Source organism: Anoplophora glabripennis, unplaced genomic scaffold, assembly GCF_000390285.2.
Source record: "Anoplophora glabripennis isolate ALB-LARVAE unplaced genomic scaffold, Agla_2.0 scaffold938, whole genome shotgun sequence".
Lineage (NCBI taxonomy): Eukaryota > Metazoa > Arthropoda > Insecta > Coleoptera > Cerambycidae > Anoplophora > Anoplophora glabripennis.
In genome coordinates, this window is record NW_019417018.1 from 1 (window position 1) to 142410 (window position 142410).

The window sequence follows — 142410 nt, forward strand, 5'->3', positions numbered from 1 at the left end:
CCGTCGATTTTAATCCTTCTTTTTTGGCTCGGATAGATTCCAAAAGGCTCATATCGGGCTCGGTTAAGGAAGTGTATCGGCCAAAGTGCAGATGCAATTCAAGTGCTGCATTCTCTAAACGTAATTTAATTTACTAGAATAATTTACAAACGTACTGTGAAATAAGTGGAAATATTCAAATTGTCTGTTAGAAAATAAACGTTTCCTTTACGTAGTACCGACAATACTAAGTTTATATATAAATGAAACCAAAATTTCTCTAGTTTATATATGAAATATTTAATAACATACAGTTTGTTTAAATATTAAAACATCGTAATGGTATTTATGTTACAGACCAACTACTAATTCCTTAAAATTATACACACTAGAACTGTTCTCCTGGTTTTGCGATAAGTTTTAATTTAGTTTGCTGATCCTGACCGACTCCTGGACTTGCTCCGGCCCTTGCTGGCAGAACGTGATCTAGACCTGGACCTCTCCTTGGACGCCTCGCGAGACTTTGATCGTTTATCCGGGGTGCGAGAGCGCGACCTCGAGCGAGAGCGTTCGGTCGACTTCTTTCTAGAGTTTGACCTTGAACGATCCACAGACTTCTTGCGAGAATTAGACCTTGATCGGGACCTAGACTTAGATTTGCTGGCGCGGTCTCGGTCGGCCTTGGCGCTGCCCGAGCGAGATCTCGACCTGGACTTGCTCTTTGAGTGGGAGCTTCGCCTGGAGCGGCTGCGAGACCTAGAACGTCTGGCAGAACGGCTGCGTGACCTGCTGCGGCTGCTGTAGGACCCGGAACGTCTGCGTTTAGTGTTTTTGTCCTCGACTAGGCGTATGCGTCTGCCGTTCAACTCGGTGTCGTCGAGTTTCTCGATGGCATTTTTCATGTCAGAGTAAGACGCGAATTCGACGACCCCCTCATTGCGATGCTGCTTATGTGCGTCCGCGTAAGTGACTTCGCCGGCCTGGCGCATGTAATCTTTCAAATCCTGCCAACTGATACGGGAGGATAGGTTCTCGACGATCAACCGGTAGTTGGTCCGGGTTGGTGGTCCATAGCGTTCGTGGGAGCGGTGGTCATTGCGGCTGGATGACCACTGGTCACGACCCCTGGGCGTCCCTCGGGCTCTTTCCACAGTCACACGCTCCCCTAAAAGTTTTTTACCGTTTAATTCATACACAGCATCATCAGCATCTCTATAATCGTCAAACTCAACAAACCCGTATCCGTTTTTAATGAGAACGTCCCTCATCCGGCCGTACCCTCTGAAAAAGCGCTCCAGGTCCCGCTCTGTGGTCCCATAAGGCAGCCCACCTACATATACTCTAGACCCTACCATTGTAAACAATTAGGCCCTCGGAAAACTCGTAAAAGTGTCCCAGTCCTCTTTCGCGTACTCTACTTCGCAAAGATAGAGTCCGTGCGCCGGCAGTGTTTTTATCTGGGGGCACCACGATCGATGGGAAGGAATTTCCAGCATAAATTTAATATCTCTAATAGTGACTTTACCTTGTGCTACTGCTACCAGCGACGCCACCGTCCTTCGGACCTGTATACAAAAAAATTGCTTTACTCTAAATACCTTTTCAACGGCTTTACTTGGAAGCCATTTTGCAATGTTTCCCTCCAAGTCCACCGGCCGCTTCTAGGTTAAGAAACGTGTCTATTAAATAAACATCCAGAGATACAATAAAGACCACTCACCCACAAATATCTATAATAAAATTTATTTACTTGCGTTTGAAGGATCTGACGAACTGGCACAAGGAAGCTTTTACTAGTCTATAAACAAAAACTCACGTCGAAAATGGACTTCACGACGCCTATAAAGCTCAAAGTCGAAAGAACTTTCTAGTGAAATTCCACCGCGTGCTGCCAACTTTATCAATCTAATTTTATTAGAGCGTCATCGTTGTTGCCGGTTGTATTTGTTTTAAGCAAATTAAAGGAAAGTCATAACTGCCAATGTGCCATTCAATAATAATATTACGAATGAATTGTAAATATTATTGAATGACGTATTTTTCCATATATTCATAATTTTTAAGATGAATGTAATTATATGCTCAAGGCATTTAATACGATTTCCCTAACTGTAATATAGTGATTTTGTGCTTTAATCAACCTTATTAATTAAGTACTTTTTGTATTTCTATGAGAAATGTTTAGATCTGTAAGTTGAAAGTTAGGTAGAAGGGTTAACGTAAGTTTGCAGTCGCAAAATTCGTTACTATTTTTTAGCGAATTCCTCCTTTTCGTTCATTTTTACCACTTACACGCATTTATTTTCAATTATTAGTTTTTTTTTATTTTAAGTTCGCACAAAATCACCTCAAACACATTTTATATTTAAAAAAAGTCATGAAAATTACATTAGCTGATTACGTGAAAATCAACATTGAATTTGAAACCGATTTTTAATTTTGTCAAATTTATTTGATCTGTGGTAGGTATCGGTATCGTACACTCTTCATTTAGCTCAATCTGGCGACGCCGCTTGAGCTTGAATCAGATATCTAATCTTTAATGAATGGTAAAAAAAATCTTTACAATAATAAAATGGCAAAATATTATGTAAATACGGATTTATTTATTTTTCAAATATTTTATTTAATATTCTTTTCGTAATTATACATACGTTTAATCCATATTTAATTAATAACTGCTGTTTGAAACCGAGATGCCTAAGCAATCTTGAAATGAAATTAAGGAAATGAAATAGACAAAGGCAGGCACACGATACGATACGATAAAACGTGGCTAAAACATCGACGTCAATGTCACTGTCGATATTTTTATTTACAATTTCCGATTAAGCAACTAATCAAAACCAAGACCTATTATAAACAATATTGAACCAAAACTACGAGCGTTTTGGGTTTATTTATAAAAACAAAACCATCTTATGCAATTTTATATAAAAGATTATTGTCATTATTAACCATTGCTTTTAATTTGTGCATAGTTACCAGTTGATATTTATTGTTCACTATCATTTGTTTAGCTTCATCATTATTTTAGTCATTCTGGTAATTCATTCATAATAACAACAAAGATTACATTTATCAAGTTTTAATTAGATAAGGTAGTCAATGGCACACATTTTGGAGTTCACTCAAATTTGAAGGGTTAAATGGTGAGGTCCAACGAATTCTACAATTCGTTGGTGAGGTCAGTAAATAAATAAATAATGTATCCTTAACCGTCAGAATTTCATCACAATGTTTTAGATTACCTTCTCATCAAATTAACTTCTTACCTGTCTGTACAGAAAACTCTTCGATTTCAAGTAAACATCTACAAACAAATAATCGTCCACGTCATTGTGAATGAAAGAAGGCCAACTGTACACATTGCTGTAACCGGTTTTATCTACAGTCTTAACTTTGATGTAATCCATGACTTTTCTCGTACACTTTTCATCACTTCCAGAATTTTTGCCCATAAAAGTTCTAAAATCGTGGTAGCCTTCTAATAGCTTTGCGGCTTCCTTCATACGGTCAAGATCAAATGTATTTGTACTAAATAAATTTCATGAGAAATTAAACGAACCCTTGACTCTTAACTTACCAGAAAAATAAACATCGGTCCCACTCTTCTATAGGAATATAGTGAAGATTGGGAGCTACGTTCATACTATCAGCTTTAGCTATAACCATCCTGTACAAGTACGTTCTAGATATAGCGTTATGTCTGCTATGGAAAGTTTGGGGTACAATATGAGTTTTTATTATTCTGATAGGCACCTCTTGTTTCTTAAAGTATCTGTTTAAACAAAGTGTTATGGATCGAGGCTCATATACCGTTTCATTTTTTCTAAGCAAGTCTACATGGCATGTCCCGTTAATAGCGTGTACTCCCGAATCTGTCCTAAAATTTTGGAGAACTACAAATAATTAATTTTGTTTATTAATTGTAAAGCTAATTTTACAAAAAAATATTTCACCATGGAGAACAAATAACAAAACGTTTAGCTTTATTAAATACTTTTCATTTTCTCCAGCTTATTTTATTTAACTGTTCTTTTGTTACAGATACAATTCGTATTTCAAAAAGAGAAGCATATTGGTAATTATCTAACGCTTTTAAAAGTTTTGATGTATAGTTTTTGCCGAAGCAGTAATATTTTCAAATATTCAGTATCTTATTCAATTACTTGTAAATGTGGATTCACAATTGTAGAAAACAAAATAGTTTTAAAGCTAGTGTAGCTTATAAAACCAATGGCATTTAGCAGTCTTAATTTTTTTCCTAAGAAATTCGATATACCTGCTCGACATATTTACAATTGGTTCGTTTGATGGCTTTAATCGCTTCAAAGCCATTTCTAATCTTCCTTGAACAGTCAGTGGGTCATCTGCCCTTGGAAAAGTACCTTTAACCTGCCTCTGTGCGCCTCTAAAAAGATTTGATATTTTCAATTTTTAAACACCCAACTGATTCAGCGTGTAGGAAATACTACCTAAATGGTTTTCCTATATAAGCAATATGTAATAAATATCTGTAAATCGACATAATTGTACACAATATTAGAGACTATTGTACTCGACAGTGACACCAGTAAATGTGGTTGGTATTGAATTCCTAACTCCAGCTCCTATGGCTTGTATAACCAAAGTAGTTCGCTAACACAAATAATCCAGGTGTAGTAAGAAGAAAATATATGCTACATTTTTAATAAAATTTGTATAAAAACATTCTTCTAATCATAGACATAACCATCATGACCTTCCTCTCCTCTATATGTCAAATGTCAATTTAATATCCGCTCCGCTCCTGCGCTCCACGCTCCACAAGTCCACAACAGAAAACAGAACATATGTTTTGTGAACAGAACTAAAGTTACATATCATCATCGTCTCATAGACCACAGAATATTAAAAAAATAATAAACAACGATAATCGTGTTTTATGTACCTGTATTTCTCAGTTGATCGCACTTAATTGACCAATTCAGAATTCATTAGATTTAAACTTAAGTAAATAAGCCACAGTTAAAAAGTTAATATGATTTGAATCACAGAACTACACGCTAGATCTATAGCCGTGAGGTTTGTTCGTTGTATTTCTAGGTTGTATTATCGCTATGAAATATCGTAGCATAAAGAGCATTCGAAGTATTTTCTGTTGCAATAATCAGTTGTTTGTTTTGCGACGAATATAATACTGATAACAGGATTATATCTTATTAATACTACTGGATATTAAGGAAAAAGTACAATCAGTTCCGGACTTGAGTGTGATGTGTGTAGTCTAGTAAGATCCTTTTAAGAAGTATTATATTTTTAGTGTGAGTTGTGCCTTATACAGCTGCTGCAATATTTCTAATAATTGAACGGGCATTTTTAGAGTAGTGTATATTCAGAGTAATATGTGTAATACACTAAATTGGTATGTGAACTAAACTTTATGCAGGAAAATGGAACAAACCTCACAGAATAGGTACATTCTGTGGTAAGGATTCAGTCAAATATTTTTTAAACAGTAATGTACGTCACAGATGTGACGTCAATTGTAAGCGCTTTATTCAATTTTCTCAAAATGGAATTAAATAAATAGAATGAATCAGCACCGATCAGTATCTATAAAAACCAAGTTTTATAAAAAACTGAATTATTTCGGTTCTCATTTTTCGTTCGTCAAATCTATCAATAAATTGAATAATCAGTTTTAACACAATTAACCGCCCTTATAAATTTTATTTTGAACACCTATGGATTTAATTTCCCTGCTTTTTATACTCACAGTTTATGAAACCGAAAAGAAAAATTTAAAAACATTTTTTTGCTTGTTTTACGATACGGTTATATTTGTATAAATAATTTATAAACCAAAATACATTTTCTAAGAAAATTTAACATTCAATCAATTTCCAATGTCGTGTCGTAAACTATTTTTAAACAAGAAGAAACATGGCGGCTAGTAGACATTTCTGTCGCTTTAAAATGTTAATAAAAATCTCTCACCAGTGATAATGATAATTTGAAGGTGAAGCATAAGTTAATAGCAAGTGTTTCTTACAATAAAAGTGTTTCTGTAGTTTTAATGTTTATAATAATAGTGTAGTGATCATCAGCCGACTTTTATTTTTGGGTGGATATTAAATTAATTAAGAACGGGTAAGTGGATATAATTGAGATACTTGTTTATGTCGGATTTGACAGATTCTTATCAATTATCTTTTCATATCTTTACGGCGAATGGATGCCATGAAATGTCAAAATCACATATTTTCGAGAGGGTTATAATTAGGTTAGATTAGAAGACATTTTGGCTCTTATTGAACCCAGAGTACCTAATTAATTTTAGGAGTTCGAATTGAATGACCCGAAATAATTAATCGACGCAAAAACTTTCAGAATTGTTGAAAAATTCAATCAACGCTTTTGCAATTGAAATTGCACGTCGGTTTTGCTACTTTCCTACTGATAATGTTGGGAGTTGGAATCGCCCACACATATTCGACACCACAAGAGAAAATACGATCGTTGGTTGCGACTCTGGATTATTATTCATCCGTTCTGTTCTAAGAGTACTTAGTAAAGTTTGCCTTTTATAGTAACAAGTATTTGTTAAAATTCAATGCTGAAACTGAAAGTAGTTATCAACCTAAATGGACGTCCTCAATTCATTCTTGACTATTTTCTCAAACTTACACCACTACTTACTTCCTAACAACATAACACAAAATTAAAATTGCTTTATAATGGTCTTTGTATTTTCAAGTACATCAAAAACGTAAATGAATGATGAATGTGATAATTTAGAAACAAGTTTTATTTTGCTAAGCTCTTAAAATCCACATTCCAAGAAAATGATTCAAGGCAAATGAAAAACATTTATAAATAAAGGTAACATATTTAAAAATTAAATAGTAACATTGTTAAAAAAAATATGAATTTAATTTTGATACATGAAGTGGATTATCCCTCAGGTCATTTAATAGTGAATAATTTTGTTAAAGATTAAAGATAAACAAGGATGGGCTAACTTTGTTGTATAAAAATAACCAAAGTATTCAAACCTACCAAGTTCTTAAAATAGATCTAATGTCGCTGCCTTTAATTTATATGTGTACTCACATCTTTATCTCCTATCACATTTTAATAATTTTGATTTTATAGCCTGTACTCCTACATTTCATTGCAAATATTACCCAGTAAACACGTATTAATTAAAATAATTTTATCAACACAATTCAGCTAGATATCATCAGGCTATAACGATTTAGAATTGGAGTAGGTACACATTTTATATTGTATTTGTGAAATGTAAGCGAATTTTAAATTTTCTTTGAGATTTTGATGATATTTTATAATTCTTTGCTGTCTAATTCTAGTACTTTTCGAATGTGTGTGAGGATAAAAATTTTGTAGATATGAAATCGTTGTATGAAATTAATTTGAACTTGTAGGCACTTGAGCATCTCTAAGGAATAGAAAATTGATTGATGTTAAGCTCATATACGTTAGTTTTTTCATATTAATATTTTAATAGCCAAATAAATAAATAAACTTTAAAATAGTTTCTTTACCCTGACGCTCTATTTAATCATTTATAAATAGATGTGGGTAAATATAAAAACTGTCTATTTGAATAATTTTTACTAGAATTTATTAGAATTAAATATTCATTATTTATTTTTACCTTAATCATTTACCGGTATACAACAAGCGAATAAAATAACTTTATATTTTATGAAGTGTCTTTATTGTTTTGATAATTTGGTATAATTTACTTCACTTGTATGTATTTGTCGAGATATTTGTATAATGTCTAGTTAGTTGTCTGTCGAGGTATGTAATTCACAATAATTACCAATTTATTTATGTTAAAAACAATCTTTAGGTTTACCGAAAATTACATCAATAAAAATTACAACATTTGTTAGATTTAAAATAATTGTACAAATATTTAATTTAAATCTATTAAGAAATATTTCTTTAAATCAATTCTCTTGTATCACAAAATAATAAAATAACGGTAGTGTAAGCTTTAAATACTTGTAGGTGTAATTGCTGTTTGAAAAATACTCTCACAACGGAATTATGTCTGAGAGAAGTAATAGTTACGATAAGTAACAATTGTAAAACTTATTAATGTTTCTTTTGTACCATGTTTGGTTACATGCACCGTTTGTGAGCTGCCTTAGAAAAACAGATACATAAAAGATTTACTCGCTCAAGTTCGCATAAACAAGTCAATTTGCATACATTGTATGAACCTGAAAACCTATTTTTATATTAAGTAAATAATTAGGAATTCTACAAGAACACTGCAAGTGTGTTATAGAATCGAGACTATCTGAAACATTCTAAAGGTGAAATATGTTTAAACCAAATTTGTTCACAATACTTTATTGATTTGACTTACAGATTTAGTTAAATATTTATGATGGGTATCAAGTGAAGCAAAGTAAATATATAGGGTGTTTCACTTAAATTATCTACCATTAGTATTGTTGTCTCGGTATACTTCTTTTAAACCCTAAAACAAGGGTCGGCAAGTAATTTTAGGTGGGGTCCGGATACTTTTGAAAATTTTTAACGAGGTCAAAAAAAAAAATTCATATCTTTTTACATATTTTAATTTGGACTCAAAAATCTGCTTACTAACCATTAAGAACTCACACACTCACACAATTGTAAAATACTAGAAAAAATGATAAGATTGGCACTTAAACGTAAAAAAACATTTTTTAAATAATTTATTTGAGTAATTTATACTTTCAAAAAATTTTTGGCGGTCCAGTATTTTACCTTCCGCGGTCCGGATCTGGACCGCGGTCCGCCAGTTGCCGACCCTTGCCCTAGAAAATATCTGGAGTATACATATACTTCAAACAATTTAAAAAAATGTTTTTCTAGAAGCTTGAATATAGCTTTATACGTAGATATATAGTTTTGTTCTATTAATATTTATTTCCATACATAGGCTACTTGATGAAACAGTCTTTCGTAAGTAAAATGATCCTTCATAAATTATTACAAGCCATGTGACCGCCGAACATAGGCAACCAACATTTCATGGCTGATACTATCAAATAAAAATTGCCTAAATCTTAACTTCACCGACATTAATGGTTCGTTTACAATGAACAATGACAAACTGTTACTCTTACGCTCGAGATAATGCTCAAAAATAGAGCATTATGAAGTGCCTAACTTATAAAATAACGTTTTGGTTAATTGCAGATTCAAAATGGTGGTCGGAGAGGCAATAAACAATATCATGGGCGGTATAGAAAATACTGGCAGCGTGAAACAACATAATCATAAAAAGAAATTAAGACAAAGGTAGGGTGACAAAAATGTACTTTAAAGTAAAACTTGGCAGGTATTTGAGTTGATAAATATTTTTCGTCAAATAATTTGTATGAAGTTGGAGAATTTCTTTACAGGTTTGATATTATAAAGAAACTGGGACAGGGTACATTCGGCAAAGTACAATTAGGAATAAACAAAGAGACTGGTCAAGAAGTAGCAATAAAAACAATAAAAAAATCAAAAATAGAGTCTGATGCAGATTTAATCAGAATTCGTAGAGAGATTCAAATTATGTCTTCTGTACAACATCCAAATATCATTCATATTTATGAAGGTAATTCACTGATTTGAATTTAAGTAAAACCAGCTAAAATTTCATATTTCAGTGTTTGAAAATAGAGAAAAAATGGTACTAGTTATGGAATACGCCGCAGGCGGGGAATTATACGATTATTTATCGGAGAGGAAAGTACTGGACGAAGAGGAAGCAAGACGCATATTTCGACAGATCGCTACGGCATGTTATTACTGCCACAAACACAAAATATGTCACCGTGATTTAAAGTTAGAGAACATATTACTAGATGAGAATAATAATGCAAAGGTAACATATTTCTTTTAATCTTCAATCTCGAGCGTAATGCATTTTTGTTCGTTTTCAGATAGCGGATTTTGGTCTTTCCAACGTTTTCGATGACCAACGATTATTAAACACGTTTTGTGGATCCCCATTGTACGCCTCCCCAGAAATAGTCAAGGGAACCCCCTACCACGGACCGGAGGTAGATTGTTGGTCCTTGGGCGTCCTTCTTTACACGCTCGTTTACGGTGCTATGCCTTTCGACGGAAGCAACTTCAAAAGGCTGGTCAAGCAGATATCCCAGGGAGATTATTTCGAACCCACCAAACCCAGCCGTAAGTTTAATCTGTCATTTATACGCTTCAAGTTTAAATTGTTTAATTTCAGCCGCTTCTCCTTTAATAAGGGAGATGTTAACGGTAAATCCTAAGAACCGCGCTGGTATAGAAAAGATTTGCACCCACTGGTGGGTCAACGAGGGATACAACGACAGCTGTTTGGATATATCGGAAGAGCTAGCCAATCAGACACCGGTGAGGTTAGACGTGTTGCTGTCTTTGGCGCCTCCAGCTCCACAGCTGGAAAGCGATAAACTCATGGTAACGGGAGATGAAGACGCTAAGATCGAGCCGATGGCGCCGGCGAGATCCCAATCCGTTGGTAGTTTGATGGAGTTGGGTCATCCGGCCGAAAGGAGAATTATAGACTTGATCAACGAAGATAAAGTAACTCCTAAGAGAAAACTGGAAACGACAGTGAGCACCGACAGAGCGAACCTCGACAAAAGAAAAGAAAAGATAGTGAAGGAGACCACGGTCGCAGATATAACGGTACATGGTGCGGTGAAAGACGTATCGACGGAGGATGCCAGTATGAGCGAAGCGGTACCCTTGAACAAAAGTTTAACCCAGACGTTGTCGAGGGAAATGGATGTCGAACAGACGGAAGTGACCGTCGATCCGTCGCTACAAGGCGCTGCATGTTCGGAGATCATAGAAGAGTCCGAGAAAAAGAAACAATCCAAACTTAAGAAAACTCTGTCGACCAGCGTTAGTAATAAAATTTTGGAAGGTATTAGCGAGATACCGAGCCAAGAGAATGTCGCTTCGAACGTCGATAAAGAGAACATAGGAAAAACCGCCAAAGAAGTTCAAAAACCTTTGGAAAAGGAAGAAAAAGCCGAAGCCAAGCCAGTCAAAAAGAAGGTCGTCAAGAAAAAAGTCTTGGCAGATAAAAATGAAAACGTCAAGTCGGAAACACCGGCGCCTCAACCCGAAGAAAAACCTAAAGAAAAGGAACCTGACAAGAAGGAAGAGGAAGCTGAAACTCCAACTAAGCCCATAGAGAGAAGGAAATCAAGGATATTCGAGGCGGCGGAGAAATTCCAGAACATGATGGCCCCGCCGGAAAGCAAACCGATGCTTATCGAGAAGCCAAAGAAAGTGATAATCCCCGGCGTGAGCGTGGACGGTTACAAGAAGGAGTTCGAACGAAAGGCCAGCTTGACCTCCACTTCACCGCCACGATTAAAGGGCGCCTTGTCCAAAAAGAACTCGCTCGATAAGAAAGCCGAAGAGGAAGCCGTCGTGAAAGACCGAACCGACAAGGACACCAAACCCGAAACTAAAAAGACTGACGAGGGCGAAATGAAAGAACGCGTCAAAAACGCCGTAAGTATTATCTCAAGTGCCTTAGAGAAAGAGGGAACGAGGAAGTCGAAATCCAGACCTTGCGTGAGGAAGCCTCCCGTACCGTTCGGGACGAGCGGTCGTTCGGCTTCCGGCAATATCCCTATGATATCGTCGCCCTCCGGGGGACAGAAACCGTTCGTGAAGCCCGTGTTCGACAAACCGGAGGTCAAACAGGTCTTGGATCAGCCGGAGCCGCCTGTCGAGGAGAGTAAGACCTCCTCGGCGGAGATCACCTTCAAATCCGCCACTCTGCCGAGGAAGAAGACTAAAGCTGAAATACAACTGAATTTCCCTATGCCTAAACCCACGACGATGGGATTTAAGACTGAAATGGCTCATAACGTTCAGGCGGGTCCTACGCAAAGGAGCGAGGTCATAGTTCCCGTAGCCGCAGCTGCGAGGTAAGTTAGAATTTTCACCTGTAAAACGTGTACTCGTTTTAATTTCCTTGACGTAGATTTCCACCGAAATTGAGGGATCTTTGTAATATTTAGAGTTTGGGCTTGACTTGTAACAGAACTAGGCTATTATCAACTTTTAAATTATCAAATTGTTTATGATATAACCTTCAGAATCAATAAAAACACACATACTACATAGGCCAAGTAAATAAAATTTTTACTCGAAAAAATTCCTATCCGCGAGATTATTGTAAAATTGTCTAAAAGAACATAATACAAGACATCTCTCATCTCCCGAGTCAAAAAATTTTATTAGCTAACTTTTCTATTTAAACGAATGAGTGAGGAAAACAGTTTTTTCACTTTGCAGGGAAAACCATCAATTTTAGCGAAAAGTGACTCACAGACAGACTGTAGGGAGTAAAATTATCTTCAAAATTTGTTTATAACTATCGCATTTGTTGTTAAAATTTTATAAAACCTATGACAAGTTGAGGGTTTTGTCATACTTCAAAAGTGTGCCAAAAGTAGGCGCTGTAGGTGCAATAGTTTTCGCACAATTCTATTTGTTTATAGGGGAGGTTCCAAAAGGTATTAACTTTAAGCCTCTGTACAGGCGTAAATTTTCAACCAAACATGATTCTGAAAGCGTCATTGTAATCTTAAAGACGTAATTAAGCGACCTATCAAAAATATCACCGTTTTTTTGACATTGACATTCTCAAATTGTGCATTAAAAACCCGTGCGTTTTTCGCTTATAAACAATTTGAATAACATTGTTGCTATTTATGCTATCTCACCGAAAATAGATGCAATTGGTAGCTGGCAAAAAAATACAGTGTTAAAATTAAAAAAGTACCCTCAACGACCAATAGGAGCCAAGATAAGAATTTTTTTTTTAAATCGTAACGCAATTGTTTATAAATATTAAGACTTGAATTTTTTGCGAAATACAGTTTATGACGTAAACTACGATTTCCCGTGAATTGCATTGAAAAATGTGGAAAATTAATGACTCACGAGCCCTTGAAAGAGAAGGTACTCGCTAAGTAAACTGTCCGGCGGCCGGCAGCGTGGTGGTGGGGGAAGCTCGTCCAAGAGGTCGCGCACGCGAGAGAAGTTAATTCCAAAGTTCAAATTGATGCGCGCTGTAAATTTTGCAATATCTCTACTTCTATTCATCGTAGAAACTTATTTTTTTTAAAACTGGGGTAGCTCGACAAAAAAATAACAATGGGGCATATTTACGAATTCGTAGAATAGGCCTGAACCCCAGAAAAAATGCATCTTTTCTACTTAAATTTTTTTTAATTTACAAAAATGTTACAAAAATGATTGTTAAACGAAAATTTCAATTTCGGATTTTTTTTTATTAGTATTAAATAAATAAATGATCGTATCGTTCATTTAAAAATTATTGTTTTCATTCATTTATTTAATAATAGTAAAAAAAATTCCGAAATTGAAATTTTAATTAATATTTCGTTTAACAATAACTTTTGTGACATTTTTGCAAATTAAAAAAAATTCAGTATAAAAGATGCATTTTTTCTGGGGTTCAGGGCTATTCTACGAATTCGTAAATATGCCCATTGTTATTTCTTCTTCGAGCTACCCCAGTTTAAAAAAAAAAAGAAGTTTCTATGATGAATAGAAGCCGAGATATTGCAAAATTTTACAGCGCGCATCAATTTGAACTTTGGATTTCACTTTTCTGGCGCGCGACTCGCTTGAACGAGCTTCCCCCACCACCACGCCGGACATTTTACTTAGCAAATACCTTCTCTTTAAAGGACTCGTGAGTCGTTAATTTTCCACATTTTTCAATGCAATCTACGGGAAATTGTAGTTTACGTCATAAACTTTATTTTGCGAAAAATTCAAGTCTTAATGTTTATAAACAATTGTGCTACGATTTAAAAAAAAAATCTTATCTTGGCTCCTGTTGGTCGTAGAGGGTGATTTTTTTTTTAAATTTGATTTTTTTTGCCAGCTGTATCTATTTTCGGTGAGGTAGCATAAATAGCAACAATTTTATTCAAATTGTTTATAAGCGAAAAACGCACGGTTTTTTAATGCACAATTTGAGAATGTCAATGTCAAAAAAATGGTGATATATTTGGTAGGTCGCTTAATTACGTCTTTAAGATTACAATGACGCTTTCAGAATCATGTTTGGTTGAAAATTAACGCCTGTACAGAGGCTTAAAGTTAATAACTTTTGGAGCCTCCGTTATAAACAAATTGAATTGTGCGAAAACTATTGCACCTACAGCGCCCACTTTTGGCACACTTTTAAAGTATGACAAAACCCTCAACTTGTCATAGGTTTTATAAAATTTTAACAATAAATGCGATAGTTATAAACAAATTAAAAAATGGGCACTTTTCTTGTTTTTTTGCAATAACTTTTTTGTTTATTAACCGATTTTAATTTAACAAGTCAGATAATTTTATTCCCTACAAGCTGTCTGCGAGTCACTTTTCGCTAAAATTGATAGTTTCCCTGAAAAGTGAAAAAACTGTTTTCCTCACTTATTTGTTTAAATAGAAAAAATTTAGCTATTAAAATTTTTTGACTCACGACATGAGAGATGTCTTGTATTATGTTCCTTTAGACGATTTTACAATAATATCGCGGATAGGACTTTTTTCAAGTTTCTCTTTATTTTTTGCTAATTTTCCTGGTCTAACAAGCCACATGTCTCAAAGTCTGTTATAACTCCCCTGATATATTATTTAATTTCTGCACAGATCAAGTGCCACAGAAGCCGACAAACTACAAAAACGTTCTTCCAAGGAACGAATGATACCAATAGCTTTCGAAGAGGGTAACCGCGAAGAAGTTCAGTCGCCTCCCACAAAACCGCCGACACCGAAAGCTTTTCAAACTCAGATATCGAACAGCTCACAAAGGTAACTCGAGGTGGCCTCTCGAAAGCCGTTATATAAACTCTGTGTCTCTTTAGAAACAGCCTGTCGAGGCAGTCTACCCAAGAATCTGACAGCGAAACCGCCGGTTCCACCGGCGAGCCTATAAAGAAGTCACCCCGTGAATATATAATACCCATCGCGGTGGAAGGAGGAGGCTACGTGACGCCGAGGGCTGGCAGTTTGGAACCCAGCGATACCGCCAGTACTACTAGTACCATGACGAATAGGAGTAAGTCGAGGTTCGGAAGAAATAGGAAAATGGGGTGAGTCCAAATTCGGAATTACCTCTAATTCAGATTTTTTGCATCCTAAATAACCAATTTCATTCATCATCATCATCGAATTTATAAACTTGTGAATATTTTTAAGTAATCGAATAAACAAACGAAAAAGTTTTCGTTTACTTTCAGTTCCCTCTTCAGCGACAGAGATTCAGAGGACGAATCGTCCCCGTTCTCTACCCTACACCGTCACGGCTCCATAGGCAAGGACAGCGACAACGAAGATTCTAAGAGCGCTTTCCACATGCATCGACTTAGGTACGTATCGCCCCCGGATTAATTTCCTACACGAAAGCTAACGTTGGAATTAAACAGGAGTACCCGTCCCAAGAGGAGTACCCTGGAGCACAATGATTCCGTGAGTTCGGGCGAGGAGGACGACGATGAAGGCTTTGAGTTATTAACTGCGGAAAACTTGTTCTCTACGCTTTTATCGAGGGTGAGTTCGTTCTAACACGGAAAGGGGAGATTTTTCACGGGTGGAGTTTCAGGTGCGGGATCTCACGCAGAGGCTGAACGTCGACGATGGAGTAAGACCTGGGTTTCCTAGCAGTCGTCTACTAAGCCATTTCGACACCGGAACAAATTTCTGGAACAGGATGGAGCATCCTTTGACAAGGTAACAACTTGAACGTTTCATATATTCGATTTGTCGCAATCGTTCTGTGATGAAAATGAATAAAACACAAATTTTATTATTTTTGCCAAGAACTCGACACGGTATAGATCAAGGGTCGGCAACTGGCGGACCGCGGTCCAGATCCGGACCGCGGAAGGTAAAATACTGGACCGCCAAAAATTTTTTGAAAGTATAAATTACTCAAATAAATTATTTAAAAAATGTTTTTTACGTTTAAGTGCCAATCTTATTATTTTTTCTAGTATTTTACAATTGTGTGAGTGTGTGAGTTCTTAATGGTTAGTAAGCAGATTAAATTTGAGTCCAAATTAAAATAAAAAAAATAATATGAATTTTTTTTTGGACCTCGTTAAAAATTTTCAAAAGTATCCAGACCCCACCCAAAATTACTTGCCGACCCCTGGTATAGATAATAATGTATAATTGTCTACTTTTTTCCAAGCACTCAGTGCATAATAACGTATAGAAGAGAAATAAAAAAAATTATGTAAGTTCAGTGTTGGGTAGTAAATAGTAGAGTAGTTCAGTAGCGACGAACCGCCGAATAGATAACGCACAATAATCACATGCAAGACTGGGGAAAATGGAGATATACATTAAATTTTGTGACTAGCACAGAGAATATTAAAGGATTATCAAGTAAACTACTGTCACTTTACATATTCCGATGAAGTAAACAAAGATCAAAATACATGTAACACTGCACAATTATTGGTCAAAACGGATCGAACAGTAAACCCATCAAAGAATGACCGTTGATAAGTACAGAATCAGACATTATATTGTATGATTTTCATTTTATACGTGTCATTTATTATTTAACCTTGTTGCAATTTGTTTCTTTTTTATTTGAAATATTAATTATTTCCACGTTCGTAAATTCATCCTTTTCTTCTTTGATGTGGTTGTTTGCAGTTGTTTACTTCGTTGGAATCGAATGATAAAGCGACCATAGTACAGACAACTTTTTTTTGTAATCTGTCATACAAGTCGAAATTTGATAAAGGATTCTTAATTATTTACTTCGTTGCCGCGACAAATATGTAATATGGCGACTTCGTTGTTACCTTAAAGCATATACTCCTGGAGGCAGCATCGCAGTGGCCGCGAGTGTAGCGGAGGTTATAGAGAGGGAGAGAGGGGTATAGAAGAGTATTTGTTATCTCTCTCTAGCAGCATGCGATGGGCTGCCGTCATCTCCCCCTGTCAACGACAGAAGCAGCTGTTCACTGCAGAACCAATCGCATGCTGCTAGAGAGATATAGCATATACCCTCCTATACCTCTCTCTCTCTACAACCTCCGCTACCCTCTCGGACTCTGGGACGCTGCCTAGTATATGCTCTAAGATTGTTATTATCTGAATACACAAATGTCATGTTAAATGTCAATAACTGACATTTGATTTGGACATTGCAACTGTTTAAGAATATATTAATTTCAATAGTACTTATCTAATTTAATTTACAAAAAATATATGTATTTTGTTACTTCAAGTTTAATACTATACCTAATCCACCAATGTTTCATATACCATCAGATCTTTTAGAAAATTGTACTCTAACTCTGTTTTTTTTTACCTTCACAGCGGAAAACAAAGCACTAATTGTTTTAAAATACATTAATTTGTAAATTTGAAAACAAATTGTAAACATATTGACAGATATTTGACGTTTGTCAGCTTTTAAGAAATGTCATTCAATTGGCATCTGTCAAAAGTTAGTGTGCTGCCATTGGTGGAAAACCACTGAAACGTGGAACATGGTAGAAATAGCACTGATGTTACGATATAGCAAACATTAAACGCATTAGTACTACACGGTAGTTGTAGTTTAGTTATTTAGTTACACTCACCGATCGGAAACACAACAAATTCGGATTGCAGCATTTTTTAATTTTCAGGCATTCGTCCCTAGGCAGAATGCTCAGCCGCGACAGGCCCGTCATCACGAACAGCTCTACAGGCAGCAGCTTCGGCGTGCCTTGGAGGAGGAGCGTGAGTCGAGACTTGGCGTCGGACATCGACAGCGTCTTTAAGAATACAAATTCCAGCGGACAGCGCCCGACGGGAGGTAATTGCCACATTTCATATCCCTTTTTCTAGTAGTTTTGTGTTGTGGTACAGATTTTTTTTTTTTGTCTAAAACGTCTGTATTTACTATGTCTCTAGTATATTGTGTCGTAGTTCTATGTTATTTTTTTGCTCGTTGTAGAACTTAGGAAATTTTTTCTATACCACTTTTTTGAAACCCATTTTTTCCCCCCTTTGAGGTTTTTGTATTTTGGAATTTTACATTTTTAAGACAGTAATGTTAAGATGGTAAATGCTCACCGTACAAGAAGGCTGCCGTAATTTTCTTATAGCTATGATTTGTTTTTTCAAAGCACCCTTTCTATTACTATTTTTTTTGTTTTCAACTTATACCGTCACGATTAGAGTTTGACAGTCGAAATTATTCACGATCGACCACACACGTTCGAATACTACACACAGAGAACATAATATTTACGACAGACGAAAAATACCCAGTACAGCAGCTGTAAGAATTGATTTCCTCTATGCATTTGACTTATACGTAACTATATTGATAAAATCATTTTACAAGGTTCATCAAAGTGTGAATCAAGAAAACATTTAATAAATTTATGAATTTGATAAGCATAGTTCGGGTTACAAGACAGGTCTCTTTAGATGTAGCGTCCTGTATGCATGTCTAAAGTATATGAATATTAACATACTGAATTCAAATTCTAATCGTGATAATATTTAATACAGAAAGTAGAAATTTTTACTCGGTTGCCTTAACCTTAACTTTTTAGCCGGCGTTAAAGGATATAATAACAGTTTCTTAAAAATCATCCCGGAACGCCTTGTTGTACGGTAGTTGTTAATTATTAAAATAAATATCAGCATATTTTGATGTATTTCTAAAGCATTGTCAGTTTATAATTTCGTCAATGAAATAACAGATTAACTTACTAAACAGACATAACTTACTAACCATATTAAATAATTATCTTTTAAATGACCGTGAAGGGTTATTTCCGGACGACCGTCCAATTTTCTAAAAATCTCAGTTTTCACATTTTCCGAAAAGATTGAGTTATTGATGAATTTTTGTTGTTCTCGTATAAGAGGTTAAAAACTATCAAAACGTGTTTTATATTTATAGACAAAATTACTATAACCTTATGTATGTTACACTTACCAACTTACATAATTTTTTTTTTCGTGAATCAAACTTATGCATTAAAATGGTTTTTTATTAGAACTGTTTATCACAAGAGTTGGAAATATACAGGGTGATTCACAACTTATCCAAAAAAATTTGGGAATAGATGCGGCATGAGAAATGAAGTCAATATCGTAAAAAAAATTTTTGTAAAATCCTTATCGTTTCCGAGAAAAAAATTATTGAAGTTGTAGTACATTCAACTATTACATAGTTGGACAACTGTAGTTGCTAGCATCATTTGCAATACTCGTGGAGAGCTATGTGGCCTCAGCGACTCCGAATACTGAAATCCGATTTGACAATCGTCGTTGCGATAGTGTTTACAATAGTTTTCTAGTAGTTAGTGTCAAAAATGGTTTGCATGTATAGCAACTCGGAGTTGATGGATATCGTTTTAATTTATGGTGAAGCATTTGTGTTATGGTGAAGCAAGACCACATTTCTGTTAGTTCGTAGAAACTGAGTAAGATGGATCCAAATGTGTTTACACGTCGGTGGATAAAATTTTTAACAGTTGTTGTAACATCGGGTATGTCAAATTATTTTGTTATTTAAAAACACAAATTAATTTCATTAATTAATAATTAGTAATAACAATTATGTAAAAGCAGTTGAATTTGCTGATATAAAATAGGTGCTATAAAATTCTATTTATTTCTTTTCTTGCGAAATTCTTTCAAGTTTTGTCCGTTTTTATCACACTTTGCTTCCATGCCGGTCACATTGTACAAGGTCAGGTTTTACAGTGGACCAGTTTCAGTGTCGTGTAGAAGTGTATTTTAAAATCATTTTCGAACTGCCCTTTTTGATTTTTTCTTTACAAAATTGTATTTGTAAGAGTCCCCTGTCCATCCAACATTTTTTTTTTTGGATAAGTTCTGAATCACCCTGTATATTTTGTTAATTAATGGTAAATATTGATCGAAAAGGGTCGTATATACATACGATCATGCATATTTGGTAAATTACATATTTTAAAATAGTACTACAGCGCTACATTTTTTTGCAAAATTAGCAAAAATAAACCATTTGAGACTGAGAATTTAGGAAATATTAATTCGTAATAAAAAACTGTTTTACTGTATCAATTTCAATAAATGTTATACTTTTCATGTATACGTTTTGACTCTTAAATTTAAATTATTTGGAAAAATACAAAACAAATATTTTTTTTTCAACGGAATCCCTGAACTATTTTTTATGTATTAGTATTTGTATGTGTATGTGTTGCCTTGCCTCCTCAATATATTCTCTTATTTAAATTTGCTCGAAAAAGTATCAGCCGAGGCTTCTCTTATGCTTAAAACAGTTCTAAAGCTCACCACCTATACTATACGTTTCGAATTGACGCAAAACTGCCCTGGTCGTATAATAATAAGCGGTGCGACTTATAAACACGATTATTTCAGCAATTTCTAAACATCGTTATGGCTTAGAATATAATTTTCTGTTGATAAATAAGAAGTTTTGTATTTAAGTTTCCCAAAATCGCCAATTCTTTTCGAAATGCTGACGTCGTCTGTTACAAATGTGTTCCGCTTCCTTCAAATTGTTTGCTCGGCTTTGCTTTTCTGATAGTTTCATATATTTTTCATGAGTTTCATATATTTTTTTAATAAAGCTATTATTTATTTATGTACAAATATTTTAGTTCCCATAATAATAACCAACATATTATGTTACATTTTTTCGATAACTCAACAACCGATTGGTGTTTGTTTATCCAAAATCGCACTCGTTAAAATTTCAAGTAATTCCAAGCGTTCGTTTTAGAGAAATTAATTTCCAACCGTCGTTATATCGAAAATAAAGTCAATATTGGGTACATTTTTTTACCTCCAATAACTCCTGGATGAAAAGTTGTATTTTCTTAAGAAAAGAGACAATTTCAAACAGTTGATATGACAAAGACGGTTTAATTAGAGTTTTTCGTTCTTTCTCTACCACAGCATCAAAAAAAAATTGAGCTTGGCCGTGTGCCAGACCAATATATTCCACAGTGTATTGGCCTGCTGTATCCGAGTCCAATATCAGAACCCTAACCCTAATGTCAGGAAACTCATCTTGAAAGCGGTTTTTGAGATTTATAACTGACTTGAGTAGGCAGTGATTGAAAAAACATTTGAATTCATGATCTTGTTGCACCATAACCCTATAACCCCATAGCTTCAAAATCTCATAACCCTCAATCCTCATAACCCTATAACTTGGGGTGTGCGAGGCTGTAAAACTACAAAACCGGGAACTGAGTATGTAGTCATGTTGTAACACTTTAATATCTTAACTATAGGGTCATGGGGTTAGGGTTATTGGGTTATGGTGCAACGAGATCATGAATTCAAATGTTTTTTCAATCACTGACTCCTCGCAAACCACTTTTTAGAGCAATTTCTTGATCCTAGGGTCAAAAGGGAACTAATCCGGGAATCATCTATGACTCAACCCACACCCCAGTCCACTTTTCTTTTTTTGTGGCATAGTGTAACTGTTCGAAGGGCCCATACATTTCAAACGTATAGTAGGTGGACCGCGAAAATCAGCACCGCTTTTGTGTTTAACGACTGGTTATAGATAACATGAACAATGTGTTGTAAATAATTTAATAATAATCTCGGTGACTAATAGTTGGCTGATTCTATATTTACTAGAAGGAAAATGAGAACTAAACGAAAATGATTTTCGATGTTATAAAACCGTCCGAGCTTTTCGGCATTTTTCAGTGACATGTTTTTTAATTATTTAGGACCGATTGGGAGTCAAAGGGCATTTCGGTATTTTGTTTTAGACAGGGACTTTTAAGCAGGAGCGATAATTCGCAGTGTGCCCACCACAAGTATGTACCGAATGAGATGTTTTTGTTTCTAATTCCCTGAGCGTACCGCCTTTGATAAAAGTCTGTGTTACTTGTACAAAAGATTACTAATTTTGTCGTTTAAATCTACCCAGAACACATAAAATACCTTTAAATTTGGAAAGTGCGATTGCCGAAAGTGGTAATTTTATGCACGGTCTGTAAAACCCACATAAGACAATTTATTGAGGAGCGCTGATAGATCGGCTATATATAAATTTTTCTAAAATATAAGGAATGTAACATATTTAAGGTTACCAAAGACAATTTTCAGTTCAAATTATGGGATCGTAAGCTACTAGATAATATATACAGGGTGTACCTGAAATACTTGGCTATGTAGTTGACTTATTATTCGATAAGATCTACAAATTAATAAAAAAAGTTACTATAAATATGTGTCCAGAAACGTTTCGTTTTCGACATATAGTTCAAAATATTGAACCTTTTTTGAACAACGGCATTGTAAATTACAAATTTCTTTACACCAAAAAGTTATTTAAGTTTCAAACTAAGTCCATTTCATAGAAAATCTGTGTTAAAATGGGGGAAAGTCTGTTATTTCTGCATTAATTCATATTTAGATAAACTGTGTAATAAAATCTATAAAAATGTATTGCCGGTTGCCTATTTGCTATGGACACTCTTAACAAATCATGTATTTGCTTTAATTTTTTTTCTCGTTATTAAAAATTAATTTGAAAATGAAGCGCTACTAGATACATATTTGGTAGAACTATTTTCTTTAATCGGTACCAAGCACCTTAGTTACACCCTGTTTGCAACAAATCGCTTGAGTCTACTTCTTTCGAATTATTATTTACTGGTCTGGTAACTTAATGAGCTCATTGGAGAATTATAGAGAACTGAGTTCCAAGACTAGATTTTCAAAAAAATCTTGGAAAATGAGCGTCGTAGCTAAGATAATACAGAGAAAATACATCAGGATATGCGGAATATGGGCATCTTTGAGCATGGCCGTGACGGTGTTGTGTGGTTGCAGCGCGAGTGCGTGTTACGGTGCATGTGCCCTGCGGACGAGCCACACAGAAGGATACCCACTAACTGCCTGCTGGCTACCTGCTACGACACAGACTCGGTAGGCTGCATGCACAACTAATTCATCCCACATTTCATTCTACCAATTGACCAATTGCTGCACTCTAGCTTAATTGTAGAAAGATTCTATTCGGATGTCGATACAAAGAAATGAGACGTTTGATCGCTCGATGATCGGAGTGACGTCTGAAAAAATTATCTGAAATACGAATATATTCGCCTACCCTTTGGTCTTGCGAATATACTCTCATATGTAAAATATTTTTAAAAATAATCACTATCGAAATTATTTATCGAGTTTGGTGGTGCATACTAATTATGCAATTGGTCATTTGTTAACATTTCTCATCATTAGAATTTGTTATATTTATCGATCTTACAACGAATGATCTTAGAACCCTTTTAAGAAATTCTTTAAACGAAATCATTTACAATTAGTTTGTCGTTAAGGTGGATCATTTGTTTGGAAGGTCAAAATGTAGTTCTTAGTTATTTTTATTTTATATTGATGTAATTGTTGCATCAGCCATTTATTTTAGTATTTTTATTACTTTATCGTATATCTTTTTTCTCAAATTTATGTAAAAAATTAATGATTTCTTATACAGGCGATAGTTCATTTTTGAGATAAGGGTGATAAAGTATCATTATATTTTTAGATCATTAAAGTTTTACAGAAAAATGTGATCGTGATTTAAAGATGTCGTTCTCGTAAACGAGCGATTTTCTATAAAGAAAGTTTTTAAACAATTTATAGCTGACCTATTTAGGGCTTTGTGAATAAGGATAACTTTATTTTTGACACATGACTATATTCAAAGCTAACGGAGAATGTCAAACAAAAAAATAAGCTGACCGATATTATTGTAATTCTATTTTTTTATCTACGAAACGCCTGACACTTTTTGATTGCGATTATCTTCATTTTAGGTTTTAAACATGACAAATTAATTGTAGAAGTTCGATTTTTTGCTTTTTGTGTCACAGAAACGCTAACCATGAGATACAAAAAAATTCACGAGATCAAAACGTTACAGAATCGAACATAGAAGTAATCATTTCTCAAAAGAAGAAAAATTTTTTGTGCGGCTAGAGAGACTGATTTCTAAAAATTTGTTACTTCAATTAGTACATTTCGTCAGACTCCAAAATACTGTTCAACATAACAGATTTGTATGGATTATATTTAAAAAACAAGTAAAACAGATAAGGATGACAAAAAAGAGAATTTTCGTCACCTTACATCTCGAAAATGTTTGCGTATCTGTGTATTTCAACTTTTTTATATTATTGTCACTGCCTGAAAATCTCGGGTCCCTGTATATCCTGATTTTATTATTATCGTACTTTTGTTGTTGTTTTGTTTATTGTCCTTGAACTTTTGTTAAATTTATTTTTATAACGTAACCAATATATATATATAGAATTTCAATGTGGTTAATGCAACAATCAATTTGTGTGGTTTAATGTAACACATCATCCCGATTTCTTCATTTATTCCTATCATTTTCTTTGTGTGGGCACTAATTCAACTTTTAGACAAATATGGACTGCAGGCAAATATGAAAAATATACCATTTCCTATTCTACTCGTTTATAAAGCAAATTGCCTGATATTTTACAAAAAAAGGAACATAGAAAATGAAATTTATTATAGCTACGATTAATGATCTTTAAATCGATCGCGCCCTATAATAAATTAATGAAATATTTAAAGGTGGGGGGTCCTAATCCGAAAAAGTATTTACTAATTTATTTAAACAGTAATATGTTGTGAAATTTCGAAAATTGGAAACTGTAAGACTGAAATATTATATCGTAATTGTGATAATTCAAAACTAAATTCAAGCGAGAAAAGTGAAAGAGATCTCTAGCTCTCCCTTAAGTATGCCGCTGATTTAGTAATAAAAAATTGTATTGAAAATTTATTTATGTATAAATAACAAAAATGTTATCGGCAAATCATTTAACGTAACAGAAAGTTGTACTTATGGTGCATTCCAAGAAAAAAACAAAAAGTTTCTTACTCTTATACTATTCCCCATTCTCAGTCACTTGATCTAATCCGAGTCCTTTCGCATGAGCAGTGCATTCTCGTTTTTATTTATTTTTTTTTTAATTTCTACTAATTTTTGTCGTTTTGTGTTTTTCTTTCAAGCTGCAGCAGATGTTTTGTGCCAAAAATTCACTAACATGTTAAGGTAGGTCCGACACATATTTTTTTGCAAGTTTGTTAAAGCATGTAATCATTCTTTTGCCCTAAAAACTTGGAAGAAATTAAAAGTATATTTGCGATTAAATATTTGACCACGTCGATTTAATTGCTTCTAAGTTTTCCGTTAAATAGATAGGCTAACGACTCACAGGAGAATATTCTTTCAGATGATGTGTCAGAAAAGGAAAACCTTAATTTAGCAGACCTCGATTTAAAAAAATTGAAACTCTCCGACGAAGACGCCTTGGCTTTGTCATACTTAACACCAGGCTTATCGAGGAGAATTCAAAAACAGTTGCTTTCACAGTTAGCCCCGTCTGAAGTAAGGAAATTACAGAGAACGTTATCGTCTCGCACCTCCGATGAGTCAGTGAAACCATCAAAGTCTATAAAATCTTTAGAGAGAATGTCGTCGACCCTACCGAGACGTCTGTCTCTCGAAACTAACCGTAATTCTATTAGCAGAGACGACAGTGCAAAGAAGAACGAATTAAATCGATCAAAAGAATCAAATATAAAATCCCCAAAGTCCTTTTTGCCAATTAAAAACAGTCGAGAGGAGTATACGCCTTCTTACGAATTTAACATAAGATCATCGAGCATTGGTTCTGAACCTAGAGGCGATAATAAATTCGCTTTTCGCAGACCTAAAATAACGAAATCGCTGTCAGTAAGGGAGCCCAAGGGGTACATCCCCAAATGTGACATACAAAGCCCCGAATCTAGTTTATCGGAAAGCCTGTCATCTTCATACCGAAACGCGGCGGATAGCATCGACAGTAGTTCAAAAGGTCTCTCGGACTCGTCGGTTTCACGACCCTATTCGAAATATTCCTCAGACTCTTCTTACAGCAGATATTCACCGAACAAATCTTATGATTCTACACCGTCTTTCATACCAAGTTCGACAGACACTAATAAGACTGATATAAAAAGACCGTCCAGTACCACTCGGAGGGTGTCTCGATTTTTAAGGCCGGACTTTTTCGAAGCCCCCAAAGAAGAAAATGTCTACTTAAAAGAGAAAAAAGAAAGAGAAATGGAGACGCAGAAGGTGCTCAAGGAGATTAGAGATAAAAGAAAAGGTAGACTAAACCTCCGCCGGGAAAGATCGGCTTCGAGGGAACAACAACCGTTAACCGATCAAATTAAGGACGAGTCCGTGAAAGAAACCGAGAATTTGCTCAGCAACATTTCCAACAGTATTAAAAATTTAGAGGACAACGTTAAAAATATCCACGATTACGTAAATGTCTCGGTACCCCAAAATTCGAACACGAAAATTAAAGAACCCGCCCCGAAAAGTGCACAGAATAACGATTACGTTAATACGGCGAAAGTTTTGCATGATTACGTAAATGTGAAAGCTGCTGCTGAAAATACGACTCCTACATTGAAGAAGGAAAAGGTTTCACGAATCGCGCGACCTAAAAGCTACCCTTCGGATAATGTAGGCAAAGAAAAGTCTGATCTTATACAGAAAGAGAAACCGCAAGAGTCCCCAGAGAAAGAATCGAAAATAACTAAGTTACGCAAAGGCTTCAATCGACACTCGAAAGAGAAAACAAAGGAAGATAAAAACTTAACAAACAAGAATATTAATGAAGAGGATAAGGGACATAAGAATAAGTTGTTGCAATCCATTGAAAAGAAGTTGGAGAAGTTCCGTTCTACGAATAACGCAACTAACAAGAATCCTGAGGAAATTAAAGCCCTTCAAGAAAAAAAATCGTCTGTAGAAAGTGCGATAAAGCGGTTACGTGAACAAAGTCTGCCGAGAAACCTAGAACCCTGCACAGAATCCGGTCTGATAAAGAGAGCTGTGTCCGTCGAAGACATATCATCCGGTTCGAAACCATTGCAGGCGTCTAGAAAATCTGTCACAAAAATTCTGGGGTTGTTTAAGAAATACGAGGAGCAAGACAACAAACAAAAAGAGAAGGTCTTGAAGAAGAGCAAGAATAAAGAAAACGGGAAGAACAAGAGTAACGAAAAAGAAGGTGATAAAACTAACGAGACTGTGATTTTAAATAACGACGATGTTAAGAAAGTCAATTCTAAAGAAACGAATTCAAGTGCTAAAATCGAAGCTCCGCAAACCGACTCGGAAAAGGAGCGGCCTCGTTCTTTACTCCTCGACAAAGTGAAGCATTTCCAAAATGTATACAATGGTGCTAAAAGTGATACTGTTTTAAACAATGAAAAAGATAAAGAGTCAAAAGTTAAATCAAAACTACCCGTAAACTCCTTTAGACGTAGCTTAAATCTAGATAACTTACCCGAACCCCCGAAGTTCTCCAAAAATTCCAGCAAGGGCAACGTGTCCGATAACAATCCTGAACAACGACCCGACAGGAAGAGCCTTAAATTAGACTTCTCCGAAATCCCCTGCAATACCAAACCCTTGGTAGTAATAGACACCGTAGATACAGAAAACAAAGCGGAGAACCGGAATTCCCTCACCACCGACGAAAGTTCGACGATGTTATCGCCCGGCGAGGATTATTTGAGTTGCGACTCGTGGTCGGTGTGTTCGGATTTCCACCACACGAACGACTTAACTTCGCCTGTATCTCCCAACGGTCATGTTTATTCGGGTGACGAAAATGAATCCGTTATCGACAGAATCCGTAGGAAAAGTTTCTACACGAGATTCAACGAGAAAAAGAGGCCAAGGAGACCCAGCGCTACCCACAACTACAAAGATCTCGATTTAAGCTATAGGTCGCCGACGGATTACTGCTCATTAGATCGTAGAACGTACGATTACAGATCTCCGCGTAGATCAAGCTACACGTCTTCTATACCGGAACCCGCCGGTAAGGATTACAAATACAGCAGGAGCTCGTCGCTGTTGAACGATTACGTTAACGTGCCTAATCGTTATCAGACTTACAGTTCGAAAATTGGTAGGCCTGCGTCTTGTATTTATTCTGATTCTGAAGATAACACTTTGGATGACTTGCTCTCAACTGCTAAATCTAGAAAGTAAGTATTTCTTTGTGTGTGCTAAATGGAGTTTGTAATTCTTAAAAAAAATCCAGTTATAGTAGGAATATACACGTAATGAAAAAGGATAAATTTTGGTGTACTTTAAAATTTTTCAGTAATGTATTGTTTTTATATGAACCACAAAATTTCATACAAACTCTCTTTTCCTGATTACGCTAAAATATTTTTTCGAAAACTGTCATCAAAAGTCAACGTTTTCATTAAATTTTCAGTTGACAAAGTGAGTCTTCTTATACTTTTTTTTTAGTAGCTTATCTCTTCTCAAATCTCCACGAACGCCAATTATTAAAATGATCTGAAAAGTTAAATCAATTGATTTATATTAATTTAAATTACCTTTTCTTGCAGAAATCTATTATCAGGTACTTCTTGTAAAAATCTCTCAATTTCCTCTTTCGTTTCGCACGGTATCCAACTGATTTGCTTTTCAAGTATGGTATTAGTTTTGGAAATTTTCTGGTATTTACATTTTTTTGACATTCAGTGTACTTTTTAACATGGAATATACTGACTATAATGTCAAAGGTTTAATTTTATTAATTTTGTTTGAAATTTGCCAGTTATACCGGTTCGGACACTGGACATTTGAATTTTTTTCGAACTGCACCACCCTTTGAATTCATTGTAGGCAATCTCGTACTGTCTTGACGATTTTTTGGGGATTAATTGTGAAACAGTTTGTGCCGCTTCCAATGGTAAATGAGCATTTAGCTACAATGAATTCAAAGGATGGTGTAGTTCGAAAAAAATTCAAATGTCCTCAACTAAAGGAAATAGTGGTACGCAAAAAGCACTCGGACACGGCCTAATTCCAGATACCAGTTGAATTGCTTAGAAATTCGTGTTATCCGCTGTGCCGTTGTCACATTGCTCGATATGAATTTTATTGAATTTTAAATTTACTACAACGCTAATTATTTTTTAGAATTAAGCATAAAGAAGTTAAAAAAATTTTAAACATTGTATTTTATGGTATTCTATGCACGCAGTTATATCAATATTCCTTAATTAATCGAACTTTTGTACATCAAGTTGGATATTTTGATAATTTTTTTCTCGGAAATGGTTGAGTTTAGGACCTATGTCATATAAGGTTTTTTTGTATATTTTAATGTATTATATCATCTGTTAAAATTAAGGCAGTCAAATTTTTAACACCCTGTATAATTCTGACACTTCTTTTTCAAACGACTAATTTTTATTATTTATTAGGTTGGTATCGTTACGATAGTCACCGAGCCTAAACTGTCTTGATTTATACACAATTCAAACGATTTCAAATATAAATTAAATTGTTATTGTCTTATTTTATTGCAGTTTTCGAAAAAAAATTGTTTGCATCTCAAACGTGAAAGCTTTTGCATTCTCGAATGGATATTTTTCCATTCTTGAACGCAAAACTACCATTTTCTGTTCTAGATACAAAAATAACTACTCGCGTTTATTGTAACAGTACTAGGTTTAACCCTATTTGATATTTAATAAGTACAAATGTCAAAATTGTAGAATGTAACTAAAATTAATACTACTAAATATTAAAAATCACTAAAAGTTACTAAAATCAACAAATAAATTAACCAGTTACATTTCTCCAATTGCAAAAATATTTTCCCATGATTTTTTTTAACATGCCTAACCTTATTTAAATTTTTAATAAGCACAAATGTCAAAATTGTAGAATATATGTATCTAAAATTAGTACTATTAAATATTAAAAATCACTAAAAGTTACTAAAATCAGTTAATAAATTACAGCCAGTTATTATTTCTATTTGCAATATTTTCACATTTGTTGCATCATGTACAAATCTTAACCTTATTTAAATGTTTAATAAAAACAAATGCGGAAATTGTAATATGTAACTAAAATTGGTACTATGAAATATTAAAAGTCACTAAAAGTTACCAAAATTGGCCCAAAAATTAGAGTCAGTTATAATGTCTCTAATTTATCTGTTAATTTATTGAAACTGACATATCTATAGGATCAATAATTGGCGTATATAAATCAGACGTAAGAAACAAGTACCAAATTATAATAAATATTTACAAGACTGTAAAAATACATAGTTATCGATTTAATATTTTTTAGATACAGTCCTCACGTTCAAACATCCAGATTAGGTAGAACATCTGTCTCACCTGTTAATGAATATTACCTTGATCGGCCTTCATCTTCCATTGCATCTCCTACCAGTTCAGAACCAATATAATTTCAGACGTTAAGTTTTAAGTGTACTCTCATGACATTACGATATTGTTTCGACTTTTGACTTTTATATTTTTATTATTATTATTAAACTAAAGGGACGAGCAAAGTTAAAGGGTATTGTGCTCAATTTGCAAACTATATGTACAAGACAATTATAATACAAGTGTATACAAAAGGAAACTACAAAAAGGGCAAATGAATTTATTTCAAAAGAACTAGATCGGTTTGCAGGCTGCCAAGCAATTGTTTATGATTCATTGATTTCGGGGCTGGTTGCTACGTCGGTTTAGGTTTCTTGACATTTCGCTTGACATATCGCTGTGTTATCGATATGTCTGTCGGAACTTCAAGAAGTATAAACGATGGTGTGGGAACCGGCACGGGAATTGTTTAATAGCCGAAAAACTAGACGTCATATCAAGTTATTATTAAATCGTATTGTCTGTTTAATTGAGGTTTATTCATATAAATAGCTTTTTAAAGAGAACTTTAGTTATTTTTCTCATAATTATAACCCTATAAATAATCATTTGGTAACAGAAGTAATGAGTATTTTTCGTTTCTATTATCTAAAAGTTAAATTAAAAATTGTATACTTTATTTCCTTAATACTCATTTTCAATTATCTAATGATTCGACTATAGAAGTAATGTAGATGACATGTATTTATTTATATGTAAATGTTGTTTGCTTTTTTTTAATTTATTTTATCCATTTCAGTTTTTTTTCTAGAGTTTAGTATTTATTTTAAAATCATATTTAACTATTTATTTTAAATTAATGTTTTATTAATTGGATTGAAGTACTTTCTTTTAAATTTCAAAATACATTTAGGGTTACGCTACTAAAAAGTAGAAATTGTTGAAGTTTAAATAATTTTAATAACAATGTTGCAATGGTTCTTTTTATTCTTATTATTACTTACTATTAAGTCGACACTTTTTTCAATTGTTAAGTCAGAATTTCACAATTTAGATTGAATTTCGTGTGAATTGTTAGAGTTGTACGTTGACTTTTGTGATTTTATAAAAAAGATAATAAACATACTAAATATATATGTATCGAATTATCTTTCATACCTAAACACGATTAATAATTTGTGACGTAGAATCTGCCTTTAGACGTTCGGATAAGTTACACCCTTTATAAAAGAAATTTGAAGATTTGCAAGACAAAAAAAAACAACAAAATTAGGTGCCGTAAGTATCATTAATCGGGAAAAAGGTGCATTTCACATGCAATTTCTTATGATTTAATAAAATTAGTGTCAAACTTGACGAAAGCGATGGGTAAGTATTGAAGTTATTGATTTATTTTCATTATATTTAGGATGTCCCACATCGCTTAAATGAAACTACTTGCAAACTTTACAAGATAAAAAAAAGTGTCTTATGAATTTGGATCGGAAGACATTTCAACTTGTAATTCCTGAAACTGATTATTACAATATTTATAGAACGCTTAAAAATAAGTCAAAATGGAGTAAAAGTAAAATTTTGCCTAATTTTTCTTGATACGACATTTTTTCACTTATTTAAGGCCAAAACTTGAAAGAAAACTTTACTTTACACAAAAATCATCTGGTTCTTTTATGAATTATTTTATATTCTGGTTTAAATAAACCAAAAAATCTGACGTTAAGAAAGATGGAGCAAAATTTTATCCGGGCCCAGTTTTGCCCGCCACTGACTAATTCTAGTTTATAATAGTTATAATTTTTTGCTACAATGGATAAAAAGTACCCATGTTTTTCTTTAGGTATTTTAAATACAGACCAAAAACTTTTTTAAGAAATTTAACTTGGACACCCTGTATCTAAAAACTAAACACTTCTCAACCCATAACTATTACAATTTAACCAAAAATTCCACATATTTTCAAAATATATTTCTTCAATGATTAAAATAATGACATTTTCTAAATTACATTTTTTTTAATCAAATGAACATACATATTTCTCATTTAGAGAAAACCAAGATGCAAACTTTGTGGCGGCCACCGTATAATTTTCGAGATAATCATAATTCATTAATTATTAAGTGACAGATACAGACGAACAGTTTGAAAAATGGTGGTGATTGAAACACAGAATATAGAACTTATGCTTTATGCCTTAAATACCAAAATAAGAAGAATTTAAGATAGTATCTGTTAAATTTTTATATTCAATTAAATCCAAATAAATCAAAAAGTAGTTGGAATAGACATTCATCTTGACAGTTTTTTTTTTAATTATAAGGAAACATTTTAAATCTGACCTTTATATATCAAGATCACCACCTTCATCCGAATTAAAAACTATTCAACAATATTTCAGTATGTCGGAAATAATAGCCCTGAACAAACAGGCATTATTCACAAGTTCTGAGAAAATAAAAAAACAGCCATTCATAAAACTAGTGGGGTTGTTTGTCAGTACCAGGCACCACCAGGCATACACACCTTGACATAAATTCTTCACCGTGACCTCTTATTGATTAAAAACAATGGAGGAAAACACTTGAACATTCCCAATAGCAAAGATGGGTGCCATCAGCTGCAAACCTTGCAAGAGAAAGAAGAAGACTTTTCAAGGTGGCTCCATACTAGACAGAGTTATCAGTCAAGCCTCCAATCAAGACCAGTGCTTGTTGTATAAATTAGCTAATTACAAAAAAGGTAAGTCCAGGATTTCCTGGATTGTTTAAGACTTTAAGATACAAAATAAAAGTTCGTCGCTGAGGGTCATTTTTACGTTGTCTACGAGTTACGATTTGCTTTAGGTGGTGAACTGATCGATGCCTATAGCGCAGGGGGCCAAATAGAAGTGGAGAAACTAATCCGGGAACAATTCGGCCAGCTGATGTACCAAGACGGAAAAGGCCAGATCATAAATCGTTCCGAATACTTGCGTTGGAAGTTCAGAGACCACGAACAGGTGACTTTACCCATCGAGGCCTCTTTAAGCCGATACGATCCGCTGGGAAAGTGGGTGGATCACGAGGCGTGCTGGCAAATGCAGTACCGGGGTTCGCTGGGCGAAACTCTGTTGCACGTTTTGATCATATGCGATACGAAAATTCACACGAGGTTGGCTAGAACGCTTATTAAGTGTTTCCCGAAGCTTGCCTTAGATGTAGTCGAAGGAGAGGAATACTTAGGTACAGTTATTTTTGAGAAATCTGGTTAGACCTTGCATAACCTTGTTATTTTCTAGGAGCCGGCGCATTGCATCTAGCGATAGCTTATAATAACAACGAGTTAGTTCAAGATTTGGTTGAGGCGGGGGCAAACGTAAATCAAAGAGCTATCGGTGAGATTATTTTACTTTTGGCGTGTACAAAATAACTTTGTTATAACATTTTTTTAGGTAGTTTTTTTATTCCGAGAGACCAACAACGTCCCAAGCCCGCTAGACACACCGATTACGAGGGTCTAGCGTATTTAGGGGAATACCCCCTGGCTTGGGCGGCGTGTTGTGCCAACGAGAGTGTATATAACTTGTTACTCGACAGTGGTGCTCATCCCGACTACCAAGATAACTTCGGAAATATGATTCTACACATGGTCGTCGTCTGTGATAAATTGGTAAAAAAAAAAACAGTATTGGTATCTGTCAAAATATATTCATAATCGCTAATAGTGTTGTTTATGTGTCAGTTAAACAACCGTCAAACTTAGGAATGAAAATCCTAGATGGCGACTCACGTAAAATCCTTGTCGCCCTTATTCATACCCCACATAAGGATGATAGAGATCTTATGGCAGGGTCACCGTCTATATTTTGATTCCTGAATTTGACTGACTTTCTAACTATGTGACACATAACACGGCTAATATTTATTTTTAGGATATGTTTGGATATGCGTTGAGGCATCCAAAATTACCCGCTAGTAACGGAATAGTGAACAAAGCTGGGTTAACACCTTTAACTTTGGCATGCAAACTCGGTAAGTAAACTTTTGACAATGCCGTACGATAGTAAATTATACGTATTTCGTTGTAGGACGTGCGGAAGTATTTAGAGAAATGTTAGAACTATCTGCAAAAGAATTTTGGAGATACAGTAATATAACTTGTTCGGCGTATACTTTGAATGCTTTGGATACGTTATTACCCGACGGGAGTACAAGTAAACTTTGCATGTTTTCTGAAAATTATTTTAATAATTAAGTAAATTTTTTTAGATTGGAATTCTGCCTTATTCATTATCTTAAACGGAACAAAGGAAGAACACTTGGACATGTTAGATGGTGGAATTATTCAAAAGTTATTAGAAGAAAAGTGGAAAACCTTTGCAAGGGTATAATATACGAATATCACCGATTAAAATAAGCGTCTAATCTATGCAATTTCAGAATCAATTTTTAAAACGACTCCTTATACTGGTAGTTCATTTGATTTTTATGTCGTTGGCTGTATATTTGAGGCCAGACGATCCAGACGAACCTTTGTTACTACTGACCGAAGACCCCACAGTAATAGCAAGGTAACGTCATTCAAAGAAGTCTTTTCCTTACTATGATTATAACGATTATAAATATATAATTTTTTAGATATTGCTGCGAAGTAGGCACGATACTTGGGGTGTTAAGTTACGTAATATTCCAGCAAGGCGACGAAATAAGGAACCAAGGTCTGTGGACATTTCTAAAGCAACAGGTGAGTCAGCCTAGACTCATTTCACGTTGTTAATTGTCAGTGTTGCAAGAAGCAACTACTCCGAGGTCTAATGCCCCTACCGACATTGAATTATACTCGCGACACCTAGCGCAACAGCTAGGGTCGTTCGTCAGTTTAACCCACCAGGCATATAGTTGCATATAGCCCCCTGAGTAGTTGTTTCTCGCAACACTGACAATTAAAACCTTGTCTTCGCCCTCTGTGGGTGGCAGTCGTGCAACAAGTACCTGCAATATAGTAGGTTGCTTTCTACTGTAGCCATTTGAATGGCACAGTTGGTAGTCAGCACGACAGATGGAGCCATTTGCGCTTCCACGTACAATCATTTCACGTTGTTTTATGATTATAAATAATATGTAACATTACTACTTTCAGTCGAATTCTCCCCCGAAAACTATTTTCCTCATATCGAACTTGTTGATACTAGCATGTATACCATGTCGTTTGTCTGGCGATAGAAAAACGGAAGAAGCTATACTGCTATTCGCCGTTCCGGGATCGTGGTTCTTGTTGATGTTCTTTGCGGGGTAAACGGGCTTATACATATTCTCCTTTACAATCTCATACATATTTATTTACAGGGCTGTGCGCCTTACTGGACCATTCGTCACGATGATCTACAGTATGATAACTGGAGACATGTTAACTTTTGGCATCATTTACACTATAGTCCTGTTCGGTTTTTCACAGTCGTTTTTCTTCCTGTATAAGGGTTTCCCGGGAGTGAATTCGACCCTCTATCACAGTTACCCTTCGACTTGGATGGCACTTTTTCAAATCACTTTAGGGAATTATGACGTAAGTATTACTGAAGCTTTATATAGTAGTACCATGTGAATGAGATAACCTACAAAGTATATGTCATATCCTAAAACATTACTTTGTACCTACTGGTGTAGATTTCTCTGTGAAATATAACCTATAAAACAAATGTCATTGCTACTCGATGTCTACTGGCTACAGTAGCTACAAAGCATTACTTTGTACCTACTGGATTAGGTCACTGAGGGAGATATAACCTATAAAGTATATATCGTATGTTAAATGCCTACTTATGAAAACCATTACTTTGTACCTACTGACGTAGGTTCCTCTGTGAAATATAACCTATAAAGTTTATGTCAAATAATAAACATCATTGCTACTTAATGCCTACTGACACAAAGCATTACTTTGTACCTACTGGCGTAGGTCGCTCTGTGAGATGTAACCTATAAAAGTATATGTCAAATACCTACTCTAGATACTGTGAAAGTATGACAATGAACTTTTTTTCAAGATTGCATATTTGCTTTCCACGATATCGTTAGTTAAAATAGTGAGTGGTACCTTCTCCTTTTCTTAATAGGGTATTTATTTGATTATTATCTAAAAATGTTTCTTCTAGTATCAAGAATTAGGATCTACAGCTTACCCCGGCGTAGCAAAGAGCGTTTTTGGGCTTTTCATGGTATTCGTCCCGATTTTACTTTTAAACATGTTGATCGCCATGATGGGTAACACTTACGCTCACGTTATCGAACAAAGTGAAAAAGAATGGATGAAGCAGGTACGTAATAAATAAATTTCGCTAAAAACCGCCTTTTTCAACCTGCTTTATTAGTGGGCCAAGATCGTAATAACTCTGGAAAGAGCCATCCCACAATCCGACGCACATCACTACCTACAAGAATACAGTATATCGTTGGGGCCAAGTGAGGATCCTAGCGCGGAACAACGCGGCGTTATGATAATAAAGTCGAAGAATAAGACCAGAGCCAAGCAGAGAAAGGGAGCCGTAGCTAACTGGAAAGTAAGTAGGTTTTTGAGAAAAGGAATATTTGATCAAGGAATACTTTCAGAGGGTCGGAAAAGTTACCATAAACGCTTTAAAGAAGAAAGGATTGACGGGTGAAGAAATGCGTTGCTTGATGTGGGGCAGAGAGTCCATCAACACTCCAAATAAAGTTAAAAAGTAAATATCATTTCCACTAATATGACCTATAAATTATATGCAATTGCTACTGGATGCCTACTGGTAGAACGACCTACTAATAGTAGGTCACTCTTGCAGTAGGTACAAAAGTACAAAGCAAGTAGGCATCGAGCAGCTATGATGTTTAAGATATGACATGCTTTATAGGTTATATCTCACTCATACTCAAAACATATCACCTAAAACGATACAGTAACGGTTTTGTTATATTTCAGGCCTGTAACGGATCCACAAGCTCTGAATATAACTGAAGGGTTTGGAGGCGCTCTAACGACAGCTTTAGATGTGATGGGTTTAAATCTACCTAACAACATAACACCTGTGGAGAACAACGTTGCTAGTCAAAAACAGGTATTAAGTAATAATTAATATACAAATATACTAAAGTACAAGGCAATACATTTTTTTTAGCAAATTCAAGACAGCGTTATTATGAATAACCAAAAGAATATTGCTCTAACTGAGCAGTGTAAAAATATTGTAACGGATAATGGCGGTAAGCACCTTTATTTATTATATTTTTTTTAGTTTTCCCTACTTTAAAGTTTCTTTCAGTTTTCTTCAATTTTGTCAACAAACAAAATTTTGACAGCAAAACGAAATTGAAAATACTTTCTTATTTAATTCGTAAATATTGATTAACCCAAAAAATGACTTCCGTTTGCAGGCTCAGGCATGTTTGGAGCTATTACACAGCTCACAGATTCTCAAGCCTTCATACCGACACAAACGGGGGCCAAACCGCAAGCCGTAACTCAAATACCCCAATTAACCGTTCAAAAACTTTGTCCCCCATCTAATAAATTTGCGCCTAGCATTGTGAAGGTAGAAGATCCTCTTAGGGAGCTAGTTCTTTGTTCGAGCGATAAAGACGCCGATCCCGAAAAATTAAAATTTTTGGCTTTGTCGGCGGCTAATCTAGTGAAGGCAGAAGATAACGCCGTGACCTTCAGTCAGGCCCCGAAAAGCGTAAAAAGTCTGGCTGGAATTTTTACTGGTACCGAAACGTTCGTAAAGAAAATGGAGGAAAACCTGAAGAAAAAGTATTCCGCTTTAGAGCCTAGTGATAGCGAGTGGTTCGGAGGTAAAATCACCTAAATTTATTTATTATTAACACAAACTTTTAAAATATATTTTAATAATATTACATTGAATATAAACGATGATTATTTCGATTTGAACATGTTTCAGAGGGTCCTTTATTGGGGAAAATATCGAGAATAAGAAGAGCAAAATCGGCACGATTACGCAATACTTCGGCCAAATCCAAATTATCCGATAAAAGAAAGTTAGTTAGAGAATCCGATTCAAGTTCGACGGATACAGCACGTATCGAGGAACGGGCAAAAATTGGCACAGATTTAGGTGTCTTTAACCCAAGAATAACCGCGACTGTGAAAAAGGAAGAAACTGTGCCGACGACACCCGTCAATGTACACGTTTCTATGGAAGAGGAGCAATTGTAAGTAAATATACAAAGTTTTCAACAAAAAACAAAATAAAAACATATAATTTATTCCGTTTTTCTTCATGTGTAATTGACGCCTAATGATCCAGTAACATAACCCCATCTGTTGGTGTCAGTATGAACAAATTCAATTGCTTCTGTTGTTTTTATTGTTTTCCAATCCGTGCTCCTTTGCAAGTTATCGATGCGAGGCAATTGGATTCTTAGATTACTTTTTGGTAGGCACTTTGGACAGTTACTGTAGCTTTAAAATCTGTTTTCCCAGTTTCATTTAATGCAGTCTACGTTTTTATGAGTGTTTTTTTAATTTTTCGGTGTTTACTTTCTATGTTAAACCAATAATAATAATTTTAGGCCTATCTTTAAAATATTTTTTAAATGCGAGGACTTAGGGTCTACTCTGCGAGACTTTTGTCTTTACTTAGGGGTATCCTGTTTCAAAATTTTATCTCCGATATTACAGATCTGTGACGCTTTCTCAAACACTCAAAGTCCAGGGATCTGGAAGTGGGGTGGAGCCGCAGTCTGGAAACGTGAAAGAAAAGCGGAAGATGAGGTCAAAAACCGCTAAAACGAACAGGTAAGTGTTTACACAGCAGTCGTCGTTTATGATAAGGTTTCGTTTAATGCTGATGCTTATACGTAACCGAGGATGTAAACTAAAGGTTTAATTTCTGAAATATCGAAGAATTTTTTGAAATTTACTCCTACAATACGCGATTTGCTCGTATTTCAACATTTTTTAGGGTTGCGCCGAAAATAGAAGAAAGGCCCTGTAAATCGGCTAACGACAAGGAGGAATCCGAGGGTTCGGAATCGCCAGATCCCTTGGAACCTTGGAGTATGAGAAGCATAGCGAATATGAATAAAATATTGGCTTGGGAAAACGACCAAGACAGTTTGTGAAATATAGACGTACAGCAAATAAATATTTTTCATTACTTGTATGTACATATAAATATTTTAAAATGACAATCTCGTAATAAAGAATTATTTCAATTATATCCATTCCTTGTTCAATCACATAAATTTTATTTTGATTATTCAGAAATTTGCAGGGATCGTAATTTTAGATATTCGGAGATAATTAGTTAGAATAAAAAAGGAGGGTGAAGGGAATTAAAGAATGTACTGTTAAAAACATAAAATATAAGAAAAATAAAATAGAATTAATAATAATGAAAGTGCCCCGATTCAGAATTAGCTACAATCTACAACTAACATTAGGACGTTTGAACTACTCCACCAGATTTTTATTGTCCTGTGAAATATAAATTTTTTTGATTACCTATTCAGAAATTTGCAGGGATCGCAATTTTAGATATTCGAAGATAATTAATTAAAATAAAAAAAGAGGGCGAAGGGAATTAAAGAATGTACTGTTAAAAACATAAAATATGTTTGCATAGAATTAATAATAATGAAAGTGACCTGATTCAGAATTAGCTACAATCTACAACTAACATTAGGACGTTTGAACTACTCCACCAGATTTTTAATGTTTTAATTTCTGTGAAATATAAATTTTTTTTGATTACCTATTCATAAATTTGCAGGGGTCGCAATTTTAGATTAATTAATTAAAATAAAATGGGAGGGCAAAATGAATTAAAGAATGTACATAAAATATAAGAAAAATAAAACGGAATTAATAATAATGAAAGTGCTCCGTTTCAGAAGTAGCTACAATCTACAACTAACATTAGGACGTTTGAACTACTCCACCAGATTTTTAATGTCCTGTGAAATATAATTTTTTTTTGATTACCTATTCAGAAAATAATAAAATGACAATCTCGTAGTAAAGAATTATTTCAATTATATCCATTATTCAGAAATTTGCAGGGATCGCAATTTTAGTTATTCAAAGATAATTAATTAGAATAAAAAAGGAGGGCAAAAGGAATTAAAGAATGTACTGTTAAAAACATAAAATATATTATCATAGAATTAATCAAATTAAACAAATTGTTAACATATAAAATTAATAATCTCAAAATTTCAGTCTACTTCTCGGTATTTTCTTTGCCAGTCTTCTTTAATTGAGGAAACTGAAAAAGCAACCATTTTAGCCGGTATACTCTACAGGGTGTTTGAAATTTCAGGGGAAAAACTTTTTCTCCTGCATTTAGTGCCTTAATTAGGGTAGCGGGTAAATAACGGACAACAGGTAAAGAGTAAATAACAGGTATCGGGTACTTAAACTTATGACCTGGATACCAAATGGTACTCGTCGGTATCCCAATGACTAAAAAAAGAGATTATCAACATCGCAGTAATCGTCCACGAAAAAATTAACTTGAATTTGGTCCCCACTTACAAAGTGTACATATTATTAAAAAAAAAAATTATGAAAGAATAACTTTTGGTCAAAAAATACTGAAGATTTTTACGAAACGTGCAGCATAGTGAACATTTTATGAAAAAAATAATGTCCAAACGATGATCTATGTTTTTAATCAAATCTACTTACTTGTGGAATGACTCTGCCCGATCCCTTGTTTTCCGACAAAATATAATTTTCATTCAAAGCTTCTTCTTTCTTTAAACAGAAGTAGGGCGACTGCAGCATATTCTGCCTGATCTTCGCAAGAGACGACATAAGTCCCGATGTATTTCCAATGGAATTTCTCCTAGTAATGTTGCCTTCGTTACTTTGCCCAGCCCGACTTAGCGAATTTCTCCTTTCGCACGATCCCGTCTTAGCTTTTTCTTGAGGAGATGCCGAAGCCATACGTTTTCTTTGTCGAGGGCTATAAAAACGCATAAGCCACTCTTTTTGACAAAACGGATTAAAACATGGTAAAACGTTGATTATACGAATATAGATTAACCAAAGCGTTAATTACAATTCATATTTTGCATGAAAATCGTATGACTATAATGTTCACCTTTTACTGGCGACATAGAGCTAAATTTTGCAAAAAAAATTTCTTAAAGATGTATGTAGGGGTGTGACAAATTCTATGGGATTTCGAGGCAAGTTTTCCTTGAAATGACTCGATAAAATATTGCTCTATCTTTCTTTATATTAGATTGTTGTTTATTTGTTTTTCTAGACTAAATAGCTGACAAATTTTAAATCATTTGTACTCGGTCTTAGAAAATGTGTCTTTTGCGTAAAAAATACGAATTTTTCCAACTTTTGATCTTAAATAAGTATAGAAATGACACACCGAGAAAAACGGGGCAAAATTTTGTATAGACTACCCATTTTGACTCATAACGGTTAAAAAGTGAAATAGTTTTCTAGATTGGTACCCTGTATTCGGAGATAACCCAAAATTTCATCAGATTTGGTGCACCCTGTACATCATTTATTAAAAGTACTACTAGAATCAATTCATTCTATTTGCAAACACCCGCCGAGAAGCTGGAGATTTGTGTGGGGAAGGGGCGGCATATTATCTGACGGGCCGCAGTAGTTCGAATAACCAACGTTTTACTGTAACAACACTTAAAATACCTTGGGATAGTTTTTGACGAGGACTCTGTAGCTGTCGAGTTCTCTTTTTGCTTGTCGGGAGTTACTTTTTTACTTGCGTTAAATTTCAAATCCTAAAAAAACAAATTTTCTGTTTTTCATCAAAATTTTACAAGTCCAAAATTTAAGGTAATCTAAAAATCGATACCGACAAAGGCTTTTCAAGTCTGGCGATTTTTCAATAATTGGATCATTTTTCAATTCGTGAAAGGGATGTAAAAAATGAAACGAATTATTGAGTTCCTCATTATCTTTAATAAAATGTAAATTTTAAAAAAATATAAAGTAGAAAAATATATTAGTAGCAGCCCCGATTATCACAATTAATACTTAAAATAAATTAATAATAAAATTAATTTTGTGTCATTGCGCTCAAAAGAATCCTAATTGGCAACGTTTTCCTTGCCGGGTTTTTTATGTTTAGATATCTGCAAAAGGTAAAAACATCGTGTTAACATTTACAGTTGCAATTATGGAATTACTTAATTAATAATTTTATATTTATTAATTGCATTTGTAATGTGGAAACAGGAAGATCGTTCTATAGCAGCTAATTTTACGCATCGGTCTTTGCCACGGGCAATATTAGAACAACAAAAACAAGATAAATTTTTTTTTATAATTAGCAGTTTCTGGTAGGTTGGATAAGATTTTTTTGAAAAACTTTTTGAATTTGTTTGAATTAACTTTGCAATAGAGTAATATTCATTTAACATTTAAAAAATTTTTCTAGACAGTTCTGGACCTAAAACTTGAAAAAATTAAAAATGTCGCTTCGAAATTGATGAAAACATAAAAAAAATGTTAGAAATAGCGGAAATAGGAAAAACATCAAAAACACAAAAAAATATTACGTGTCTCAATTTTTACTTACCAAGTTGCTCGACCTAGCCACCGGCAAATGTTTATTTTCCGCTAGTTTTCCCCTATATTCGGGCACAACCTTACTTCCGACTCCAAAATTTTGCTTCTGCTGCTGATAAGGCACGCCGAGACTCTGCCTCACCCTAGTCACCGAAGACATAACACCGCTTTCCGTTTCAGCCGAATTTCTTCTTTGCAACGTTGGCGCAGGTTTCTTAAAGTCGCTCACGGAATTCCTTCTTAGTATAGGACCCGTGCTCGTCACGGACGGTCTGGGTAGACTAGCCGCGGTGTAGGCTCTAGCTCGAGCGAAGCTGTTGCTGAAATTGTAAAAAAAGTTTATCGCAGGAATTGTTTCTGTTGTACTTTTTGCTCCCGCATTACTTTGACGTGTCAATTTAACTCTTTTTTGTATTCAATACACTGTCTTGTTACTATTTTTACCTTGCGTCTGGTTTTTTTGCCGCTGACAAGGGAATTCTGTTATTTTTGGAATCCTTTAAAGAAGAACGGGTCTCTTTAATGGTAGGGGTTGACGCAGCCATGGGCTTCAATTTCGGCTCCTGTAAATAGATAAAACAGGTACTCTGGAGGCATCGGAACTATTAAAAAAAATTATGATCTAAAAACTCAAATAGGACTGGAATACCTTTTTATTCTAACATTTTCTTTACTTGTATTATGTTTTACATATAATTTTAATTTTTACGTGTTGTTGGCCTTTATCAAGGGTGATTTTAGAGCAACAACTATAAGAATTCTTTAAATTCAATCGATATTCTGCAAAATGCAAATCATATCACTTCTATTATAAGGTGTTACATTTAATTGACACATGAAGAAAAATTAAGAAAAGACACGTCTTTGCAGTAGCCTTAACTGAACAGAAACAGCTCTATCTCTTGGTTGCTTTTCGCAAAAAAAATTAAGTGCCCCGATTCAGAATTAGTTACAATCTGCAACTAACATTAAGACGTTTGAACTACTCCACCAGATTTTTAATGTCCTGTGAAATATAAATTTTTTTTTATTACCTATTCAGAAATTTGCAGGAATCGCAATTTTAGATATTCCAATTAATTAAAATAAAAAAGGAGGGCAAGAGGAATTAAAGAATGTACTGTTAAAAACATAAAATATAAGAAAAATAAAATAGAATTAATAATAATGAAAGTGCCCCGATTCAGAATTAGCTAAAATCTGCAACCAACATTAGGACGTTTGAACTACTCCACCAGATTTTTCATGTCCTGTGAAATATAAATTGTTTTTGATTACCTATTCAGAAATTTGTAGGGATCGCAATTTTAGATATTTGGAGATAATTAGAATGAAAAAAGGACGAAGGGATTTAAAGAATGTATTGTTAAAAACATAAAATATGTTTTCATAGAATTAGTAATAATGAAAGTGCCCCGATTCAGAATTAGCTAAAATATTCAACCAACATTAGGACGTTTGAACTACTCCACCAGATTTTTCATGTCCTGTGAAATATATTTTTTTTTATTACCTATTCAGAAATTTGTAGGGATCGCAATTTTAGATATTCGGAGATAATTAGTTAGAATAAAAAAAGGAGGACGAAAGGAATAAAAGAATGTACTGTTAAAAACATAAGAAAAATAAAATGGAATTAATAATAAGGAAAGTGCCCCGATTCAGAATTAACTACAATCTGCAACATTAGGACGTTTGAACTACTCCACCAGATTTTTATGTCCTGTTAAAATTTTTTATATTAATGGCCGGACATTGTTAATTTTTTCCAAAAGCTAATCAATGAATATTAATTTAAATAAACGATATCTTAACCCGTGTTTGTAATCTTTTCCTATTCCAACTTACATTTATGGGTGTACTGGTCCTCTTTGATTGCATAGACGATATTAACAGTTCGCTTTTCTCTGGGGTACCCGTCGAGTTATCTGAAACAAATTTATCACATTCAATTCAAAAACTCTTCCAGATAGTGAAATATTCCACTTACTTTTCTTTTTCATGTCCCCGACGGGAATTACGGCTTTCATCGGCCCCTTTTTCATACTAGAACCGTAGTGTTTCTGCTTGAATTTATCGGACGTTTGAAGCTTAACGTTACTGGTATTTTTACTGTCATTACTAGCGACCGACGAATTCGATGTTTTATTCTTATTCATGTCTAAGCTCGACGTAGATGCATTCTTCTTTTCGGTCTGAGATGCAAGTTTAATATTCGGAGTCGACGAACACGATTGCGACAGTCGTTTTCCTACGAGACTCTCGATCCGCTTCGATTTTAAGGACAAATCCAACGGGTCGCCTCTGGTAGAATTTACTTTAGAGCTTAGATCGTCGGTGCTTTTAATTCGTAAATCTAAGACTTCGAAGAACTCGTGATTTTCTTTGTTCGGGGAATCAGAGTGTTCGTTTATAGACGAATTACCCGAATCATCATGATCATTCCTCAGGCCGGGTTTACCCTCACCCAGCAGATTCGCCAGACTGTTCAACAAATTTTTGCCCTCAGACTTCTGTTTATCGCTACGGTTGGTGCTGTTTAACAACTCTGACAGATTCTCTAGGATCTGTTTCGAATCTTTTTTATTCATTGAAACCTTCCTCGGTTCGTGATGGATATCCGATATATTGTGCACTAGTTCGCTCGTCTGAGAGGGCTCGCTTTGATTCGCCTTCGCTCCACATTCGTTGGAAGAATTGCTGTCAGTCTTCGATATTCTGAACTTCATGTCAAGGATGTTAGATGTAGGGAGCATTTTATCGACAGTTTTAAATACGGTTTCAGTATCAGATTTCGTGTGTTCATTACTTTTATTGTCGTTGTAGCTGAGATCGTTGGGCCAATCCGGTTGGGGCGTACTGTCCAAAACACCCACTTCCCCAACGGATGCTGAAAGAAGAACGTGGATTGAATTTTTTCGTTGGTTCATACATTTCCTAGCTCGTTATTTATTGTAAATTCTTTTTTTACTAATAATAATTGAATCGAGTTATAGATTTTTTAGACTTACATTCGTTTAAAATGGACCCATCTGCAATTTTTTCTGCAAGAATATGGCCTTCGATAAATACTGAATCGTGCTAGAAAAATAAGGAATATTAAACTATACTCCGAGAATTTCTTATGGAAGTTTCAGTTTTCGGCATATACAGGGTTAGGTTAAAATATTTGATTCGAAAATAAAAACAAAAAAATTGGAAAAATTGAGAAAAAAATGCAAAATAAATTTGTAAATTCACTAAAAAGAAAAGATCTTCAAATTCCATGACTGATGTCTGAATTTAAATTTTAAAAAAATTCAAAATATTTTTTTGCCATAATAGTTCTTAATAATTTGTCCAGGAAGCAACCATTACAGTGCGGCCCATTCATTACAAAACACCCTGTATATAAAGGTAGCTTAAAACAGTTAAAAAAAAACTTACAAACTCGGAGCTAATATCGGCCTCCTTGAAGTCTATGGCTCGATGAAAACTCCTTTCCAAACTTCTGAAACAGGAAGTCCTATCTGCACTCCAGAATCTCCTCTCAGACGCATCTCCATATTCCCTCCTGTGATATAGAGGAGAAAGTTGCCCCTGGAAACTCTCGGGCACTGATTGAATCTTCGATCGTAGACCTAGCTCGCCTGGGCTAAATATCTTGCCTTTGTTCAAAGGCGAGTGAATGGAAGACAACCCGGAACTATTAGAGTATGTTAAATTCATCGTATCTTTAAAATTTCTCAAGGAGGACACGGAATATATCCTCGAAGGGCCCTCTAAACTGAGGCTATTAAAAGAAGGATTCACAGACGATGAACAAGATAAAGCCGAGGATTTTCTGGAACATGGTTCCAAAAACGCCGTGTCCAAGACATTGGACGACTCTCCAATACTTTCCTCTATAGTTGAAAGTATAATATCTGGGATTCTTTTCTCTTCGTCTCCAAACTTGACGTCCGGCGACTTCACATATAATATCCCTAATGACTCTCTACCGCTGTCTAAGGATTCTCTGCCCAAATCTTTTAAATTCATAATACCCAGACTTTCCCTTCTAAAACTGAGTGATTCTCTAAACTGTACTATACCTAACGATTCACGGTCTGTCTCTAAAGTATTTATATTCATAAAACCCAAAGAATCTCTTCCAAAATCTGGAGGTAAAATGCCCATCGATTCTCTACCGAAATCACTTGCGTTTAAATCACAAAATGACAGTGATTTCCTACCATCATTTAAAAAGTTTTCAGAGAGTCCAATAGAAGATCTTCGATTTACTTGTTCGCTCATGGAAACTGCATCTATGGTTTTTCTCCACAAATCATCAAATGGGTTGTTACCAGGTGAGAAAGGGGTAATAGGTGACAACTTGGAATTTGGATTTTTTAAAGTCAGCGAACTTTTTGTGTCCATATTTCTATGAGATATTAAAAATGTTAAAATAATTTGGTTTAAAGTAATGTAAATATATAAAGTAAAAAATGTAATGAATAGTGTGAAACAAGAAAAAATAATTTTAAAGAAATCCTGTTTTGATCTGCAAATTTACTATCAACTATGAAGAATGCAATATTTTTTATATACGAAAAAAACTACAAACTTACTTTTTATGATGATTCAAACTCGACACAATTTATAACTTTCAAGCTCTCGCTTTTACTGAGGGAAATTTACTAAACTTTAATAATACTGTAAAAACAAAAAAACATTTTAATACTTATTTCAACACAAATCACTTTCACAACTCAACTATTGCAATGGCGTTTAAAATTTCAGACGTTTTGTTTCTCTTCGATTTAAATGTCCAAAATGAAATTCTCATTATCGGCCGATATCTCAGTTAGAGTGCGTTCGAAAAGACACGGCTGCAGTGTAAATACACCAAAAGTTGTCACAGTAGGTTTAATTTTCTATGCAATATGGTAAGTATAGATAGTGGAAGTTCAGGATTATATGGGTGAAAAACGTTTTGTAAATATTTTTTATTCTACACCATCCTTGCGTACCTGCTTGAGTACTTGATATATTTTATATCAAAGTCAATAAGGAAGTTATTTATGAGCAGGACCTTTAAGTAAGACCTATGTTTTCACCTGACACTAACCTACACTATTATGTGTTTTGTGAACCTACCTACTTTTATTTGTTCTGCGATTTGGCGATGATACCAATGTTGCAATCTTAGCTTTTTTTCTCTAGAACTAGGTATATAAATGTAAGTTTTGTCAGTAAATAATATTTATTAAACCTAATTTTTGTTTGATAGAACTTTGCAGGTTTTATAGTAACTAAGATTGTTTATTTTTATAGTCAAGGGAATCTGAAACTCGGATTAACCGATCTAAGGTCTTTTCGTTTACCTCCATTGGTCCTCAAATTGGAACTTTTATGTATTTATGACATGGCAACAGTGGATGGTGATATCATTTGCCGTTTCTTTGCAGGTCAAACATTTTTTCTCATTTTTTTATTCTGTGAAGTAAATATATTAATCGCGCAATTTGAGAGTAACATTGTAATTATAACAAGAAAATTTATTCTTAGACATGTCAAAAATATTTAAAAAAAGTCCGGATAAACACTGTAAGGTTAGTATTAACTGATAACTTGTTTGTGTTACATATGTATGTGTTATTTCGAGATTACTGTTGAACAATTTTTATTTATTTGTTTCAGGCTATCGGAAATCATAAAACTTATTTATCAAGAATTACTAAGACCCTGTATTATGGAAAATTACCAAGAACAGAAACACTGAGTTTACCAGTAACAGGTGGGTAGCAGTAAAAGATCAAAAACAAGCGTTAAGAGGTCGAGTACCTCTTAAGACTTGATAGATAAATTTTGTGATAAAATTCATACAGATCAGAATTGAAAATAACTTTTGTATTTTAGAATTGGCCGCTGAATTATTTTCTGAAGTGCAGAGAGGCAAATCATTGGAAAGGTTGCATTATAATGAGGCTGCTGAAATATCTAGAAACGCTTGCATTTCACCGTGTTCGTTGGTTTTGGCGATGCTTTATTTGGAAAGATTAAAGAAATGCAATCCTGAATATTTGGATAAAACTGCTCCATCTGATTTATTCCTAGTATCTCTTGTAAGTAAATACAAATCAATTTATTTTTTGTGAGGAATTAAAGATAATCATTGAGTATTATATTGGATGTAGTAGATTCAGATAACATTTGAAGGTCACATTCCGTAAACCGCAATCGTTTCCTGTATTTTTCTTTCAGATGGTTTCATGTAAATTTCTATTCGACGATGGAGAATCCGACGAAGTTTTTGTTGATGAGTGGGCAGCATCCGGGGGCATTTCTGTGAGGGAATTGGTTCATCTAGAAAAGGATTTCTTGAAAGCAATAGTGAGTCAGAAAAAATTAGGCAAATTCCGGTTTAGTTACAAAAAAATATTGATAAACGAGTTATAATATATTTTCAGGACTGGGAAATTTACGTAAGCGAACTAAGTTTCTGGAAAAAGCTCAACGAGATGGAAACCACGCTGGCGGCAAGGCAGGGGGCTTTAAGGGGTTATTTTACTTACACGGAACTACAGAATTTGGCCGGTATCGTCGAAATACATAACCTGATTCACTGCCTTGTGGCTGTGTCGATTATTCTGGCCGCCGCTTATACCGCTGGGTTCTTGACTCTGGTAAGTTCTGTGTTTCTCGTCAGCCATGTACCGGGAACGAGCTTGTACCTCAAAAAAAGCGACAATCAAGCCGGTTACCCGCCGCCGCCAATCACCGAGATCGAATTAATGGAAGAACCTGATTTCAAGACTGAAACTAGACCGAAATGCGGGAGGAACATGGATATTGTTAACGTCCTTAAAACTAGCATATTACTCGCTTCGATCAAGTCTCCCGATCGGACCAACACGACGGATGTTACTTTGAGGACAGATGACGATAACGCTCAGTATATTTCCTGGGATTATTGGAATATACCCGTTATGGAATGGTTGGCGGAGTCTTCTCGGTTCGTGTCGAGCTTTACCATCGAAATACCTTTTAAATATTACACGTATTTTTTGGAGACCTCCGCGTTGAGTTCAAAGGGTGTCGAACTGGAAGAATCGATAAGTAAGGCGACGAAGACCAGAATCCAGGACCAGATGGAATCGTCGTGGCACGAGGAGTGGACGGACACATTCAGATACGGTCTATTCTTCGGGAGAATGTATCCGTGTCACCTGCACAGCATCAAGTCTTGAATTAGGTAAAACGTACTTTGTCTAAACGTATTTAAGAATTTTGTTTTTTTCGATCCTGTATTTGTGCTCTTATTTTGGAAATAAAGAAAGCCAAATTCGCCTATTCTGTGGTAAATTTTCTGTTTAATACATTTTACATTAATTTACACCAATGCCAAAAAAATTTTAATTAAAAAATTGCAATTCCATACACATTATTTCTAATTCCACACTGATAAATCGTAATTCTGACTAAAATAATATAAAATTTGATAATTAAATCGTTTCACCTCTGTTTTTCTAAATATTTTCAAACCTGATTATTATGTGTGTATTGTCCAGTTATTTTCTACCTTATCTGTTTTTTTTTTCTTAAAATCCGATGGAGTAGTTCAAATGTACATGGTAGTCCTGTATCCGATAGTTCATATGAACATGGTAGGCTTGTATCTGATAATTAAAGGATGCAATAATTTTTCCACCTTTCAATTTTTATTATTCTTAAAACCCCAGTAGGTAGTCCCATGTCCGGTAATAAATAGGGTGACCTTTTACAACATTTTAGCTACAAGATTTATGAAAAGTATCACATCTGGGCAAATTTATTGACTACTATACTAATAAATTGTGATTCTTACTAAAATAATCCACAATTTGATTTAGGTAGATTTCATCGTTTGACAGATTTTTTAAAATATATTCAAACCAAATTATCATCAATTTGTATTGTAGTCATTTACCTACCTTACAGCTTTCATTTTTGCAATTTTTGTAAATGGATGTATTTTCTTAGAATTCCACGAAGTAGTTCAAATGTACGCGGTAGTTCCGTGTTTGATAATAGAGGTTTGATATTTTACATCATTTTAAGGGAAAAAGTTGTTCTCTTATTTTGGAAATAGCAAAATTATCCTATTCTGTGGTAAATTTACTGTTTAATACATTTTATATTAATTTTTAACTAAAAAAATTGCAAATGTTCTATACACATGCTTGTTCCTAATTTCCATACTGATAAATCATAATTCTGGCTAAAATAATATAAAATTTGATATTTGAGTAATAATTATATCGTTTCAACTTAATTTTTTCTAAATATGTTCAAACCTGATTATTACGTGTTTGTGTTGTCGTCATTTTCTACCTTTCACCTTTGTTTTTTTCTTAAAATACTATGGAGTAGTTCAAATGTACACGGTAGTCCTGTATTCGACAGTTCAAATGAACTTGGTAGTGTTATATCCGATAATTAAAGGAGGGAATCATTTTTTCACCTTTCAGCTTCATTTTTACGATTCTTGTAGATAAGCTTGTTTCCTTAAAACCCCAGTAAGTAGTTCAAACGTACAAGGTAGTCCTGTGTCCGATAATGAATAAGGTGACTTTTTATATCCTTTTAGGGACAAAATTAAAAAATATATATCACATCACAATTTATCGAAAAGTGTTGCTAATAAACTCTTACTAAAGTAATCCACAATTTGATTTGATTTTAGTAGTAATAATTATATTGTTTTATCATTTGATAGTTTTTCTACATATATTGAAGCCTGATTATCATCAGTTTGTATTGTAGTCATTTATCCACTTTTGAGTCTGATTTTTGAGATTTTATAAATGGGTGTATTTCCTTAGAATTCCACGAAGTAGTTCAAATGTACATGGTAGTTCTATGTCTTATAATAGAGGTGTTGATTCTTAATTGTAATATGTGCCTTAACATAATTTTAAGGGATCCCATACAAAGGCTTAAAGTTTTTAAAATAAACATGAGAAAAAATATTTCAATTTCAACTCAAAAACAAGTTCTTACCTTTTCAGCCTAATTTAAATAGTACAATAAATTGAAAACAGGTCCAGATTAAAAAAAAATTAAGAACATTTAGTGATGAAAGGGAGCTTTCTTCGAGATACAATTTGGAACCAAACGGACTTATCAAAATTTTAAAACACTTAGTGGCACGAAAGTTTGCGGTTTTTAATTACGGTATGTCGTAATATTTCCGCCATTTGTCAAAATAATCATTTTTTTTTCAAATATGTGTGTATATTCTTGAAATCTTTTATGTCTCGTATCTCAAAAATTAGCAGTCTTTGTTCACAGGAACTTTTTTCCTTAAAATAATCTAAAAAATGCCCTCTTTTTTTGTCATTAGAAAGTACACAAAAATCACCCTGTATATAAGGTTCCTCCACTTAATAAAAAGACAAGTAAATTTATTAATGGCACTATATTAATACTGACAACTATACAAATTATCTACACTATATACAAATGTAAAAAAAATCCCTATATGTACAAATTAAAAGGAATACAACATACCCAAAAAGTAAATTATGTAGTGATTTCAAGAGAAGCTACCATAAATTAGAAGCAAGCAAACAGAGAGAGTATTTCCTTTTCCTGTGTAGTACGGAAAATATCACAATCCTGCCACCAAATAAAAAAAAAATTATTGAAAGCCATGCAAAATATATATAAAAGTTGGTTTACAGTGGAATTTTGTCTCTCAAATAGGCTAAGATGGAGTCGGTCCCTTGTTCCAAAATAGCATATCTCGGTTGTCTAAAAGGGTTCCCTTTTAGCTCCAGACTTCTGAAATATTTGAAATCGTACACGTCAATAGAAAATTACAAGATTTGTACAACAGAACGTGCCGTTCCCAAAAGTATAAAGTGAAAAATTAAAAAATATTAAGCTCTTAGATAAAGGATTCCTATAAATTTTTTGAACTGATTTTGTGTAATTGGAGAAGCGCTGTGTTATTTTACAAAATGTGAGAAAAAAAACGAAACTTCCATGATGAGTGACTGCTCAGAGGAACAATTATTGCACCTGAAATAAAAAGTAAAATTATCGTCTGTCTACCTTAACTGAGTCATATTCCCGAGCTCTGGCGGCACGTGGTGAATGTTATTGTTACACAGATTTAAACTGGCGAGCCTTTTCAACTTTTTTAAACCTTCTACATTTATTTCCTCGATGCCATTGTCATTCAGTAACAAAATTTCCAACCCGACCATGCCGTATACGCAGTCTGGTACGTTCGTTAACCTGCAATTAAACAACTGCAATTTCTAAAATCAACGACTATTATTAAAATTACTTATTGTTGCAAAGTATCAGTTCTCTCAACGATACCATGTCCACGAAACTCGACGGTAGAGTCGAGAGTAAATTTTTACTAAAATCGCAAAATTTCAGCTTCTTACAGTCCTTGACAAAGTCGGGAAGTTCCTTCAGCTGGTTGACGGATAAATTTAATTCCGTTAAATAACCCGCAACTAGAACTAGCCTGCAAAGAAATTAAATGGATAATAATGTTATTAAAGAGTCGAATTACTGACCCCTCAGGCACTTTGGTAAATTTATTTTTACACAGATCTACGATAGTTACTTTCGCCTCTTTGGCTTCCTCGAAGCACGAGTCGGGCACATCCGATAAATTCTTCAAAGCTAAATTTAAGATATTTCCGTTCCTCATCGAATACCTACAAATATACGTTTCCAAACACATCGGTATTACTTAATTTTTTCTTGTTACCTGTCTGGGAAAACGTTGTCGCCCGGCGTACTCACAAGATTTTTCCCGCAAATACCCTGCATCTCTTCGTCGCTTATTTTTTCTCTCAGGTGCCTCAAAATCCTGTTAGTCCCCGTATGTATGATATCCGGACGGATCTGCTTCAACTTATTACCTTCTATTTTCAACGATTGTAAGTGCGGCATCAAGCCAATAGTATTCGGTAACCTAATGGTGGTAACGAAGCGTATAATTTCAATTTGATACCCCTTAATAATTAATTACTCACTCTGATATGTCGTTATTAGTTAAATCCAGCTTCGTAAGATGTGCTAGATTTGTTATCTCGTTCGGAACGAGCTCTATCTGGTTGTCTCGCAGTTCCAAGACTTTTAAATGTACCAAGTTTTCACAAAACTCTATAGGGATATCCTTAAAAATGTACGAGAAGTTTTGAAAAAAGAAAACAGTAAATTCAAGAACTGATCGAACTAGCATTCGCAAAATCTCCCCTGTACCAAATTTAAATATAATTCATTGTATTTTGCAAAAGTCAAGACCAAATTATTATGTTTAAAGTAAAATTTTAAGCATTTTCGAAACTGTTCGAAAAAAAACATTTTACCTTTATAAAATTGTTTCCAAAATAGACTTCTTCGACCTGCCCACAACCTAGAAACTCTGGAATTTCTTCAATATCATTGTGTTGTGCATAAAGCAATTGTAATTTCCGTAATTCGCCCATATCGGGTAAATGTTTAATGCTATTATGGCTGATGTCCAATTTTAATAAATCTAAAATTCATACACATTTATTTACACTTTGAACAGCCAGAAAGTAATTGTTAATCGTACTTCTCAAATTTACAATATCTGGCGGTACGTCCGTAAGTTTGTTGTTTGCTACATTTAAGTCAATGAGTCGTACCAGGAATCCAATACCAGAAGGTAACTTTGGTATCGCGTTGTTCGATATATCCTGGAATAGAAAATTTCCTAAACGGGCTTTAACATGCAACTTTAATAAAACCAATTTTACCAGTTATTCCTTACACTGATACAATTACAATAATTAAGTAATCAATATTCACAAAAAAATTATCTACATGCCATTATTTAGCCGCTAACTACTTTCACTTATAATAAAAGGGTTACTTTACCAGTTTTTCCAGCATTACCAAATCCGCAATGTCTTTTGAGACATTGTCTAAACAGTTATCACTTATGGAAAGATTTTTAAGTTCTGTTAATTTGTAAAATTCTTTCGGTAAGTTGTTAATTTTGTTATGATTAATAGAAAGTTTTGTTAATTTCGTTAGATTACCCAGTTCTGGAGGTAAGGTGGTTAAATTATTATCTTGCAACTACAAATAAATTAATTTCATGAGTATTTAAATAAAAATACCTATTATTTTATATTTTAGACTGTTTCAAACATCTCTTAGCCACTACAGACTGTCGATAGAAAAAAATAATACAACACCTTCAGCAGAAACAGTTTAAAATAGTCACTGTCTATAAAATATTTGAGGAAATATTCTTACATTTAAAACGGTTAAATCTTGGAACATGCTAATCTTTTCAGGAATATTTGTTAGAACGTTTGAGCTTAGATCTAAATTTGTTAATGGTTTCATATTCCACCACACTTCCTCATCATCTTTAGATGCCCGATTAAAATCTACATTTACAGCAATGCCATCGGTTAGTTCGTACATGGTAAAAATTCCTTCTGGGACTACAATTACATAAATGTTAATATTCAGTGGGAAAGTCAATTAACTTACCTGAAGATAAATGACGACCAAATAAATTAAGCTGTCCCGTTTTTCTTACATTTTTTATAACGTCTTTTGTAATAAATTTCTCATCTTCAGCCTTTGTCTGTAGGTGAAAAACAGGATTGATATATTTCCTTCTAGATTTAACTTTAGCCTGCTTCTCCATTGTGAAAATCAGGCATTAAAAAGTAAAAGGTAATATTTGTCCAAAATACGATATTAAGGACATGTATAAGGTTAATTATATTTATTACGTTACGTATTAACGTATAACGTATTATTTAATTTGTGATGATTATAGATTGTATGTATTACGGTTATTATGAATTATGATTACTACATAGTCCATAGTCAAACATAAATGCCCTTGAAAATTCTCACTAGTTTGAATTTAAAAAATTAAGTAGCATGAAAATTGAGAACGCAAAATTTCTTAATATTAACTTCTCTGGGGTAATTGCTTAATGTAAAAAGAAATCGATCTTATCTTAGCAACCACAAAACATAACAGGTTTCGAACCATACATTTTACTGCTTATAAAGAATTAAAACCGAAATATCATATAAACTATCACATAAATCCTAACAGTACATATTCCTGTCTAAAAAAATATGTTTAAATTTAGATTTTTAGATTTATAGTTATTAGTTACCTGGATCATGGATATCAAAATTATTTAAGAAATAGCAGAATTTGATATTATGGAATTTCTTACAACAGTTAGGTATTTTGTCCTTTCGGTATAAAAACAAAAAGATGCTGCGTAATAAATTGGTATAAATTTATTATTTTTTGACAATTGACTTGACAAATTAGCTTATATAGGTTAGGAATTAAGTATTGTTTTTGTTATGTTTCAAATTTTCCATTAAAATTTAGTATATTAGCGAAACAAAATATTCAGAAAGTTTATGCAATAATTTTATTAAGCGATGAATAATAGCTACAAATAAACATTTTTTAGAAAGTGTGTAATTTTCATGCGAAATTTGTTTATTGTTTCTCAATGGAAAATGCAAATTACATGTCACAAGCAAATGCGTCATTGTACAATAATAGAATCTCAAGTACATATTCAGGATAGTTTTAATAAATCGAGTGTTTTCATGTAATTTAGGTGAAAAAAAAAAAAAAACATATACAAGTATGTTTTGATGGGGAGAACTTTTTAAATAGGTCATAGATCTTCATGGAAGAGTCGTCAAGTACAAAGGTGTAATATGATTAAAATTGTGTCTTTGTTGTTAATATTCCATGAAGATTATTTCTACAGTTGAATAAAACTAGTTTAAATTAGATATGGATGAATCTGGTGGAGAAAGTAGTGATTTGGACCCTCGGATACAAATTGAGCTGGAAAAATTAAATACAACTACCGATGAAATAAACAAACTGGAAATTGATTATGACGTAAGTTTAATTATTTGATAGTTAAACAGTATGTGTATGTAAATAATTGTAGGAAGCTAACACTACATTTCGTATGCTTCTAAATGAATCTACGAGAAGACTAAAATTGCTCTCAAAAAAATTAGGCAGCTGCATCGAAAAAGCAAGACCCTATTACGAATTGTTAGAGGAAGCTAAAAAGGCGCAGCAGGAATGTCAGGAGGCAGCTGCCTTGTACAAAAAGGCACATGGTAAGATATAATGCACTTTGGATTATCTTACATGTCATAGTTATTCTGTACTGTGCAGGTATACATGCGGCGGCTAAAGAAACAGTTGCTTTAGCGGAACAACGTTTTTTAACACATCAGCATGAGTGGCAGTTTGATAACGCCTGGCAAGAAATGCTTAATCATGCAACAATGAAGGTAAATGAACCTGAAATGTAAATTACTATCTTAATATTTGACCTTTAGATTTCACTGAATTAACTCGGCTGTTTGTTTTTTGCTTGCTTAGTGGCTTGTCATATCTCATCAGATGGATTAATAAGTTTATTTTAACTATGTCAGAGGTCATTGCCACAGATTCACAAACTAAACACAGTGCTTTAAAAAAGTAGTAACAAATATATTTTATTAAAAACTGTAATTATTTTAGGAAATATTTCAAATATATTAGATTAGTAAGCATTTTTGTGCGATTTTTAAGACTTGTAAACCGTTTCAGGTAATGGAAGCAGAAAATCAAAAAGCCGATAGCGAACGGGAACACCAAAAGCGGGCAAAGGTCTTTAAAGAATTAGACGAGAAACTTAAACACCATGAGGAAAAGCTGCAGAAGTTTATAACCAAATCCAGACCGTACTTTGAGGAAAAAACCGTCTGCCAGGACCAATTAAATACTCAAAAAAGTCGGATAGAGTCCATCAAAAAAGATATTAACAGGGCAAAGAGTTTCTACGCCCAAACCTTAAAGAACCTGGAACAAATATCGAACGAGATCCACATGAAAAGGCAGGGCCACAAGTGCGAGAACGACTTGTTAAACCGACCCAGAGAGCCGGGTGTTGGGGCCGAGCTCAACTTAACTTTTGAAGAGTTGTCCGCGAACGCTCTATCGAACCGTTACGCCTCCCTTCCCGAGATCAACGTGGAATTAGAGAAATTTAACGATTACAGTATGAATTCGGTTAGCGCTTCTACAAGCGGCGCCGTCAGCGAGAAAGACGAACATGAACAATTAGACGAGGAGCTGCAAGACTCTGAAGAAAACGCAGCTTCGAGCACAAGGCCCGTCGAGGGGAAAAGGTGAAGACGTGTTCGTTTCGGAATTCTATTTGGGTGAATTGACTCAGTAATTCGGTGTTTGAGGGAGCTGAAGAAGTGGTAGCTAGTAGCGAGTTTGTATTTTTTTCGGGGAATAACTGGCTGTATGAGATGTGAATCATATTTGTAGTATTTAATAAGCAAGAATGAACAAATACATTTAGATTACGTGGGAACTAGGGACTTCGATTGGAATAGAATCGAGTAAATTCTATAGTTATGATAGGCCTAACTCGCCTAACTTTGTTATCGACAATATATCAACTAAAAATCATTCAGTCACGTATGCACTTATACGCAGGACGTCCGTTAAGTATTTGCAAATCTCAAAAGCGTTTGGAGGTCAAAATAACACTGGGACTTTCTATAATTTTTTTTCCTGTTTCTCCGAAGGGACATGTCGCAGTCCAAAGGGCAGCCCAGTAATTTAGTTTCGAATTCTAATAAACCACCATATAAAATAAAACAATATATAAAAAGTAAAATATTGTTTTTAGATACAATATGTTTTCTGTAAATTTATTATTATTATTATGTCGATAAACAGTTTCCGAGGCAAATCGGTTTGTAAAAATGAAAAAATGGGATGGGAATGGAAGAATGAGTTCATCTTGGTAATTTTTGCGTCCTAAGGAATGTGATATCCAAATTAATTTTCTCAGTTTCACACATTTTCTTGCAACATACGAGAATTCTAATTTTTCTCAACAAGTTTCATTAAAACAGTTTTTCAATATCTCTTCCCGTTCAAAAAATATAAAATGGTATGCAGTAGAGAAAAACACTGGTTTGATCAAGTCTGTTACTGATTTTATCGCATTGCCACTGAAAACAATATATTTTCAATACATACTTCTACATAAAAATATTGTTTTTTAATAAAATTATTTATTGGTACCATTGTGAAAAATTATTTCTCTAAAAAATGCGAAAAAAAATTTATAACAAATTAATAATTAATTATTGCAAAATGGACTGTGCAGTTGTTATTATTTTCATGTGCATGTGATAAAACGTTAAAATTGGTCCACAATTACCGGAGATATCGCAAAATTTTCTGGCAGTTAAGATTTGGTCTCGGAACGTTTCTGTCTTATTTCCCTCACTACGTTCAAGGTGTAAATGTATTCGAGCACGTTTTTTAAAAGGTTAAAAATTACTATAAAATGCATTTTTTTCGATATCTTTAACCGTTATATGAAGTTTAAGGGTTGATTGATTTATTCCCGAAATTTCAAGTCTTGATGTTTATAAATAAACAAGTTATGAAATTAAAAAAAAAAAAACGCTATCTCGGCTAAAAATGGTTCTAGAACAATTTTTTTTTAAATTAGTGAAAAATTATGAGGATTACGAATATGACAGAGGCTCTAAAAAATATTCATTTTTCGCAAAGTTATTAACGAAAAACCTTATAAACAAATTACACTATTTATTTTGTTTATACACCGTTTTGAGAAGGTTAGCCTATGAAATTACAATTTCCAATTGCATATCTTGAAAATATAAGTCGAGACGAAACAAATGAGCCCTCATAAGGCCCTTTACTATAACGCTAACAAACGCTTTGTTGAACTTGAAAATTTTGAAAATTTCTAATAAACAAATGCAAAAACTCGTAAACAAATAAATATTTTTTTTCCAAATTCTCAGGGTTTCTTAAGTGTAACAAAATACAACTTTTACTGCAGTTTATAGACGATTTATGCTCTTTTCTTCTATTTATAGCAAATTCAAATTTTGCTGTTTTTTTCCAATTATTTAAACAAATTGTTAATGGATTTTAATTTAGCAGGTCTCAAATTAAGCCTTTTTTGAAAACCTATATGTATAAAAAAACCTATAAATATAAAAGCAAAAACTCCCGTTGGAGAGCGCTTTTTAATACAGCTAAAAAACTCAATTTTTGGTAGTTTTTACTTTATAATCATTGTTTAAACAATGATTTTGTTGTTTTAAACCAATACTTTTTGAGAAATATTATTTATTTCTGCCTAAACTAACGATTAAACCAAGTTTCAATCTGAAACGAATTTTTGTACAAAATTTTTTTCATTTACTGGGCTAAAAGTTTTCTGAGAGTTTTCGGACACTTAAATTATGTTCTCTAGTCGCAATAACATCAGATTATCTTGAAGAAATGAACGTTTCTTTTTCCGAAATCCACATCAATACTATAAAAGGCGAATACAAACTAAGGCGACATAAAATGATATGTACAGAGAAAAACACTGGTTCGATCAAGTCTGATACTGAATCAACCAGCCTAGCCAAAAAAAAAAATATACAATAAATATATACATTAGTTACAACACAAAACAAAACCGAAAGCAAGCAAAGAAAGAAATGAAGTACGCTAACCAAAAAAAAAAAAATTAAATCTAGAATAAATAAACAAACGATATCTATGGCAGCGACCTGCACCCAACAAAGAAAAAATGAAAACAAAATAAAAGGCCTTTAATCCAAAAAACGAACAAAAATCCAAAAATGGTAAAAAACCGGTTATAGTTCAATGTTATTCTCAGCAAAAGTTCACAATCGTGCATGTAGCTCATTTGGGACACTTGCTAAATACATGCTAAACAAGGTGTCACTGGATATAAACCGCAATTTGCCGAAATACGCCAATTTACAATCCTCGGTTATTCAGGTGTTAGTTCAAAACGCGTGTGACATGGGCAAATAATTTGTAAAAAATTAAACTTTGTACTAATTTTACTATTGTTTCAAAAACTGATTTATCTCGAAAACTATTAATATTATCAAAATAAATGAGTTATGGGCACTACGTCAAAATATTACCAAATTATACAAGGTGTTTTAAAAGTTAGAACCCAAAACGAAATTCTAGGTTGCATTTGGATCACGATATCTCCCTAAGAAAGAACGTTATTAAATTGTAGGAAGTCAAAATGTTACTACGATCTCCCCTATATGCTCTCGAGAAGTTAGTAGACTCTTACAGGATACCCTGTATTTAACATTTAAGAATCGTAAGGTGCACCAGAAATATCACTTCAACGATGTCATTCAGCACCATTTTCTTTTAGAAACCATTGAAATGAATGTGGCGAACTACCTGTATATTTTGCACGTGATCTTCTGTTGCATCTATATGTTTTTCAGTAACAAAAATGTATATACCTTATAGATAAAATTTTTGAACTAACATTTATAGTATGTATATGTGTCGTTAAATGTTTTCTTTGTATTTTTTCACGGGCGTGTAGGTAGGAGGTTGACTTCTGTGAGTAGTTTGAACAAACTTGACTATTGCTAAAGTTATTTTTAATTTTATTGTAAAGTATGTCACGATTTACAAGTGTACGGGTCGTTAACATTGTAAAAAAAAATGCACACAAATTTTTCGATATTGCCAAAATAGGCTAAAATATTTGACCTTCGTTTGTTTTTTGCTTTCCTTCTTAATGGTCTGTACACCTATAAATCGGAAGCGGCAGCGAAAAAAATGTAGGTACACCCAAATAATTTTGAGAGGCAGCAAATTTAACCAGAAAAAATACATTTATAGTGCAAAAGGGTTGCTAATTTATCAGAATAAATCCTGTGATAAATAATTTTCGGTATTTGCCTTTTATTGCACGGAAAATATATACAAATCGTGATTTAGAAATTAGATTTGTGACTGTTACTTTCAGTCATCTGTAAGAAAAATGGCTTTTATATCGAACGCACTCTGTACAATATTTTTATTCTGAATGTTTTGCAACTTTTTTATCAGACATTTATTTATATTCAGTATTAAAGCTTACACAACAAATATCAATGTAGCAGTACCCAAAAAATAAATTAAAAAAATTGTGAAGGCAGCATTTTTTAGTGGTAATTTATTAGGCATTGTAAAAATTCGTATTGCTCTGTTGGATTGTTCAGCTGGTAACTAACACAAATGTGTTGCTAATTTTACGAAAACTACTTTGTTATTACGTACGAGGGGCGTTCGAATTTAAATCATAATTATTAATAATAGACATTTTTCTAATGGCGTGGCTCACGTTTTCTTTCATAAGAAATGAAACGAGTTGTTCTATATTCGATGTCGCGGATCTTCTAAACTGTTTGGATCATTCGTCTTCAGAACCACCGGAAATATACGCTTTAGAACTTAGCGCTCATCGGTATGCACTTTGATATATTTCATCCATCCTATCAGATGGTGCATAAAATTTCAGTATTTAATTTTTTAGCTTACAATTCAAGTTATAATTTAAATTTGAACGCTTTTCACGTTATGCTTTTATCTTTGTGATGCACAGTACAAGGTAGGCTATTTTCATTAGTTATATATTTTAACTAACACAATTTTTCTGGAATTATTCATGGATTGCTTTTGAATTTGAAACCGAAACCCACATTCAATTCATGTGGAAAAGTAGGGTAGGTGTGAAATTACACATCCTGCGATTATTATTTCATGTAAAAGTGTTTGTATTTTGATGTTTAGAATTCATATAGAGATTATAACTACTGTTAATAATGGAGTAATGTTTAAATCAGTGATATCCGAGCACCCTGATATGTTTCATGGTGAATTTTGTACCAATAAGTTTGTGATGCTGGCGAGACTATGTGAAGTCGTACAATGTAGTTAATGGTTAATGCTATGCAAAATTTCAACTTGCAAAGCAGCGATTATTATTTGTTTCTTTTCATTTTGTCATCTGGTATCTTAAAAAAGGAAGTACTTAAATGAGAAAGGGCATAAAATTACTTTCGCCTAATTCCTTCATATATTTAGTTAAAAAAGGTTAGAAATATCTGATGCATGCATCGCTGAATTTAGAAAGTACTGGTATATACAACGCGTTACTTTGTATCTGCTGGTTTGGTTTAGGTCGATGTGAGGAATCTAACCTTTAAAGAAAGTCATTTGTTAATGCCTACTTTTACAAACTATTACATTGTACCTACTGGCATAGGTTGCTGTGAAAAATATAGATGCTGTTAAAATTTAACCTGGCTTGACAAAATGTGCGATTGATCTCTATTATTTATAAACGTTATAATGGCCCTCTAAATTAAATCATTTCAAGCTTTATTTGCAACCACAATTTAAGGCTGAAATTTTTTGTAAAATATTGTTCCAAAAAGTCAACGATTAACTGGAACTGTTTTTTTATCCCCCAACTAATCCAGCAATTGAGGTTATATTATCACAAATTGACGTCTTTTACCCATAGAAATATATATTCTATGCTGCTAACTTCACGAATAGTGAAAGGTACGGCTTAAAATTATTTTAACTGGCTCGTTAAAAAAACTTATCAGAATACCAGTTGGAGTTATTATTTTTAGCGATAGGGTTAAAATTAGTATTTTAACGAGATGGTTAATTTTAACTTATGAGGTACAGAATACAGTTGATGTCATATGTTAAAAGCCTACTTTGCAAACCATTACTTTGTACCTACCAGCGTAGGCCGCTCTGCGAAATATAACCTAAAAATTCAAATGTCATTGCTAATCATCGCCTACTTGCTGCGTTACTGATCTAGACGTTACTCCAATCAAAATTAATTATTGTAACATTAACATTTGTATTTTGTAATATATTAGCTGTTACGTCTCTATTTATTTCATGGTTATACTTACCTTGCATTTTTATTTGTGTGCCGAGTAAAATGTTTAGACGAAGTAAATATGTTTTATTTACAAATAAAGATTTAATCTCGGAATTAAATATTACAAAGGTATTATAAAGTACAGTCAAGTGAATACATAATTAGTCATTTCAAGGCATTATAAATATTCTTGAATATGATTCTTCCATATTACGTGAATTGTCGCTTACAATAGAATACCTTATGGCAGGAGGAAACGTATAAAAAGAGGAACTTTTAATAGCAGTCTAAAAATAAACTACCGGCGGTCGGCTCAGTATAGATTCGGGTAAACGGAAAAACGGAAAGGGCATGAGTATACAAACATCACTTAACAGAAACGATCCTTACTCTAATCTGCCGAGAATGTCGTTACATTTTCACCTTAATTAGTATTTTTCCTTATAGGGAACTTATTTTCATTAAATATTAACTTCAACGAGTCCAGCGTCTTTACCGATTCCGTGGGGCTGGAAACGTCGCTAGAAAAACTCTTCCTGTCCCTCTCGCTGGAAGCGGACTCAACGCTGGTACCCGCTCTCTGAAAACTACCTCTCTTGACTCCGGATTCTAACATTTTTTGCGGCATCTCGTATAAACCGACGAACGAAACGTCAAAGAAGAGCTCGTGCAGTAGCCTCCTAGTCGATAACCTGTAAGCGGTCTCGGAAATCATCCTGCATACTTCCGAGTACGTGCAAAGGTCTCTGAAGACGTGAGGCTCTCTTTGCTTGAAGCGGAGGAGGTGTGAACGCACCTGCTTATTCCAAACGGGATTCGCTAGCCGTTCTACGTTTCTCAAGACCTCCGCTCGAACTGTTTCTGAAAGAAAATGATAACAATAACAAAAACATTACCATGGTCATTGATGGGGGGGGGGTCAGTGTTTCAGAAATAACTTTTTTTAATCAAATAGCTAGTGAGTTGTAATTCTTGTCAACGCCGTTACTAGGCAGCAACTTAGTTGTATGGGCGTATTTATCAGTCTTCCCTGTTTTACCACCAACTTTATGAAACTATGACGTCAATCAAAGTAATACTTTGTTTAGAGTACAAATAAAGGCGACAGGTATTTTATGAAAGTGTCGCCATCTATATTTCCATCATAAAATTATAGAATCTTCTTTCAAAAAATGAGTTACTCGAACGTATTGATTCATAGCACCTGCGAATACTAGTAAATGCGTAATTTTCCATAACGTATGTCCGTTATCAATCACGAAATTGCATTAAAATTAAATAACGTAAATGGACTATAAAAATACTATTTCATTGATACTACACACTTGAATCGTTATAGAATTTGCATAATTTTGGAAATCTATTTGTTTACATGCCTATGCCCGCGCACAACCACAGTGTAGCCAACTGAATAATAATAAAAAAAACTGTCACTTACGATCGGTAGTCTCTTCCTCAGGATTTTCCAGTTCTTCCAACTGACAGCAATACAGACAGCTCTGCTTGAAGTGCTTGGAAAAATTGGAACTTTTCCTGTAGGACGTCTCGCTGATATCACTGTCGCAACTATCCTCCCACAACATACCTTCCGGAAAAATGTAAGGCTCTCTGAAGATTTCCTCTTGGCTCGGAAACAGAACCGACAAATTTTTCGGCAGGCATATCCCCATGTAATGCTTGTCGTCGTGAGCGACCGAAGTATCGATATCGAAATTCTGGATGTTAAAAACTGACGTGAAGCTGGTGTCCATCACCCGAAAGTCGTCTATCAACGATGGCACCCTAAACCAATGAAAATTATTGTGTTATACAAAACGATTCTCCCTTTTTTTGTTCAAAATATAAGAACGGTAAGGTTACTTACTATATTCAAAAAAATATTTTTTTGTTAAAAAAAGAAATTTTTTAGAATCTTCATCGATGAAATTCAGTAGAGGTGTTCTTTGCAAAAAATTCCACAAACTTACATTAAATGGGGAGCGGGTTTGAACAAATAATCTTCTTCGCAATGCTGGGCGTCGAAACTCAGTCCTTCCGCTCTTCTTAGTAACCGCATCGTGTTGTACCCGATCAGATTCTGAATGCTCAGCTCGTTGGAGACGCTTCCGCTGAGAGAGGACGATACGTCCGAATTGGTGGCACCTTAAAACGTGCAGTCAGAAACGTTGCAATGTGGCGAAATATACGACAAACTTACTGTTCGAGGAGACCCTGTGCGATACCCTTTTAAAATGCCCGGGGGGCAGCTGAAGGGTGCTTAAGCTAGACGAGCTCGGGATGGGACTTAATGTCATCATGTAATTTACGCTGAAAAAAGAAAAATGAACAATTTTTTTCGCAAAAAAAAATTTAGGGATGCTAAATGCCAACATGGACTATTAACGTTAAGTATAAAAGTTAAGAAAACACGATAAAATTTACAGTTTAGATTTTCTAAGGAAAAATCGTAAAATTCACTGTCGAACGTTGTCTTGATTGGCCAACACGTACTGAATTTTGTTAATACTTCCCTCCCTCTCTGCACTGCAAATTTAACCTCCATTTAGATCATGAAATCGTAGAAGATATTACGAAGTAAAGTCAAATTGCGCTGTTTCCTCCTCCTACAACTATTACGGACAGAGGATCTAAATTCGGGAAAATCTCAGGTAAGGACCACAGGTCTCGCCGCAAACTTTTCTTTATTAACAAATTCAACAGTTGCTAAGTCGGCAGTGCCAACAATGGCCAATCGTAGCGACTAGTACCTGAAGCGTAAATCTACAATGCCTGAAATAGTTCTAATGCTCGAACTACGTTGTCTGATGCAGAATAAATATTGTTTTTTTGAACAAAAACGTGAAATATTTCGAAACTAGTTACAAAAAAAATTATAAACAAAGCTATTGACCACATACTAAACTTCCAAACGGTTGGTACACAGTAAAACTTACCAAGTTCCGTGTTTATTATGCAGTGAGTCGCACGAACTAACTCCCGAAGTTGTCGACTCCGTCATAGAACTATTCCTGTGCCTGCCGAACGTCAATGGCATCAAACTAGGCCTGTTCTCCTCCTCGTAACCATTGTTAACGTCAAACGTTTTCGATTCGGAGAGGGATCTCTTATGGAACACGACGGGAGGTCTTCTGTTTGCCGGTAGCGTCGATTGTCGCACCCGCCTATTATCTTCGAACAGAAATATTTACGATAAACTCACAAATGATAACAACTAGGTCTTCAAACATTTACCTGGAGAGCAAACGGGAGACCTTAAAAAGTCCCGAGCCTCGATGTTGTCCACCTGGTCCTCGTCGATATTTTCAAAGTCGTACGTGAAGGGGTTATCCAACGACGCGATGTCGTCCGAAGTCGAGACGCTGCACTGATTCAAAGGAACGCCCTCTTCGTATTCCTCCCTTATGATGGGCCAGTACTCGTGTCTGTTATGTCGAGTGCACAACCAGCCCTTTCTGCTTAGGTCGTCGGCGGCGATCGGTATGGTGGCCAGTTGGCCTAGAGTATAGAAGGCGGTGGCCCTGATGGAATACACTGGCGACTTGGTGGCCAGATTAATGATGTTCTCGACGACGCCAAAGGAGTTGAGATAGTTGTACCCTCTGGTGGAGCTGCCCAAGTGGCCGAGCGACCATATAGACGCTTTTAGCTTGATGATGTCGTCTTCGGAATCTGCCCTTGCTTTTTTTATAATCTAAAATGCATATGTGATGCAATCAGATAACCAGTCAAACTTAGGGTTGAAAATACTAGATGGCGACTCTCGTATAGAATCTATATCATTCTTATTTATACAACGAACAAAGACGATAGAGATTTTAGAGGATAGTTGCCATTTATGAGTAGCATTTGCATTACTAAGTTTGATTCAAAGGTACGTAGTAAGGTTATTAATAAAAAAAATGTATGTTACTATTTCCTTAAAGCACTTTGTTTAGTTTGTGAATCTCAGTGCCAGTGACCTCTAATACTTATCTAGTTGAGTAAAGTATATAATATCAATCCACCTGATGAAATATGACAACAATGTATGCTTAAAAGAGAAAATCACTTTTCACAATAGAATTTAAGAAAACAAATTTAAAATTTGTGTTTCTAAAGATCAAAGGTAGGCCCCATATAAATATAAGCCCCATACTAACTTTTATAATTAAAAAATATGGTTATAAAATTAAAAATCTGCATTCCTGATGACAAATGAAGTTAACTGTGAAAACAGAATAAATAGTATGATATTACAGAGGCCAAAAAATAATTGCCGGTCTTGTACCAATTCGTCGCAATCGAACAATCTGCCTGGATAAGTAATGATTATCAGCTTCTTGTATGGTTGTTACGTTTTCAATTGGAATCGCTTAAAGACACTTAAGTGGTTCATAAATTCTACTGAATCCATAGGCGTCCAGAAAATTTTTGCAATGCCTCGTCTAGATATACTATATTCCTATTTAGTTGGCGATATTCTCTAATTTTTGGTAAATAATCTTCCCGAAGTGCAACTATACGGCGCGATTCCATAATTACCATACGATTATCAAGTTTTTTATGTTTCAAACCGCATTGTAATAAAATATGTCTTAAAGTCTTTATATAAAGATTTATAATTATAATCAGGATAATCGTTTAATTATAAATTGTGCGGCCTATTTTTCCTTTTCCTCTTGTACCGTGATCAATAACGTCCCCTTCTTTAATTACGCAATGCGATAAATTGTCCTTTTTGATATCTTTTTTAATTCGCTAATCCGTTTCCTAAAATCTTTGTCGCATTGTTCACTATATTTTCTCTTTTTAAACATTCATATATATTTAAAATAATACGTTGACTTTGTACGTGTAAACCTCTGTCTTTAAACTGAGTTTGTTTCGAAGCTTTCGACAAAAACAGATTTGACTATTTGGGGACTTTCCCAAGTGATTTTGTTATCCTCCGTTTCAAAGGGTCTCTAGAAAGCCATGCTAAATTAGTTGATAATTATTTCAGTCACTATTACCCTTTACTGGTTACGATATGAACAAAATACCATACAACAAATTATTTACGACCTAGTGGACCAATACAGGTTTGCTTTGACGACCAGTAGAGCAGGGCGGATCTGTTCTGAGGTGGATGTGGGAGGGGGCAAGCTAATTTTTGCTGGCATACCTTCAGTACAACTCACGTAATAAAAGTGTAGATCCCTAGATCTGGGCAAGGTCCGGAACATTTTCAAAATTGCAAAATTGTTTAAAACATTTAAATAATACCTATTTTATCTGAGTTTTTACTTATATCTTGGAACCTATGTATTTTGGAAGAGTATTGAAGAGGAAAAAATTTTAGAATTGAATTTTGCACAATATACTGTAAGTTAAAAATGTTTAAATTTATTACCGATGTTGCAAAATAGCAATTGATGAAAAAAAGTTTTTTTGAATAATTATTTTTAAATATTTTAATTGCTCCGAGGGTTTTCTAATTTTGGTGAAAAAAACTTTAGAGTATAATAAAACAACACACCAAATTTCATTAAAATCGGTTCGATAGTTTTCGCAAAATAATGTTTTGAAAAAATTTTTCGAATTTTCAAAATATTGCACAGCTTCAAATAAAGCATCTAGATATTTGAAATTTTTTTTACATAGAAAAGACCGCTCAACCTTTCAAATGGTTTTTGAAAAATTGAAATTAGTTGATTTAGCCACAGAAAATTGAGAGATATAAGCGGTTTATCGGAATTTACCGTTAATTTATAAACAATTTAGCAATAATCTTTGATCCAGTGGCTTCGTTTTTCCGAGTTCTAAGCGGGAAAAAATTTTCACATCCATAAGTTATCGGCAACATAGGTAAATCAGCGGAAAAGCTGTCGCTCGCACCAGCGAAAAGTGACTCAAAACACGAAAAGTGGGTGAGGGGACTTTTGCTCCGAGACTGAATTCGGAGGTTCAAAATGCAGAGGTACAAAAAAATTGCATTATCTCGGTTTCTAATGGACCAATTTCGATCTTTTTTTTTCTGAACCGACGTCTCGCGAGCCAAGGAATTCGAATATCATAATGCCAACTGTCTAATTTTCACATATTTTGTTATAAACAAATTTATTATTTATGCATTAAATATACTGTATATTTTACCCTATGCTATTGCATATTTTCAATGAAAAAATTTGTTTACGTATATATTTCAACACTGAATATGAATGTATTTAGTTATAATTACTAAAATTATTTAAATAATGTTTGTTTAAAGAAATTAAAAAAAAAATTCATTTGGAAATTAATTTTGAAAAACCGAAAATTTTTTTTCAAAACTATCGAACCGATTTTAATGAAATTTGGTTTGTTTTAATATACTTTAAAGTTTTTTTTACCAAAATATTAGAATGCAATTCGGAGCAATTAAAATATTTAAAAAAAATTATCCAACAAACTTATTATTTTGCCTTTTTTCATTAATTGTTGCTATTTTGCAACATCGGTAATAAATTTAAACATTTTTAACTTACAATATATTGTGCAAAATTCAATTCTAAAACTTTTTCCCCTCTTCAATATTCTTCCAAAATGCATAGGTTCCAAGATATAAGTAAAAAACTCAGATAAAATAGTTTTTTTTTTAATGTTTTAAACATATTTGCAATTTTGAAATTGTTCCGGGCCTCGCCCAGATCTAGGGATCTACACTTTCATTACATGAGTTGTACTGAACGACTGGTCTACTAATACCGGACTCACCGAATTGCTATTTGAGTAAAAATTACGAGACAGATCATGGACAAAGCATAGGAAGAAATTTCATAAAAACAAGAATTCTTCAAAGTCTTCAGGGTCATCAAAGTCTCGTTAGACATTTATATTTTTAGAAAACTATATTTTAATTACCACTCACTATAAAAATCAAGCATGTCTAGATTTTTCAAACTGTTCCTTTCGAAATGTAACCTTATATTTGGCGTTTCAGCATCTTTCCCCGTCTCAAGCAAATCTTTTGAAAAAAATAATAAAAGAACCGGGAAAAGCCTTATCCTAATCTTACCTCTATCAATTTCTCGGCCGAGCCGTGACTCATCAGCAGATCGAACCCATCGGCGTGCTTGCTAAGCTGCCCGTACAGGTGAGGCGGCAGAAAAACGTCTTTCCGATTGATATTCCTCAACGTGCTAACTCGCTTATCGTACTTCCCCGCCTCGTTCCGTTGGTGTAAAGTGAGGGCGTCGGATATATCGCCCTCCGCCAACTTTACGTACCTATATATAAAATAATCGTCCCATTTTTTTATCTCCCCGATAACCTTATCTTTACTTAAGTCGCTAATTATCTTATTATACCCACTTTCCGTCGACAAAAACCTTATGAATAAAATAGTGCCCTTCTCGCCCAGCTTGTCGAGATTCGGGTTGATGTTGACCAAAGCCTCGAGGCAATCCGGGAGTTCGCAGGCCTCGTGCAAGGTAGCCAGGGCGGATAGATATACGGATCGCGACTTATCGTACAGCTGGCTGACGAGGAGCTGTACGGCCCAGCTGGAGAATAAGGGGTTTCCAGCTCGCAGTAAGATATGCAGGAATTGAGTGGCGTATAGGCGGGAACTTTCCAAGTTGCAGGTTAAGACCGCTTCTAAGATTTCCCTGCACGGGCCTGGAAATATGTACTCCAGTGACGAGATGATTAGTTTTACGTAGCAATCGTGGTTGGTCGTCGTCGCTAGCTCCTTTAACCTAAAAATGCAAAATAATTCGAAATTTATGATGTGACGAGCACCACTCGTGTTCAAGTTAATAGTCCAAGCATGACAGAGAAGGGCTTACAGAAATGATTACCTGGAAAAAAAAAAAGAACCGAAAAAAAAATTTAAAATGAAGTTCCGGGTCCCTAAAACCCAACCAAAAAGGCCAAAAAAGACAAAAAAAATTGCAAAGTTGCAAAAAACGGTTTTTCTAAAATAACTAAATAAAACTAAACTAAATAATAAAAATACAGCTCTGATATAAAAATTTTAAATACGAAAGTTGTAGATTTTTAAAAGATCTATCGACTGATTTCTTGTATTGATTGTTTTGTTGCTTTTCGAGATATATCAAAAAAGCCGTAAAAATCTTCTTTTTTCTCTTCTTCTGTAACTCGTTTACGTTTACGTTCCCATACTTGCAATTTACTGCAAGCATAGCCCGCAGCAAGCCCAAAAATACATTTTTGAAAAATTTAAAAATATTAATTATTTTTCAAAATACCGGGTGATTCAGTTTGATCTTCGCGGCCTCGTATCTGTTTTATTTTAACAAACCCTATATATTTTTAAATCACCGCTCAAACTCTATCAAATGACATTATTAGATCGTCTCCATGGTAACATATGTCAAAATTGCTATAGTCAACTGTTTTTGTTCAAATGGCACACTATATTTTTATTTATTCACAGCTGGCTATCATTTTTCAGAATAAAGCTACTAAATATAGGGTTAATTTTTTGCTGTTTTTCTAGCAATATTTCTAATGAAACTATAGATTTCGTTACATAGCTGAACGCAGACAAAAATATCTTCCAGAATTGATAAAATATTGATATATAGTGTGCCATTTGAACAAAAACAGTTGACTATAGCAATTTTGACATATGATACCATGGAGACCATCTAATAATGTCATTTGATAGAGTTTGAGCGGCAATTTAAATATATATGGAGTTTGTTATAGCTATTTGTTAAAATAAAAAAGATACTGGGCCGCAAATACCAAACTGAATCACAGGGTATATCAATTCTTTGAAAAAAAGGCGCTCTCGAAAATTGGTTATATCTTCTCACCGGATGGCCGTATATCAACGATTTTTGCTTTATTTTCTTCGTAAAGAGTTGTATTACTATGCCGTGAAAAATTGTTTAAGGTTTATTAATTTTCAACATCAAAGAATTGCACTTTTTTGGGCGTTTTTTTCAAAAAACTGTTTCAATTTTTATTTTATGAAAATTACTTTTAAAGAAAGAAGTTGCTGACACTTTTTCACTAATTAAAAAAAAAATACTAGTATGTACTAAAAATCAAACATCCTATTATTTTCTTCTTGAAATTGAAAATGTTAATTACGTCCTTTACATTTTTTCCAAATAAAAAAGTTACCACTATTTTTTAATATCATGGTAATACAACTCTTTACGATGAAAATAAACTGAAAATTTACTGTAGGGCCATCCACTGAGAAGATCTTAGCCAATTTTCGAATGCGCTTTTTTTTCAAAGAATCAATATATCTCGAAAAATAATTACAGTAAATAGTAAGTAAGGGAACGTAAATGTAAATGAGTTATAAATGAAAAGAGAAGATTTTTAACTGTTCTTTTTGATATATCTCGAAAAGTAACAAAGTAATCAATACTTATAGCTCCTATGCCAGTTTTTAGGTCCGAATTCTTGACATTTGCACTGATTGACGTGAAATTTTAACAGTAAGTAGAAAATTGCTCAAGAAACAAAAGTTACATAGTGCCGATGTGTGCTTTCACCCTGGGGGTGAATGCCACCCCTTCTCGGGGGTGGCAATGAAGACACCCATTTTAATCGCAAAAATCAATAGAGGGATGAATTAGAAGCAGAAAATGCTCTATAACGATTTTTCCAAAAATTAATATTTTCCGAGTTAATTGCGATTGAAAATGTTGATTTTTCATCTAAAAAGTGCATGTTTTTCAACCATTTTTGATAAATAACTCGAAAACCTTGTGCTTTATGAAAAAACCCATGTAAATAAAAAAATAAAGCTTTTCAAATAACGAATCGATTCATTTTGTGTTGATTACCGTAGATGTAATAAGAACCGAGTTATCACTCTCTAAAGGTGATTGTTTATTTTTCGGAAAGTAAAATCGAACAATCTACCGTAAAATAATGGCAAAAGAACTAATTTTTCGAAGAAATTGAATATAACCTTTTTTAAAGTGCTTGGAAAGACCTTTAAAATACTTTTTGAAAAAATTTCGTAGCTCAAAAACTCACGGGGTTATGATGAAAATAAAATGGTCATCTCATTTTTTCGAAGAAAATATCAATAAAATCTATGGCTGAACCATAAAAATATAAACTAAGCGTAATCCGTGTATAGTTGACTTTATTTAGGTACTAATAATAGGCTCTGTAAGTTAGACCGGTTTAGAATACCTAAATTTAAAAAAAGTTTGTAATAATGAAAAAAATTTTCTTTAATTTTTAAAGATATTTCCTTTTTTTCAAAATAACTCAAAAACTAAACAAGACACGTGAAAAATGCAAGAGTTCAAAATTAAAGGTCTTTTTTTTATAAAATTTTTGCTTACTTTCAATTTTTCTGTAGAGGAAAATTTAACTGAGATATTACGTTTTTTAGTTTGCATTTGCGTGTAAGGACCACCTTCTTTGAGCCCTTAAAACCTAAAAATCTCGAAAACGAAGAGTTCAAGACCCTTCAACTATAAAGGTTGATTTGTAGCTCTTGCAATTCCCTGCAAATTGCTTTTCGGAGCGATGAAAAATATTAAAAATTAAAAAAGTTATCGCGAAAAAACTAATTGTATTATTCAGTGAAAATTGTCGGATCGTGTAAATGGCTTAATTTCCGATAGTTTCCGAGGCGTAATAACTACATAATTCAAGTTTCGAGTTTCAATTAATTTTGTTGAATTTAGTAAGGTATTGTGTTTTGAAGCAGGTAAAAATTCTTCAATTCTTCATTAAGGGTTGTTTTTAAGGGTAGAAACGTTGCAATGAATCATCAGTAATATTATAAACAGTGATGAGTTTTTCATTCATTATATGAAGATGCGAAAAAAATTTTTTTCGTTATTTTCTGCAATAAGGGTGGTTTTTAAGGGTTAAAACGTTGCAATAAATCATGTATTATTTCATAAACAGTAAAAAATATTCAATTCTTCATTATTGCTCCGTCAAAACATTTCAGAGCCGCGAAAACTAATTTTTGTTTTTTCCCTCATCAAGGGTGGATTTTAAGGGTTGAAATGTTGCCGCAAATCAAAAATTATTATTTAAAACATAAAAGAATGCTTATTCTATTGACGTAACACTTAAATCTATGGTTTTTACGTTTTTTGTAGGAAGGGGTAGTTTTCACCCCCTAAAAACAATAAGCACACATTATGGATATATACCTTTTGTAAAGGAGGGTGAAATAAGCTTACTCACCAATTTTCATGAAAATCGGTGCGTGTGTCAAGAATTCGTAGGTAATACCCTATTTTTACCGTTGTATACTGGACTATTACAAAAAATCGGTCGATAGATCTTTTTAAAACCTACAACTTTCTCATTTAAAATTTTTCTATCGGAGCTATATTTTTTTTAGTTATTTTTTGCAAATTTTTTTGACCATGTTCACCATTTTGGATCGAGTTTAAAGAAAAAACATAAAACGCACCACAGAAATGAGACAACCCCCAAATCCAAAGCCAAAAGCCGTGCGGAAGGGGGACTACACTTGAAAAAACGCAGACAAACACCATCTGCATTGCCAGTGCTGATGCCAGGGATCGAACCCGGACCAGAATAGGAAGTCTGGCCGAGAAATGGTTGTCACCGCAAGCTCGACCGACTACGCTACCGTGGTGATAAAGAAGAATATATAGAAGACTCAATTTTTTTTTTCAGGTAATAATTTCTGCAAAGTTAATATTAGGCCGTCACAGAATGCTTGGACTATAAACTTTAGACATATTAGAACTAGCTCAACTGTCTCTGATTTTTTGACAAATTTGTTGACGATAAGAAACATACGTACTCCATTACAATTTATTTCGTCCCGGATGTTGTAGATTACGAACAACGCCTAAAAACCGCAACATTCACATCACTTACCTCGAGAACATATCCATCTTCTCCAGCATCTTCAACCCGAAATCGGTCCTGGCGAACTGACCGATAAACAAGAAATAACTCTGGCACTGAGTGTTAACCATGTGCTGGGGACTGAACAAGCAATCGTGGACGCTCCTGCTCGTCGTTATGGCCGTGATATTACTCAGGATGTCTTTGAACAGCTCCATAATCAACGTGTGGGGCTTGATGCCGTTGTATTCCGGCTCCTTCAGTTCGATGAGGAAGTTGATCAGTTCTATGCCTGCCGTCGTGTATGCGAGGCTCGTCTTGGACGTACCCAGGTCCATGTGAGAGTATTTATTCTTTGAAGGCATGAAGAATTCCACGAGTTTCTTCACGAACGTTCGGTACGACGAGTCCAGCAGGTCGATTTTAGCGTTGTGTTCGCCCTAGCAAGAGAAGGTTATTTAGAGTGGTGTAAATTTTATTTAAGACTGGATTTACTTTTAGTAGAATTTTGATCAAATTCCAGTCCCAAGTGAAGGCGTCGTTGCTGAGGAGGACGCCCGTTTCCTTAATAACGTCGTCTCCGTCCTTTAACACCAACTTTAAATAAAACGATAATTTTAAGTTGGGGAAGTTATAAATAAAAGGTCAATGAATAAAAATGTTAAATTCTCTGAAATATGTTGTTTTTATACAAAAAATGATTAAGAAATATAATTTCGAACGATAAAATAGCATGCGATTTACGGGAATTTGTACGATAAATAAAAAAAAACACTTACTTCACCAATATTATTTGTTACCTGATGGAGTTTGGACTTTAAACCACCATGTTTGCTACGGGAATTTTTTCCTTGTTTGTGTTCCAGTCTTTTGTGATAGCTGTTTCTTATGATATAGTCCAAGTGGAGGCTGTACGAAGCGGGTCTTCTTTTCATTAATCTGCAGACGTGAACACAAGAAAATTAAACGGGGCCTATTTAAATAAAGGGGCACAAATCTATCAGGCAGATTTAAGGCCAAATATTCCTTGGTTCGGAGTTGCTTTAATTGCAAGTGATGTGTTTAAGTTGAAATGAAAGGAAATATTTTTGCATGTCAAATCAATGAATCGATTATCATCAAATTCGGCAAAAAGTCACTGTTCTTCAGTGGTGAAATGAAACTTCAGCAACAGCGACAGATCCGCGCACGCGCCTGAGCGTTGCCCTCGATCGCGCGCGAGATTTTTTAAACGAACTTGAAATCTAAGTAAAAAATCTCGTGTGTGACGAGAGCGACGCTCACGCGCATGCGCGGGCTCGGTGCTCTTTCTCCGGCATGCAGGCAGTTCATTAACGTTAACTTTTACTGTTGCTAGCGCGTTTATTACATCAATTCAAAACTTTCTGAAAATAAAAGTTTAATAGTACAGTTACTCAGGGTTTTTACCTCCGAATTCTTTATAACTGAACCGATTGACGTGAAATTTTAACTGAATGTGGGGAATGCCCCAAGGAACAAAACCTATATAGTGCCGAAGTGTGCTTTTGCCCTGGAGGTGGTTCCCACCCCTTCCTGAGGATGGAAATTTTTACGCCCAAAATAACCACAGGATTCGATAGAGGAGTCAATTTTAAGTAAGTGTAATAAAATGTCTGCTAATAATTTTTGTTGAAAAATTTCAATTATTTCGGAAAATTTTGAAAATTACGAACTTAATTTCAATTTATTTTGTACATGATTTCTACATTTTTACACAAGCAAAAGTTAAGTATCTTTCATTCAAATTGAATAAACACGAATCAGGATTAATGTTGCAACTATTTTAAAGAAGTCCCGCTTTTTTTGTCAAAGTCCCTAAAAGTCGTAACAAACTGTTGGCTATCCTATTTTGACACACCCTGTACAGCAAACTCCTAAATTACAAAACAAACCCGAAAAGTAACTGCAAGAAAATTACTTTCGTACTCACTTATGCAGCTGCTGCAAAGCCGTTATGGCGGCAATGGCCTGCGGCTTACTCTTTGTCGCGTACTCTAACAGGGACGGTAACGACGGTGACACGTTACAACAACCCGGGGGCAACAACACCTGAATAAGCCTTAAAAGTTCACCTAAAATGTTAGAACACGTTTAATTAACGAAAAACAAACGAAAATCTCCATACGCACCTAACAGGACCGTCGCCCTGACGCTTATAAAAGTATCGCTCGTGGCGATAACCTCAGTCAAAGCCCCCAAAAGTCCGCTCTCCAGGAAGCAGTACAGCAACAGGGACAGATGCATGTCGGTCGTACTGGGCGTGGTTTTCGCTAGGTGCGGCAGGACTGATCTGCCCTCTGCCACCACGAAACCCTCGTTTAGCCTCCAGGAAGCCTGCGGTTCGCAGGGATCAACCGCGCTGAGGGCCACCGACACCTCGTCGGACCACTCCGGCTGAGGTAATCCTAGCAGTTCGTATAATAAGTCTAATACTGATTTCTAGAAAAAAAATTTATCGTTCGTACGTTTAATAACGATTTTTATTCGATAACTCACTCTAACTTCTAACTGATTTAAGTACAAAGCTTCTACGATAGCTCTGAAACCAGTTTTATCGTTGGGGCTGCAGAAATGTAGTATGCCGGACCAACTCCTTAAAATGGTTAAAAGAGCTAGTCGGCTACAGTTCAACCTTAACTCCCTTTCGTCTCTCCTGAAAAAAAAATCAAAACGGAAAAATGTTTGTAGTACGTTCGATACGTGATAAAACGTGAGCAGTTTCCGCAGTTCACTTGTAACGTTCCGAATATCGTAAACAAAGCTTACCGGTAGCTTTTAAGCATAATCATAACTTACTTCTCCTAGCATCACCTATTCTCATGCAAAAATGTTTTAAAAAATGTCATATGCGATGTTTTTAATTATGTGTAGCTCATTTTATGCCAATGGGTATCCAGATAGAGGTTTACATGATAGTTTGTTGTGGTACTCTTAACTTGTTCTAGATACTGGTAGTGTTATTCCTCGTCTGAACGAGGCATATGGCAACTAATTCCACCGCAGAAGAGCAGATATTAGATGTTGTTAATAGTTTTTCAATTCGCAGTAATTTTATCAACAAAATTTTAGTTTAACTGTGCAAAATAACTTCCAATATAAGTGTTGTATTAATTATGTCACAAACGGCCAACGGGAGTGTTTAACCTTATAAAGTTATTTATTTCACTTTTTGTGACGGTATTGTGTGCTTGTGTGTCTTCATTGTTAAATTTCTGCTAGATGTACACGAATTAAGAAAATTTAGATTTGACAACAATGCATGCTCTCAACAAGATAGGGCTTGTGGTTCTTTGACATTACACTAGGCTCTCTAGTAACGGAAAATACGAAAAAAAAGGTTGAAAATAAAAAATTCTGCTTTCAAGATTGAATTGGAGAAAATAAATTTATGATACACGTTTCTAAAGGTCAAAGGTAGGATCCCGTGTAAAATTAAGCCAGATCCTTACCTGCTTTTATCCTTCCAGCCGTGTTTATAATGGAAATCACAGAACGGAGCTGCGACACTGTGCAAATCGATAGCTGCGTAATTTCTCGTCGACGGCTTATCCAATAACAACAGAAGTACGCCACACAGGGACTCCGCGATTTTAGGGGTTTGGCATTCTAACAAATTTCTCGATATAGCCGTAACTCCCCCAGACACGATGAATAATTTTGAATTCAACACACCTGCAATAAAAAATCAGATAGATTATTTAAAGAATATGCAATTACACAAGCGAAAAACCTGATAATTAATAATACCTAGTTCCGACAGCGTAGCCAGACATATGCGTAACAGCCTATCCTTTGCTTCTGCACCATCGTTTGCGAGAGATATCAAACTTCTGACCATCGAGATGCTAAATTTAGACGGTGCGATGATTAAACACTTCCTCATAAGCTTCATGGCCTCGATCCGCTCCACATCGTTTTTTAAAACGAGATCCAACGACCTAAAAATTGAATTTTATTTCTGCTACAAATTATATATCTTAGAATTTACCTTGCTAATAAATAAGGAATTAATAACTTATTTAACTGTACAACATCATTTTCATTTTTAAGCACATGTCGTATACATCGCAGTCCAGCTGTCCTTATTTGGCTCGATTCGTGTGTTAAAGATATCCTTAGGCTACAAGTAATACAAGAATTTCACATATGTGAATTGTAAGTCACAATTTTTAAAAACTAACCACAGCAACAGATCTTCAGTATGATACCGTATTTTCTCCAAGTTATCCTCATAATGAAGAGTCAGCTTTACAAAAGCATTGAGGTAATTGAAGAGTACCTCTTCTTCTACCCCGCACTCGGTAATTTTCCCTAAAATCTGTCTGAAGCTGTCATGGGGATCTATAAGAAAATTAAGTATTTCTAAATACGTAAAGAGATACCAAAGTAGTTAATGTACTCTTACGTACCCTTATTTAATAATGTTGACAATACATCTTCCTGTTTGTTCTGTTTGGCTAAAACGTTAATATAATGTACCAAAAATGGAATGATGACACATTAAATTGACTTACTTGACCTGAACCTGCCGGATCGTATGTTTTGACGCCTAAGCCTCCAACTGGTCACAGCCATTATAAAGTACACTGTGCTAGTTTATATTACCAAATTATATCCTTCAGAAACATAATAAGAACATTCTTTAAACGACACATATCAACAATTCACATTTATTTACACAACGCGTAGAGGTTATGTCCTTTTCGATAAGCAACATGAAAATTTTAGGAAATGGTCGATAAAATCCAAGCAGAAATTAGGTTAAGATATCTGTCACGCTAAAACTCCTAAACGTAGGCAACCCACATGACCGCATAAGATTGATTTACATTTTATACAGAATAATAAGCGTAATTGTGAAAATTATTACAAAAAAATAATTAAATAATGAAACAAATTTAATTGAATATAATTTTGTGATATTGGTGCTTTTCCATATAAAATAAAAATATGGTTGAGTTATGGCGACATCTATTGATATTTTTGGAGAGCATTAGGAAATCAGGAAATACCTAAGCATAATTTATCCGAACAATCGAATAGTTAACATGTAAAATATAAAACACGTTTAAAATATTAGAATGTTTGAAAATATTTAGAATCGGTATTTGACAAGTATTTTATTTCGTTGAAATGGAATATATAATCAGTTTCCGCTTTCGGTTTTTAAACGATTCGGATAATTAATTTTTATTTTCCTTCAGATATTTGTAAATGTCATCTGATATGACATTGAATTGACGTTTCTAATAATTATCAGGTTAATCTCGACACATATTTTCTTTCGTGATCACTTTACATGATTCTTGCGTTTTAAATTGTAAGTGTTGTAAACATATTGACAGAGTTACTTGTTTTCGTCCATCGAAACGGAAATCGTTAAACGTTTCATTAATAATAAATTAGCCACGTCAGTTTTAGACAACTTTCATAATTGACCAAACATCAAAATATTTATATATATTATAACTAGAACATTCCGATCACGCGATAAAATTTGCGATATGGCTTCGAGTGCCGCGGAGAGCGTCAACGATGCCAGTGGTAGTGGAGGTAATAACTCTGACACCAAAAATGAAGAGAAAAAGGACGATCAAATGTTCGAATGCAATATCTGCCTGGACACAGCAAGAGATGCCGTTGTTAGTATGTGTGGACATCTATTTTGGTAACAATATTTTTGAACTGAAATTTACTACATTTGATTTTAACTAAACTGTCGGTGGTGCGTAACTAATACTCTTAAATTCCTTTTAGCTGGCCTTGCTTACACCAGTGGTTAGAAACGAGACCAAATAGGCAGGTATGCCCCGTTTGTAAGGCCGCGATTAGTAAAGAAAAGGTGGTACCTTTGTATGGCAGGGGAAGTACCAAACAGGAAGATCCTAGGGAAAAGGTGCCCCCACGTCCCGCTGGTCAGAGGACTGAGCCCGAACCAGGGACGAGTTTTCCAGGTATCAAATAATTCATTGTATATTAAAAATTAAAAAACTGTAATTTTGGATTTTAGGAATGAGGTCATGCTTTTGATTAAAATGAAACAGCAACAAAATTTATTTTTTTTCAGGTTTTGGGTTTGGCGATAATGGTTTCCACATGTCCTTTGGAATAGGGGCGTTCCCGTTTGGATTTTTCACGTCCACACTGAATTTTGGAGACCCGAGGCCAAGCGCTGCGCCTCGGGGTACGCAGCAACACATGGAAGAACAATTTCTGTCTAAAATATTCCTCTGGTTAGCGATTCTTTTCATCGCTTGGCTAATGATGGCCTAATTTTTAATACGATAAAAGTAATAGATTTTATAGTTGTGGTGTTTAGTGGTGGCTTGAAAAAATCTTAACACTGATAACGTTGAAATTAAAATGTTATAGGACTTTTGGAGGCTTCTAGTTATTAATTTGGACTACCATATGAGATTCCTTGCAGTGCTAAAAGAATCATTTGCGTATAAACTACAAGAGTAATTTATTTACTGAAGATATTTTTGTAAAATTAAAAATGTTAATTCGAAATAAGACTGTTGTTTAATATCTATGAAAATTTGTAACATGTTTATATATATAAACTGTTTACCCTATACTTCCTATAAATTAATATTAAATGGAATTTCATCTAGATTTCTATAGGAAATGCTGCGTTAAGCGATTATACATATAAATATAGGAAAATCTGGTTTAAAATTGTCTCAACAGTAGTAAGATATGTTAACTATTTGTAAATATATAGATTTAAAAATAGTCTGTTTTTTTTAAACCGTTAATTTTTCCTTACCGAAACAGTACGATTTTTCTGCCTTTAAATTATTTTTATATCTATGTACTGGATTTTTTTAAGAAAGTGGAATTTTACAAGAAAATGCAAGATTTTTCAGCAGTCGCTATAAAAATTATAATTCCAAGGTTCGAGCATTGATTTCAAACATTATTTAAAACATTTTTCAGAGTTCCACAACTTACCACAATTTAGGTGTAATAAAAAATATGTTCAGCAATTTATATTAGTAAGTTTTATTATTCATCACATAATAAGTAACATAAATTTACGAATTATTGTAAGACCTACTTAATACCCTTTGGGGAATATTTACAATTCTTTATCCTTAGAAAGTTTGAATCCTTTACTTTGAAGTAATTCGTTACACTCTTCTCGATTAAGACGGCCTAGTAAATGTCGCTCTACCTCCTCGTCGGCCTCATTTAGAAAAATCACTTCTGGAGGAGCTCCGGAAATTTTTTTCCATTCTACGTTTTCATATTTCGGGACGTCCTCGTAAAAGAAACTCCTCACTTCCGGTAATCGGTTCAGAGAACAACCCGGACAGCTCTAAAACGTAAAATAATTTCATTGTAACAGAAAATTAATAGTTAAACATAAGGTACAGTATAAATGATAATATAAACTTATTTACCTCTAATCTAGCTCTTACTATTTTATTGTCACCGGAGCAAAGGCAAATGTTAATAAACACTAATATTAAGACAAATACAAACACTTTCATCTTCAAAAAAAAATTTTGCAACAATATAAATCGATACTGAATACCTATCTAAAATTTATCAGCAATGTACTATTTATCTGTTCATATGATTTAAATCTTGAATGTTAACCTTATTTTTAAGTTGTCAACGTTCACTGATAAATAATAAATAAATAAACATAGACCCACAGAATTGGTAGGAAACATCGACCATTGAAATTTAGGCATGTGTTCACGGGTCAGTCATAGACCTATAGTAAAATCATCAAAATCAGTGGGCACGCGCCAACTATAACTTTGAGTTCTGGATCTGATAGCGTATAAGCGTAGCTTATAAAAATCAGTGGCACCTAGTTCAAGTTATGGGCACAGTAAAATACAAATCAGTACCGACGTGATGGCTACTGATGTTTTTTTGCACATGTGCTTAATCCACTTCTTACAACATGACAGTGTTTGTATAAATCTGTATATATTCTTTATTTTCTGTTGTATATATATCCTCTATGATTTTTTAAATTATATTTGAAACAAAGTAGTAACTATATCAGTTTCGCTTGAAACGGTGCAAAGAAACGAGTTATCCAACAAATTTAAAAATTTCATCGCATTCACGAATCCACAGTACCGATAATAATCCACTGTACCTACTTCTAAATTCTAAATAATATGTTTAGAACGTGATCGATTCTTTATAATGCGTTTCGGTTTCAGGATAAAGAGGGATAATCCCCAATCCCCCTCGATCCCAAATCATTGAGGCCAATTTCTAGCCGTGGAATAATGGCGCGTACGTTCAAACTTCAGTATAAGCTCATATAAAAATTATACGATTTTCTTATATGTTTTATTGATCATTTACAAGTATATTATTGTTTGATTATTGTAAAAATTGGTTTTCTAATAATCCAAACTGAATAATTCAAGGCACCCTCTTTTTTTAACCTGAAACAAAAAACGCCAATTAAAGATCAGCTTTTATATGCCTGTAAAGTGATGCGAATATAAAATAAACAAGAACTTTTTCATACAATGTTCAACACTACACAACTGCAGACCTGCCGTATAAATACTGATAGTCTGGGTTTTCTCTTAGTTTTGTGGTTTGAGGAAAAATTATATCTCAATCAAGGTGATCCATTTTAAGTTTGTGGTGCTATCTATTAACGACTCGAAAATTCAAGTGTATGCAGTTTTTTAAAATTTGATGAGCGTTTCGCATCCATGGTTTCGCGGGTCGTCACTGAATAGAATAACAGAAGCGGCAATTCAACTTCCCGCCGACCAAATTTGAGTCCGCAGGCGTCGTATAAGTAGTATTTCCTGAATTTCACTTAACCTCTAAATCTAACAACATAATATTAACCTTACTTTTTGTACGTGTATACATATTTTACATTTTATCCTGACTTCCAATTGTGATTTATGTTTTTTAGTGTTATATATGGATAATATTGTGTTTCCTGTCTTTTAAATAGATTGCCTGTGTTTGTGACATCATTTACGTGACTATAATGTCTCGAAAATGTAGACTTGTATGTATTTACCGGGGATGTTCTTCTAGAACGGGTGAAGGCTGAAGCCTTTTTACTCTCCCTCTCCCTAGGGATCAAGTTAGGTATGTACCTATGTTATTTTATATCTGACCTTGTATATCCACATAGATTTCTTCGTATATATTGTATCTTCAACAGACCTGTGATAGCATAAAATGTCATAATATATTATGTAGTAACAATATTGTAACATTAATTTAATGAAACGCTAATATATGTGACCAACATATGAATGTATTAGCATTACAAATGAAAAGTTCCTAAAATACAAGAGAGCTAGAAATATAAAAAAACGGTAATAAGATAATTAAATTTAAAATTATTGTACCTTTAATGATAGGATAACAGTTTGGGCAGCATCTGCATAGTTCTGGTATAATGAGAGGAATCTCATTGGGATTGCAGACAACTTCCAAACATCTAACCTGTATATAATCGCAGAAATCTGAAGGGCACCGTGACGCTGCCGTAGACGTAATCAAAAATAATGCCCACAAAATCATACAAAGTCGCGCTTTTAACGGCATCGTGTAGCGATAACAGTTATAAATAAAGTATTAGCTCTAAAACCAGTGGAAAACTGGCGGAATTGTGCAAAGTTAATAAATATATAGTGTTTGTGTAGTCACGAATAATATTTAAGGCATGTACAATAAGAAGTTAAATTAGTATTAACTTTTGTTGTCGACTGACATAAAATTTTATAAGAGTACAAAGTCACGAGGCAAATATTTAAAAAATAAGGATAACATTTAATTGCTTAAAAATTTAAAGGTAATTTAATGTCGGCAGTAGTAGATAGTGGACTCATCTAAATCAGAGTATTTTTAAATTCATAATTTTTAGGAGTCTGTTCATTTTAGTCTTAAATAAATTTTGTATTTAGATTTCTTTGTTTATTGAATTTTTGTACACTGTAAGTGGCGTTAGACCCTGTGAAATCCATCTAGTTATTTAAACTATCACTACCACGCGTTACAATAAAACATTTATTATTATTAACTATTACCATCACTTGGTCATACATAACTCAATTAGTTGTTGCGTCAAAATTAAAACATTACAATTTTAATTTTATTATGACAAATCAATTTTTAAAAATGCATATGAACAACCAAAACGCCAACTGAATGTTCTTCTTTAAAAAATTTCAGTAAATGTTCAAAAATATTTTCGGTTTTGGCAAAGGTTAAAAATGAAGATCAGCGTAATATTATCGGAATTTATTATATCTGTAACTGCAACTGTGAAAGAGCATGTCAGATGTATTTGTATGAATATGTATAACAATAGATTAGAATTTGTTTGAATTTTGAGCACTCCAGAAGCCTAGGAATAACTATGAACACGGGAATAAAATTCTAATAATTTTTTATTTTAAGGCGTGGTGGTATTAGTTTAAACAACTAGATGAATTTCACAGGTTCTAACGACACTTACAGTGTACGATAATTCAATAAACAAAGAAATCTTAATACAAACTTTTGATAAATTTGGAACGAATACACTGAAGATGAATTTTTCGAGACAAAACGTCTGAATCTGGTTCGAGCTGAGGCAGTACAGTATTGGGGGTCATGAGGGCTTGCAAAAAATGTAATAAAATTTCTAGGGTCGTATTTAAAAAATGAAGTTGATGATGGTCCTGGAGAGACAAAACGTTACATATAAAAATTGATTGTCATTCGATAGGCGGCAAAAATTGGCTACAAGAAAGTGTTCTTTTTTTTTCCATATTACCTCAAATAAGGTTGAAATTAAACAAAAACGGATTTCCAAAACTTCGTTTTATTCCAATATTTCGAAAACTAATCATGTTAGCCTTGATTTTTTAGAGGCATAATGTTGGTCCCCTGATTACGCAACTTTGTCCCCATTTAAGCTACTTAGTACCTCTTACCGTTTCCGAGATCCCTGTAGCGAGAAGCGAATTTGTAACATCCTGTATACAGGGCAGCTATTAACAAAGTTTCAGAGTTTAAAGCTTTCTTGACTGAAAACTCGTTTTATGTTTTCTGAAAAAACTTTCTGTACCTACTTTATCACAATTTTTTACTGATATAGACTAAAAAAACGAAATTTCACTTAATTTTTACAAACATGTATTTTTTACATATCGCTGTTTCTTCGAGAAATAATTGGAAAGTGAAGTGAAAAGTTAAAGCAATATATTTGCTTCCTGAATTCGTTTTTCTAAACAGTCTCTAGTAATATGTTTAATTTGAATAAATGTTCTTACAATTTCAGTCTTAATTTATGATACAAAAGAACCATTTTTCTCCATAAAATATTTAAAAGAAGACCACTGATATAATAAGATATATGTTGCTGCTATTTAAACATAGATTTCAATGAGTCTGCGAATAATCCTGTTTTCATTTATTAAATTACAAATATTCACCCAAAAATTTGTATTACCATAGTATAACACTACACACCTATCTTTTCCAGTTTGTGTAATTTCAGTTACAAAGTAAAACATACATAAAGATCAAAATTATATTTTTATTATTACATTATAATAAACATTGTTTATCATTGCACTGTAGAATACATACATTGATATCTATAGTTTACATTACTTGTAATTGAAGTTGAAATATCCTGCAGAGTGCACGTCGTATTTTATTCTTAACCCTAATACACCGTCTTTTCATCTGAAACAGAGTTAAGTTAATAATTAGAATATCTAAAAAATTATTATGATATTTAATTACGCTATGCATTGACGAGAAATAGTAAGTAAGTAGGTAATGTTTCGTATTCATTAAAAAAATGAACAGTTTTCAAATTCGATACATTGACCTGGATCATTAGAAACATTTAGTTCAGTTCACATTTCAGTAACAGTTTTTATTCATATATGGGTATTTTGTGATGAAACTCTTAACATTCGTCCAGAAAAAATATTCACTTACCAGGATAACAAGCTGGGCAGCATCGACATAGTTCAGGTTTAATTAAAGCAACTTCACCGGGCCCGCAAGTGACTGCCATACAGTACGGCCTTATGTTATCACAGAAGTGAGGATTACATACTTGAGTTGGCAGTGGTGCTGTCAAATAATTAAGATCGCACAATTAGATCGACGCACAAAAATACTTTTTCTACTATATTTTGGCAAAGATCCCTAAATTATGTATGGTTGTAGCTATTAGTGTAATGGACCATTAAGTTTCAAAAAAAAATAAATAAAACACAAATTTAAACTATAATTGTAGACCATGGTGTAAGAAGGGATAAGCCTCAATAATATGTTAACTGTTCAGGGGAAGAAAACAGCCATTGTTTCCAAAAAACTGATTAAATTAGAAGTGGCTCTGATGAAAAAACAAAAACATCTAGTTTGGTCAATTTTCATCGGTAAAGAAGTAGGTATCTGCATTTATCAATTTTTTTTTCGCTAACTTACTAACACAGATGGAGCAGCATCCACACGGTCCACCTCCTCTTCTATAATAAACTTGATCAGGTCCACATTCAACTCCTTGGCATTTAATTTTCACTATGTCGCAGAAAAAGGGTGAACAGTTTTGACATTGCACCTCTTTTAAAACAAACATCATAGCCATCAGCAAGATAGCTGTTGTTATTGTTGTTTTATTTGTCATGTTTAAAATTTACTATCAACTGTAGGTAATTCTACATAATAGTCACCTTATATACTCGCAGAATAAGCTATAAAGTATATGCAAATTAGAAGTGGGGAGAAATCGTTCTTTTATCGATAATATTTAAAATATAATTAAAAAAAATATGTGCCATTGCTAGCAATTTAAAATATCATGCGTGAGGCCCCATAGACAAAACAAATGAGAGGTTGTCTTTCTCTGTAAATTGATGTCAACGCAACTGTGCAGAGCCATCTATTATTAGTATTATTTTCCTAGAGTGGAACTAGGTGTTTAGGATCAGAAATAGATGAAAGAAATGAGTAATAACAATTAATTTATGTTACAGCTGTGTTTTATTTACGTAGGACAGTTAATCTCACTTAATTGATTAATTAGTTTTCTAAATAATTGGGATTAGCTGTGATCTCGGGAAATTAAAACATAGTAACTCAATCAATTTTAATTTTTGTCCAAAAGAAGAGGGTACAAAACTTTTTTACATCAAATGTTACATCAATTAACTTTAATTGTAGAAAAATTACCTTCAATACGTTTAAAAACGTTAAAAAATATGGAAAATAGTACAATCAATATATCTCCAACTGTGGCGCCATCTATACATTTTTGTACACATTAATGCTGAAAAATCCAAGATGGCGGAGTTAGGTATAACGAGCGTTCAAATAAAAACGTGGTCGAAGTTGGCTCTGACACATTGGACGTAGGGAGTAGCTTATAGCGACCAACTTAACCTCATTTCTCAACGAGCTGTATAGCAGCTGTCAGTTTCAATAACGTTAATGACTATATAACTTTATTTTAAAGAATAATCGTGATAACAATAACAAACAATTAAAGGAGCTGCGGAAAGTGTCCCCCTCCTTGTTATAACAATAAATTAAAGCAGCTGCTGAAAGTGTCCCCCTCCTTGTTCCAAGCACTTTTCACACCTGTTCCTCAAAGAATTAAATTTAAATTTTCTAAGATGCTCGGGGTATTGTTAATTTCACGAATCTTGTCTATAAGTCGAGCATACAGATGGTTTAAATCAGGAATAGGCAGTTCAAAAATAGTGTTTTTAAGGTAAGGCCACAAAAAGAAATCACACGGCGTAATATCACATGACCTCGGTGGAAATTCATGTTCAGCATTGAGACTTATTAGTCGATTTTGGAAAACTTCCCTCAACATATTCATCGTCGCGCCTGCCGTATGTGCCCTTGCGCCATCTTGTTGAAAGTAAAAGTTTGTAATTTCGTTTTCTTCCAGCTGGTTAACAAAAGGAGCGATAATTTCTTCTCTATACCTTTGCGCAGTAAGAGTACCATTAAAAAAAATAGGTCCATAAATCCTCCTTCGATTGAGAGCACACCATAAACTCCAATTTTTTGAGCGAGTAGAGGGCCCTCGACAAAAAATGTTATCTGGTTTTTCAGAAGACCACATTCTCATATTCTGTAAGTTTACGTAACCACTTAAATGAAACCAGGCTTCATCAGAAAAAAAGGTGATATTATGAAGTTCACCGTAGTTGTTTAAAAACCATTAACAAAATACAGCCCGTCGCGGAAAATCAACTTCATGAAGTTCTTGCTGACAAGTTAAACGATAGGAGAACAAACGCAAATCTTTTTTTAACACTGTGTGGCAGGTACCGACTGATACTCCCACCATTTGTGATAAAACACGTACAGAAGTTCTTGGCGCATTTTCCATTATTTGTTGGACATTTTCTTTTAATTCTTCAGTCCGCTTTTTAGGTCGGCCGCTTCCTTCTTTTCTTGTTACACTGCCCGTTTCACGAAAAACATTAACACAACGCTGAACTGCACTTTGAAAAATTTTGTACTCGACATCGTCGGGAAATTGATTTTGAAATTCTATGAAACATTCCTCAATAGAATACTTCCATATTCCATCAATCTTGCGTCCATTTCTAAAGTAGGATTCTATGATAAACACTTTTTGTTCATGAGAAAACACCATTTTAAACGCGTTTTAAAACGAAAATATTCAAATTGATAGCGGCGATATAGCGCTTTGACAGATGACGTTTAAGTTCATTTGCTATACGCTACGCCCTACGTCCAAATTTTCAGAACCAACTTGACCACGTTTTTATTTGAACGCTCGTTATTTTTAAATTTATCGTATTCTTTGTGAAACAACTATTATTTTATTATTTGATTACGCAGAAATTACCAAAATTCTACATAATAAAGTTCCGCAAATAGAACGGAAAGTTAGTTCAAAATAATTATAATAAATACGATTTTCGTTTAAAACGAGAATAAGGTAAATGTGAAAAAATGTGAGGAGGAATCATTTGACTTTTTGTGGAAAGAAAAGGTAGGGTTGTTAAATGACGTCCGTCACTATTTTTCAAATATCAACGATAATAATAAGATATAAGGAAAGGTTTTTATTCTTTTTATTATGATAACCAGTACCTAATAGAAGCTGTAAATAATATTGTTCTTTCTCCAGACGGCCCAATATCATCTGAAACAAAATAATATAAAATAGGTAAGTACTGTTTCTATATTCAAAGCAAAAACTCAATTCAGGGTAACTTACTGAGGATAACAAGCCGGACAGCATCTACACAGCTCTGGCTTAATCAAACTAACTTCATTTGGTCCGCAATCGGCTGGTATGCACTTGAACCTTTTATTGTCGCAATAATTAGGGCTACATTCTTCGTCAGAGTACGCTGTAGGTAGCACTACCAGAAGTAGTGCACACAAAACTATACAGAACTGTATCCTTGACATCTTTGTGAAGACGAAGTGTAAGTCAAGTATTGTTATAGTGGCACCAGTGACAATATATACGGTGTACACTAGTTGACGCAACAGATAGCTACTTATATACCAATTAGTTGGGATTTACCATTTTATTTGTAAATTGTGACGTCAATAATTATCTTAAGAAGTGATGTAATTAAGAAGGAAGGTTAAATACTAATTATGATGATTATGAAAGGCAATTTGAAATGAAGATAATATTAACAGCTTTGTGTGTATAATTTTTGTCTAATATATATTTATAATCACTACCTACCTATCTGAAACTTATTTTTTATGTTCAACTAATTCATTGGTACAAATTGGGCAGCATCCACACAACCCCCCTCCTCTTCTGTGAAAAATTTGACCATCCCCACAGATAACTTCTCTGCATCTTACTTTAACTTCATCACAAAAGTTAGGCGTACAATCTTGACATTGAACCTTCTCGAAAAAAAGTAGCATTGGCGTTACTAAGATCATTACTAAAAGTATTTGGTAGTTCATGTTTTAATTCTTATTGTTGAGCTGTCACTGTTTTATCTTATAGGCGCAAATTAAATTTATACATAAATAAAAAGTGGGGATACATTCTTTGTTATTGACGCTTGTATTGCTTGTAAGGCAGATGATTTAGTGGAAGTGGATATTTTTATTGACATTTCGGTTTTCAGCACATGCAGGGTGCATGAAAGTTTTTTGTCCAGTTTGTAACACCCTGTAAGGTATACCAGCTAAAATAGTGCTGTTATACATATACTGGGTGTCTCATTAATATTGCAAGAAAATTCAGGGGGAGTTTCCTTGACCAAAAATAAGAAAGAAAGTTCCTGTAAACCTATGTCCGGAAATGCTTCGTTTTGGAGATACAGGGTGTTGAAATTTAGAGAAAATACAACGTCTTTACTAATATCTGGAGAACCCTAATTCCGATATTTTTGAAATTTGGTCGAAAACGAAGCAAGATATCAAAAAAAGTAAAGAGACAAAAAAATTGTATATTTAATCGCATAATTAGAAAACATATGACACCTAAGAAAAAGCAGTGACGTCTCATATGTTTTCTTATTAATATCAATAGGAGTGAGACCCCGGACGCCGCTGGAATTGATAAAATAAATCAAATTACGTCAGAAGACGTCTACCGTTTTTATAAACAAACATACCAAATTTGAAAAAAATCGGAATTAGGGTTCTCCAGATACTAGTAAAAACCTTGTATTTTCTCTAAAGGACCCCGCACAAATCTTATGAAAATTGAGTACCAGTCAAATTCGCTGAATTTTTGATATGTGATAGAGTTCATCATACTGGTCAATTGTCTCAATGGCCACAAAGCTCAAAAATGGATAGTTTGGCCGGTACAGAGCTTTAAAGCTCCGAATATCCTCCACGGATTTATGTATATGCGCAGTGTGTATAGACTTTTGAAATAGCCTATTTCATTTTTTTTATTATCTAGGTTTATATTTTTGAGGTTGCTGAATTCAGATCTGTTGTTAGATTTTCAAAATTGACAGTTGGCAGCTGTCAAATAGCTGTCAATGTGCTATAATAAAGCCAAAAACTTGTTTTTTTATGTTTTATCTTTCTTTTTTTTTAGTTCGATAAGTTCAAAGACGATATCAAATCAATAACAATGACTATCGGCAGCTGTCATTTAGCTGTCAACAATTCTTCAAAGTCCGGTAATAAAGTCAAAAAATTATTTTTTGTTTATAACTTCAAGTTTTTTAGATAAGTGAATATAAATATGATATAAAATTATGTAGTCATCAGCTTACAGCTGTCAACAAGCTGTCAACTAACTGTCAAAATGCAATAATAAAGTCAAAAAGTTACTTTTTTTAAAAAGCTTTAAGTTGCTTAGATCACTGAGTTCAAAAGTGATGTCATAAACTTATATCATGTTTGATTTCTTATCCACAAAGTTAAGCACAAAAAATAAGTTACTTGCTCTATTATTGCATTTTGACAGTTAGTTGACAGCTTGTTGACAGCTGTAAGCTGATGACTACATAATTTTATATCATATTTATATTCACTTATCTAAAAAACTTGAAGTTATAAACAAAAAATAATTTTTTGACTTTATTACCGGACTTTGAAGAATTGTTGACAGCTAAATGACAGCTGCCGATAGTCATTGTTATTGATTTGATATCGTCTTTGAACTTATCGAACTAAAAAAAAAAGAAAGATAAAACATAAAAAAACAAGTTTTTGGCTTTATTATAGCACATTGACAGCTATTTGACAGCTGCCAACTGTCAATTTTGAAAATCTAACAACAGATCTGAATTCAGCAACCTCAAAAATATAAACCTAGATAATAAAAAAAATGAAATAGGCTATTTCAAAAGTCTATACACACTGCGCATATACATAAATCCGTGGAGGATATTCGGAGCTTTAAAGCTCTGTACCGGCCAAACTATCCATTTTTGAGCTTTGTGGCCATTGAGACAATTGACCAGTATGATGAACTCTATCACATATCAAAAATTCAGCGAATTTGACCGGGACCCAATTTCCATAAGATTTGTGCGGGGTCCTTTCAACACTCTGTATCTCCGAAACGAAGCATTTTCGAACATAGGTTTATAGGAACTTTCTTTCTTATTTATGGCCAAGGAAACTCCCCCTGAATTTTCTCGCAATATTAATAGGACACCCTGTATATATTTGTTATAAATATAATGTTTAAAAAAAGTTAAAGTTTAATAAAATCATGTTTAATTATAAAAAAGTTTTTTTAATTGTCGGCTGACTGGAGTTCAAGCCAAGTCAACTGACGGACACCAACTCTTCGCCCTGCGATATAAAAAATATCGTTTAAAGTCATGCCGGTCATTCAAATTTTCTTGCGGAATATTAGACTTAAATGTATGACTTTATATCTGACTGAGAAGTCATTTAATTTTTCATTTGTTTATTTGAAAGCTAATTAAAAATATGATAATAAATAAATTAACTTTATTTTTTTTTGGTGGTCCTTTATTTACATATTCAATATAATGTTTATAATTTTAAAATAACCAATAGGAATGATACACTTACAAATTAAAAACGTTTATTATGTACCATTATATAACGCAATGTTGTTAAAAGATAGATTATGAACGTATTAATATCCTCCTGATTTGCATTTATGATTTACACATTTAAGGCCATCTGCACAGATGGTTAACTCTTCTCCTCCACATGATTCTCCTTCATCTGAAAAAGAGACATAAAAATATATAGTAAAAACTAACAACAAATATTTAAATACAGCCCCCCCCAATATTTCCAAAACGACCGTAAAAATGATTTATTTATAATCCTTGCACTTAAAATTAAAAATGTATATCCTTAGTCCACATTATTTTTCTTATTTTGTTCTAATAATTATTCCGTTATCATACAAATTATGTCATTGCTGTTATGGAAACAAAGTTTACAAATAGAATAATTACGTAACTATAAAAGAGCTACATCGTTCTCGTGCAATATTTCCGAAAAAACAACTTACTAATTTGCAGGATAACAATTTGGACAGCATCTGCACTGTTCTGGCTTAACCAGAGAAACCTCATTAGGTCCGCAAGTAACTACTAAACAGCTAACTCTTATATTATCGCAAAAGTTAGGGTCACATCCCCTAATTCGCCTAGCTTGAGTCGCCGCATCTGCCGGTAATGTCACAATCAAAAGTGTACACAAAATCATACCAAAATGTATTTTCGACTTCATCATTGTATGAACCGAAGACAACGTGTCAATCGTAACAATACAGCAAACACAGTGAAGAGCCATGTGATTTGTATTCGATAAATAACAAATAAAGTGGGGATTTACACATTCCCCTTGCAAAGATAAACCATTATGTTTATAATTTTTTGTAATTACGGTTTTAATTTGCTTCTAAGAGTTCTTAAATCTGTTGAAAAAAAAAAAGAAGAAGGTTAAAATATAAATTTACGATCAGAACTAAATGCTTATAAATTTAAATTTTAGGAAACCTTACATCTATTTCTCATGTTTCTGATCAAACTTGAAATAAACAAAAATTTATTATGAAGCTTAATATACTGATTTCAACACTAGATTTATCTGTTACGATTAGTTGCTTCTCTCACTCCAAACACGTACTAACTATGCCGGAACTATATTTTTGCGACTTACTAATTCCGGATAACAGTTTGGACAGCATCTACAATCTACAGTTCTGGCTTTACCAGAGCAACTTCGTTATAACAATGAGCGTCTATATTATCAGAATAGTTGGGGCTACATCTTCGAGCGGCAATTGTTTGTGCCGATAGTGACACTATTAAAAGTGTACATAACATCACACTGAAGTTATTTTCGTCTGCATGATTATAAAGACCATATGTAGGTATATTAGTAAAGCTGTATAAACCAGAGACTGAATTTCGTACTAAGTTGGAAGCGAAGAACAAATAAATAAAACAAGTCGGGATTTCAAATTCTGCTTTTATAACCCATGTTTATAATTAAGATTTCAATTTGCTTTGGATGAAATATATAGATCGAGAGTTCGCTACAGAGTTAAAAAAACGACGATTCATCACACTAATAGATGTCTAAATTTTAATTCTAATCTTCATATTGATATAAAGAAAAGTGTAATGAAACGTTTGTACGCTATAAAACTTGTTTTGTTTTTCTTAAGTTTAATAGATTAACCAAAAAACTGGAAACAATAGACTGGCTCTAATTTATCGGTCAGTTCTAAGAGTTTCTAGATTTTATTTATTTAATAGTACCAATTCTAGTTATATTCTAGAATTATGACATTGACAAGCAGAAATAACTTACGTTTTATCGTGAAACAAACCGGACAACAGTTTCCACAATTCTCTGGCTCACCCCCGTTTACTATAATTTGATTTTCTTTGCATGTAGGGAGCAGACATAATACTGCCGCGCAATAATCTGGCAGACATGGATTACGGGTATTCTGGTATCCGTTGCACGATATTATTCCACTTAATGTGGCAAGTATGAATAGAGCGATGGCAATGGTGTTCTTCATGTTGTTAACGTGACTGTTTCAACCAAATCTACACTTTTTATATAGACGTTTTACTTGGTAGTTCCCGTAGTTTATCGCATCACGAATAACGATTAAAACAACAATTGGACAGGGACGTATTTCAGAACGTTTACGATCAGAATGCAATTTGTTGTTTTTTGACATGACTGCACAATTGTCGGTTTCATTTTAAGTTTTCATTTTAAATTTAATATAATATAAAAATAGGTTGGTTGAACAATTTTCGGGTCGATTGCCACGTCATCGGTTTAGATTTCTTGACGTTTCGAGAGCGCTCTCTTCAGTAGTAACTGAATGTTTTCGAGTTTTGATATTTCTAGATAGCACTCCGTTATCGCAGTAATCTGGTGGAAGGTCAGTTATTTTAGGAATTCTTTCTGTTTCAGATTCCAGTGGGAAAGGAACAATATTCTATTTTTCAACAAAAATTTAGGCATTTTAGATTTTTCTGTTTTTCTTGCTGGAGCTCTTGGTTGCTTTAACTTAATTTGTGCCAGTTCCTCAGTATCTTCTTTAGGTGTAGTCTCTGGAAGTTGTGGTTCAACAGGTGCTTCATCAGTAGTAACTTCTGTCTGTAGTGGACTTTCAGTATCTTGTTCAATAGGTTCAGACAAAGGCTTTTCTTCTTCCTGTAATATTTCTTCTTTATCTCCTACATCAAGTTTTTCTTTAGGCACTTTCTTCTTTAACACAATTTTCTTTTTGGATTTTCTTGGCATTATCACTCGCATCTCTAGGTTCTTCTTGTCTGTTTTCATCTGTAGGTAATTCAGCAGTTTCCTTCGTTGTATCATATGGAATATCAATGACTTGTGGTAGCTCACCGCTTCAGTAACATGCAATGAATCAGAATCGGGATGTTTAGGCTTTATTTTTTTAATAATCTTCTTTTTCTTTGTTTCTTCAGTTTTAGGCTTATATTCAAATTCATCAGATCCACAAAATGGAAATTAAGTTCGTAATATGATTTTTTAAGTGTTTAAATTATTTCCACAACTTCGCTATCAAATGTTCAATCCAATAAGGCAAACCTCCGGAATCTTATTGCAATTGAAGGTAGTTTTTACAAGGGATAAGGGAGTATTAAGATTTTTAATAGACAAGGATCAAGCTAAGTTACCAAAATATAGTCTAGTCCCTAACATAATCACACTAGACTCATATGCGACGAATGCTTGGAAAACTTTTGCCACTTTCTAAAATATATGACATGTTCTGAAATACAAAATACAAAGGAAGTAAAATGTACAAGTTCTTAATATTTTGAAACATAACTGGCGCTAGTGTACAATTCTACACTAAAGGAAAAATTTAATCACGAAACAATTGTTAAAAAAAATCTTACTTTTTATTGTGAAACACGCAGGACAACAACCACATCGTCCATTATTCCTCTTCAAAACTTGATCTTCGCTACAGAGGGGTATGTCACACTGTATAATTCTGCAACGATCTGCGTTATTACAGTTTGTACTTCCATTGTCACAACTGACAATTCCGACGAGAACGAAGAGCGCTAGTACCATCACTACTTTAGACGACATGTCGTTCTTTAAACTTTAAACGAGACAGGTTTCTTCAACGTACAGCCTTATATATAATTCTTGTAGCTGGTATTCACCAGTGGCGGCTCGTGGTTTTTTGAGATGGGTGGGCAAAATATTTTTTCCCTCATGTAACTTAATACCATAATAATTGCACTCTACTGGCCTACTAATTTATTTTCTATATCAAATTTTTTTTAATTTTCTGTTAACAAATGATCCGCAGCTTTTCCCCTTGCTTACATAAAAAATCCCGTAAATCTTTCAACTACTTTACCACAATGAACATATCTAAAAATTACTAATAACTGAGATAAGCATTTAACATCCGTTGTTTCATTTGGGTACTTGCCAAGCGAAATATAGAGCATTTCTTATTTCTGAAAATATCACTTCGCATGCTACTCCATTGATGCTCTCTATTAAATCATTTTGAATAGTTTTTGAAAGGCTGCTAAAAACTAGACTTTTTTTCTAAAAACACTTTAAATTTATTATCGGACCTTGAAAGTAATTTTACAAGCTCACGAAATTGCCTTGATAATGGAATTATCTAATTCATTATGGTCCTTAAATCTTGTTCTTGTGTAGCTAAGTAAATAATCATATCAATAAAGTGCTTTACAATGTCTATTTTCGTCCACGACTTTATTATGTTTTAAAATATTCTCACGAAATGCGGAATCAATAAAAGTTTGAATGTTTTTTCCTAATAATTTAAATATTAATGATGCATATGTATGCTAATTCGATCGCTCTTGTTTTTTTTTTTAATGATTCATTAATATGTTTCAGATCTGAATATCCTAGTAGTAAGCAATTCTAGCAATATAATTTGGTTTTGGTTTCACTGCCTGTTAATAACCACTCATATTTATTGTACCAATTTTTACTAAATGATCCGTTACTTCCGCAATTGTTTTTATTTGTTAAATTTTTCATGATAGGCGTAGGTTTTAATTTTGAAATAAATAATTTATCATCGAACGTCAACGTACTAAATTTTTTATCTAATAAAAAAATTTACAGTACATTAATATTGCTACTCACCAATTCGCGAATTTCACTTGCCATTGTACTTTACTCCAAACTATTATACATTAAACAATAAAAACTTGCCTAAACCACCACTAAAAACCTTGTCTATGTTAAAAATAAACAAACGACAATGACAAATCGCAAGATGATACGTAAGTACTCGAGGAGTATACGAGTGAAGCCGAAGGGCTTGCCCAGTGCGTAAGGCAATTTATGTATACTCATATTATAATTTATTAAAAATCTGATTGAAATTAAAAAAATGTATTAAATGAAACAAACGTTATGTCACAGTTTCCTTATTATTTGAAGAAAAAATAAATATTGGATTTAAAAGTCCTAAACATAACTTCTATGTTTACAAACTCGAATCTATTAAAACATTGAAAATTTCTCCGCAATTATTCTTAATTCAGTTTAACAGCAACGAGTTAAAAAAACTTAATAATTATAATTATCATTATCACAGAATATTCAACATAGCACCGCAGATATTTATTTTTTAACTCGATTTACACATTATTATAAAACGGTTTATTATTTCATTTATTAAAATTTGTTTTCTGGAATACCTTTCCAGGGAAAAATTGTTCTAATGTTTAAAAATTCATTCAAAGAACAAAATTACAGCAAATAAATATACATATGTGTATTTCCAGTCGCTGGCGAAAAGCCTTAGCTGGCCTTAGCCGATACAGCACTCGACGAGCATGTGCGGGTTTGCTCGGCGTGGCGCAAATATTCTGAATTGGTAAACGACTTACGTTTCCGATTATTCTCTAGTCATAGCATAGCACATATTACCATTGTAACGAGCGTTCAAATAAAAACGTGGTCGTAGTTGGCTCTGACACATTGGACGTAGGAAGTAGCTTATAGCGACCAACTTAACCTCATTTCTCAACGAGCTGTATAGCAGCTGTCAGTTTCAATAACGTTAATGACTATATAACTTTATTTTAAAGAATAATCGTGATAACAATAACAAACAATTAAAGGAGCTGCGGAAAGTGTCCCCCTCCTTGTTATAACAATAAATTAAAGCAGCTGCTGAAAGTGTCCCCCTCCTTGTTCCAAGCACTTTTCACACCTGTTCCTAAAAGAATTAAAGACATTTTCTAAGATGCTCGGGGTATTGTTAATTTCACGAATCTTGTCTATAAGTCGAGCATACAGATGGTTTAAATCAGGAATAGGCAGTTCAAAAATAGTGTTTTTAAGGTAAGGCCACAAAAAGAAATCACACGGCGTAATATCACATGACCTCGGTGGAAATTCATGTTCAGCATTGAGACTTATTAGTCGATTTTGGAAAACTTCCCTCAACATATTCATCGTCGCGCCTGCCGTATGTGCCCTTGCGCCATCTTGTTGAAAGTAAAAGTTTGTAATTTCGTTTTCTTCCAGCTGGTTAACAAAAGGAGCGATAATTTCTTCTCTATACCTTTGCGCAGTAAGAGTACCATTAAAAAAAATAGGTCCATAAATCCTCCTTCGATTGAGAGCACACCATAAACTCCAATTTTTTGAGCGAGTAGAGGGCCCTCGACAAAAAAGTTATCTGGTTTTTCAGAAGACCACATTCTCATATTCTGTAAGTTTACGTAACCACTTAAATGAAACCAGGCTTCATCAGAAAAAAAGGTGATATTATGAAGTTCACCGTAGTTGTTTAAAAACCATTAACAAAATACAGCCCGTCGCGGAAAATCAACTTCATGAAGTTCTTGCTGACAAGTTAAACGATAGGAGAACAAACGCAAATCTTTTTTTAACACTGTGTGGCAGGTACCGGCTGATACTCCCACCATTTGTGATAAAACACGTACAGAAGTTCTTGGCGCATTTTCCATTATTTGTTGGACATTTTCTTTTAATTCTTCAGGCCGCTTTTTAGGTCGGCCGCTTCCTTCTTTTCTTGTTACACTGCCCGTTTCACGAAAAACATTAATACAACGCTGAACTGCACTTTGAAAAATTTTGTACTCGACATCGTCGGGAAATTGATTTTGAAATTCTATGAAACATTCCTCAATAGAATACTTCCATATTCCATCAATCTTGCGTCCATTTCTAAAGTAGGATTCTATGATAAACACTTTTTGTTCATGAGAAAACACCATTTTAAACGCGTTTTAAAACGAAAATATTCAAATTGATAGCGGCGATATAGCGCTTTGACAGATGACGTTTAAGTTCATTTGCTATACGCTACGCCCTACGTCCAAATTTTCAGAACCAACTTGACCACATTTTTATTTGAACGCTCGTTATAAGTAAATAAATAAAGGAAAAATTTAATCACGAAACAATTGTTAAAAAACCTTACTTTTTATTGTGAAACACACAGGACAACAACCACATCGTCCATTATTCCTCTTCAAAACTTGATCTTCTCTACATAGGGGTATGTTACATTGTATAATTTTGCAACGAGCTGCATTATTACAGTTTGTATTTCCATTGTCACAACTGACAATTCCGACGAGAACGAAGAGCGCTAGTACTATCACTACTTTAGACGTCATGTCGTTCTTTAAACTTTAAACGAGACTAAGGGTTTCTTGAACGAACAGCCTTATATACAATTCTTGTGGCTGGTATTCACATTAGCCATAATAAAGTTGCAATGACCTTAAGTATCAGTTCGTTCGGTATACGGGGATTATCAGGAATAAACATATTTGTAAATAACTTTTATTATTCAATCGTGCAAGCCGTTTATCAATTCTGGAAAGTGTGCGTCAGTTTTTCTATAATTTGTTGCATCTGTTTAATTTGCTAATCACAATTTATGTTAGTAAAATTCAATGTAAAGACTAGATTGCATTTATTTCAAATAACATTATTTATATAAAATTTTTTTTAGTACGCTTTTGTATCTAAGATTTTTCTTTTAAAATTGTGTTTTTCGCCCTACTGTGTGCTATATACGAGTATTTCAATACAGTTACCTCCATATCTCTAAAAACGTAGGTATTTTATATTCCATTCATAGCAATATCGAGGTTCTCATAATAGGCACCTTCATGTAAATTTAATTTCGCTTAGAACAGCATAAATTTGTAGTCTATGACTGACAACAACTAATAGTTGCAAAACATTGTTTTTTTAATGCCGAAAATTAATTACTGATGTTTAATTTCAATTTTGCCACGTAATCAAGGACGTATTGTGAATTGTGACGTCATTTAGTGCGACCGAGAACATAACCTGGTTCTTGCTGTTTAGTATACAATTCCTCTGTCAACAAGACGGAACCTAACCTAAAGAATCGCGCATGCGGAAGGACTTTTATAATAAATTAATAAAAAATTAAACAAATTTTTCCCATAGACTTCTTTTTTTAGATAAGACATTAAATATGTTTTTATAAAATCTAATTTTAACCACATTTTTTACACAATATAATGAAATGCACCGAAATTTGGTACAGGTATATTTTTGAAGATGTATACGTCAGTATTAATTTTTGGCCGTCTGGAAGAGGTCGGTAGCTACGCCCTTAGCCAGTTAAAAAGATTTTAAAAGATAAGCTTTTAATTCTACGTAAAAGGTATACTTGTTGAAATCGCACAAACCAGCATGTTACTCCTTGATATACAGAACGTTTCAAAGAAATCAGGCAAGTTACAAGGGTAGCTTCCTTGGATTGGATTAAAATAGACCGATTTACAATTAGGTCCTTAAGAAGTTTGTATTAGTATTAGTTAAAAACAAACAATTTTTTTTTGAAAGACCGATGACTTTAAGGAAGTAAAGTTGTGTTAAGATAACTTGTTCCAAATCGGTTTATTTTCGTGCAGAGATGTCTCTGAAATACGATTCATTCGTTCCTGGCTACCCTGTATATTAACAATAGAAGCTATTTGATTTAGGGATAGTTTCAGTCTAGTTATTCTGAAAAACAGTGCGTTTTCTCTGATTTCAACAAAAGTTCCTCAACCTAACCTCAAATAAGTTATGTCACCAGGTATGTAGCACGGTCCGTAAAAAAGACGGTCGAGTAATAGACAGAACTTATGGGCGTGGCTTATCTCATACTACGTCACAAGATGTCTAACCTTTAGAATTCATGTTTGTTTACATGCGACTTAACTAGAAATTTTGCATTTTTTCAAGTATTTAAGTAAATCTTTCATAGTTGTTTGGGTATTTTGCAGTAATTAGTTAGTTATTGATAATAGTTTTTAATAAGTTGATGGTGTAGTGTTTAATATAAACTATTAATTTACCACGTAAACAAGACAATTTAAAAAACTTTATTTAATGTGTTTCCAAATGATAAAAGGCTTAGAAAGATGTGGGTTGAACGGTGCAAAAGACGCGATTTGTTTAATCATGTAACTGGACATATTTGTAGTACACATAGACTCAAACTTTGAATGAAATCTTCAAGCAGAGCTATTAAGTTTATCATCAAGAAAAAGACTTAAAGAAAACAGGTTATATGTTAAATTTCTAGTTTAATTGATTGTATTCACTTCGAAAGGACTAAATTTATTGTTATTGTTGTATAGCAGATTGATGTGATTGTTAGAAAAGCAATTGGAAATTTTAAGTATCATCTATCGAAATGTGATTTAAATATTTTTGTAAACTTGACAATTTTTCTTAAAATTAAATGTTATGTCAAAAGTTCTGTGTGAATAACTTTTCTTCTTCCTTTCCTTTTATTCCTCCAATTAACTCCGAACGCCGAAAAAAATTCTTTCAAGACTAAAAACTACTGTAGGTATGGTTTACTTGTAAAAATTTAGGAATTTTTTAATTCGAAACATCCACTGTAAAGGATAAATATGATAACTAATTGGTACGTACAAAAATAATTATGTTGCAGTCTATTATAAAGTACTTTGGTAAGTTATTTGAAATTAAACTAAAGACAAAAGCAGATACAATAAGATCATATAAATTGTACACAGATTTTATTTTGGAGCCAAGAGAATATTAAGATAGATCTAAATTGTTTATATATTGACTTCCCCTCTTTATTTTATTAGAGTTTATGGGTATTAATAGATATCTGTAATAAAATTAACACAAATTTTAGGTTAATTATCTAACCAAACGTCAAAATTGGTGACCGGTCGTGATGTGTATTCAAGACAATTTCACATTTCATCCTTTTATTTCCAAATTCCAATGTAGAGGTTCACTTTGTATATAAAGGTAACATTTTAGACTCAAAATACCTGTTAACCATAATCATAACTGACTAAATTTATTGTTTTATGTTAAAAGGAGCGTGGTACAAGAAAAGTGACAATTTTAAATTTACCTCTTATTTTCTTATGGGATATGCAATGAGTCAGAAAGAGATGACGGTTGAACGAAGATAAACTGAGGAATTTGGTGACGTATTTGTTTTTTATTGGCTAATTGACTTATGCGGCGACCGTCTCTTTACGGACCGTGGGTATGTAGCACCCTCAAAGGCTTGCCTGTAGCAAAGGTAAATGCATTCTGCTGTTTTTCGGACGCCTCATATCTCAAAAATAATACCGTGGTCTTTAGGAAAAAATCTTACTCTTTGATGTTTTGTGAGTTCCTGAATATGTGGTATTTTTCTCCAAAACATCCTGTACAGCCTCATAGCGATTCTTAAAAAAAAAACTATATCAAAAGTACAGGGGGACAAATCTACACCAATGTAATTTCAACATCAACGTATTATTTATCTGTTAAAACTTATTTAATTATTGTTATTGTTAAAATATGTCTTTTGTTAGTCTTATTTACATTTAAAGTTCAATCGGTTCAAAAGATGTAAAACCCATTTTTCCTTTCTCATGGGATTCACAGTCTTGCAATTCAAGGAAACATAATATGAGGTCAAGCTAACAACAACTTAGACGAACTAATTGAGGTGTAAGAAATATATTAACTGTTACCAATCAGCTAGAAGTATTTTAAATATTTAGAATGCATAAACGTAAACATATTAAAAATGTATGAAATGTGCTCGTTTTAACCCTACCGTCATTCTGGAATACGTATATTTTAAAACAATAATTTGCATAGATATAAATGTATCTACACTGTGCAATACTCAGGGTATATTAAATGTATTATGTATCCCATGTTTTGCATAGTCTGAAGATTGTGAAGTGAAATATACCATTAATTATTATGTATGAACTTGTTTCTGTGTGTATTAAAACTGAAACTAAACTTCATTAGATATGAATATCTTATATGTGTAAAAATGAGTATTGTTTAAAACAAATCATATAAATAACGACTCTTTTTGCATGGCATTTTAACATCTTTTCAACCAAATGATTTTTTAAGAAGAAATATCTATCATTCTAAATATAAATAATTAATATTTAAACTCTCTCAGACAATTATATTTTACATAGCGTCATCAAGCTATCGAAAGGGAATGTATCAACGAAACAAAAAACTATTTTTAGTTACTGAAAGCCGTACTTACTTCTTATTTGGTAGCAAGCATCGCAGCATCCGCAGCGACCCCCCTTTTCGACTTTAGATTTCGTTTTCTGTGCACGTGGGTAGAGCACATCGCACCATGTGACAAAAATCGGGTGGGCAAGGAGTACGATGGCAGGTAGCCAAGGTAATCGTTAATAAAACGAAGACTGGTAATAATGCAGAGCTCACCTTCATTGTGCTGGGACTACCCGTTAATAACAAATTTTGTCGAAGGTACTGGGTTTTATTACACACGAATTTCCAGGGCTGTAGTCAGCTCACAAGTCCTTGACGAATTTCTTAGTTACTTTCAGTACGTTTCTGGAATATTTGAGCATAAGGCGTCTTTAAAGCTTGTTTCAGGTGAATTTTGATATAGTTTTGTTTTAAGCTGGAAATATTACAGATTTTTTTTTAAATGTTTGTTTGTTTTCAAGCTCTGTGTCAATGTCCTTAGGTGCTGTGGAATTGACAGGGCCGGATTTACCTATGGTGAGGCCCGTTGTCTGCGTAGCCCTCCCTCCCTTGAGCCGCGCCTGGGAACTTATATTGTTATAAATATTTGTTAACACGCCATAAGTTTATATTCATTTAAAAAACCTATTAGTTTTTTACGGTACTTTAAAGCAAACAAAAACCGCAAATGCTTGGATCAAAAATGAAACTATTAATTCGATGAAAATATGTACTATGAAAGAAATGTGCTAAGAAATACAGCCTTGACAAATACAAATAATATTATACAGTTGAATCTCTATAATCCGGTACTTTTCCACCGACACGTCTAGTAATTCGGCGTTATTTTTTCCGCGGAATTGCGACAGAAGGTGTTTAAACAAGGATTGAGTGAAAAGAAACAAATGTTTATAAAAGATTATTTTAGAGAAAAATAAAAACATTACAATATATGTACATATATGTAAATGCACACACAAATGTAATATGTATGTATATATGTACCAATGTCTTTGTTAATAAACAATTAAAAGTTACGTTTTCTTAATTTAATACCAGTTTACCAGTTAATTTATTGACCATTTCTACATACAAAGAGTAAATATTGTATAGTCAAGGACATTTAATATAATTAGAAAACTCTTCAACCCTATAAAAGCAATGTCCCAGTAGGAACTTTTTAGTTAATTTATAAAACTCCTTAAAATTAAAAATTTCCACACAATTTTTAAAATAATTCTTAAAACCATTATATAATGCAATGGTTTGAATCCTTGAATGCTTATCACCAGATTATCCGCATATCAAAGACTGGCTATTTGGTGATGAACCAGTGCCATTTCAAAACAACACACACATCCTCATATCGCGTCCTGTAAGTATGAACGTCTGATTGTTTAAGAAATTTATTCACATTTCTGTGAATATGCAACAAAGTTTCAAATATGTAAATGCAAGGCAGCATAATCTGGTGTTTAACAAATACTTGCCTGCATGAAGTACCATACTCAGCTCCATCAACATTGCGGACTGTTTTCCTTTGGACTCTAAATACTCTGCTAACACTAGCAGAATTACCCCACATTATAACACCATAAGTTAAATGACTGTGAATTATAGAAAAGTAAACTGTTCGGATGGCATCAGGAGAGAGACATTGTTTAATCCGACGCAGACAAAATATTTGGGATGATATTTTGGCGCAAAGATAATCGGGACCAGTTGAGTCTAGTGTCTAATATTATGCCAAGCAGTTTAACATTGGTACTTAGACAAACTTTGAGATTTCGCGATGTTTAATTTCAACTTATTAGGAGAAAACCAGGTCTCTGCACAAAGTAAATTATTATGCACCTCCATAGAACCCCTCGTTAAAAGAGTTGTGTCGTCTGCAAAGAGCACACAAGAACTCGCCCCAACAGAGAAAGGAAGATCATTAACATAAAACAAGATCGAGCCCTGGGGGACTCCATTTGTAATAGGCAGAAGGCCTGACTCATTTCCATTTAGACTTCCTATTGGACAGATATGAGGATAAAATATCCTCATATCTCCAATGCCGTAGTACTCTAATTTATGAACCAAAATGTCGACATTGACACAGTCAAACGCCTTGGTGAGATCGCAAGCAGTAGCTTTCGTGCACACACATTTCTCACTATTTCCAAAAGTGTTTTTATTGTTTTTCTTAATTCCGTATAGTGGTTAGTAAATATGGATTTATCCTCACAATATTTAACTAGCCTTAGTTTAATTATAATTTCTAATATTTTACTAATAATGGGATTGGACCTTTTTTATGTACAGGTAAAATTCTAGTAATTTTTAGTGTCAGGCCATACTCCCTTATGTACGGTACGCGTTGGCTTGGGAGCTTTATTTAGAAATACTATTGGATCAACATTAATACTTTCTAAAGTAGACTGGACTGCATCACAAACCGAAGTGAAGAATAAATTAAAATCAGTTGGACCAGTAGTAATCACAGAATTAGATGTAGAATTGTTCCTCTCATTATTTACTATTCTCCATATAGTTTTATTTTTATTACTAGAAGTAATAATTTCATTAGAATAGTATTTCCTTTTTCCGTTTTTAAAGCTTTTTATAGCTAGTTCTAATGGTTCGAAAATCTGCCCAATTTTCTTGATTGGGGTCGGAATTAAAAATCTTTTTACTGTGATTTGAAGTTGAAGTTTTCTTCAACTCTCGTAATCTTCCACTGAACCATCTAACATTGCCAGATTTATTACGCACACACTTAATTGGAAAAGTGGCAATCGGTATAAGCTTACCAAGACCGTATTTCCGCCGTAAGTTCAACAGCACAAAATTCAGCATGAACTTCTTTGCAATATTTCCCAACATTAAGGCTCTTAGAATTATATTTGATTTAGCATATATTGCAACCCCACCATGTTGTTTATTTACTCGACAATAATAAGAAATCAAATTATAATTATTTAAGTTGATCATGTGCAAATTAATTGCATTCAACCAGTGCTCAGAAATGCACAAAATATCAAATATATTTTTACTTAAGAATATGTGCAGTTCATCTATAATGTTTGTTAAATTTTGGACATTGATACCCAGTAGGTATAGATAGATAGTATAGATTAATGAGATTTTACTGTACTTAATTATACAAAAAAAAAGAAAAAATTCTTTTGCTGTTTCCTTTTTTTGCTATTATTTTTTTATTCATACTTCAGTGGATGTAAATATAATAATTTACTAATTTTTACTAATGCAGTACGCTTCTAAGGGTTTTAGAAATTGAATAATTTCTTTATACATTATGAAGGGACGAGGGGATCAGTTCACGTCTGGCACCCTTGTTCTTACAAAAATTCCTTTATTCTCATAAACTATTTATTTTCAATGTAATTTATTATAAATCCAATTTGTTTTTTAAATTCCACATATGTATGTTAGGAATAACACGGCTAATGTTAAATTTTTATTTTATTTAAATTTAGGAATATTCTTTTAGATCGTTGTTGGTCAGTTTTAAGCACATTAGTGTATCTATTATACGCAACACGTGTTGGTTGTTCTTAAATACATCTAAATTCTTGTAAAAATGAATTAATTTGAAGTTATTCATTTTTATAGCATCTATGTAAGTAGTACACAAAGGTCAAATTCGGTATATACAATTTCAGCTATGACAATTTGTTGCGAGTTGCCTAAATATGTGACGTTACATTAAAAGAGTCTATTGGGCAAATATTACCTAATTAATTCTTACAATTGTAAAAACAAAATTTTATTCTGTTTAAATTCTGCTACATTGTTACTGTAAAATAAGTACATTTTATCCGTTTTTTAGGATTGCCCCAAAATATTACCTTGGAAAAAACCTCTTAGCGGAAAAATGTTATAGCAAAATAACAGTAAAAAATAACTGAGGTATAGAACTTTGTTAGTATCGAGATTTAGAAAAAATGTCAAAAAGTTACATTCATCATATTATTATTTTCATGACCGCTCCCCAAAATTTTTGTTATAGTCCAGGCGGTATCCGTTTCGGGTTGGGTAAAACGCATATGATCGGAGATTTTTGCTTTAACGGCTTCTAAATAAGATCAGAAATGATAATATTTCTATGCAAATAAAAAAAACGTGGGATTAATTGTTATTGCAAAAAAGTATAAAAAGCTAGCAAAAAAAATTTTTTTTTCTTGGATTTCTCGTCGACAACTTAGCAACTATTAATTTTAGACAAAAATGGAAGAGGAAAAAAAGTTTTGTAATTAAATTTTGATCAAGATAGAGTTGCGATTCGAAAAAATAATTATTGTTATTGCAAACATCGGAAAAATCATTTAAAACATTGCAAAAATGCTAGTTTATTTGTCAATATAATTTTAATTTTTTCGTTTACTTTTAAAATATTTATCTATAATGTATTTTTTATTTATATAAAAAAGTATAAGAATCTTTTGGATGCTTCAATAAACAGTACACACTTTTCATGATTTTTCAAATTTTAAACTATTTATTTCAATTTTTATTTACATTTAATCTAATCTAATTCTTTTACTAGTTCGTGATTTTTCACATGCCTCATCAGTATTATCACAATCTATTTCGTCGTCGATTTCCTCGTCCTGCAACTGCAAAATATCATTTTCTAACGACTCTGAAATCTGATTGTCGAGTTCACTTGCACTTTCTTCTGACATGTCTTCTTCAAAATCGATTTCGAACTCGTCTACTTTCACTGTTTTGTAAGCATTTTTACACATTTGCCCTCGGCAATGGGTGCAATACTCAGAACATTTTTGAACTCGAGAATTCAGATCGGAGTAGCTGTGTGTTTGCTCCTCCCACCACTGATAACTTATTGATTTCACGCGGTCTTGAATATATTTCAGTGACATTTTAATTGGGACACCCGTGATTGCAAATTTTGAAAATTTATATCTGGAAAGTACTCGGAATGACAAAACTATTAGTTCAAAAAACAGCCCTTATACCCTTATAGTTTTGCTGTAAATAAGGGTTAACTTTAACGGGCTATAACTCCGAAAATAATGAGCGGATCATCAGTTTTTTTTTAAATACTCGTGTTTTCGAATACTTTCAAACCAAATTTTAAAATAAAAAAAATTGAAAAAACATTAAATTATTGCAATTGTTTATAAGAGTGAAAATTGCGAAAATGTTTAAACAATCACCACGGCTCACCTAATCGTCCGATTTGAATTTTTCAAAAACCATTTTAAAGCTTGAGAGCTCTTCTTTTTGTGTTGAAATTTTTAAGTATTTAAAGGTTTTAGATTTTTAGAAATTTGATTTTGAAAATTTTTTAATTTAAAAAAAGAAATTTTAATATAGGTATTATGTAAAAACTATTGAACCGAATTGGATGAAATTTGGTGCGATGATTCTATGCACTAAGAAGTTTAATTGGGAAAAGTATGAAGGTCCTAGATATTATTCAAGTGTCTGAAAAAAATTGACAAATAAACTAGAATTTTTTGCACTTTTTTAAATGATTTTTCCGATTTTTGCAATAACAATAATTATTTCCTCGAATTGCAACTAACTCTGTCTTGATCAAAACTTTTTTCCTCTTCCATTTTTGTCTAAAACGAATAGTTGCTAAGTTGTCGATGAGAAATCCAAGAAAAAAATGAATTTCTGATGTTATTTAGAAGCCGTTAAAGCAAAAATCTCCGATCATATGCGTTTTGCCCTTTTTAAAACAGATACCGTTTGGACTGTTACGCTTTCTGGACCTAGTCATGCAATGTAGAGATACTAACAAATGTTTAAAGCACTCGAAGAATAATGTGTAAATGTCGACATTCCACTTAATTAAAAGACAAACCAGTTCCTCTGGTATGTTTTTCGATATATTCGTCAAACTTTCTAGCCATTTCTGGGGACATGTAATTTTTCCAGTCCCCAGCTTTCCCTTGCCTCACAAAATGAACACCGATCTTGTTGTAAAAGTCCTGTCCGTGTTTGCTCTCCAATAAAGGCTCCGCGTTGCAGCCCCTATTTTTTCTCATGTTTTTGAAACTCAAAAACTCCGCTATGGAAGCGATGTCGTTCTCGGAAAGCGGTTTTTCCATAAACTCGGCTATGTTCTTTATTGCCCCTCTGGTGTCCGAAACCATGTCTTCGTATCGTAAGATGAGGATGTTGCTTTCGTGACGAATGTTCCAAAATTCCAGGTAATGGTCGAAAATACCCCCGTAGCAGACGGCGTCGTTCAGAAAGAGTTCGCAGAACAGCTCGAAATCAACGTCGAAACCGTGCAAGAGTTTGCTGTGAAAGTAGTAGGATACGCACACATCTTTAGGGTTCCTTATTATATATATTATCTAAAAAAAAAATACAAACTTCAGAATGAAATTAGAATAGTTTGGGAAGCATATTTACCTTTGGCTTCACCTTACTAATTTCGCTAGGCAGCAAAGGATACGCTAGATGAGTTTTTATAAACCTTGGAGAAGGGAGATTGTTGACATATTCCACAGAATCCGTGAATTTTTCTTTAAAAAGGTCAGCGTATTCATACAAACTTGCAGACGATCTAAAACAAGACAAATTTCCACAGGTTTTTTATTTAATTTTGTATTTTAACATGGATAAATATGTTTTATATACAGGGTGTTAGAAATTTGATTGCCTTAACTTTAACAGACGATAGAATACATTAAAATAAACAAAAAAAAACTTTATATGACATGGGTCCTAAACTCAACCATTTCCGAGAAAAAAATTATCAAAATCTCCAATTTGATGCACAAAAGTTCGATTAATTAAGGAATATTGACATAACTGCGTGCATAGAATACCATAAAATGCAATGTTTATCAAGTTTTTGGACTTATTTATGCTTAATTCTAAAAAAAATAGCGTTGTAATAAATTTAAAATGCGACAAAATTCATATCGAGCAATATGTAATTCAGTTGATATCTGGAATTGGACCCTGTCTGAGTGTTTTTTGCGTATCACTATTTCCTTTTCTTGAGGCGTTTTCCAGTAAGTGCGCGAAAATTGGGTTCGAAGGTGTCGTACGAACATCGAAAATGGTGGTGGACATTTTGAGCATATGTTGTGGTTTGTTTTGTACTTTTGCGTTTAAAAATTACTGAATTTTGCTTTTTGGTAAGTACCTCAATTATTTTTAATACGTATGATTAATTCGATGACGTGAATCTTTGGGTACTTTACATATTTTTCAAATTCATAATTTGATTAAAAGTTAAGTTCCTGTTTTAAGAGATTCATAATTAACAAAATTCGAGCTACAATTTAACCACAACACTATCTTCGTACTACAAAATCGATGCATTCTATTTTATTTACTTAAAAACTGGAAAACAATTGTCTTGAAATTTACTAAATGTTTCACAATAATAGTTGTTTACATTTTTTCCGTAGGACAAGTCTGCTGCGTGCACACGTGGTATGTACCGTTAGCGTTAGGTTAAGCGCTATTGTCACGTTGTGATGAAACTCCCTAATATTAATACTTGTTATATTTTGAAAACTGTTAATCTTACGCCCCTGTAATATATAACTTTTTTGTTCATTTATGATTACTCTATCTCATGCTGAGTTAATGGCAGTCAAACTTCTTACACCCTTTATGTTAGGATAATCTTTAATGAAGAGACATTTTAACATTATAAGTATACGGGGTGCAACTAAATTCCTTGACCATACAAGTTAATAAAAATCTTCCTCTAAATATGTGTCCAAAAACGTTTAATTTTCGAGATACAGGATAAATTAAATATGATAAAGAAAATATGTACATAATTTGTTACCAGTTGCAAAAAGACAATTGTAGGAAAACCAAACATTATTACATTATTTCATCTATGTATATCGTGATTCCATAAATTTATTACCGTCGTTATCAACAATTAGTCATATTACCTTTTTGTCATATTACCTAGGTACACATGGTACGATATTTGCGGTTTATGTCGAATATTTCACAAGTGAAGACATGCTTTTCAATGTATCGATATGCACCATCCACACGATGCGGCATTGGTTAACGCCTGACAAACACTGTTATAGATCTGTATTTCTGTAACACGATTTTCAACTGTTTTCGTAATAGGTTGTAAAAAAATTAACAAGTTTCTCACGTCTTATATTTTCGTACTCTTAATATAATACGTCTTGTTATAAGTTTTATTTTTTCTATTACTCTTGTCCCAGGAAGTGTTGTAAATCAGCCTTGTTGGTACACTTTCCTTTTGTGAAAGTCTGCACTTGTGCTTTTTTTACAATAAATGTAAATGTATTGTCGTTATCATCATTAGATAGTTAAAATATCATTTGAAAGATTTGAATTTCCTCTTGTAGCTTATTCAAAAGGATATGATCCGCCATAAAAGTTTGGCCATTTTAGTTACACCCCGCTTAAGCGTGAAAAGAAAATATACTCACTCAAGTAAAGGGGCTCTGAATTGCTGCAAAGTACTTTTCGCAGTATCGAAATCTAAATTATTTCCAATTAGCCATATCATCTCTTGACACCACGTTGATCCTATAACGAGGTTTGAAAAAGAAATAATTATTGCACTCAGAAATAAGGTTTTTAAGTAATAATAGTTTCACTCTCACGTGTGCTATACTGCACACAGTTCTGATCACAGTTGTAGTTTTTTATCGAAAAACAAACTTGAAGTGATATTTTAAAAAGTCGAGGAGTTATCACAGACAATATAGCTTGGTTCCAGACCGCTACTGGAATAAGACAGCAGTTTTAAATTTCCGAATTGCAGATGGAGTACACCACCAGCAGACTCAAATGCAGTGGCCCGCATTCCTACGCGCATTCTAGCAACATATAAACAACAGCTTGGCAATGTTGTCACGCGTACTTACGGATTTATTTTGTACACTTTTTTTTATCAATGTCTGTTTTTTGCGATACTGTATTTACTTAAATGTATGATGTAAGTATTAATAAAAATGTTTTAAAGAATGAACCAATACCTATGTAGTCAACTTATAGATCGGATATTCTGCAGCGGTGTCACAGTTGGGTTATTAAATCATAATTTCGTTAATTAGCTACCATTTTGATTTTTTGATATTGAAATACTGCAGAAAATATATTTCCAAGTGAACAAAATTCGTAATGATATTTTAAGCAGTTTGTAATATAATTTTTATATTATTTGATGATGGTAAATTTATTTAATATACAAGGTGGGTTATTAGTACGTCGCGGAATGTGGGTATAGGGTTTTTGTTTATATTTTGATACCCATTTATAGGTTTAATAATTAATTAATTAAGATAGAAAAAACTTTAATTACATTTACAAATGTACTACTTTTCCTTTATTTCTTTTGACATTATCAAAATTTGCTGGCATAAAATATGTTTAAAGTAAAAAATCATTAAAAAAATTGAAATATATTATTATTGAAATAACAAACAACGATTTTTATAACTAACCTATACAACAACATAGGGAGAATTACCTAAAAATGTCTCCACAAAAATATGTCTAAGGGACTGAAATCGGGGCTATTTTCTGGCCACCCAAGGTTTCTAATAATATTTTTTATAGTGTTCGTTGACGGGATTGTTCCTCCAAAATAAATTTGCCGATATTCCTGAAGAACTTCAACTACTGGCACGTTGACTGCAATCTTTTGTATGATAAAATACAGAATATTCAGTAAAAAATATGTGATTTGCTACATTTTTATACAATCTGTATAATGCAATTTTTTAAACATAAGTGTGATTATCGTAGCAAATTGGAAATCGACGCACAAATCTAAAAACATTAATTGCAAGTTTTTGAATTCTCCCATTCCAAGGTGTTTACCCATATAAATAAATAATTGATTAGGTAAATTCATAGTTTTAATTCTAACTTGATTTATTTTTATTTAGCATTTAACACAAATGTCATTTCCAAACAAAATATAGGTAAGTTGTAAGTTCCATATAACTCTTCAATTATATAATTAAAAGCATTAAATTTATTGGGCAGTTATTATTATTAACAAAGCCACCGCTAGAACTGCCTCCTATTGTCGAGTAGAAGAGTTACCACGCTAAATTTTATTACTGGATGCCAGCTAACAAGATCCTGCATCCTTTTTAGGTTGTCAATTTGCAGCATTTAACACGCGGTCTGAAGTGATCAACTATGTTGTCTGTGTTCTACATATAAGTACAGCTACATTTTTGGGATTACTCAAAATGTGGAGAAATTTACGACAAGGAATATTCGTTGTTCAAAACTTGGAAGACTTTACATCTTTTCATATTTTAATTCATTAATTTTTTTCCGCCAAAAGTAAAATTTTAATCTTGCTAACTTGTATTGTAATTGAAATGAACAAAGTTACCTGTTCGAGGAAAACTGACCAACCACGTGTCGTCCTGTCTAACGGGAGCATCCAACACTCTTTGAACCATGCCGTTGTAAAGAAAACAACACAGACATTTTCCCGGGTTGATTTCATAGAGGACATCTTTCACTCCGAAAACTCTCTCATACACGTCGGCATATTTGCCTCTGAACGGTTCGCATGTGAAACTCATCGCTCTGACCGACGGCGACGGTCTCTGATAGCACTGATCAAGCCCGAATAAATTTTTTTAGTAGAAACTACGTCCACTTTCATTCTCTGTATTTAAAAAGCGAGCCGGATCTTTTCCGGACTTCTTGAAGCAATGCAAACATTTAAATTCATTGGCTTACCCAAAAGTTCTGTACCGCTTTCTATACAGGGTGTAGAAACATAAATTGACAGAAATTCCACACTAAATTATTATTAATTAATATTAGTGACGACAAGATTTAGGGATTTTTCGTTATCAGTACCAACATCGGCGGTCACGTGGGTTCTAAACATTTATGAAGACTGTGTATCCTTTGAAAATGCGTTTTTCTTCAAAATGATTTAAATTCTGAACATTCTAAATTTATTGCAGACTGATTTATATGAATGTCTTTTTTTCCTCTATTTTTAAAAAGTATTAAGGTAATTCAAATTTTATTTATTTTTTTATTTTTAATAGAAGTTTTTTTCGATATAAATGATAGGTACCCCTCTGGCACTAAGTATTGGAATCACTATGCGTGTATAAAACTATGCGTGTAACAAACAATATGATTGTTCTTTTTTGCCGCTCGCCAATGTAAAAGTTTGCTTCCTGAAGTAAAAAAATGTGAAATATATTTTTTATTATTCGCCGTTAAGAGAAAGTTACTATCGCTGGGAAGTTTGCGGACGTAAATAAGTTAATATGGGTCATGTCATATGTTTTAAATTCGCTTAAAAGTGTCTCTACCGTGCGATTTATTTAAACTGACAACTACGGATAAATGTAAACGTCACAGGTTAAAAAAACAGTGTTTCCTAAGTTAATAAAAATGAATAGTGTACTTGCAAGTCCTCAACCTGTTATATATTCCAAATGTACTCATTTTTGTTTCCGATTTATTAAAAAATATTCGAATTTCATTTGTTTTTCTCTATGTACTTATTATCTTGACGGTCTTTGTACAACCATAAATGGAAACATCCTGTAAATTATCACGCCTAAACTTCTTATTGTGGTTTATGAAGTAAAATGATATTTGGATCTATTTAAGTTTATTTTTAATATTTTTTTAAATTCTGAATCATGTTGAACTCTAAAACTAAAATGTTATTAAGTTTCTTCAATCTCGTATTTATAATTTAAAAATACAGAGGATATGTGTGGGTTATTCAACTATGCAATATATGTATCTAGGGTGTTATATGGATAATAATGCGCCGAGGTGGATGTTATTATCCTATAACACTCGTGGTAATTTCAACCATATAAAAATATAACTGCTTTATATGATTTTTGTTATTGACAAAAGTTTAAATGATGGAACAGTATAATTGTATTAAGAGTAGATATAATTTTATTTACAGAATTGTTTTGTCATGCCTGTAATAAAAAATTAAAAAATTGATTTTTGGAAACATACAACATCGGATATTCTTTATACAAATCTATTAGTAACATAATCTGCTGCCTTGTTTAACAAAAATTAAAACATATTTTTTCGAAAACTCATCAAAAGTCGACATTTCCGTTTAATTTTCAGTTCTTTCATCTAGTTTATTTATAGAACACCAAAGTCTTTTTCGTTCTAGAACATAAAACAAAAGTCAAAATAATTTGTAATTTTTTCGGAACTTATTCAGTAATATAACATTTCAATACAAAACAGTGACTATTATAAACAGAACAGAATTGAGATGCTTGTTCATTCCTAGTTAAATAGATTGAATTGTGATGTCTCCGACTTGAAGTTAATTAATTGTTCTGTTATGACTCTCATTCGTAATTTTTTTTTTCATTGTTGCGGCGACTTACAAGTTGAGAACTGGGCATAATTCTTTAATAAATGCAATTAAAACCACATCTATTATACTGATTAATTATTTTAAGGTCTGGGTATAGAAGCTAGAGTAATTAACAATGCCCTATTTTGAAATAATAACGTCATTTAAATAGATACAATTGTATAAATGGCTAATTACATACTATTTGTCAAAGGTAGGGGAAATTTAAAAATATCCACAAAACATTAGGTAATAAATTGTCATTGTGAATTCAGAAATAGTTTAATTTTGGTTCTTATTTCAGTTTAATATAGATTAAGAACATTTTGGAAAAGCTTTTGATAGCGTAATAGTAAAATCTATAAATTCTAAGTCAACATCTACATATATTATCATAATTTTAAGTCGGCACTACTTTACATAAAGACGATTGTGCCACAAAAAAAAGTTTTATTTTAAAATGTGGTAACGCAGTAATAGGTGCTGCGGTACTCGAAAGGTACCTCCTGAAAAGAATCGTATTCATGTAGGTTGGTTCGAATCCCACTGGAACAGATCTGTATGTGCCCAATAGAGGATTGTACATAAAATATTGCAGTAAATAATAATTGTGATATCACTGTTATAGTGTATAGTACTCAAAAAATAGGGATCTTGCTAATTGCTTCATCTGTCACGACTGTTTTATTTATCTGTTGTATTTCATAAAAACCAATGAGTTTGAGTTTCTCAAGTTCAATTGATTTGGTGAAGATCATTTTAAGACTTTCTTTGAGTATAAAAAAGTAGAATGTAAAAAATATGTTTGCTAATAATGCTGCTTAATAGCGGATCAAATGTCACATTCATTTAAAGAATAGACTTTCCATAAAATGTAGTATGTGAATAATACTGGTTGCCTACATCCTGAAGTTGATTTAGCTTGTATGCAGAATTTCATGTACTTCAAATTGGCGTATTTGAAAACATTCATGTTCAAATAAGCTCATATGCAAGTAAAGTTTAGAGTAGTATTCACACTGAACACTGAACTAAGTTGAATATAATAATAATTCTTGTAATAAATTCTGTAGCTACATAAGAACGTGAAACATTGTTACGGTTACTTTTTGCAGAATTATATCTTCCTATTAATTCAACTAAAACGCAAATTGGAAATGAAAATAACTAAAAAGCCTGAGCTGAAATATTTCTTAAAAAATTATTGTATTCGAGAGGGTAACCAACTAATAATGAAGGTGATTAATAGGCACTGTCGTATTTCCAGTTCCGATTTTCAAAATTTGCCATACTTTCCATTCGGAACAAAGAAATCTTTCGATTTTCGAAATTAATTTTATTTTATTTTGTGGGTCAAAAACTTTTGAAGACGATAGAGTTGAATTATTATTTTTAAGATGGTATTTAAAGGCGAAAAAAGTAATTATTGATTTGAAAATCACAGCAGCAGAAATATTTATTTGTCATTAATAAGAATGTGTCTTCAATTATCTAAATTACCCCCTACGGCTGCCAAAATCTGATAGCGCAATCAGTTTTTATTTTCATTGCGTAGGTAGTAAATTAAATCGTTTTGTGAAATCCAACACAGCCAGACATATATGGATACATAATCCTACTAAATCGATTTGTAAATGACAAAACAAAGCAATGATGTATTAATACTGATAACTCATGAGCTAATTAGACAGAACAATACAAATAATATTGGTTTTTTAGATAACCTTCATGTTCTCCCAATTCCAGAGATAACGATTTTTATTCAAGGTATCTGTAACAATTACCGCGGTTGATCTTGAATTGAATTTCATATCCCGTAGAAAAAATAAAAATGCTATAATCAAAAACGAATAATTTATTTATTAGTATAGCGTGTGATTTCAATTTACGGAATTACGGAACTTGGGGTTCTCAGGTTTGTTTAATGGAATATTGCTTGAAAGAAAGGTGTCTGTAAGTTCATAGAAAAATACAGTCTTAAGCGCTGGACGAGAAATGGCTCTTCAAATGTCTTGTCACTTTAGTTTTGTATTTATACAAGAATTTATAATTAGTCCAACCAAATTGCACTTAGAGAAAAAAAATTGTTACCTGAACTTTTTTAAGTGGAAATGTTAAAAGAACTTATAATAAATCTAAAAAAATAGGGGTGGTGGAGTGTTGATTTGGGGGGTTGAAAAGTTGTGAAAAATTGTATCATTGGTATTTTTGGCTAAAGTTGACTTCTAATAAAAAAGTATCCAATACAAAAATTGTAAATCATGCAAAAATCTACAACTTTTGTAGAGGTTACTTTTTATGATAACCTCAAAATTTCCGAGAAAAATGCGAAAAACAGGTTTTTTTCTGATTTTTCGTTTTTTATTTCTCATTTCCGCAAAAAAAATAACTTTAACGAAACTTGGTGAAAGCATACCTTTCCTACCTGTGTCTTAAATAACCACAAATTTTTTTAGTTAAAAAAAATCAAGAAGTTTCCGAGATATTCATTTTTTCCGGCCTGAAACACTTTTTTTCAAAGAACCACTACTAGAAAAATACTTAGTATTATTCTACTTATCCTACTTAGAAAAATCATCGTACAGAGTTCTGCCGGTAATAATATTTTTCGTTTTGACGTATACTTTTTGGTGAAATAAAAAAACCTGTATTCACAGTTCAAAAACATGCTCAAAAATGCAAAAAAAAAATAAAAAATGACGCAACAATGAATTTTTCAGTAATTGTTGATAATTTATTTAAATTAAAAAACATTCAAAAACTACTTACACCATTCAATTCTACCAAAAAAAAAATTAAAAAAAAAAAACTCATTGTTTGAACGAAAACTTTATTTTTGTACAGTATAACTATAAACATCTAAATCGAATTACAAATGCAAAAATAATAAATTATGTCTGTATGATTTGAGATTTCAGCAATACAAAGTATTAACTGCAATGTCTACTGTTGACGCGAAATCCGAAAACCCGAAATTTTGCAAAATTGTTTAATTTTTTCTGGCTTTATTTGGAAACTAATTTTAAAATAAATTGTATATTTACATTGCCACTTTTTTCGCTCTATCCAATGGCGTCAACATTTTTGTAATCCGACGTTTCGTCTTCGAGGGGCCATCATCAGCTATTTTTATGACAAAATCTAGTCATTTTTAATTCTGAATTAAATATTACTATTGTAATCGCTTAAAAAGATATTTAGCTATAATTTAAAATTTTTCCTGAGTACGGCTCTGAACGCTTTCACAATATCTATTGGAGGAAGTCATAACAGTATAAAAGTCAATACAGCACAAAATATCCAACAATTTTTTTAATCAATAATTTAAAAAGTTGTACCTAATAGTAGTAAAAAAATTTTTTGGATATTTTGTGCGGTATTGACTTTTATACTGTTATGACTTCATCCAATAGATATTTTGAAAGCGTTCAGAGCCGTACGCAGGAAAAATTTTAAATTATAAAACAAGCTAAAAACATTTTAAGGGATTACAATAGTAATATCCTCTAATTCAGAATTAAAAATTATTTTAGATTTTGTCATAAAAATAGCAGCGACGTATTTAAAAAAATTAACCCGATGATGGCCCCTCGAAGACGAAACGTCGGATTGCAAAAATGTTGCCGCCATTGTATAGAGCGAAAAAGGTGGTATTGTAAGTATGTAATTTATTTTAAAATTCGTTTTCAAATAAAGTCAGAAAAAAATTAAACAATTTTGCAAAATTTCGGGTTTTTCCGGATATCTTCGGAACTACCCGGAATTTTAAATCCTATCTCATCCTTATCTTGGACACACTGTATATCTATGAATTCATCAAAATTAAAAAAAAATGTACACTAATAGATCCTACGGAAAAAAAATTATTATTTATTTTATTTATTCACTATTCGACTTATGTTTATAGCAATACTGTACAAAAATAAAGTTTTGAGTCAGACAATGAGTCTTTTTTGTACTTTTTCCGTACAATTGAATGGTGTAATCAGTTTGTGAATGTTTTTAATTTAAACAAATTATCGACAATTAGGTACTGTTCATTTTTGCAAGTAATTTTTTATTTTTTTTTGCATTTTTGAGCATGTTTTTGAATTGCGATTACAGATTTTTTTATTTCACCAAACAGTATATGCCAAAACAAAAAAAAATATCACCGGCAGAACTCTGTACGATGATTTTTCTAAGTAGAATTTTTCTTTGAAGAAAAAGTGTTTCAGACCGGAAAAAATGAATATCTCGGAAACATCTCGATTTTTTTATCTAAAAACAATTGTGGTTACTTAAGACGCAAAAAGGTACACTTTCACCAAGTTTCGTCAAAATTAAATTATTTTTGCGGAAATGAGAAATAAAAAACGAAAAATCAGTAAAAATACTGTATTTCGTATTTTTCTCGGAAATTTTGAGGTTATTTTAAAAAGTGATATCTACTAAAGTTGTAGATTTTTGCATGATCTACAACTTTTGTATTGGATACTTTTGTGTTGGACTTCAACTTTCGCCAGAAATCCCAATGATACAATTTTTCACAACTTTTCAACCCCCCAAATCAACCCTCCGCCACCCCTGCTTAAAGATTCCGAGCTAAGGTTAAGGAAGTACAATGTGGCAATGACGACCACATTGTATAACATTTTAAATAAAAAATGTCTATTATATATTATTCTATAATATTTATTTGCATTTGTCTGATGTATGTTTAAAATTTCAGTTTATTTTCAAACACGAATTTATTTCTATAAAATTTGAACAGTCGCACATGATTGAATGATTATAAATGCGCCTACATAAAAAGTAAATATTTTATTATCTTTAGATTAAGATATACGAAGGTTGTCCACAAAAGCAAATAATGTCAGATTATACTACAATTTCTGTAAAAGTTAATACGCGGTGTCATTTAAAATGCGATTCTGTAGGATTACTACGTGTAGCCGAATTATAATCGGATTTTTAAAGATTTTACTTGTTACTAACATAGACAATACAAATAAAACCATACCGATTATGTACACTTTATATTAAAAAATGGAATAAGAAAAGTAATATCTATGTAATTGAAAAATTAACGTTATACAAGTCATAATATTAAAATGTTTTATTACTGCTTCCTTATTCGGTTACAATAGACTGTGAAATGAAACAATAGTGCGCTTAATGAGTTGCTCAGTTGTATGTAATAGTGTGAATACATTTTTTATACTTTTTTTTAATATTAAGTCGACAAATTTTCCTAAAATTCCAATTTGATTGCTAAGAAGCAACTGCAAAGTCTAGCTATTAACTAATAACTAATGATATTGTAGGAAGCAACTACTCTGCGGACCGAACTACGTCCAGACACCCACAACATCTAGTAAATTAATTAATAATTGTCTCAAAACATCATAATACTATCAAAGAAATATACGTATATTATTTTTTATAATAACTCAAAATTTCAAGTAATTTCGATTGTAAGTTTTAGAGAAATTATGTTCAAACTGTCGTTATATCGTATATAATGACAGAATTAGATCGCATATTTAAATTTCCTAAAAATTATTAATCTAGCAAATTTAGTGATTCTCGTACAACAAGGTTCTGAGATAATAATAAAGACTATTTTTAGGGGCAGATTTCAGGGGGCTCCGAAAGAGGGCCCCACAGGCAAAAAAAAAAAAAAACGACCCCCTAAATTTGTTTTAAGAATCTATGACCAAATTTTGTTGCATTAATTTCGGGACACCCTGTAGCAATCTTTCTGTAGCAAACATCGCTTAAGCGCTTAATCTTTCTTATCACATTGTATTTCTTAAACATATTTTATCGTTTTTAAAGTTGAAAAAACAACACTTGACTATTGTACACAATATTTAATTGGATTGAATTTTTTTTTCAAAAGGCTCAACTCTGAAAAGTTATCAGGCTGTTCGAGTCATTTTGGGACACCCTGTATAATAAACGTTGCTTTTCGGAGAAAAATACAAATATATATGTTCCTGAAAATATTATTTATTTATTTTTATTATCGTGTATTTATATAGGCGTCAATGACCAATTATTGACCTTTTGTAGAAAACGCTACTATTTTTTTATAATAAGGATCTAGGAGAGAATTAAGTATTTTTTGTTTTAATTAATGAATATTCTCCACTAGAAATGTGTTGAGGGTTGGAATGGTTATCATTTATAGAGTTCGGGACTCGGTCGGATGATCTTAGTCGTCGTGTCGGCCTTTCGCTACAACGCATCGTACGAAACCGGTAATAACAGCAGTTATTGGCTTCGCGTAGGTATTTTTGCTGATAAAGTACACAAATTTATTTATTTTTATTTATACCTACCTGTTCATTTATTTGTTTAGGACGAACACGCCCATGATTAGCCGACGAAAACCCCGAACTCTAGTTATTAATGTTGCTACTTGAAATGAAATTAAAAAACTTTTGACAAAAAAAAACGATTTTTAAAAACTACCTAGGTATTTGATAGAAATTTTATAACCTTAAATGGAATTATTTTTTATAACTATATCTTGTACTCCCTTTCCTTGAAGCACTGTGAAGATAAGCTTCGACGAATATATGGGTCTACAAAATTATCGACAACAAACATGAGTAACTTCTTGGGATGACTATGGGAAAAACATTATAAACAACCAAAACGGGATTCTCGCACCGCACAACGTGGATTCAATCTAATCAAAAAGGATCAACGTCAAGCGGCGATTCCCCTACAATCCGCCGGTATTTATTTTATATTTCTGCTACTTGCAGTAAATATACAAGCATCAAGCATTCAAGGCAACCCAAACATTAGTTTCAGAGTAGCTGTCAGTGAGTGTACTACGCTGTAGTGCACTGTAATTTATTTTACGAACGAAACCTAACCTGCGTTTCATTCATGTGATAATATTTTGAAAATTTTCGGTGCCTCCTGACAAATAGTGAACTAGTTTTTTTATAATTTAATTAGGTAAGTGTCATTGATTCACATGTATTGTTGCGTTATTTACACCTGTTTTATTTGCTTTAATTCGATATCAATAACACCTAGCTAATATATTTTTATTTTGTCTGGGTTAAAAATAAAATCCATCGGTAGGTACTTGATTTCGAAAACATGTCGTGAAATGCATGGGGAACTTCCTTTATACTAAATCTACATACGAAATAAATGTAGTAAACCTGTTTTTGGTATATTTATGAGATAATATTACCGCAAACTTTAATAAAATTAAAGTCACATATCAAACAATTTTTATGGCTTTATGATGCGATAAAATAAATTTGAATAAATTCTACAGTTTCTCTGTGTTACATTATAATAACTATGGTTCATGAATGAAAAAAAAAAAAACATGTTTATATTGTCATATTATCTTCAAGAAAAGTTAATATAAACATTATACCTACTAGGTACAGTTGATAAATTTTGGCGCATACGAAAATTCAGAAAATAAAAATATTTATTTGTATGCCATGAAAATGCGTATTATTAAATAAAATCACTCAACAAAAAATTCTTAATAATTGGTTTAAAAAATATTACCTATTTAATTCAACATAATAAAACGATATCGTTAATAAAATTTTAAACAATTTTAATAAGCTAACACTTATTTTACAATACCTACTTATAAAACATAAAATTTATTTTATATGAACCTTTTGAAAACATTTTTATTGAATTACATAGTTAATACCTTGTAATATTAATCTGACATATTTTATCAGGATTGATAAAGATGGACGTTCTATTGTAGATAAAAATTTAATGCGAAGAAATCACATAAAAGTTTTTTCCTTAAATATTTTAAAAAATATTTGAAACCGCCTTATTATTCTTATGAATGGTTCGGGGCATCAACTCGACGTAACAAAAGTGTTTTAGATACGAGATTTATCAGAATGACACAGCACGATTTAATGAATCTGTCGTTAACATTTTATGATGCAATAAAATGGTGTGCGTAATTTTCAGTGGATTTATAGCAATTTTGACGAGTGTTTTAGAAAATCTAATCCTGTTAGAAACAATATCTCTTCACTGTATAGTCTTTCCGATCTCAATTGTAGACCAAACAGCTAGGCAGTATGTACCAGGCTCGGTCGCTACGCAGCAATTCGGCATTGAAATATTTCAAAAACTTGTTCCAATATTTATTTAGCCAACTAAACGTGGAGGTGGTAGAAATGTATACGTCTAGTTGAGGAATGCGCGCGCGGGAAAACGGCGCACATACACAGCCGCACTGGGCGACTGGGCCATAAATTTCAGTTGTTGACAAATCGCCTAGCAGTGCAGTGCAGCAGTGCGGAATTATTTTATTGTTGATTATTTTTATTTAATGACTTTTCTAATCTAAACTAACAACCTATCCTCATCCTTTCCTGACAAGGATATGTTCATGCCGAGCAATAATATATTTTAATGTAAATGTTTTTTGATATGTCATAACCAACATTTACTATCAATATAATAAAATTGTTTAAGGACATAAATAATTAAAATATGTATGTTATACAGTTATACAAGTTTTCTTCAGGATATAAGACAGTTTATAAGTTGACTGTACAGTCAGAATAAGGAAAAATAGCATATTTTTACTTCTTATGTTTATCGTTACATTTCCTGTTTGCACGCATGTTGAATATACAGAAAATCACGTATAGATACTAAAAACACAATCACAACTATTAATACGTGATTTATTGAGTATTTTTGCAAAATTCTCGACAAACAGGAAAGGTACATTTTGACGGATACTCATGTTCTCCGTTTAAGCTCCGAAAAATTAAAGGAATCATTGTATTTCAACATTTTTATAGTTTAGATGGGTTTTCTTGTTCTATCATTGTCTTACTAAAAGTGCGATTTATTATCTATAATCTACAGGGTGTTCTATAAGCTCTATGACAAACTTTGACAGATGTAATTTCAAACATTTTTTCTTATATTCGTTGCTCATAACTTCATATAAGAAAAAATGTTATAAATTAACCCAGCCACCATCTGTCAAAGTTTGTTATAGAGCTTGTAGAACACCCCGTATAAAACGCCAGCCGTAAACGGTGCCGATAAGACAGACGGACCTCATTTGTGGTTGTAGAGACTTCCCCAAAATTATTAAAAATAATTATATCTAAAACCACTAGTTGATTTAGTTAATGTTGTCAAAGTTAATGAAGATGTAATTATGAAAATGGGGATTGTTGCTTAAAAATCCTGTGTTTACAATTACCCTAATAAAAAATAGTTTTAGACCGCAGAAAAATTGCCCGTTAAGAATAGCTAATTAAATAGTGAAACGTACATAACTATTTTTGAATATCAATGAACTGTTAAACTAAATTATCACGCTCATAATTTGTGAAAAGGATCTGCGAGCCTTAAGGTGTGAATTATTTAAATAATTAGAAAATGTAGAGAAGTATATTAGCGACATTTTGAACAATTCTCTATAGATGTATAAGTAACTGATCTTGGGCGTTGTTATTAAACGTGTTTGTCATATTAAAAGGTATGCCAATATTTAGATGGCACTGTTTAGCATTCTTAAGGTGGTAACATTAACAAATTGGGTCAAGAACTGTCCGATTTTTTTTAATTATCAAATCGTTATAATATATATTATTTACTTTTAATATACATATATTAATTTTTCAGATGACACAATATCTGATTGAAGTTTTTTACAAAAAGCGTTATTGTTATGTTTGAAGCACTGTTTGACTTGTGAATCTCAGTGTCGACGACCTTAATTTCGTTGGTTTCTGTGAAGTATTTATTTTTCGGTACAATGTGTTTGTGTGTCTTCATTGTTAAATTTCTGTTGGGATTTGACAACAATGCATGATGCAGCTAGTGCTTGCGGTTACAATGCGCTGCTGTTTGAGGTTATATTAGCATGATCAGTGGCGAGGTATGAAAAATGCGAAAAAGATGTCAAAAAATCAGTTTTCACGACGATTACTACTTCAAAAAGTGAGAGAATAAATAAATAATTATGTGTTATGGCTACAGAAAATTGTGACTTAATAAATGAGCGTTAAATACATGAGCGTCCGCAGAAAATTTCTCAGGGGGGCAAATTTCTCAGGGGGGCAAGGATAGAATTAGACAATGAAATATAAGTAATCAAAATTCCTTTACAGACGACTATGACCAATTTATCTTTTATCGTGTATGTGAAATTTAAATACCGTTCAAAGACAAACTAATTTTAATACTATTTATCTACACATCGCGTTGGCGTGTGCTAGTGATTCTATTGTTTTGAAAAGTCGATTGGGTGTACCGTTAATCGAACAATACATATGTACATTCACTGCAATACGTATCGAAAAATTTGTTACATGCTCTCTGCTATTTGGCAACGGACAGCACTCGATTACAGCGAGACCCCATTTTTTTAATTACCTGCTACAACACCACGTTTATAGGCGGCTGTAAATATCAGCAGTAAAGACGAAACTGTCTGACGCGTATACCTAATACATAATTCATCTGAAAGATGTTTCAGAATCGTTCCAAATAACAGATTAGCTAATGTTCTTTTACATGACTGACGTTTCGCGATTGTTAAGGTTAAATTTCTCCTCTGGACTCAAGTTGAATGGAGAGCGTGTACTTTAAAAGGAATGTTCGAAAGAAATCAAGTTTTAAGGATGTAACAGTACAGGTTTGTAAAGGCAGGGTCAGTTGTTTAAATACAACCAGGTATTTTATAAGCATTTTGTTCATAGTTGTTTGTTTACGATCGAGAATGTTAAAATATTTATACCGATTGCCAGCAAGGTTACTTGACATATTAATCGCAATTTCTTTCCGTTCGATATCACGGAACTTCACTTCACAACATTTTGCACATGTTTCTAATTTTCCTGGTACATTGATATTATTTTTTCTTCAAACAAGGCTGAGTTGACGGAGTCGAAACAAGATTATAGATATATATTGTTGAACATCTCTTTTTTACTGTGAAAGTTTCATTTTCCAGTTCAACATAGCTTATGGATATTACGAAATATTGTCAGGGAATACTCCCACAGCCCGTGTTAAACAATGTAACTGACTAGCAACGATTCGGTTGTGGAAAAGATACCACACTTTGCAATCCCGTTGCTTGTTGCACGAGTTAGAGCATGATCTAATCTCTGAAGTCTGCAACAAATCCCCACGATGCTGTCGCTGTTTAACATTTCCAGGAATAATTCCGATGCCACATACATTACAATTGAATAATAGACTCGAGTTAACAAACAATTAACGTATCGGAACAGTGGCGGTGCCAGGGGGCACAGAAGATGTCATATCAATAAAAACGAATTCTGTCTTAAGACTAGAAATTGAAACCCTATTTCCTCTAGCAAAGTATTACAATATTCTTGTAGATGTTGCTATACAAAATACGCCAGTTCTCATCACCAGGGACAATACGATGAAGGAAATGTTCCTTATGACCACGTGTTGATCGATGACGACAGAACAAACCAGAGGCAATTGGGGAGCATGGATTCTTATTGTTTTCGTTCTAAACATGTATTTCCCAAGTGCCGAAGCATTAATTAAATTTTGAATGTGTTTGCATTATTTACATTGAATTTATTTTTATGCGTTTTACAAAACATGACATTAACCAAATATGAATAGTATCTTTATTAGAAGATAACAAAGCAGAAATGAACTTTTTAGCAATTTTGTAAAGAATCAATCATTTATTTTTACAGATAAAGTTAGTAAGTACATTTTTCCACTGTTTTAAAAAGATATACAGGAATTAATGTGGGTTCGTTTTTATATCGTTTTTCATGGGAAATAGACAACCAGGAACAAGGTCGATTTGCTCTTTTAAAATGTAAAGAATTCTATGTACGGCGTCATTTCCGGGAGGAGCATTCTGCATACCATGAGACTGGTCCTTGTTCGGTCTCAAGAATTATTATACTTAAACTCGTACTCGTCTTATTTACCAACGTAGACGCTAATAGTAGTTTATTACGCTCAACATGAACTTAACGTTGCAATTTTCAGAACAGGTTAATCTGCTATCATCTGCCGAATATGTAATGTATATTACGTAGCTTGAGCTCGCTTGTTTGATAAATTCAGATTAAAATTACATTTAGTCACTGGACTTCAATGTTGTCAGATAGGTACAGGGTGATTCACTATATTTTGACCCCCCCCCTTTAACTTTCTAGTTTTAAGAGTTATAAAAAAATATGAAATACAAAAGTTGCATGAGTTTTTATAAATTTTTCGAAAATGATAGTAGAAGAACAAATGAAGTCCAAACAAAATGGCCGCGGATGTTAACTTTGTTAAGTTAAATGGAACACTCTGTATATTTTTACATATTTGGATAGAATGTTCCCTATCGAGCATAGTCATGTTATAAGATTTGTTGGGTTCATCTCTAACAATGAGCGAGATACTATTAAAAAACGAAAAGAAGGTTTTTTATTAAGAAAATGAGACATCTTGCAATTGTTAAACCATTTTTTTGGTTGCAAAAACACTCAGACACGGTCCAATTCCAGATACCAACTGAATTGCGTATTGCTTGACATATTAGTACCTCTTGTTATCCGCCGCGCTGTTGTCGCATTGCTTGATATGAATTTTATCGAATTTTAAATTTATTACAACGCTAATAATTTTTAGAATTAAACATAAAGAAGTTAAAAAAAGTGATAAACATTGTTTTTTATGGTATTCTATGTACGCAGTTATGTCAAATTCCTTAATTAATCGAACTTTTCTACATTAAGTTGGAGATTTTGATAATTTTTTCTTGGAAATGGTTGAGTTTAGGGCCCATGTCATATAAGATTTTTTTGTTTATTTTAATATATTCTATCGTCTGTTAAAATTAAGGCTGTCAATATATTTATTTAACTTGATCTTTTTCTAAAGTGTTTTTGTACTTTGTAGTATAATAACTGCATATTCGTTCTGGTTGCATGGCCTACATACCAGATTTTAGAAAAATGACATTGCGCATATCTACCATTGTTTATTGTTCGAAAAATTTTAAAGTAAACTATACGGGAAATATTTACTTTGACCATATTTTTAGAAAGGAAAGTAACTATTGACAATAATTCTAACTAATCATTTTAATAAAATAATCAAAGTATGGAGAAAAATTGGTCATTATAAATATTCAGTGGTCATTTTAGAATGCGACTTGTCAAACTTACCAAGAGTGAAATGCTAAGGCGAAGATCCCTAAAAACATTGGCGAAGACATCATGGCCTGCGATCGAGCGTCTACCCTGGTACTTTGCAATTCGTTAATCGGCGCTGTATATTTTAAGTATTTGAAGAATGTATATATTATTAATACATTGTCCTTAATAAACAAATTTTTACAATCGAAACATTGGTAAAATTTTTTACGAGCGCACCGCTTCAAGTCTGGATCATCAATTGAACCTACAACCCGTTTGGGACTTTCTGTGCCTGTGGCGAAGGTCCTACGGGATAAAGACAAGCTCTAAATAGCCCAAGATTTAGGTACTAATGACAGTCTTCCTCACAGTAGACGTTTGGAAAAAGAAAAACACAACAATATTTATTATCCTGCTTCATTTTGATGTAAACGGACTGCTGTTATAATTAAAACCCCCACTTTCATGCAAAACACCCTGTATAATATATTATTATAATTGACGTTGCCAAATATCACGTATCGCGACATGAATATATCATAACCAAATTATACATAATTTTTATCATAATTTATCCGATAATAGTAATGATTTATGTGACAATGACTGCATGATTTGAAATATACTCGTATTTAGTGTTTTACATTTTTTCAATGCATTGACACTTCATCCTTTCTTATAAATCACAATTTAATATATGCCAGAAACAGTATATTATTTCATACAAAGTGAAAGAAAATCGGTACATATCTTATTAATGCACCTTTGCACCAAAATATCCACTCAAGGTCATTTCGGAAATCTCCCAAAATCATTTTCCTTTTGTTGTAATACTCAATTGTATTTATAGATTTGTTAACGCAAGTTCAAAGTGCCTCATTGAATATAACCTACTTATGCGGCAGTTGTACTCGTCTTTTTTATCGAAACGATAAAGAAATAATCTAGTAGCAGCAACGCCAAATTAAAATATAAACATAGTGATAACGAATAATGTAATATCCGTTTGTCGTCTGCATCAGTGGTGACCATCGTTTATTTTTAAATTTGGTTGCTACATTTTATTGTAAAATCGTAACATTTTAGTATACAGGGATGCTCAATGAAAAGTAGTAATAATGATAGAAGAGAAAGCAAAAAACAGTTTCAATTTAAGGAAATAAATAAAATATGCAGATGCGAGAGTTACCCTTTAATTGATTTTTAGCAAAAGTGACAATTTCAACGATCGGATCACAATTCATTTATATTCTTGAATATTATAAAAAATTACTAGACGTATTCCTTAAATCACTGTTATATATGTTAAACCTGTTAAAGCTATTAGCGTTAATTAGGAAGGTGAGCATCTTCGTGGCATCGATGACCTGGTCACCTCAATATTTAGAAAATATCAACGGTGCAGTCGTGTCCTTTAAATTTCTCATATTTTAGGTACTATGTAACTTATATTCAATATTCTCTATGTAATGAAAACCCAATATCACTTTTACGTGAAATGTGATATACTAAAAAACAGATTACGGCGTATGTAATATAATTACTGTATTTACCGCAAATTCTACATATTCTAAACATGGGCGTCCCAGAAGGGGGGCAATAGGGACGCTTACAATGAAAAGAAACAAATAATTATAAACATTATTTTATTATGATCTGTGCCTCCCTGGTAAATTCTCTGCGGACGCCTATGATTTTACAATTAGTAAAGTAGGTAAATTGGTAAATCACTTTCCGCTTTTTTCCGTAATTATGTTCTGTATCGTTTACTGATGTCATCTTTTTATTTACATGATTTTCTCCACGCATGTCAGTGCTAAAATATTAATTGATCAAAGTAGGAGTGACAATAAAATACAGAGGGTCAGTTTCGTCTTATCTCATACTTATGCGGTTAAATCTAATACGAACTGATACATATATCTTTGTACAGAACAAAAGATGAGACAGTTACCCATATGTTCCATTTTGGGTTTTATTTGATTCCATATAATCAAACATTTATATAAATAACCTTATCTCAGTTCAACGGTATAGATATGATTTTACCGAAAATTTGAAAATCATTTTTAAATATTGCTTTGGAATATGTGTCCACTACCGATAAAAAATTGAGTTTTTCTGGTATGTATATATTACAAATAATATTTTTTTTGTTATCGATAAATCTATCTACGTAAATATAATACGGTTCTACAATTTAGCAAAGGATGTCTCTACCATCGTCTGCTAAATCGCAGAATATCAGAACATTACAAAATCTACATGATTTAAAATGATGATGATGATCTTTTAGCTGGTTATGTGTCTAGGAACCAGTGGCGGCTCGTGATATTGTGAATAGGTGAAACCCGTACCTGTTTTACTGGGTGGGCAAATAAAGAAAAAAAAGCGTCGCAGGCAAACATATTTAAATTTTCAAGATCAAAAGACCAAATGAATCTGCATTTACAATATTATCGAAATTCACGGGGATTTTCATTCAGGTGTTATAAAAAAGTAGAAATATTTACGCAACTATTTTGTTACTTTATTAATCAAATAACCATAAATTAAAAAATGAAATAACATCAGAACTTTTAAAATGTTACTTACAATAAAATTAATAAAAAATAATCGAAATGATATATTTACCTAATACATAACTAAAAAAATTGTTCCTCCTAGGTTTAAGAATATTAAAAAATATGAAAAAAAACTTAAGCCAACTTATCTATTTACATATAAAACAACGCTGCCAACTTTTCGTTTGCCTCCACTTTTAACAAATTTTTAAAAACATTCACTTTTTGTAAAACAAGTCTATTCGTCAGGCTTTTAAATTTGCAAATTTACTTATAGGGTCTTCATAAAATTGGGGATCGGCACTAAAACTTTGTAATAGTTCTTTTTCTATCGTCATTCATTAAGTTGTTAAAACCCTCTTGTGTCATCGTGTTTCTTAAGTAAGTCTTACATGAAAAGAATCTTTCTACCGAGACACTTGTTGCAGGAATTGTGAAAATTAGGCAGAACAATTATTTGTATGTTTCCGAAAATACCATTTTAAATTCCTTGTATAATATTTCTACCGCCTTTTTTAAATTTTAAATTACGAAATTGTTCGTCTCTGTACAAAATATTAAGTTTGTTTTTCAACTTTTTATTTGAAATACGTTTGGATATACGTTTGTAATAAACATTCAAAGGATTTTTCGTAAAATTTGTTGGCATATTCGGGAAAATTTGAGGAATCTACTAAAACAAGAAAATTTAAATCATGTAAATTCTCAAAACGAGTAGGCACTTAATTAAGGGGAAATGCAATCTATAATTTCGTAGTACTGCATTTTATTTAAAATTTGTTGTTTTTCTACTTCATTACGTCTTGAAAAAGTGAGGATAAAACAATATCGTGAGCGGAATCGTAAACGTTAATCGATAGGTTTAATAAATACTTCTTGTACAATGATGTTAATGAAATGTATGAAATGGGGCTTAATCCGCTGCAAGGGAAATGAATGTCGAAATAATTATTTTGCAATGCAAATGAAGTAAACCATTTCGCTTGTTTTATTTATGTATGAGTAGATATTAATATTAATCAGTGCTTAGTCTAGTACTTGGAATGAATTGGTAAATCTAACAAACTTGAAATAAACAGTCGCGAAATAAACAAAATAGCTGTATATACAGGGTGATCCATTAACGGTACAGTGCGGCTGTATATAGGAAACTAGACGTGCTACGGTTATGGTGTGAAAAATCTATTAACAATTATGGCTAAAAGAAATTGATTTAAAATGTTTTCAAGTTTGTAACTTCACCGCAAGGGGGCGCAACTGCTATAGTGTTACAGAAAATTGTCGTTTTTTCCAAATTTCGCTTATATAACCTAAGTTGAAAATACGCTTTTTAGATACACTGTTAAACCTTTCACGAGTTTTGTTTGAACTTTTTTGTTGTTATTACCATAGCAACGCCAGTATGAAGGACGCCATCTTGAAATTTTTAAATTGTCATAACTTCTAAATGCCTTAAGCGATTTCAAGAAACGACGGCTCAATTTAAAGAACTATTAATAAAATTTATATTTATGATATGGGAATAAAATTGTTATTTTCCTGCGCAACGGTAGATGACAGTAGGTAATTAAAAAAGTTTTGTAATTGTCTAAGTTTACTAAAAAAAAATTAAATGCAACGATATGGGTTTTTTTCATGGCTTGATAGACCATTTATTAAGGAAAACAAATAAACAAACCGGAGGTCTAGTTTCCTATATACAGCCCCTCCGTACCATTAATGAATCACCCTGTATAATATAATGTTGTAATTTCTAGAGATTGAATTTAAATATTATCGTAAGATTTTATAAATAAAACATGGGGATCCGTGGAAGGTAAGTGTAAACATTAGCTATTTCATAATTTGTTGAGTAAAAAATCTGTCAATATATCATATTAATATGCACCTATTGCACCTAATTAGTACAGTCATTGGCTGAAAATCAGCTGTAACCTCCGAATTCTTTGAAACTGCATGGATTTGCATGAAAATTTAGAATAAGGCTCATCTTAGGCTCAAGTTCAAAAGTGACATAGGCCCGATTGATGCTTTTTGTTTTTTAGGGGCAAAAACTAAACCTAAGTGAAAAAAAATGAAAAAATTAAGTTTTAAGCATTTTATTGATAAAAATCTTGTTCAAGCATAAAGATGAAATAATGTTCCATGTTCTAGAACATGTTTTATGATATATTTGATCTTTTCGGCCCTTTATTTAACCCTTAAAAACTACCCCTATGAAAAAAATTATAAAAATTACTTTTTAAAGATTTGGAATGATTAAATCGTGCAATTATTTAAAATAAAAATTCCCTCAATGCTTATGAAAGAATTTGTATCTCGTAACACTTTTCAACCCTTATAAATCACCCCTGTGCTAAAAATATGATAAAAAATTACGTTTTAAATCTTAGAATGCTATAATTGTGCAATAATTTAAAATAAAAATTCCCTTATATTGTTTATGAAAGTATATTTTACTTTTGCCATTTTCAACTCTTATAAACTACCCCTTTTACCAATATTAATGTAAAACATTTTTATTATAATCGATTTTTAAATATAATCTATCATAAAAAAAATTGCTACGCTGCATATAAATAATCACACGAAATTTTTTTACTTATTTTATTTGTATAATATAATATATAAAAATGAGAAAGCCTATTTTGTTCCGAAAAAATGTCATTGATTTTTTACCATAACTTTAATTTTGAAGCTATAGTAACCTACAAAAAGGCATTTTAAAGATAATTTCAAGAGCTGTACGATCATTTGCATATAAAACCTTTTAAGTCCTTCGGTTTTTAAAGGGAAAGCATCGAAGGGCTCGAGACAGGTCGTTTTTTCACTAAAATGGATAAGGCGATATCTCCTTTATTTTTTATGCTATAGGAATAAAGAAAAAGCAAAACATTTGTTGAAAAAAAGCTAAATTTTTGTTGTCTATCATTTTTTACGTATCTTTCATAGTTTCAGAGTTATTATATAAATAAGGCAATTTTTTTTTGAATAATGAAAAATATGTTTTCAAATTTTACCATACATTATTAAAAAAATACGCATTCTAAACCGATCTAACTTCAGGATCGTATAAAAAACACTAAAACAAAACTAATTGTAAAGGGTCTACGATTAATTTTAATTCTGATGAAAATGGTACAGCATTTACTGTTCATTTTTCCTTAAAAAATATGAGCAACCCATCTGTTTTTGACAATAACTCCTTCAATTTTGCTCTAACTAACTTTTATAAGTGCTCATTTTGAAGGTTTTTTTGAGTACTACAAAAAACTCCAGGAGCGTTATGCACGTAAAATTAATACTTTTTCCGTTATTTGACGTGGAATAGATCGATTCGAGTATTCCCCCCACAACAAGTCCCCTTACACTAACCATATTTTCTTTAAATTGAGTGGTGGTAGAAGTCGTCAGCATGAATACTAATGAAGTTAGAATCAAAATAAAACGATTGTCTTGATTTTTGAGAAAAAAAATATTAAAATTAATGACGACGGAAAAAAAATTAAACGTATTCCTTCTGCAATTTACTTTATTTATGTACTAACAGTAGATTATGGGAATTTGAACGACTTTAGAAGCCTAAATTTAAAAAAAAAAACATTTACTTTTGAATAAAATTTTTCAATTTTTTAAATCACCTTTTTTCAAAATATTTCAAAAACTAACAAAGTTATAAAAAAATGATAGAATAAGAAATTGTAGGTTTTTTCTTACTGAACAATTTGCTTTTTTAAATTTTCTCCAAGACTGCCTTTCCTGAGCTCTTTTAGCTTACAAATCTAAAAAACGAAGGGCTCAAAAAACTGCAAATCACAGAACTTAAAGTGCTTTAAATTCCCTACAAAATGATTTTTTGAGTAAATTTATAACTTTAAAATTACAAAAGTTATGGTAAAAAATTTAATCGCATTTTTTCGGTAAAATTTTCGGTGCGGGTAAATTACCATAATCTTTATGTATTTTGGAGCACTTGTGAACTGATTTGAGTAAGTATTTTAATAATATACATACACACACGTATCCATTTATAATGTATATAACATTTTTTTATTTGATATAAATTTAATGAAAAAATATAAGAATAAATTCAATAAAATTAAAAAAAAATAATTATATCATCGTACTCACATATAATTTTTAAGAAATTTTTCTATAAAGGGTAGGGTTTTTTATGAGGGGTAGGTCTTCCAAAAGGATTTTTTGGGTTGCTGAAAAGTTGAAATATATCATAGATCATTTGAAAACCAATAAAAAGTTTATAATTCAACATATATACCATTAAAACATTTCAACCTTTCAATATTTTATTTTATTATAAGGGATGGTTTTTAACAACTTTGTAATGAGTCATAAGTTTTCTAATGAATAACAAAAGAAATGCAATACATTGTGAATGCACAAAAAAAATGTTTTAAACTATTTTTTTGGCCATGGAAGGTTAGTTTTTAAGGATTTTTAAGGGTTGAAAAGTAATTAAATTTCATAAATTATATTAAAAAACATGAAAGGAACTTTATCCAACATATTTTATTTTGCGATTTTCGCATTTGTTTCGTACAAGGGTAGTTTTCACCCCCAAATGAAAAAAAGCACACATCTAGACAATATAACTTTTGAAGTGAGGGGCAGATGAGCATGTATGCAAATTTTCAGGAAAATCCATATTCGAAAAAATTGGGAGCTTTTACTTTATTTTCGCCTTCAGTGACTGGACTATGACTTTAAAAAAGTGCTTTTCAACATTAAAAATTCAGACCATAGTGTACCTGCATTAACAATTTTTGATTTTTCCTTGTTATAATTGTTTATGCCATATGTGGCGATTTATAGCCATTGTGCTCGAGTGGCTCCCAAAAATGTCTACTGTCGACTGACGATTTTTTGTCGATTTTTAATATAGTTGTGGTGGCTAGCTGTTTGGCTTTTGTTAATAAACATCTTTTATACAGTTAAATTTCAAAAAACTTTAAGCGGTCTAAAAAATAAATTATATTTTAATGTTTGTGCAGATAATTTAAATTGCATTGATTGTTCTATTCAAAAGTCATAAATGTATGACCAAACGAGAGCGTGTATAATCGGAGTTTTTTCAAAAAATATAAGTACTTGCATATTTGTATTAATAAACTTTCTATTTCGGCTACAGTAAATTTGGATTTTATAATAAATGCAACAGCAAATGTATTTATATCTGCAATTGTCGATTAAAGTTAATAGGAAGTGAAACATTTATGTAAGTGCTCAAAAGTAATAGCTAATAAAAATTTGCATATTTTACAGTCTCTAAACATACAAAAAGTTAAACGTAATTTAGATTTTATTACACTAGTGTTAATGCAGTTCTGTGTAACCCACAAATCTTCAGATGTCGCACCCTACTTTTCTTTTACGCCATTATGCATTGGAAATAATTTTATTTATTTTCAATGCTAATCCATGCCTTAATAGTTGTACCTATTATTAAGATTTACGATTATCTAAAAGGTTTAAGGCATCAAACGGTTTTTGCGGGCCAAGCCGGATTTGAAAAACAACGCTATATTTGAAATCAATGGATTTTTTAATATTTTTGCACCATCAAATCTAAACAAATACAAATGAAGTTGAAATTACCGGCAATAAATATAAACCATATTTTTCGTCACACCGAACTCTTCTTCTGGATATATTTCCGATAATTTCACAGCCAACGATTCCACAATTTTTTCATACGTCATTTGTTAATTGAAAATTAATCATGCAGTTATGTCACAAAAATGCTACACCACAGGATTTGCTTTACCCATTTATCAGTTCCTCTGACGGTTTAACCATGAATAATATGTTGCTTTTTAATTTTACTAATTTTACAATAACCAGAAAAAATATTTACTTAAGATTAAATCGTAAACAGAAACCGCCACGGCTAAAACGCATTTCCTGCAAAATTTCTCTTTGAGGTCTCGCGAAGAAACTAAGATTGTTTGACGTTGCTGCGTGTACTTTCGCAATTAAATATTTTTTAAGGTAAAAACAACGTTAAAGAACAGTTTCCTCAGCATGATATACAGAATCGGTTAAATATCTCCTTTTTTGACTATAACGTTGTGGAAAACTACTCTGCGGACTAAGGCCCCGGCCAGCATTGAATTACACCTTACACCCGCAATATGTAGCAGACCGCAGAATGTAAATAAATACGAATATTTATTTATTGTGACTTCCAATTATCTTATTGGTTGATTTCTCATAGTATCCAGTTACTGTGTACTATGCAGTACAATGAATCACATTGTTAAAATTTTTTGCAACTATTTTGTCATATTTTTATTTGCTAGATAGGTAAATACACCTATCAGTTAAGTATGCTGTTTTGTAAAATTGTGATCTTGTAATTTTAAAAACATTTAGTTGTCTCAGTTATGCAGACATGTAGGTCAAGTTTGACTGAAATAATTATATACTTTTCCTTGAAGAACCACATGAGGTAAGCGTATAAATGTCGTGATCGATAAAACGATAATACAGAGAAATAAAGCTCAATTAAGTAATTTTATTGATGTGTATGTGTAGGCAACTATCGAATTTTAAAAAAATTGCAAAGCACAACATTAATGACAATACTTGTAAATATAATGTACACAATTATTTACTTCGTAGTTAATTTAACAGATAATTTTTTCTGCGGATTTGCAATTCACCAAACTGTTTTAAAATGTTATCCTATAATCTTATAATAAAATAAATAATTTATTGATTTTACAGCGATTTTAAATAATATCTCTCAGAAACATTATGTGGCTAAGCCATATAATACTGTTGTCGGAATAAAACAATATACACGGAGAGATTTTCAATTTTGTCCCATTAATTTATTACAGCTATAAATTCATAACAAATGTAGTCGGATAAAATTTATTGGCTTTGATTTTTTAAGGGTACATAATTTTGGCATTTTTAGGCGTTTATATGTAGTGTAAAATAATTAATAAGGCCTCAAGTGTAGTGAATTAAAATTGAGAAAGATATATACAGGGTGGGCCATTAGTGTGAGAAAGTAAAATAACTCCCTTGTTACTCATAATACAGAAAAAAAAGTTTATATAAAAGTTTTACAGAATCAAGAAACATAAACTACAAAATTAATTTGGTACATACAGGGTGATGAGTAAAAACGAGACACGCCAAATATTAAATTTTTTAAATGGAACACCGTGTATATTTTTAAAAATATGGATTCCCGAGAAAATTCTATATATGGCAATATAAACAATTTATCATTTTAGTGCGGGGTTGCCAGGTTATGTAGAAAATTCTTCGAATTTTGGAAAAAAACATGACCTCGAAGAAGTTGTATTAACTTTCAACTACTAACACTTGGAGTAAACATATTTGATGGAGTTATATGCAAATGTTAGGCAAAGACTTCTATATTAGCTAATATCGATATATTTTATACAGGGCATTTGTTATAATACGATCATTTTTAGAAAGTTTAAACTTGATTTTCTAAAATTTTTCAAATGGAACACTGTATTTTATTGTTCTATTTTATTCACATATCGATCCACTTTAACTTTTATAAAGCATGTTCTATAACTAAAATTGTTAGTTTTTTAGATAAAGCAACATTTCAAAAAAAACTTAATTTTTATTATTTTATAATAAATATTAACTAATAAAATTAACTCAAAATGGAATGATAAATTATGAAGTGACAAGTTGATACAATGTAACAATTTTTTCCAAGGCCATTTCTTGCGACCGAAAATAATAAAAATTAGGTTTTTCCAGAAATGTTGCTATATCTTAAAAACTAACAACGTTAGGTGTAGAACGTATTTAATAAAAGTTGAAGTGGACTGATATGTAAATAAAATAGAACAATTAAATACAGGGTATTCCATTTGAAAAATTTTAGAAAATCTAGTTTGAACTTTCCTAAAATGATCGTATTATGAAAAATGATCTGTATAAAATATCGATATTAGCTAATATATGAGTCTTTGCCTAACATTTTCCTATAACTCTGTCAAATATTTTAGTTCCAAGTGTAAGTAGTTGAAAGTTAATACAACTTCTTCGAGGTCATGTTTTTTTCCAAAATTCGAAGAATTTTCTACATAACTTGGCAACCCCGCACTAAAATGTTAAACTGTTTATATTGCCATATATATTATTTTCCCAGAAATCCATATGTTTAAAAATATACAGGGTGCTCCATTTAAAAAATGTAATATTTGGTGTGTCTCGTTTTTACTCATCGCCCTGTGTGTTTCAAATTGATTTTGTCCTTTAGGTTTTTTGACTTTGTACAACTTTTATGTAAACTTTTTGTCTGTATTATGAATAAAAGGGAGTTATTCTACTTTCTCACACTAATGGCCCACCCTGTATATTTGAAGGTAGAAATAATACAATTGCTGTCAATTTTTCGTATCTTTTGTATTATTTTCACGTTTTTTCTTTATTACACTTTTCTATTGTTCATTAATTATTTTATGTTCGATTTTTCCTTCCCATAAAATCTTTTCTTGATTTTTGAGTTCCTTCCAAACATGATAGCAATTTTTTTCTGGATGGAGACGTCTCCGCTCGAGATAAAGTGATTGCTGATTGGTTGAATAAAATATCATGAAAAAATACACTAATCACCAGTTGGTGAAACATATTGTTATGTGTTAATGTAATCTTGATTTTATTGTTGTAATTTTACCAAAATTTAATTGCCAACCTTACAAAAATACTGTTGCAAACAAAATTACGGTATTTATTGCAATGTTTCAAATTGTTATGTGTTAATGTAATCTTGATTTTATTGTTTTAATTTTACCGAAATTTAATTGCCAACCTCACAAAAAATACTGTTGCAAACAAAATTACGGTATCTATTGCAATGTTTATATTAAACTTTTAAGCAGTGGAGTTCAGTGACTTTACGACTCTTTTGTACAGTATGTTACAAATTATTTACCATCAGGTGGATGGTTTTTTTCAGTGTTTATGCCTCAACAAATGTGTAAAACTGAAAACTCGAAACTTAAGATTTCATTAGAAACTTAAAAACTATAATTACTGAGATTAAACAAGCTGTTGTAAAATCGAGACAGCTTAGAATAATCAAGTTTATAGGCGTTAATAATACTACAATACATTGTTGCAACGAATTGTTCCGTGATCGTGTACGTTATTAACTTCTACGTACAATTAATTAAAAAAATCACTGTAAAAAATTTATTACAACCATAAAGATTATAACTGTCCGTCTGTAGCTTTAGCATCCATGTTGATAAAAGCCAGTGATAATCGCAGCTTATTTCTAATATCCACACTTTTTTTTCAGGTTAACATGAAAAGAGCAGTATTATGTACATCACTCGCGTTAATTTCTCGTAAGTAAAATTGTTTATATACGACTATAATTTCAGTTTAAGTAACACATAATTATTTTAAT

At 32.8% G+C, this 142410-nt stretch overlaps 14 protein-coding genes across 19 annotated transcripts in view; 6 read left to right on the forward strand and 8 right to left on the reverse strand.

The window, feature by feature from the left end:
* Nucleotides 1–254: 254 nt before the first annotated feature.
* LOC108915488 (serine-arginine protein 55-like) lies at nt 255–1847 on the reverse strand. 3 transcript variants are annotated; one of them, XM_018721529.2, is made up of 2 exons: nt 1730–1847; nt 255–1544 (listed from the first exon to the last, which is right to left on the reverse strand). In XM_018721529.2, exon 2 carries the CDS (start codon nt 1332–1334, stop codon nt 405–407), a length of 930 nt encoding a protein of 309 aa, XP_018577045.1. In that variant the 5' UTR covers nt 1335–1544; nt 1730–1847; the 3' UTR covers nt 255–404. The 3 variants fall into 3 exon arrangements, with proteins under 3 accessions (XP_018577045.1, XP_018577046.1, XP_018577047.1); XM_018721530.2 differs by having other exon boundaries at nt 1700–1847; XM_018721531.1 differs by having other exon boundaries at nt 255–1144; nt 1796–1813.
* A 991-nt stretch (nt 1848–2838) lies between these two features.
* On the reverse strand, nt 2839–4718 carry LOC108915489 (tRNA pseudouridine synthase-like 1). The gene is made up of 5 exons (XM_018721532.2): nt 4458–4718; nt 4265–4393; nt 3566–3865; nt 3255–3516; nt 2839–3148 (listed from the first exon to the last, which is right to left on the reverse strand). Exons 1-5 carry the CDS (start codon nt 4508–4510, stop codon nt 3125–3127), a joined length of 768 nt encoding a protein of 255 aa, XP_018577048.1. The 5' UTR covers nt 4511–4718; the 3' UTR covers nt 2839–3124.
* A 1184-nt stretch (nt 4719–5902) lies between these two features.
* On the forward strand, nt 5903–31107 carry LOC108915487. Its single transcript, XM_018721528.1, has 14 exons — nt 5903–6114; nt 9190–9291; nt 9396–9595; nt 9648–9865; nt 9924–10176; nt 10229–11933; nt 14689–14850; nt 14904–15131; nt 15279–15407; nt 15465–15588; nt 15641–15768; nt 17691–17860; nt 25317–28137; nt 30254–31107. The coding sequence occupies exons 2-14, from the start codon at nt 9197–9199 to the stop codon at nt 30372–30374; spliced, it is 6354 nt and encodes a 2117-aa protein (XP_018577044.1). The 5' UTR covers nt 5903–6114; nt 9190–9196; the 3' UTR covers nt 30375–31107.
* A 1788-nt stretch (nt 31108–32895) lies between these two features.
* On the forward strand, nt 32896–39445 carry LOC108915482. The gene is made up of 20 exons (XM_018721521.1): nt 32896–33031; nt 33136–33513; nt 33570–33665; nt 33723–33940; nt 34203–34302; nt 34359–34484; nt 34540–34655; nt 34711–34841; nt 34909–35014; nt 35411–35562; nt 35617–35833; nt 36423–36584; nt 36639–36827; nt 36877–36989; nt 37226–37361; nt 37422–37506; nt 37678–38094; nt 38202–38472; nt 38942–39058; nt 39225–39445. Exons 1-20 carry the CDS (start codon nt 32896–32898, stop codon nt 39382–39384), a joined length of 3426 nt encoding a protein of 1141 aa, XP_018577037.1. The 3' UTR covers nt 39385–39445.
* Nucleotides 39446–40991: 1546 nt separating this feature from the next.
* LOC108915485 (dentin sialophosphoprotein-like) lies at nt 40992–46994 on the reverse strand. The gene is made up of 7 exons (XM_018721524.1): nt 46253–46994; nt 45838–45907; nt 44817–45716; nt 44675–44754; nt 43271–43389; nt 42837–43146; nt 40992–41231 (listed from the first exon to the last, which is right to left on the reverse strand). The coding sequence occupies exons 1-7, from the start codon at nt 46982–46984 to the stop codon at nt 41181–41183; spliced, it is 2262 nt and encodes a 753-aa protein (XP_018577040.1). The 5' UTR covers nt 46985–46994; the 3' UTR covers nt 40992–41180.
* Nucleotides 46995–48010: 1016 nt separating this feature from the next.
* On the forward strand, nt 48011–50152 carry LOC108915475 (protein CNPPD1). The gene is made up of 6 exons (XM_018721513.2): nt 48011–48026; nt 48122–48399; nt 48488–48584; nt 48707–48912; nt 49052–49180; nt 49258–50152. Exons 2-6 carry the CDS (start codon nt 48358–48360, stop codon nt 50035–50037), a joined length of 1254 nt encoding a protein of 417 aa, XP_018577029.1. The 5' UTR covers nt 48011–48026; nt 48122–48357; the 3' UTR covers nt 50038–50152.
* A 2076-nt stretch (nt 50153–52228) lies between these two features.
* On the reverse strand, nt 52229–55620 carry LOC108915474 (leucine-rich repeat-containing protein 40). 3 transcript variants are annotated; one of them, XM_018721511.1, is made up of 11 exons: nt 55328–55620; nt 55085–55278; nt 54701–54904; nt 54396–54519; nt 54166–54335; nt 53830–53972; nt 53562–53768; nt 53365–53508; nt 53124–53312; nt 52886–53071; nt 52229–52609 (listed from the first exon to the last, which is right to left on the reverse strand). In XM_018721511.1, the coding sequence occupies exons 1-11, from the start codon at nt 55485–55487 to the stop codon at nt 52507–52509; spliced, it is 1824 nt and encodes a 607-aa protein (XP_018577027.1). In that variant the 5' UTR covers nt 55488–55620; the 3' UTR covers nt 52229–52506. The 3 variants fall into 3 exon arrangements, with proteins under 3 accessions (XP_018577027.1, XP_018577026.1, XP_018577028.1); XM_018721510.2 differs by having other exon boundaries at nt 52229–52612; nt 55328–55618; XM_018721512.2 differs by lacking the exon at nt 54701–54904 and having other exon boundaries at nt 52229–52612; nt 55328–55617.
* A 524-nt stretch (nt 55621–56144) lies between these two features.
* LOC108915481 (SH3 domain-binding protein 5 homolog) lies at nt 56145–58894 on the forward strand. The gene is made up of 4 exons (XM_018721520.1): nt 56145–56732; nt 56785–56962; nt 57021–57139; nt 57441–58894. Exons 1-4 carry the CDS (start codon nt 56622–56624, stop codon nt 58023–58025), a joined length of 993 nt encoding a protein of 330 aa, XP_018577036.1. The 5' UTR covers nt 56145–56621; the 3' UTR covers nt 58026–58894.
* Nucleotides 58895–63693: 4799 nt separating this feature from the next.
* LOC108915486 (rapamycin-insensitive companion of mTOR) lies at nt 63694–80164 on the reverse strand. Of its 2 annotated transcripts, none has more exons than XM_018721527.1 (19): nt 79947–80164; nt 79842–79889; nt 79614–79773; nt 79421–79552; nt 79180–79370; nt 78882–79104; nt 77929–78085; nt 77562–77871; nt 77363–77504; nt 76212–76350; nt 75907–76008; nt 75442–75851; nt 70640–71321; nt 66856–67315; nt 66558–66792; nt 65822–65931; nt 65592–65766; nt 65063–65406; nt 63694–64485 (listed from the first exon to the last, which is right to left on the reverse strand). In XM_018721527.1, the coding sequence occupies exons 1-19, from the start codon at nt 80005–80007 to the stop codon at nt 64049–64051; spliced, it is 4518 nt and encodes a 1505-aa protein (XP_018577043.1). In that variant the 5' UTR covers nt 80008–80164; the 3' UTR covers nt 63694–64048. The 2 variants fall into 2 exon arrangements, with proteins under 2 accessions (XP_018577043.1, XP_018577042.1); XM_018721526.1 differs by having other exon boundaries at nt 76191–76350.
* Nucleotides 80165–80519: 355 nt separating this feature from the next.
* On the forward strand, nt 80520–82170 carry LOC108915476 (E3 ubiquitin-protein ligase RNF185-like). The gene is made up of 3 exons (XM_018721515.2): nt 80520–81100; nt 81190–81386; nt 81500–82170. The coding sequence occupies exons 1-3, from the start codon at nt 80937–80939 to the stop codon at nt 81703–81705; spliced, it is 567 nt and encodes a 188-aa protein (XP_018577031.1). The 5' UTR covers nt 80520–80936; the 3' UTR covers nt 81706–82170.
* A 250-nt stretch (nt 82171–82420) lies between these two features.
* LOC108915483 (selenoprotein M) lies at nt 82421–83076 on the reverse strand. The gene is made up of 2 exons (XM_018721522.1): nt 82842–83076; nt 82421–82756 (listed from the first exon to the last, which is right to left on the reverse strand). The coding sequence occupies exons 1-2, from the start codon at nt 82929–82931 to the stop codon at nt 82517–82519; spliced, it is 330 nt and encodes a 109-aa protein (XP_018577038.1). The 5' UTR covers nt 82932–83076; the 3' UTR covers nt 82421–82516.
* Nucleotides 83077–86951: 3875 nt separating this feature from the next.
* LOC108915484 lies at nt 86952–88050 on the reverse strand. Its single transcript, XM_018721523.1, has 3 exons — nt 87880–88050; nt 87385–87522; nt 86952–87123 (listed from the first exon to the last, which is right to left on the reverse strand). Exons 1-3 carry the CDS (start codon nt 88037–88039, stop codon nt 87104–87106), a joined length of 318 nt encoding a protein of 105 aa, XP_018577039.1. The 5' UTR covers nt 88040–88050; the 3' UTR covers nt 86952–87103.
* Nucleotides 88051–110732: 22682 nt separating this feature from the next.
* On the reverse strand, nt 110733–115463 carry LOC108915472 (sulfotransferase 1 family member D1-like). The gene is made up of 4 exons (XM_018721508.1): nt 115268–115463; nt 113340–113439; nt 111307–111460; nt 110733–111248 (listed from the first exon to the last, which is right to left on the reverse strand). The coding sequence occupies exons 1-4, from the start codon at nt 115461–115463 to the stop codon at nt 110733–110735; spliced, it is 966 nt and encodes a 321-aa protein (XP_018577024.1).
* Nucleotides 115464–124019: 8556 nt separating this feature from the next.
* LOC108915478 (cystinosin homolog) overlaps nt 124020–142410 on the forward strand; it is a 30393-nt gene continuing 12002 nt past the window's right edge. The window contains exons 1-2 of the mRNA XM_018721516.1: nt 124020–124207; nt 142300–142348. Coding sequence (XP_018577032.1) covers nt 142306–142348 — 43 coding nt within the window. The 5' untranslated portion in view covers nt 124020–124207; nt 142300–142305. The remainder of the gene's footprint in view (nt 124208–142299; nt 142349–142410) is intronic.

Excerpts from the sequence above, each read along its gene's own strand:
- LOC108915488 (XM_018721529.2), bottom strand. The coding sequence starts at position 1,334 with ATGGTAGGGTCTAGAGTATATGTAGGTGGGCTGCCTTATGGGACCACA.
- LOC108915489 (XM_018721532.2), bottom strand. The coding sequence starts at position 4,510 with ATGTCGATTTACAGATATTTATTACATATTGCTTATATAGGAAAACCA. Across the intron at positions 4,394-4,457 it reads TATATAGGAAAACCATTTAG|AGGCGCACAGAGGCAGGTTA; the intron begins GTAGTATTTCCT and ends AAATCTTTTTAG. Across the intron at positions 3,149-3,254 it reads AGAGTTTTCTGTACAGACAG|AATTCGTTGGACCTCACCAT; the intron begins GTAAGAAGTTAA and ends AACGAATTGTAG.
- LOC108915487 (XM_018721528.1), top strand. The coding sequence starts at position 9,197 with ATGGTGGTCGGAGAGGCAATAAACAATATCATGGGCGGTATAGAAAAT. Across the intron at positions 11,934-14,688 it reads CCCGTAGCCGCAGCTGCGAG|ATCAAGTGCCACAGAAGCCG; the intron begins GTAAGTTAGAAT and ends ATTTCTGCACAG. Across the intron at positions 17,861-25,316 it reads CGGACAGCGCCCGACGGGAG|ATGATGTGTCAGAAAAGGAA; the intron begins GTAATTGCCACA and ends ATATTCTTTCAG.
- LOC108915482 (XM_018721521.1), top strand. The coding sequence starts at position 32,896 with ATGGGTGCCATCAGCTGCAAACCTTGCAAGAGAAAGAAGAAGACTTTT. Across the intron at positions 33,514-33,569 it reads CGAAGGAGAGGAATACTTAG|GAGCCGGCGCATTGCATCTA; the intron begins GTACAGTTATTT and ends GTTATTTTCTAG. Across the intron at positions 36,585-36,638 it reads AAAAAGAATGGATGAAGCAG|TGGGCCAAGATCGTAATAAC; the intron begins GTACGTAATAAA and ends CTGCTTTATTAG.
- LOC108915485 (XM_018721524.1), bottom strand. The coding sequence starts at position 46,984 with ATGGGCATTTTACCTCCAGATTTTGGAAGAGATTCTTTGGGTTTTATG. Across the intron at positions 43,390-44,674 it reads GGACCAGTACACCCATAAAT|GAGCCGAAATTGAAGCCCAT; the intron begins GTAAGTTGGAAT and ends ATCTATTTACAG. Across the intron at positions 41,232-42,836 it reads TGGCTAGGTCGAGCAACTTG|CCCTCGACAAAGAAAACGTA; the intron begins GTAAGTAAAAAT and ends GCGTTTTTATAG.
- LOC108915475 (XM_018721513.2), top strand. The coding sequence starts at position 48,358 with ATGTCAAAAATATTTAAAAAAAGTCCGGATAAACACTGTAAG. Across the intron at positions 48,585-48,706 it reads ACTGAGTTTACCAGTAACAG|AATTGGCCGCTGAATTATTT; the intron begins GTGGGTAGCAGT and ends TTTGTATTTTAG. Across the intron at positions 49,181-49,257 it reads AGGATTTCTTGAAAGCAATA|GACTGGGAAATTTACGTAAG; the intron begins GTGAGTCAGAAA and ends ATATATTTTCAG.
- LOC108915474 (XM_018721510.2), bottom strand. The coding sequence starts at position 55,487 with ATGGAGAAGCAGGCTAAAGTTAAATCTAGAAGGAAATATATCAATCCT. Across the intron at positions 54,520-54,700 it reads TGGTAATGCTGGAAAAACTG|GATATATCGAACAACGCGAT; the intron begins GTAAAGTAACCC and ends TTTCTATTCCAG. Across the intron at positions 53,313-53,364 it reads TTTACCAAAGTGCCTGAGGG|GCTAGTTCTAGTTGCGGGTT; the intron begins GTCAGTAATTCG and ends ATTTCTTTGCAG.
- LOC108915481 (XM_018721520.1), top strand. The coding sequence starts at position 56,622 with ATGGATGAATCTGGTGGAGAAAGTAGTGATTTGGACCCTCGGATACAA. Across the intron at positions 56,733-56,784 it reads AACTGGAAATTGATTATGAC|GAAGCTAACACTACATTTCG; the intron begins GTAAGTTTAATT and ends AAATAATTGTAG. Across the intron at positions 56,963-57,020 it reads CTTGTACAAAAAGGCACATG|GTATACATGCGGCGGCTAAA; the intron begins GTAAGATATAAT and ends TGTACTGTGCAG.
- LOC108915486 (XM_018721526.1), bottom strand. The coding sequence starts at position 80,007 with ATGGCTGTGACCAGTTGGAGGCTTAGGCGTCAAAACATACGATCCGGC. Across the intron at positions 66,793-66,855 it reads GTCTCCCGTTTGCTCTCCAG|ATAATAGGCGGGTGCGACAA; the intron begins GTAAATGTTTGA and ends TTCTGTTCGAAG. Across the intron at positions 65,767-65,821 it reads GCACAGGGTCTCCTCGAACA|GTGCCACCAATTCGGACGTA; the intron begins GTAAGTTTGTCG and ends GCACGTTTTAAG.
- LOC108915476 (XM_018721515.2), top strand. The coding sequence starts at position 80,937 with ATGGCTTCGAGTGCCGCGGAGAGCGTCAACGATGCCAGTGGTAGTGGA. Across the intron at positions 81,101-81,189 it reads ATGTGTGGACATCTATTTTG|CTGGCCTTGCTTACACCAGT; the intron begins GTAACAATATTT and ends AATTCCTTTTAG. Across the intron at positions 81,387-81,499 it reads ACCAGGGACGAGTTTTCCAG|GTTTTGGGTTTGGCGATAAT; the intron begins GTATCAAATAAT and ends ATTTTTTTTCAG.
- LOC108915483 (XM_018721522.1), bottom strand. The coding sequence starts at position 82,931 with ATGAAAGTGTTTGTATTTGTCTTAATATTAGTGTTTATTAACATTTGC. Across the intron at positions 82,757-82,841 it reads TAGTAAGAGCTAGATTAGAG|AGCTGTCCGGGTTGTTCTCT; the intron begins GTAAATAAGTTT and ends TTTACGTTTTAG.
- LOC108915484 (XM_018721523.1), bottom strand. The coding sequence starts at position 88,039 with ATGGCTATGATGTTTGTTTTAAAAGAGGTGCAATGTCAAAACTGTTCA. Across the intron at positions 87,523-87,879 it reads ATGCTGCTCCATCTGTGTTA|CACCACTGCCAACTCAAGTA; the intron begins GTAAGTTAGCGA and ends ATTATTTGACAG. Across the intron at positions 87,124-87,384 it reads CTGCCCAGCTTGTTATCCTG|ATGAAAAGACGGTGTATTAG; the intron begins GTAAGTGAATAT and ends ACTCTGTTTCAG.
- LOC108915472 (XM_018721508.1), bottom strand. The coding sequence starts at position 115,463 with ATGAGTTTCACATGCGAACCGTTCAGAGGCAAATATGCCGACGTGTAT. Across the intron at positions 113,440-115,267 it reads GGTCAGTTTTCCTCGAACAG|GATCAACGTGGTGTCAAGAG; the intron begins GTAACTTTGTTC and ends ACCTCGTTATAG. Across the intron at positions 111,461-113,339 it reads TTCAGAGCCCCTTTACTTGA|ATCGTCTGCAAGTTTGTATG; the intron begins GTGAGTATATTT and ends GTCTTGTTTTAG.